At 35.3% G+C, this 121,896-nt stretch overlaps 1 protein-coding gene across 5 annotated transcripts; it reads left to right on the top strand.

Annotated features, from left to right (window-relative positions):
• Positions 1-3,850: 3,850 nt before the first annotated feature.
• On the top strand, positions 3,851-110,732 carry LOC105481244 (solute carrier organic anion transporter family member 1B3). Of its 5 annotated transcripts, none has more exons than XM_071072096.1 (15): positions 3,851-3,939; positions 8,840-8,988; positions 47,889-48,030; positions 51,251-51,383; positions 53,468-53,589; positions 55,146-55,292; positions 55,490-55,588; positions 66,979-67,221; positions 71,324-71,488; positions 72,965-73,160; positions 74,368-74,533; positions 76,959-77,143; positions 92,541-92,605; positions 95,471-95,588; positions 96,020-96,137. In XM_071072096.1, exons 2-15 carry the CDS (start codon positions 8,905-8,907, stop codon positions 96,120-96,122), a joined length of 1,968 nt encoding a protein of 655 aa, XP_070928197.1. In that variant the 5' UTR covers positions 3,851-3,939; positions 8,840-8,904; the 3' UTR covers positions 96,123-96,137. The 5 variants fall into 5 exon arrangements, with proteins under 5 accessions (XP_070928197.1, XP_070928199.1, XP_070928200.1 ...); XM_011740683.3 differs by lacking the exon at positions 96,020-96,137 and adding an exon at positions 109,991-110,732 and having other exon boundaries at positions 3,852-3,939; XM_071072098.1 differs by lacking the exons at positions 92,541-92,605; positions 95,471-95,588; positions 96,020-96,137 and adding exons at positions 82,822-82,916; positions 86,514-92,525.
• The last annotated feature ends 11,164 nt before the right edge of the window (positions 110,733-121,896 follow it).

Here is a 121,896-nt window from a genome sequence, read left to right as displayed (position 1 = left end):
GAATTTTGAGGAGCGATATGAAGGTACAAAACAGTTACTCAGAAAACGAATGACACGGATTAGAAAAAAAAAAACAAAACAACTGTGACTTCTAGGCAAAATAAAAGGTCAATTTTGGCTTTATGATAATAAATTTAAAGTCAGCATGGTTGCTGGATTTTCTTCAGCTCCATCCACTCCGCAGGTTAACAGGCAGAATGAGATAAGAAACAGTGAAATCTGTGGCAAAATTAACCTATGGATTATAGATACTAGTCAGTGAAAGCATTGTTGTATCCAGGGTACTACTGAGTGTGAGCTAGAAAGATAGGCAGTAGTGCTCCATTCCTTGAAACTGATATTAAGGAGGGCTTGCTGTTATTACATATTACATAGGAGTAAGTAGAAGGTAAGATCATTGAAGAAGGGAGGGTTAAAAGAAAACCAAGAAGTTAGAGAATTAAAACGATTATTTTCATGATCATTGAAATCACCAATAATTAAAACAGAAGTAATATTTTGACAGATTTCCTTTGAACCAAGCACTAAAATTGTTGTGAAGTGAGTGAGAGTGATTGAGGGTTTGTTCATGATCTCAAGAAGAAGAATAAATGGCAGAATCTTTTGATATGAGATTCAAAACTATAAATTCTGAGGTTAAAGGGTGGGAAAATGAGAAGAAGGTAGCAAAGTAAGGCAAATTGGAAACCAGTCGTCTGGTTTGGAGCAATATGGAACATAAAGCAACCCACATTTATCCCGGCTGCAGAAGAGGCAGCGAAGGGCCAAGTTAGAGTTAGGGAAAAACAGAAAACAGAAGAATTCTTACAAGAGGCTGAAAGTATGGAGAATTTCATTCGTTATTAGTTATGCATTCCAGAAAGCTCAAGAAAAGAGTTTTGGCTCAGGATTGGGAGAGAGATAGGAGATGGGGGCAAAAGCAAAAATGTGCATAGCCACGCTGGGATTAGACAAGAGGTGATGAGTGATCAGGAAGTTCCTTTTTTTTTGAGACGGAGGCTCATTCTGTCACCCAGGCTGGAGTGCAGTGGTGCGATCTCCGCGCACTGCAACCTCCACCTCCCAGGTTCAAGCGATTCTCCTGCCTCAGCCTCCTGAGTAGCTCTGAGTAGCTGGGATTACAGGCACGTGCCACCACGCCTGGCTAATTTTTTTGTATTTTTAATAGAGAGAGGGTTTCGCCGTGTTAGCCAGGATGGTCTCAATCTCCTGACCTCGTAATCCACCTGCCTCAGCCTCCCAAAGTGCTGGAATTACAGGCATGAGCCACCGCACCTGGCGCCTGCCTTCTTACGGTGGTGACTGCCATTAAGAGAGATAATTGCCATAAGATTAGTCATAATGATGCCAGAACTTTGACCATTAGTGGGTATGGAGACATAGGGGTTCTTTCCAGGGAGTGCAGCTTTCTGTAATTACCTCTTGACCAGCTAAGGAAGGTGAGGTGGGTAGGCAATGGCAGGTCTGCTCTGAGCCTGAAGTCTCCTTCTTGGGATATGCACCCAGTACCTATCCGAGAGTCTGAGACTAAAAACTATTAGGAAAAATTGCTGGGGACATGTCTCAGAGACTTGACTTTTACTCTTTTAATAAGAGTTAACTGCTTTAAAAATTGACAATATGCAAACGCCACACAATGACTCTATTTAGGTTTCGAATCTATAATGTGTCTGCTACTAGGTGAGGCAGTTTACGGAGAGCAAATCCTTATCACAACTATAGCCTTCCCACTTAATGGATGAAAGCATTGATGCTTAGAATGGTGAAATAACCTACTGAAGTTTATACTGCTGTTAAGTAGCAGAGACATTGCTATCAAAGTTTATCAAACTTCAAAGCCCATAATATTTCATCAGAACTGTGATGATTATTGCAACAACAAACATAAGCAGATGGTTGTAAGCAAATTTGGAGTTCTATTGATCCCTGGCTGTTAGCATAATATTTATCTTGAGAAAAGTGTTGCAATATCTTTCCTCTGACCACTCTTATTTTTTCCACAAGTCCCACAAAAAGGAAAGTCTAATTACTTATGTAGGAAGGAGAAAGGGCACAGAGAATGCTCTTCGACTTCTGAAAACATTCCAGAATTTTACCACTGATAGCTTTAGTTTAGGAGTTAGTAAGTTTCTCAGTTAATTTGTACCGTTTTATCTTCATTCTATGCATATATTTGTCCCAAATGAAATTGACGTGTCTTGAATGAAATGGATGTGTGACGAGAAAACCATTAGCATGAGAACACCCAAACTGTCTTCCTATTCCGAATAAAAGAAAAGCCATAAAATTGATAATAAATGTTTAGTATCTCTGCTATAAGGGTTCTCAAAAGCTGACAGTATGTAAAAATTATTCTAAGTGCTTATTTAAAAACATAATCTCCGAACTCCTGAGTCAGAATCTCTTGGGTGTGGGGCTGGATGGCACTTTTGACAAAGGCTCCCCAGTAGATTCTGACTCAACAGAGGCGTGTTCGGGAGCCTACTTCTAATTTTCCCTGCCCCAGGTCTACATTTCAGTGTTCCCCACATTTTCTAATTCTTCTCTCCCTCCACACTCTGGTTCCTTTCATTGTTCTAATACTTCCATGAATTAACCAGGTGTATAACTAATCTAGGCCGGGTGTGGATCTCACGCCTGTAATCCCAGCCCTTTGGGAGGCTGAGGCAGGTGGATCCCAAGGTCAGGAGATTGAGACCATCCTGGCTAACATGGTGAAACCCCATCTCCACTAAAAATACAAAAAAATTACCCGGGCTTGGTGGTGGGCGCCTGTAGTCCTAGCTACTCGGGAGGCTGAGGCAGGAGAATGGCCTGAACCCGGGAAGCAGAACTTGCAGTGAGCTGAGATCGCGCCACTGTACTCCAGCCTGGGCGACAGAGTGAGACTCCGTCTCAAAAAACAAAAACAAAAACAAAAACAAAAACAAAAACCTAATCTATCAAATAACTGTGATATAGAATTAAATACATATTGCTGCAACTGTATCAACAACTGTCCTGTCAGTGATAAGGGGTAACAATGTTTTCATACATGCATTCTCTCTTTGCTCTATACATACACACATACACATACATACATATGTACATACACTCATGCATGTGTGTGTGTATATATATATTCATGTGAGAGAAGAGTCTGTTTATTATTTATATTATTATGGTACACTTCTAAAACACAGCCATATGCCTGGGATATAGTAGGGAGTCAAAAATGTTTGAGTTACTGAATTAATTAATTTGACTTCATCTTTACTTAAGAAAAGTTTCAAGTGAGTCAAGGTCTTCCATTTTCTAAAAACCAAGTCAATAGAAGGAGACCATTCTTCCTTTAAGCTTTGATGTAAGGAATATATCATACAAACCAGTCTTGATTTTTGTCATTTAGAAGAATAGTCTTGTAATTAATTGGCAATTTAGTATTCCATGTGAGATATCCAGTGTCCATGTATGTCATATTAGATCCATACACACGTAACAAGCAGAGAGGGTATGTTTTATTTTCTGAATGCTAATGTAACCTGTAGGGATATTTTTAAAAATCGCCTTGACTTATTTTCTATTTGGAACAGTTTTAAATACTTTGGATAATGTGTTGTATTTGTATTTCTAAAGAAAAAAAATCTTATGCAACCAACTTAATTGAATAAGAAATGTCATTCCCAGAAATAATTTATTTTCTAATGTTAACATAAAAATAATGTGTACATTCTGAGAAATTATTGATATAACCTTTAAAAGATAGGCTTCTGCGTTGAACTCCTAGAATTAGCTAGGTATATTTTTCTATTTGTCTAGGACATTGACCTAATAAGATGGTTAATCATTATTGGACTCATAAAAACAAACAAACAAAAAGCCAACTAACCATTTAAAGTGAGACTTTAACATCAGAAAAAGGATGGACTTGTTGCAGTTGCTGTAGCATTCAAAGTCCAGGTAAGAACTGTCAAGGTTGTCTAAAACATTTCTTTTATGTAAGAAATTTTAACAAATTTCAGTGAAAATGTTTTGGTAGTTATGGTAAATATTACAAATTTTATGCTCTGCATCTTCTTCACACTTAGTGTTCTGAGCCCTAAAAGCCTAGTAATTATCCCTTCCAGAAATAGAAGAGCCTCAGATTTATGTACTCAAAGATAAATTAGAGTAAATCGTACCTTTATAAAGTGAAAAATAAAGATTGAAGTCCTATTTCTATTGCTTTCTAAACAAATGAAACATGAAGTCTGAAAGGATGGACTTGTAGTTACTCTCTTAAAATACACTGTAAGACAATTATTTGCATAAACTGTGTAGAATTACTATACCAGGCTCTCTATTTCTTTGATTTCACTTTAACTGAATAAGTCGGAGTGGTTGGGTGGAGGGTGGAAAATGTGTTTCAAAGTCACTTAATCCCCTCACTTTCCTCCATTCAACTCAAGTTTGATTTAGGGTGAGGGGAGAGAGATATCCTAGATAACTTTTTTATCTCTGTTCAAATAAGATAAAAAAATCTTCTGAACACAGCTCTTGGAAAGAATCAACAACTCAGTAAATATTGGTCCCCTTCACCCATTCAGGAAGGTTGCTTCCCTGATAACACAATTGTTTTTATTGTGAAAGTAAGGTGGGGATGCAGAAAGTCTCTCCTCTGAACAATATAAGAAGTTCAGAAATGCTGTTTTCCCTTTTATCCACCTCAGTTCCATAGATACATGCTAGAAACTGGGTCACTTGACCTGCACTGGTTTTCTATAATCCCTTAAATATGAAAAGCTTAACAGAAATAAGCAGAGGCTGGTAAGATTCTGCCGTCTACTTCAGCCCAGTCAAACTGTGAAGAACTGACCTGTTCTGTTCAGGGAAGAGTTGTAATGCTATATCCAAATGCCTGTGGCTCTGTCTTATAAACATATTGTGTCCTCAAAATTTATTTATGTCAATAATTTGGAATTCAGAAATAATATGTTCAGAGCAAAATATATTAAATGCTTCTAAATAAGGCTTAAAATGCTACAGTGAAGTAAAAAGTGTGGTATTTATTCAAGACTAAATTGATATTCCCGTTTCCTAGGTACTTTGTACTTACTTGATACTTTTTTTCTTTTTTTTGAGAAGGAGTTTTGCTCTTGTTGCCCAGGCTGGAGTGCAATGGCGCAATCTCGCCTCACCACAACCTAGTCCTTGTGGGTTCAAGTGATTCTCCTGCCTCAGCCTCCAGAGTAGCTGGGATTACAGGCATGTGCGTGTAATCTACCACACCCAGCTAACTTTGTATTTTTAGTAGAAACGGGGTTTTCTCCATGTTGGTCAGGGTGGTCTCGAACTTCCGACCTCAAGTGATCTGCCCGCCTCGGCCTCCCAAAGTGCTGGGATTACAGGCGTGAGCCACTGTGCTCGGCCTACTTGATACAATTTAACCTTTCTGAGAGATGAGGAACCAAGTGCCCATATTTCCTATTTTTCTGGTTAAGTATTTTATCTGAACATAAAAGAGAGAGGTGTGTAACAGTTGTCTTGGAAAGTAGGGAAATAACAGAAAAAAGTAATGATTATTCAGGTGTGTTCTCCAGTGGTACAGAAGGATGAGAGAGGTTATTTCAACTGGAGGTAAATAGGGAAACATTAAAGTGGTGTGATTTGGAGCCACATTACAGTCAAGAGATAGGGAAGGACATTCCAGGAATGGAAGACATATACATGAAGATAGAGAGCTTTCTTCTTGGGACAGTGGTTCCATAAGTCTGCAAGTGCCTATGGTTGTATTGGGAATGGGACTGAAAACAAGGATTGATTTAGGCTGTGAAGACTCTCAAATAGGAAGTGTAAGTTTTATTTTTGTTGTAAGAGGGATATATGAATGATTCCAAGAATGGACATGATATGCATATGAAACAAAGCAAGCTGGAAGACAGGACAACTGGAAGTTAATCAGTTGAAAGAAACAAGGCTTGAGGGGTGAGATAATAGTTTTCAAGCCATCAAGAATATTTGTTTAGTATAAAGAAAAAGAAAAGTCTAAAGCTAAAGGAAGACTATCTATCTTGCAAGTCATTCAAAAAGATTTGCAATTATAGAATTAATTGGTAAAAAATAAGTATCTTCCAACTTTTAAATTATGAAGAAAAAAAAACAGAAAGGGATATTCATGGAAAAAGTGGTGTAAATTTATTAAGGGGCTGCTTATTACCTTGAGACCACCAAACTATTGATTTTTTCCTCACCTCACCTACAAAAGACATACAAAAAGTGGATTAATTGAACTTCTCTTAGCGATACATAGGTATGGGTTTCTGCATTCGTGAGTATATTTATATACAGTCACATATACATAAGTGATATTATCTTTAGATATTTATTATTTCCATATTCATGCATTATTCACTAAATATGCATGATATATATTATGGTTTTTATACATTTATAATAGAGAATCAATAAACCCTTGTTGAGTAAATTAATGCATAAAATATGCAGTAGATCTTCATTATTCACAGATTCTATATTAGAAAATTTGTCTAAACACTAAAATTTATTTGTGACACCAAAATTAATACTGCTGGGCTTTTGTGATCATTGGCATGCATGAGCAGAGTGGTGAAAAATTTTGAGCTGGTCTGTTTCGGTTGAGATGGAACAAAGTGAAGCTCTGCCTTCCTGTCTCAGCTCCCATACTATAAACTTCACAGTGTATTTATCGCCACATTGTTTCCATGGTTGTGCTTTGTGATGCTGAGTTTACTGTTTTAAGTTGGCCTCAAGCATAGCCCTGAAGTGTTGTCCCATGTTCCTTCCTCCAAGAGTGCCTGACAGAAGAGGTACATATGCTATGTAAGTTTCCTTCAGGCATGAAATACAGTGCTATTGGCCACTAATTCAATGTTAATGAATCAACAGTATATACTAAAGTGTCTTTGAACAAAAACATACAGAAGACATTATGTATTAAGTTATGTATTGATCCGTTGATGAAAATGTTGTGACCAAAGGCACAGTCACCTAAACCTGTATCTCTTCTAGGAATGACAGATTAATATTTGCAAATTCAGTGTTCCCAGCAACTTTATGGAACAAAATTATTGCAGAAAGTGACAATCAATTGTACATATAACCTATATCATACGTATTGTATAATCAGTGTACTATTACAAATCGGACACTTACATAGATATCTTAGATATTTACATACTTAGATATTCACATATCTAAGGTATCTATATAAGCAACTACATAGCATATATCTACATATATGTGCTATATACATAACATATACCCGTATCTATGTTATGTATCTGCTTATATACTTTATATACATAAATATGTGTTATGCACATATATATGAACAACAATACATCTCTAAACCTCTATAAATAATCCACTGTTCTATATAAAAGAATCAACTGACATAAAAAGTTGACTCATTTTACTGGTCTTTAAAATAAGGGCTTAATAACTCTCAAACTTATGATTTCTCTTATGCTTCCACTTCAAAACTTCACTTGTAGGAATGTATCCTACAGATATGACCACACATAAATAAAATGACATATAACATATTAAGAACATTTTCTAATATGAAATAATTAGATATAACCTAAATAGTTATCAATATGGAACTAGTTACATATATTATGAAGAACAGAATACCCTGCTACCATAAGCAAAATGAGGAGGACTTTTATTAATATAAAGTATATACAGAAGATAAAAAGGTAGAGTGCAGTGGTACTGGTATACTTACATTTATATTAAAAGGGAAAATATTATGTATTTACTTAAAAATGCATATCAGGGCCAGACACGGTGGCTCTCGCCTGTAATCCCAGCACTTTGGGAGGCTAAGAGGGGCGGCTCACGAGGTCAGGAGATCGAGACCTTCCTGGCTAACATAGTGAAACCCCGTCTCTACTAAAAGTACAAAAAAATTAGCCAGGCATGGTGGCAGGTGCCTGCGCCTGTGGTCCCAGCTACTTGGAAGGCTGAGGCAGGAGAATGGCATGAACCCAGGAGGCAGAGCTTGCAGTGAGCCGAGATCACGCCAGCGCCAGTGTGCTCCAGCCTGGGCGACAGAGTGAGACTCCGTCTCAAAAAAAAAAAAAAAAATGCATATCAGATTTCTGGATAAGGGGACGAAGATTATAGGAAGACTCTTTGCTTTTTTTTTTTTTTTTTTTTTTTGGATTTTCAACTACATGCATGTATTTTCTCTTGAAAAATAAATGGATAAATCCCAAATATGGTAAGATCATGATGATGGTAAGGTCAAGCATGGCCAAAGTCTCTCTGAGAGATACTTGGAATACATTTTGCTCTTTTAAACAAATCCAAACTTTTCTGCTTTTTGAGCCTGGTTCCATAGGTATCTCCTCTATGAAACTGACAGAGGCTATCCTAATTATTATTATTTACATTATTTTTCAACCCATTTTGAGTATCCACTATGTGCAAGACACCATCTGTCACTTTATAAACTTATAAGGATAACATAAACATAAATGTGCTTTCATAAATCTTATAATCTGGCTCTGTAGAAAATATAAAAATTTTAATTTCTATAATTTAAAATTTTTGTTCATACAATCTAGTGTGTGGTTTTATATTATTTACTTGTTTCAAATCAAATTTCTCTCTATAAAAATTATTTTTCTAAGTAAATTATGATCTCTTTAGGCTCTGAGTTCGTGTCTGTCTTTCCTCCTCTGTGTCCGGCATTGCCCTCATCCTGTGGTCAGGAAATAGCAGGCCCTGAATGAATATTAGAGAATGATTGATTGATATTGAGCTTGTGACTTTTCCTATTTTTAAATTGTATATTGTTAAAGTAAAATAAATTACACTTTTTCTTTTTTAACAGGTGATCATTTCAAACCAAGCATCAGCAGCAATTAAAAACATTCACATGGTATCTGTAGTTTAATCATGGGCCAACATCAACATTTGAATAAAACAGCAGAGTCAGCATCTTCAGAGAAAAAGAAAACAAGACGCTGCAATGGATTCAAGGTAGAATGGGTTTTATATTTTCAAACTAAAATAAGTTAATGGAAAATTTTTATGTATAGAAAGGCCACTAATTTTCAAAAAGAACATTATATCTCATATTACAATTTTTCCATTGAAGCACACATTAAAATATTAACAAAATATCCCTATATTGATTTAAATCAGTTTTTAATCTGATTGAGGTATTTCTTTGCTAGAGTTTTTTGATGTATAAAAGTGTATTTACTTTTTTAATTTTTAATTTCTGTGGGTATGTAGTAGGTATATACATTTATGGGGTACATGAGATGCTTTGGTACAGGCATGCAATGTGAAATAAGCAAATAAGGAAGAATGCAGCATCCATTCCCTCAAGCCTTTATTCACTGAATTGCACACCATTCAATTATACTATTTAAGTTATTTTAAAAGGTACAGTTAAGTAATTGACTATAGTCACCCTTTGTGCTATCAAATAGTAGGTCTTATTCATTCTTTTTAACTATTTTTTGTACCCATGAATCATCCCCATCCCCCCACCCCCACACCTACACCACCCTTTCCAGCCTCTGGTAACCATCCTTCTACTCACTGTGTCCATGAATTCAATTGTTTTGATGTTTAGATCCCACAAATAAGTGAGAACATGCAATGTTTGTCTTTTTGTGCCAGGCTTATTTCAGTTAACATAATGATCTCCAGTTCAATTCATTTTGTTGCAAATGACTGGATTTCGTTCTTTCTATAGCTGAGTAGTACTCCATTGTGTGTATGTCCCACTTTTTTTTATGCATTTATCTGTCGATGGACACTTACATTGCTTCCAAGTCTTGGCTATTGTAAACAGTGCTGCAACAAACATGGAAGTACAGATAATCTTAGGTAAACTGTTCCCTTTATTTTGGGTATATACCCAGGAGTGGGATTGCTTTATCACATGGTAACTCAATTTTTAGTTTCTTGAGGAACCTCCAAACTGTTCTTCATAGTGGTCCTACTAATTTATATTGCCACCAACAGTGTACAAGGAATTCCCTTTACTCCACAACCTCACCAGCATTTGTTATTGCCTGTCTTTGGTATATAAGCCATTTTAACTGGGGGTGAGATAATATCTCATTGTAGTATTTATTTGCATTTATCTGATGATCAGTGATGTTGAGCACTTCTTCCTCTGCCTGTGTTTTATTTATATGTCTTCTTTTGAGAGATGTATATTGAAATGTTTTGCCTACCTTTTGATCAGATTATTAGATTTTGTCTTGTAGAGTTGTTTGAGCTACTTAGATATTCTGGTGATTAATTCCTTGACAGATGGGTAGTTTACAAATATTTTCTCCTACCCTGTGGGTTGTCTCTTCACTTTGTTGATTGTATCCTTTTCTGTGCAGAAACTTCTTAACTAGATGTGATCCCGTTTGTCAATTTTTCTTTGGTTGCCTGTGTTTCTGGGGTAAGAAATTTGCTAAAGAAATTTTTGCCCAGATCAATGTCCTGGAGAGTTTCCCCAATATTTTCTTGAGGTAGTTTTATGGGTTGAGGTCTTTAGATTTAAATCTTTAATTCATTTTGATTCGTTTTGCCTATGGCTAGAAATAGGGGTCTAGTTTCATCCTAGCACCAGTTATTGAAGAGACTGTCTTTTCCCCAGTGAATGTTCCTGGCATCTTTGTCAAAAATGAGTTCACTGTAGGTGTGTGAATTTGTTTCTGGGTTCTCTATTCTGATCCATTGGTCTCTGTGTCTGTTTATATGCCAGTACCATGCTGTTTTGGTTACTGTAACTCTGTAGTGTGTGTGTGTGTGTATGTGTATATATATATATTTTTGGGACGGAGTCTCATTCTGTTGCCCAGACTGGAGTGCAGTGGCACAATCTTGGCTCACTGCAAGCTCCACCTGCTAGGTTCATGCCATTCTCCTGCATCAGCCTCCTGAGTGGCTGAGACTACAGGTGCCCACCACCATGCCCAGCTAATTTTTTTTATTTTTATTTTTAGTAGAGATGGGGTTTCACTGTGTTAGCCAGGATGGTCTTGATCTCCTGACCTCGTGATCTGCTTGCCTTGGCTTCCCAAAGTGCTGGGATTACCGGTGTGAGCCACTGTGCCTGGCCACTCTGTAGTATAATTTGAAGTCAGGTAATATGATTCCTCCAGTTTGGTTCTTTTTGCTTAGGATACCTCTGGCTATTCTGTGTCTTTTATGGTTCCATATAAATTTTAGGATTGATTTTCCTATTTCTGTGAAGAATGTCATTGGTATTTTGATAGGGATTGCATTGAATTCATAGATGGCTTTGGGTATTATGGACATTTGAAGAATATTCATTCTTCCAAACCATGAACATGGAATATTTTTCCATTTTTAGATGTCTTCATCAATTTCTTTCAAGAGTGTTTTATAGTTTTCATTATAGAGATTTTTCACTTCTTTGGTTAAATTAATACCTAGACATTTAATTTTATGTGTGGCTATTGTAAATGAGATTGCTTTTTTAAATTTTCTGTCACATTGTTCACTATTGGCATTTAGAAATGCTACTGAGTTTTGTATGGTGATTTTGTATCCTGCAACTTTACTGAATTTGTTTATCAGTTCTAATAATTTTGTGGAGTCTTCAGGATTTTCCAAATATAGGATCATATAATCTACAAACAAGAGTAATTTGACTTCTTCTTTTCCAATTTGGATGCCCTTTTCTTCCTTCTGTTGTCTGATTGCTGTAGCTACGTGTTGAAAGTAAAGCTCGGAGTCACAAAGAAAACGAGCACTTAAAGGATTTCTCAGTAAGGCAAATTTACTTCTGCAGAAGGGTGCTGCTTGCAAGTTTGGTCACCAGGAGAGCACACTGAACAAAGGAGTGAAGGGGTTTTAGTTTCTTATGTAGTTTGTCCCTGCTACTGTGTCCTGCCTCCACTGGCTGGAGTTGGACTGCACAATCTAAGTTGAACCCAACTGGCTAACTTGAAAGGTATAGGAATACGGTGACACTGGCAGGAAGGGCAGTTTTGGAGGGAAGAGTTGTGGCAATGGGAGAGGTAATTTACAGAGTGGGTAACAGATGTGTGCTCTGTAGATAAGGACTGGCAGGAAAGTTGTTTACTGAAACCAAGACAGGGAGGCACAAAGGATAAGGAAGTTAGTTTGGCCTTGGAAGTAGGGAACAAAGAACAAAGAGCTGAACAAGCCAAACCTTTGAAGAGGAATTTCTTTTGTATCCGAAACTAGGACTATGTTAAATAACACTAATAACATAGTGTTATTTAACATAGTGTTATTTAACATAATAAGTAGTGTTAACTATGTTATTTTAGTAGTTAAGGCTACTATGTTAAATAACAGTGGTGACAGTGGGCATTATTGTTGTGTTCCAGGTCTTAGAGGGAAAGCAAAGAGTTTATTAATGTGGAACATTTAGAAATATTTTGGTATCTTCCCTTTGGTTCTTGATAGATCAAGAGACACTTATAAATAGAATTAAAATGAAAAAAGATATGCAATAAATAACATCTAAAAATCTTCTTAGAATTGACTTATAATTCTAGAAGATTAATATCTTGTGAATCACTTTACAATCTTGATCCATTTAAATATTCTTTTGTTAAAGAACAGCATTGTTATGAATTCTGATAACCTATGTAATGGAGACTGATGGAAAAGAGATCTGTAATAGTCAAAAGACCTAGTCCAAAAATCTAGTTGATGACTTGGGAAGATCATTTAATTTTTCATTTGCAAATTGGTAAAGGTAATAATTCTGCCTTTTGCTTTTGTCACAAAATTATGAGGCATTAAATTATATTGGCATTTTCATAAACAGGGAAAAAGTACTGCTAAGCACAGTGCTAAATGAAGAAACCAAGACTCACTAGAGTTATTTGACTACAGTCACCTCTGTTTTGAATTGAAAACCCTGGAATCCATGTCAAAGCCTTTTAATCCCCACAGAGAAGTCTTTGAAGAAATCAAGAAACTAATCATAGTCACTTTTTAGTGATATATATCTAAAAAATAAAAAATATATATTATATATACATGAAATATAAAATATATATTTTATATATATATATATATACACACACACATATATATAAATTTACTTACAGTTGTAGTCCTATCCAGTTGAATAGGGCCACAGAGATTGGGTTGTAAACCAAAAAATACTTGATATAGGTCTCAATCAATTTGGAAGTTTACCTTATCCAGGTGAAGGATGCACCCAGGAGACAGGCCTGGGCCTTTCTCCAAAGGTGATTTTGAGGGCTTAAATACTTAAAGGGGAAAAGCAGGCTGGAGGAGAAAATGGGAATGTATGGTCACATTACTGAATACACATGTCGCAAGACAAAAGCTAGCAGGTAAGGGAATGGTCAATTGTTTATATGTCTTGTGCTCAGTAAATCGACACTTTACACAAGATAAGGTGAACATAGACTAGCTACCTGTGGAAAGATTTAACCTTTTATCTGTAGCTGTCTGCTTAAGGAAAGGCATCTTTTTGCAGAACTCAGCTTTTAGCTTAATTTTGTTTCTTTTGTCGTAGTGAATTGGGGTCTCAAGTTTTTATTTTCTTTTCACACCCCTGCCTTTTTCCTTTTAAAACCTTTTGAAGAAAGCATTTTAGAAGAAAGTTACTCCCTGGTCTTGAATTTTCTCTGATCTCTCATGGCTATGATGGTATATTCCTAGACCAATAGATCCCATATTATTAGGAATGCTCATTGTGAAATCTTATCTCCTGCAAAGAAAAAAAATAAGAGGAGGAAGAGAGACAAACACATAGTAAAAAGAACAATCCTGGAAAACTGATGTAGGCCATATTACTCTGAAGTATTGTCAGTAGGCAGGTATGAAAATGGTTTATGTGTATAAATAGATTTCTGTTATTTTCTTCTGAAGTTTAAGTTGCTTAGTTTGCGTTCCCCTGGCTTAAGAAAATCACAATTTAATATTTAGTAATTTCAAATTGGAAAATAAGGGGATAAGGAAAATGAAAGGAAAGGAGAAAAGAAAGAAAAAATTGAAAACATTATTTAGAGACTTGTAGTCAGGAAAAATTTTAGAATTTAGTCTAAATTGTAGAAAATAATAAAAGCTGATAAACCTTAGGCAAGACTAGAATCAAACAACAGGTACTATAGTTTATAAAAGCATAATTTTTCTCTCAATTCCCCAGTTTTATTAAACAGAAAATCATAGTAGGACCAATTTATTGGTAAAATAAATTTTAGTACTTTTATACTTGGTTTAATTATTTGTGTAAAGTACAACAATAATAATCATTTGCCATATAGGGGCTCTCTCTCTTTTTGTGAATTGACTCCGCTGGAACTTTTTGCACAACAAATGTAAGATTAGACCTTTGTAAATGCCTGAAGCCTAGACAAGGATTTATCTGTGCCTGCAGATATATATGTGAATTGGGTGAATTCTTCTCTTTCTGAGGTCTCAAGAAAACTTGGAGTTCCTGCACCAGTCAAAAAGTGACATTCTTTACTTACCACATGTCATGACCCTGTAAAGGATAAGATATGGAGCTAGTTTTTCCAAGGGGCTTTTATTGGCTCTATAGGTCAGCCTCCTTTTCTCAAGGCAATTGGAAAATGTTATTCCAGTCAAGGCCTTGGTAAAATAACTAGTGTCTCCAATTATGTCCTGTGATAAAAGGAAATATATTCTTATTAAACTTATGCAAATAATTATATTGCCAAAATTAAGAATACTCTCAAAATAGTTTTCAAATTTTGAGAAATTAGGTTGAGAGAAAGGAATTATATTTTAAATTTTGCTCATAAGAACAAATTTTACTAAATTTACTGAAATCACTTTATTAAATTGTTAAAGCTATAAATAGCTTAAAAGGAAAGTTTTCTTGACTCTGAAAAATAAAAACAATCAGCAAATGTTTTAAACAAAATCTTATACAAGATTATTTCAATCTTCTATTAGTTTGGTCCATGCAGTTAACTCCATGTTCTGCTCAATATTGGATCACCAAGACTTATGAATACATGAACTCTCCATGAGAGGCCTGGAATTTTTCCTATCTATTCCAATGATGCTATATCTAAATTTATCAAAAACTTATTTTTTAGGAGTACTCCTCAGAGTTCTATAGCTGATTACAAACTGTCCTATAAAAGGATTAAAGTGTAACAACAATTGTGTATGACAAAAAATCTTAGAACAGCCATGGTTAAAGACACCATTGACAAGTAAATTTGGTTTCTTCTGTGGCATACAGCAATTTTACATAATAATCATAATTACTACTGACAACATCTACTAAGACATATTAGAATCACAGGAATTGCATATATTTTTGAAACACATACTAATAACACATTCACATAAATATAATATAATCCAAAGAAGGTTAAATACCATTGCTTATTTGACAATGCTTCCTATATGACTTTACTATACCAAATAAGTCAAATATGTCTCTTTTGGACTTCAGGAGACCTATTATTAATAAATATATGAAGTCAAAGTACTAATTTTACAATTTGATTTTGGAATGACTGTCAAATGTCAGAAGTTTAAAATATTTAATATGACAATATAGGATCATAAGTTATTTTAAAATAAATCATTTAGTCAAAGTGATAACTCAACTTTTTTTTTAAAAAGGCAAAAATCTTTATTTTTTGAGAGAGGAGACTTAATTTCCCAATGAGCCGTAAGTAAGACTGCATAAGGCCAATTAAATCTGTCTCTCAAATCTTATAAACAAATCTATTAAATTTTAATTATTTTGACCATAAGATATAATTTCCATAAACCTTTAAATAACCTTTTAATGTTTTTTTAATTAAAATTGGGTTAATGCTATAAGAACCTTGCTTATCTCACATAGGGGCCCTGATGCTGGTCTTTCATCAGTGTACCTGTAATATGAACATTTAATTTATACAGAAACTCTGAACTAAGTTTATCTCTCAAAATTGGCCCTTATAATTTCACAGACGCACGTCTTCTCTGACAGTCCCTGGGCCTAGAGGGGTTCAGCAGTTTTAATTTCTGGCCCTGTGTCTCATGAATGCAGTTTATGTTGATTATCATCTTTTCCTGGGTCTGAAGATGAGGGTTTAACTGGTGTTAGGGTTTAAGACTTAGCAGGACTTGGTGTGCTTTTTAGACCCAGAAGTAAAAGCCCTTTAATTTAACAGAATAGTCCGGGCATGGTGGCTTATGCTTGTAATCCAAGTACTTTGGGAGACCAAGGCTGGCAGATCACTAGAGGTCTGGACTTCAAGACCAGCCTGGCCAACATGGTGAAAGTCTATTAAATATAACCATAGTGAAACTCTTTTAAATATACAAAAATTAGCCAGGCGTGGTGGCATGCACCTGTAATCCCAGCTGCTGAGAAAGCTGAAACAGGAGAATTGCTTGAGATTTGGGAGGCAGAGGTTGCAGTGAGTTGAGATTGTGGCACTGCACTCCAGCCTGGGTGGCAGAGCAAGACTCTGTCAAGAAAGAAAGAAAGAGAGAAAGAGAGAAAGAAAGAAAGAGAGACAGAGAGAGAGAGAGAGAGAGGAGAAAAGAAAGAAAGAAAGAAAGAAAGAAAGAAAGAAAGAAAGAAAGAAAGAAAGAAAGAAAGAAAGAAAGAAAGGAAAAATGTGAACACTCAACAGAATTAGGATTTTAAAAGCAATACAGAAAGTAAAATGGATGTAATAACCTTAATTTTTAAAATTTGTGAATCTCAATTTTTCTAAACAAATCAAAACTTAAGAAGAATAACATAGAAATTATTTTGATAAAATGTAAAATCTGTTAGACCAGTTAACAAAAAGAATAAAAAAGATCTTCTACATTATGTTTGCCTTTCCCTATAAGGAGTACATTTAGATAACATGCAATCAAAACTAATATAAACCATACTTGAATTAGGTAGATATAGAAAGAGCGTGTTCCGGGTGATAAGTGAAAATTCTTGGTTTCATAGAACAATTTAAAGCCAAGAACACAGAGTGTTATATTAGAAGAAAACATTTTATTTAGACCTTTAAGGTAAAACATTTTTTTAAATGTCAGTTCACAATAGCAGAAACTGAGGGAAAAAAATTACAGAAGCTGTTGACACAATTGAAGGAGAAAGTTATTATCTCAGCCCTTCTCAAAGGGAAGAGAAAGCTGAAAACAGTGGGACACAATAAAAGTTGAACTTTTGGGTTAAAAAATTAAAATCTCTCATCATTTTATTAAGTGTGAATCAATACCTTAAGAAAATGTTGCTCTAACCAATTCTTTAGTGAATTAATTTTTTTAAATATGAAGTCTCAATCTCTGGAATGACTATTATAAATAATTTCCTTTTAATTATAGCATACTTGATTGGATTTTTTTTTTTACTCATAAATCCTCTTTTTACAAACCTTATTACAATTTTTACAAATCATTTATGACATGCTTGGACTTTCTGTGTTGTCCTAAAGGTACCTCTTTCTTAAATAGCCAGTCATTTTAGAAAAAAAAAATTAATCACACAAGATTCTTTCTCATATAAAATTATTTTCCGTTCAACTTTTCTTACCAAAAATACCTCTTTATACCTAAAACTTTCTGTATATCTCTCTTATATACTAGTTTCTTTCACTTTGTTTCATAAATTTAGCCTCGAATTAGACACAAATTATTTTTCTTTAAATAAGAACACATTTTTTAGAAAAATATCTCTATTTTTTTGAATTGGAAATAACCCAGATATTTAATGTAACATAACTTTTATAACTTTAGATTGTAAATGATCATTATTTAAAGTTATTTCTCTGTTAATCATTTTTACAGCTTGTGATTTCAGATGTTTATCTAAGAACCTTAAGGTTAAATAACTTTTTTCTTATTGTTGTTTTGCCAATAACTCAAAAGTTAGCTGTTTCATTAAACCAACAATTTTCAATGCATTATTTTTACAAACATTACACAAAGATAATCATATTTTGAGCTGTAAGCTTTATAACCCTCATGCCAAATTTGGACACATTATGATATTTAGCAGGGATAAATATTAAACTGCTTGATCAAGAAATGTAAATGATAATGTGAATCAACAATTCTAAAGACATTTCTAATTTTATTTTACCAACAATTAAAACACACTTATTTATTAAAGATTTTCTTAAGTCACATGAACCTGAAAAAGCACTTGGGTTCTTCTATTTTCTGTTTTTCTGATAAAGTATTTGATTAAAGTGCTTTTGTAAATCCAATTAATTAGAGCTCCTTATATATTTTTGGTAGTGAAACACACATGACACATAAATACATAGACTTTTTAGTCATGAAGATAAAAGTAGATTTTAAAGATTAATATTTTAGATATTTTAGACTTCCAATTCAGGTATTTCAGACTTCCAATTTGTTTTTTCCTTTTTTTTTTTTTCTTTTTGAGATGGAGTCTCACTCTGTTGCCCAGACTGGAGTGCAGTGGCACGATCTCAGTTCACTGCAATCTCCACCTCCTGAGTTCAAGTGATTCTTCTGCCTCAGCCTCCTGAGTAGCTAGGACTGCAGGCACACGCTACCACATGCAGCTAATTTTTGTATTTTTAGTAGATACAGGGTTTCACAATATTGGCGAGGCTGCTCTCGAACTCCTGACCTCATGATCTGCCTGCCTTGGCCTCCCAAAGTGCTGGAATTACAGGCGTGAGCCACCTTGCACAGCCTCCAATTTCTTATAACCTGTTTAACTAGATAGCCCTAAATTTGTGTACTAAAGGCACAACTCTTAGACGAAAATCAGATAGCAAAATGTACATCTCAAGGTACAGAGAGAGAGAGTCTGGTGTGCTAGAAGGAGATTAAAAATGGATGCCAAGTCAAACATGAAATTGTAGAAATCTACCTTACGATTGTATAGGAGACCAATTTTATTAGATAGGAAGTTTTAAATGTAGTCTCTGTCTTTTAATTGGATATGTGAGCTCTCTGCACAAAGCCCCGCTGAATCCTAGGTCTCCAAAAGGAGAGCGATTCATGAGACTAGGACATGTAATGCTTTTACAGTGCACTTGGCTACAAAGACATTTTTCTATGTGTCTAAACCACACCCTTTTGTATCTGAAACGCCCATGAACAGCACCCGTTGTAATAACTATTTTAGTAAAAATAAATAAATAAATAAATAAATAAATAAATAAATAGGTAACACAATACAAAAACAAGCATTAAGAACCGAGAAACTTGTCTGATTATACTCTTGGGGTTCCATAAGGAAAAACAGAGATTTCTCCCCAAAAAGGAGTTTGGGAGGAAACCTATATTTTCTTAAGGAATCCCAGGCTGTTAGAAATGATTTTAGGTCCCTCACACAGTGGAGGGTGGCAAAAAGAAGGAAAGACACATCGAAGTAAATGAAGAAAACAGAATTCAGCCAACTGAGAAGAAAAAAGAACTTTTTCTCAAAAAACAAGATCTTAGGAGAGAAAGCAAACATAAAGGCACACACACACATACACACACACATACACACTCACACACGTATCTTGGATATTAGCTCTTAATTAAGCTGATTTTTAACCATAGAACTAAATACATCCTTTTAAATTTCATTACCATATTTTAGCTGTGACAAACTGCTGATATATCAAAAGTAACACAAATATCAACCCTGAAAAGATTGGATTTAGGAACCAAACCCAGGCTGTCATGGTGAAAAATGGGCAGAATCTTAGTTACTGACCACCGTTGCTCTTTCATCTTGGCTTGGCTAGGAATAAATGGCTTTGTTATGTACATAAAAGCCCCTCAGGTAATCAATATATGTTTTTTTCTGTTTGCTGGTTGTTTTTTAATTTTTTCTTTCCTTTGACAGAGGCAGGAATTCAATCAACTCAGTAGCTTTTTTCCCCATAATTTGAAACTTTTCTTTGGTTTTGACCATGTTGGGTAGAGTTGGTCAAACCTAATGGGGAAAAGACTGAAACAACAAAAACAAACAAATAAAAATCAGTTAAGCCAAATAAACAAACAATTGTACGATTTATGGGATCACTGAGTGCTCTAATGGTAAGGAGAAATTAAGGCAAGCTAGTTGCTAATATTAACTTTTAGTAATTAAGGAGAATTTCCAAGACAAAAACTGCAATTCAGCTACTGCCTAGGAATGGGGACCAGGCTGAACACTGCTCTCTACCATCCTAGAAACGGGGAAACACTCAAACTCACCTTCCCTGTGGGAAGTGGGCTGAAACTTCAGAAAGGAGTTGCTGGTCTCCTTCATCATCATGGAGCAGGAAAACTCCCCTTCTTTGTTTGAAGCAAGTGAAACTCCAGAAAAGGTGTTGCAGAACAAAATAAATCTTAGATCTTAACCAAATTTTGAGAGATCAGGCATTCTCTCTGTAGTGGGAGCCCCCTGACCTTGACAAAATGTGCAATTGGTTTTGTTACAGGAAAGGGGTCCCAATCCAGACCACAAGAGGGGGTTCTTGGATCTTGCTCAAGGAAAGAATTCAGGGCAAGTCCACAGTGAAAAGTGAAAGCAAGTTTATTAAGAAAGTAAAGGAATAAAAGAATGGCTACTCCATAGACAGAGCAGCCCCGAGGGTTGCTGGTTGCCCATTTTTATGGTTATTTCTTGATTATATGCTAAACAAGGGGTAGATTATTCATGCCTCCCCTTTGTAGACCATATAGGGTAACTTGCTGATGTTGCCATGCCATTTACAAACTGTCATGGCGTTGGTGTGTAGCAGTGAGGATGACCAGAAGTCACTCTGTCGCCATTTTGGTTTTGGTGGGTTTTGGCCAGCTCCTTTACTTAAACCTGTTTTATCAGCAAGGTCTTTATGACCTATATTCTGTGCTGACCTTCTGTCTCATCCTGTGACTTAGAATGCCTTGTCAGGGACTGCAGCCCAATAGGTTTCAGCCTCATTTTACCCAGCCCCTATTCAAGATGGAGTTGCTCTTGTTCACATGCCTCTGACAATGTGAGCAATGAAGACAGCTCAAGCTTGTACCTGGCACCCATAGGAGGCTTGTCAAAGGTTAGGTCCATCTCTACTAAGAGACCTTCCCTTGGTCACCAATTTACAAATTTGTAAATCAAGAGGTATGGAAGACAAGTCTTAATCAATGTAGAAGTTTATTTTGCAAAGGTTAAGGATACACCAGGGAGACAAGTCTGTGCCTTTCTCGAAAGATGATTTTGAGGGCTTCAATATTTAAAGGGGAAAAATAGGTTGAAGGGGAAAGAGAGAGGTGAGGGTATGGTCACAATTCTGAATCCACAGGTTGCCAGAGAAAAAGGAGCAGGTAGGTAAATAGTCAACTGTGTATACATCTTGCACTTAGTAAACTGACACTTTAACCAAGATAAAGTGAACATAGAGTAACTACTCCTGGAGATATTTAACCTTTTACCTGTAGCTGTCTGCTTAGGAACAAAAGAAAAAACCGCTTGTTGGTGACTCAGCTTAATTTTGTTAATTTTGGCATAGTGAATTGGAGTTCCAATATTTATTTCCTTTCACAACATTCACTTGCAATAATGTTAAACAAGGTTCCTTTTAACTTTGTCCAGGTAACACAGAGTTAATCTGTTTTCTGAGATATCTGGTAAAGTCTATTGTGATGAAATATTTGAATAATATTTCAGCAGAATGGCAATCATAAGGAAAAAGTATTGGCTAATGCAAGTGAATTACCTTCTGTTGTCTAAGAGTAATAGAGTGGGCTAAATTATTTTTACTTTAAATATTGAGTGTTACAGTGATTTCACTTTCATGTGCATAGCAAAGGGACAACAAACTGGTGGAAGAAATAAGATTTCCAGAATAATCCCTTAAAGCATATTTGGAATAAAGCTAGGAGTTAGGAAGATAGCAGTGTATGTAAGGCACATTACCTTCAGTCCAATAAAGAAGCCAGGCTGGGTGTGGTGGCTCACGCCTGTAATCCCAGCACTTTGGGAGGCCGAGGTGGGCAGATCACAAGGTTAGGAGTTCGAGACCAGCCTGGCCAATATGATGAAACCCCGTCTCTACTACAAATACAAAAATTATCCGGGCGTGGTGGCATGCGCCTATAGTTCCAGCTACTTAGGAGGCTGAGGCAGACGATTCACTTGAACCCAGAAGGCAGAGGTTGCAGTGAGCTGAGATTGCAACACTGCACTCCAGGCTGCGTGACAGAGTGAGACGCTGTATCAATTAAAAAAAAAAAAAAAAAGCCAGTGCTAGGGAAAAATATTTGAATAAGATTAACATCATGATTTCAAAAACATTGCTAAATTGATTAATCACATCTACAAATGATGTTTAAAGGGATCTTTTCACTAAGTTAAATTGTTAACATTGAAAGAATATTAACCTCAACAATCACATTACAGCAATTTTGTAAAGACTTGTGTGTCTGCAGTTGAATTTAGTAGCATTTCTATGCCTACTTTGTATTCATGAGGAACAACATAATGGGATAATTTTTTAATAATCAGTATTTTAATTTTTCAGTAAAAATAATTACCAAAAATCTTATGAATTTTGAAATCTTGTGAATTAGGAGTATCCACACATATAGACAGAGATAATGAAAACAATGGTAAAAATAGATCTAATTCAGCGACATAAAAAGAGAAGATGAGAGAAACAATAGTAGTGGCTAACATTTGTTGGGCGCTTACTATGTATGAGATGTTGCTCTAGTGTTTTGTTTGTGTTAGTAGATTTTCTTCCTTACCATAGTTCCATCAACCAGATGCTATTATCTCCCTTTGCAGATAAAAACAACCTAGGTATAGAAAAGGCAAATGAATTTCGCTAGTTCTCACAGCTTGTACAAGATGGAGCCAAGATCTGAACTCAGATATGTTTTAGGTAGAGTAATAGGTTATATATAACTTTATATATAATATAACCTTAGGTTGAGTATGTATTTTATATATATATTATACATAACCTTATATATAGATATGTTATATATAATATAACCTTTGGTAGAGTAATAGGTTATATATAATACATATAATATGTATTTATTGTATATTATATGTAATATATATGTAATTTATTTATCATCTATCTCTCTTTACCACAAATTAAGCTCCATGAAAACACAGGTGTTTGAGTCACTATTCTCTCAGGCAAACATCAGTGCTCAGTGTGTGTAAGCTCAATGACTGATTTTAGGTTTCACCCTCCTCCTACCCTCCACCCTCAAGTAGGCCTCAGCATCTATTGTTCACTTCTTTGTGTCCATGTGTACTGTTGGGACTTTTTTGTGTCCAAATATATCATCAATTTTTGTAATTCTCCCTCATGTACTTGAGAAAAATGCATATTCTTTGAATTGTTGGATGTAGAGTTTCTTTTTTTGAGATTGAGTCTCACTCTGTCACCCAGGCTGGAGTGCAGCGGCGCAATCTTGGCTCACTGCAACCTCTGCCACCCAGGTTCAAGCAATTCTCTTGCCTCAGCCTCCTGAATAGCTGGGACTACAGGTACATGCCACCGTGCCTGGCTAATTTTTGTATTTTTAGTAGAGACAGGGTTTCACCATATTGATCAAGCTGGTCTTGAACTCCTGACCTTGTGATCCACCTGCCTCAGCCTCACAAACTGCTGGGATTACAGACGTGAGCCAGTAATGTGCCCAGCCAAATGTAGAATTTTATATGTGTCGAAGAGGTCAGTCTTGTTGATAGTGTTATTCAGATCTTCTATGTCCTTGCTAATACTTTGACTACTTGACCTATCATAATTGAGAAACAAAGATATGTTGAAATTTCCTCTAGTCACAGTAATTCTATTGACTTTTGTTTATATATTTTATACCTATTAAATCCATTATTTTATAATCATTTTATCTTTTAGGTTAATACACTTATATCAATATATAGAGATCTCTATCCATAATGATGTTTGTCTAAGTCTATTTGGGCTATTATTTATATAGCTACAAGATTTTCTTTTAATTGCTTCTTATTCTTTTACCATCATCAACACTTCCTCATGAATTAGGAATACCTGTTATCAAGAGCACATATTTAGTTTTTTCAAAAAATATCCAAACTGAAAAATCTCTGTCTTTAAACTAGCAATTTTGTCTGCTTACATTTATTGTATTTTAGATAGTCAGACTTGTTTCTACCATCTTAGAATATTATGCCAATTTACTCCCTTCCCTGTTGCCTTTTAATGTTTTCTTCTACTTTTTGAATTGATATATTTATCTCTTTTATAACAAGGCAAACACTGTAGCATATTGCTATGTTCTGAATATTTGTACCATCTCTGATCCTAAGGTAGAGACTTTGAGAAGTGATTAGGTCATGAAAGCAGATTCCTCATGACTGGGCTTAGTGTTTTTATAAAAAAGATCCCAGAGAGCTATTTTGCCCTTGTCACCGTGAGATTACTGTGAGAAGATGACCTTCTTCCTGCTGGTGTCCTGATCTCAGACTTTTCAACCTTTGGAACTGTGACAAGTAAATTTCTGTTGTTTATAGCGTACTCGGTTTTGTTATATGCTATATTTTGCTATATTTTTAATAGAAACCCAAAACATACTAAAATACATGCTCTCATGTTCTTTGATATGCCTCTTTAACCTTTGTAATCTCTGATACTATCTCAATTTTCCATCTAAAATTTTAAATTTTAGATATTATATCTCTTTTCTCTTCTTTTCTATTTTTGGTCTCATCTTTTAAAAGACAATTAGAAAATTATCAAGTATTTTATTCACCTTGTTTTATAAAGCTCACACAATATCTTCAGTATTTGATTCGTTTTATTTAAGTATATCTTCCAAATTTGATTTCAGTGTGAATCTTACATTGCACACTTTTGAAACCTTATATGCTCGAGAATATATTTCCTTATAGTTGAATGACTATGTGGCTAAATATAAAATTACAGTTTCAATGTTCTCTTACCTCAATACTTCAAAAGTATTATTCATCCACAGGGCTCATGCCTATAATCCCAACACTTTGGGAGGCCGAGGTGGGTGGATCATGAGATCGGGAGATTGAGACCATCCTGGCTACCACCGTGAAACCCCATCTCTACCAAAAATACAAAAAAATCAGCCAGGTGTGGTGGTGGGTGCCTGTAGTTCCAGCTACTCAGGAGGCTGAGGCAGGAGAGTGGCATGAACCCTGGAGGTGGAGCTTGCAGTGGCCGAGATCACATCACTGCACTCCAGCATGGGCAACAGAGCAAGACGCCATCTCAAAAAAAAAAAAAAGTATTATTCATCTTTTGTACATCCACACTTGCTGTTTAAAATTGATATGCTTTCTTTTCTGAAAGACTTAAATTTTTTTTGTCATCATTGATATTCTTATGTTTTACTAAACTTTCTCCATATATGTGTGTCCTTATGTCTTTTGCTGGGTGTTCAACAGGCACTCTCAATCTGAAGTTTTCATATTTTTGTCGAATATTGGAAAATTTGCATTTATTATTTTTTTAAATTTTCTCCTCTTCAACTTATTATACTCCTTTTAAGGAATTGATTGTTAAGTTATTGTTAATTTTATTTAAAACCTTTGTATGCTTTAAACATATATATATATGGTATATAAGGTGTGTGTATATATATACACTTTAAACTTTATATACCTTAAACAAGATATTTATCTATACATACCTTATTTACATGTATATATATGTACGTATTTCCAAATTTTTAAATAAAATTTCTGGCCAAGAGCAGTGGCTTACACCTGTAATCCCAGCACTTTGGAAGGCTGAGGTGGGTGTATCACTTGCGGTCGGGAGTTCAGGACCAGCCCGGCCAAGGTTGTGAAACCGCCTCTCCACTAAAATACAAAAATTAGCCAGGCATGGTGGCATGTACCCCTGAAGTACCAGTTACTTGGGAGGCTGAGACAGAAGGATCACTTGAACCAAGGAGGTGGAGGTTGCAGTGAGCTGAGATCACACCATGCACTCCAGCCTGGGTGACAGAGTAAGCCTCTGTCTCAAAGAAAAACAAAATCCATCTTGCACTAATTGATAACCCCGAAACCATTCAGGAGCAGATTGTTTATTTTCCGTGTATTTGTATAGTTTAGGAGTTGATTTCTAGTTTTATTCCACTGTTGTCTGAAAAAATAGTTAATATGATTTCAATTTAAAAAAATTATTCGGCCAGGAGTGGTGGCTCACACCTATATCCCATCACTTTGGGAGGCCGAGGCAGGCGAATCACCCCAGGTCAGGAGTTTGAGACCAACCTGGCCAACATGGTGAAACCACATCTCTATTAAAAATACAAAAATTAGCTGGGGGTGGTGGTGCATGCCTTAATCCCAGCTACTCTGGAGGTTGAGGCAGCAGAATTGCTTGAACCCAGGAGGCAGAAGTTTCAGTCAGCTGAGATTGTGTCACACTCCAGCCTGTGTGACAGAGCAAGACTCTGTGGGAAAAAAAAAAGCACCAGTTCTATCCTGCTACGTTTCAGAGATGGATTCATTGCTAGCCAAGGTGATGGAAGCCGTTTTATTGTCCAGCAAGACTTAGACTATGTCATTGAGCTCACCAGGCTGACTGTGACCCTATGTACAAGGTAGCCACATGGGAGAAGCAGTTCTACACATACTATCAAGATGGTCTTGTATGATTCTACCAGCTTTCTGATCTCTGACTCCTTGGGAAGAGCAGCCCCAGTTAGTGAAAAGGCTTGATCTTGATCAACAATGAACAGAAACCTCATCAGTCTTTCCCAAGGACCGTGGCCCTTAACGTCTTGGGTGCCCCTTGGAAATCACAGAAAGTCAGCTGTCCTGGCTATGTGGAACTCTCATCCCAAGACCCACTTTGAACTGAGTAAGAAGCTCACCTGTGCTTACTGCATTTGTCCCAACTTCTCCTTGTATAAACTCACCCCAGCAACACAGGATAAGGATATAGATGCTTCTAGTTTGTTCTTTTGTGTTAAATGTTTACAAGGACCTCAGAACTAAAGCCTGTTCTCTGGAGGAAATAAAGAAAATATGTTTGGAGGTGCCTGAATATGAAAAAAAATTATTGAGGCTTGTTTTGTGATGTATCATATGATCTACATTTGAGAATGTTCCATGCGTTGATGACAAGAATGTCTATTCTGCAGTTCTTGGGTAGAGTGTTCTGTAATCTCTGTTAGGCTCATTTGTTCTAGAGTGTAGTTTAAGTGCATTGTTTTTGTTGACTTTCTCTCTAGATCATCTGTCTAGTGCCGTCAGTGAAGTTTTCAAGTTCTCCACTGTAATTGTGTTGCTGCTACTGATTTCTTAGGTCTAGTACTAATTGTTTTATGAATCTGGGAGCTCCATTGTTAGGTGCATAAACATTTAATATCTTTTTGTATATAATGATCTTCTTTGTCTTTTTTTTTTAACTGTTGTTGCTTTAAAGTCTGTTTTATCTGATATAAGAATAGCTCTTTCTCACTTTTGGATTTCCATTTCCACAGAATATCTTTTTTCACCTCTTGACCTTGAGTTTGTATGCATCTTTAGGTGTTATCTGAGTCATGTGAAGACAGTAGCCAGTTAGTTTGTGATTCTTTATACATTCTGTTAATCTGAATGTTTTAAGTGGAACATTTAGGCCATTTACATTGAACATGTATATTTAGATGTAAGGTATTGATCCATTCATCATGTTAATTGTTAGCTAGATACTTTTATTCTTAATTGTGTGTGTGTGTGTGTGTGTGTGTGTTTATAGGCCCTGTGAGTTTCAAGAGGTTCAGTTTTGGTGTGTATCAAGCTTTGTTTTTTCAAGATTTAGTCCCCTTTTAAGCACTTTTTGTAGAGCTGGTCTGGTAAGAACCAATTCCCTCAGCATTTGTTTGTCTGAAAATGACTTTATTTCTCCTTCATTTATATAACTTAGTTTTAATGAATACAAAATTCTTGTCTGACAGTTGTTCTCTTTAAGGAGCCTGAAGACAGGACCCAAATCACATCTGGCTAGTAAGGTTCCTCCCGAGAGGTCTGCTGTTTCTCTGATAGCTTTTTCTTTATAGGTTACCTAATGCTCTTAGTGTTGTCTTAGGGATCTTAGAAGTCTTTCATTCATTTTGACTTGAGATGCCTGATGGCTATATGCCTTGGTGATGACCTTTTGTAATAAATCTTCCAGGAATTCTTTGAGCTTCTTGTATTTGAATATTGAAATTTCTAGCAAGGTCAGAGAAGTTTCCTCAATTATTCAACAAAATATGTTTTCAGACATTTAGTTTACTCTTCTCCCTCTGGAACATCTATTATTCTTAGATTTGGCTCTTTTACATAGTCTCATACATCTTGGGGACTTTGTTCATTTCTTTTGATTTTTTTTCTTTATTTTCATCAGATTGGGTTAATTCAAAGACCTAGTCTTTGAGCTTTGAAATTTTTTCTTCTACTTGTTCTAGTCTATTGTTGAAAGCTTTCACTGCATTTTGTAATTCTCTGTGTCTACATATTCAGAAGTTCGGATTGGTTTTTCTTTAAGACACTTATCATTTTATAAAATGAGTATATAATAGTTGACGAGGGATACTGAGCTCAATACCGGAAGTACTGGGTCCAAGAGACAAAGGTAAAGTTGAAGACAGGTTCATGATGATATCAGGTTAGAGGCCTTTGAGTGCAGGAGCTTACACCTCCCTTCTTAAAGCATAGTATAGATGAATGACTTAAAAATTATGTCAAAGTCTACCATTTTGAAAACTTTGACGTACTTTAAAATGTTGTAATATAATGATGATTTAAGGGAAAAACTTATGACTGAATAAGTTTATTTTTTAAGTAAAGCACCTTAAACTTTGTCAGTAACTAAATTCAAAGACACAAGCAACTGCTAGTATATCACAAAAGGGTGGGATTATGACAGTAAATTTGATTCTAATAAATCAAATTTAAAAGCACAGAAATGCACAGAAAACACAAATGACAAACACTTTAAAAATTTAAGAGGAATTGGTCGGGTGCAGTGGCTCACACCTGTAATCCCAGCACTTTGGGAGGCCGAGGAGTATGGATCACGAGGTCAGGAGTTTGAGACAAGCCTGGCCAACATAATGAAACCCATCTCTACTAAAAACACAAAAATTAGCCAGGCCTGGTGGCCGGTGCCTGTAATCCCAGCTACTTGGGAGGCTGAGGCAGGAGAATCACTTGAACCTGGGAAGCGGAGGTTGCAGTGAGCTGAGATCGTGCCACTGCACTCTAGCCTGGGTGACACAGCAAGACACCATCTCAAAAAAAAAGAAAAAAAAGAGGAATTAGTCATATGAAGTTTATTTTGCCAAAGTGACTACTGATAGGGATATAATTGCCTGTGATTAGTCAACACAGAAAAAAATAAATATACAACATCAAAAACTTTATAAAGTGGTTATCATAATGTAATAAAATAATATTTTAAATATTTTATTTAAATATTTTAATTTATTTAAAATGTTTTAATATTTGTTATTTAAATATTTTATTTATTTAAAATATTAAATATTTTATTACATATTTCATCATGTAATTAAATATTTTAAAATAATATCATAATGTAATAAAATAAAGTAAAATTAAATAAAACCAACATAGATTTACAAAGACTAGAACTTTTACTTTTTAAAGGTATAAAGCTAATATTTAACACAGATTTAAATCTTTAGGCTGGGGTACACAATCAAGTGCTTTATATTCACTCCATAATATATATCTTAAACTTGGCCTAAATGTATTATACTGAGGTAGCGGGAAGGGCCTTGGCCCTTAATTCTGTTTCTGCTTTAGCCCTAGTACCCCAAAAAAACCCAAACAATGTGTAAATGGAGCGTGTGAATGTAGTTAATGTAGTTTGTTTCTCTTATACAAAGAGAGACAAAAAAGATGAATCAATAGTGGTGTTTCAAATTCCATTAATCTTCAATGTTTTGACAAATATTCACAAACACATAATCATTGATTTCTTTGAACCCTTACCATGACCCTTTGAAGTAAATAAGTTAAATATTCTATATTTTCCTCCTATTAATAATGAAATTACAGTTCAGTGAATTGTGTTGCTGTTCCATCTTGGTTAAGTTATTAAGCAAAGCAAACAAACAGACATCAAAAAGCAAAACAAACAAACCAAAAAATGACTGGATCCATATCTTTTGATTTCAAAGCACACTTTCATTTCTTGCAGAACATATATATCAAGTCCATAGATGGTTTTCTACTTTTGTCAAGAAGAAAATAGTATAGTGAGTAGGAAGTATAAGAAAATAAAAGGAGAAAACATAAGACATAAAAGGTATATATGAAATAAATTGAATAATAAAGAGATTAGTTTTCCTGAAACGGACCAGGAAAGTGTATTCTAATCTTGTATATTATATTTATAATACTTAAATTCAATTCAAAATGAAAATAGAAACTTTGGAAACTGAAAGTTAACTATAAAAAAGCACACAAATATTCTAGCCAGAATATTTTCTAAGCAGTTGTATCTTCTGAATATGAAAAGAAATAATTATATTCAGAAATTATGATTAATTAAAAGAGTGTATATTTTGTCACTGAAGGGCAGTAAAAAATGTTAATGGTCATTTCTGTAAGATATTTGAAAGAAAAGAAGGTCATATTATTTGTATGATTCAACTGAAATAGTTTTACATTTCAATAAAACAAATTAAATAATGTACTATGTCATTAAATTGATGTAAAGAATAAAGAGATTTTTAAAACAAAACACTATAAAATAATATGTGAAACAAATCAAGGATTACATAGATTTCAACAAAGATTTCATGAGTGCATACACTCATCCTGTGTTCCAATTTTACCTGAATCCTTATCATCCCTAAGCATACTAAGTGAATAACTATTAATGTTTTGACATACTCAGCAGAAAAATAACTTTGCAATTACCTGATGACAGTTTGCCTCAATGTTACTAGATGTCTCAAATTAATTCAATAACAATTTGATTTTGTTTTTAACTAAACATATAGAAATGAAGTATAGCCTTTGGAAATGTATTCTTCAAAGGTAAACTTTCCCATATTATTGTGAACATTACTATTTATTTGACTTAAAAATTCAACATTGAGGCCAGGCTCAGTGGCTCATGCCTGTAATCCCAGCACTTTAGGAGGCTGAGGTGGGAGGATCATGAGGTCAGGAATTCGAGACCAGCTTGGCCAACATAATGAAACCATATCTCTACTAAAAATGCAAACATTAGCCAGGTGTGGTGGCATGCACCTGTAATCCCTATCTACTCGAGAGGCAGAGGCAGAATTGTTTGAACCCCGGAGGCGGAGGTTGTAGTGAACTGAGTTCATGCCGCTGAACTCCAGCCTGAGTGACAGAGCAAGACTCCATCTCAAAAAAAAAAAAAAGAAAAAATTCAACATTGATAATATAATTTTGTGTGGTGTTCAGACAAATACAAACTTTATTGTAACATGGATGTTATAGTGAAAAACAATTTACTAAAATAGAAAACAATAGGTTGTACACCTTAAATATATAGAATTTTATTCATCAATCATACCTCAATAAAGTGAGGACAATATATTCTTCTCTTTCAATGAAGAAAAAAATCAAAATATTTTTAAAATTGATTATAATGTACATATAATTTATAGATATGTCCAATTTGTGATAGTTTAACAATGGAACTTAAACAGTAGTCAACATTTACATATATATGAAATTGAACTGTAAGAGTTTTTAGAAGAAGCTGATCTGGAATACAAAAGAAAAAGTCCCTCAGTGGTATTAAACATATTTGTAAACTGATTCCATAATTTTTCATTGTATTTTTTTCAAAATAAATTGAAGTTCTTTAGTCAAAGTAATAGAGTCAAACCATCTAATTTTTAACATGTTAAAAAATTATATTAAAAAATTATTTTAATATAGGTTCTATTTGAATTGGGTAAATGTACATTATGTACATGAATAAAAAGTAATTGAGAATACCTATGACTTTGCAACCACAAAAAATGGCAAATGTTTAAAGCAAATAAACTCAGTTCATTTGTATTTTTACATAGATATTTTTGGAGAGAGAAATTTGAAGACAGGCAAAACCTATAGTTTACTTTGAATAAAAATGTATGTAGGTCAATTTGAATAAAAAGAAATCGAGACATTTCCATTTATTATTTTTCCATTAGCATTATTGTTGTGTGTTTATCAGGAAAATGTTTTCTTCATTAAAAATATTGTGATCTACAGAAAATACTCCGTTTAAAATATCAACAACTATAAATTTAGTAATCATTAAAAAGAACTTTAAAGAAGACTTTATGTGATCTTATTAACAAATTAAAATACTTAGAAATTTGAAAAAAATCCTTCCAAAGGTAACAGTGACATGATAATACAGATACTCTTAAGAGAAAAATGAATAAAATATATGGATATACATGTAGACATACTGATATGCATGGAAACACTAATATATCTATCAAGAATAATCATATTCTATTATTTTTAATAATAAAATAAGAAAAAACAGTATTTAATATATTTTCTTCAATGTACTTGTCTGTGTTTTTCTACTTTGGATCATTTATTTAAAAAAAACTTGAAATAGTTTTACATAGGGAAAACTCTGAATAAAGCAATAATTGAAACCAATTTGTTGATAAACAAATATTTCAAAATTTTTTCTAACCTCAGTTTTTATCACATATTTTGATCTAAAAAATGTTCCAGTCTATATCATGAATAAGATGTAAGAGAGATACAAACCAAATTCCTACTAGGATAAATAAAGCTTAACTAAAGAAATGACACGGAGTCAGGCATTAAAATTTATCAGGATTCCCATTGCTATAAAGGGAGGGAAGCAGCAGATTACACAGATAAACCCAGGGAGAGTTGACAAGGTTCTAACTCAGGATAATTAGGAGATGAAGAAATGGTAGGTTATTATATTAGATCCATAGACTATTTTGCCTTTTTATGTATAGTATTTGTGTTCCCATCCCCATTCTGCTTCAGGTCAGTTTTTGTTTCTCTAATTATATAACTTTGCATCTCTAAACTTTGTTATTCTTATTTGCATAATGTAGAGAGTAATCTATGACATGCAAAAATTTCATGGACTTTAGGTCTTATGTTAAGTCTTTAATCCATCTTGAGTTAGTTTTTGTATAAGGTGTAAGGAAGGGATCCAGTTTCAGCATTCTGCATATGGTTAGCCAGTTTTCCCATCACCATTTATTAAATAGGGAATCCTTTCCCCATTGCTTGTTTTTGCCATGTTTGTCAAAGATCAGATGGTTGTAGATATGTGGTGTTATTTCTGTGGCCTCTGTTCTGTTCCATTGGTCTATATATCTGTTTTGGTACCAGTGTCATGCTGTTTTGGTTACTGTAGCCTTGTAGTGTGTTTTGAAGTCAGGTAGCTTTGTTCTTTTTGCTTAGGATTGTCTTGGCTATGCAGGCTCTTTCTTGGTTCCATATGAAATTTAAAGTAGTTTTTTCCAATTCTGTGAAGAAAGCCAATGGTAGTTTGATGGGGATAGCATTGAATCTATAAATTACTTTGGGCAATATGGTCATTTTCATAATATTGATTCATCCTATCCATGAACATGGAATATTTTTCCATTTGTTTGTGTCCTCTCTTATTTCCTTGAGCAGTGGTTTGTAGTTTTCCTTGAAGAGATCTTTCACATCCCTTGTAAGTTGTATTCCTAGGTATTTTATTCTCTTTGTGGCAGTTGTGAATGGGAGTTCACTCATGATTTGACTCTCTGTTTGTTATTAGTGAATAGGAATGCTTGTGATTTTTGCACATTGATTTTGTATCCTGAGACTTTACTGAAGTTGGTTATCAGCTTAAGAAGATTTTGGGCTGAGACGATGGGGTTTTCTAAATATACAATCATGTCATCTGCAAACAGAGACAATTTGACTTCCTCTTTTCCTAATCGAATACCCTTTATTTCTTTCTCTTACCTGATCGCCCTGGCCATAACTTCCAGTGCTATGTCAAATAGGAGTGGTTAGAGAGGGCATCCTTGTCTTGTGCTGGCTTTCAAAGGGAATGCTTCCAGTTTTTGCCCATTCAGTATGATATTGGCTGTGGGTTTGTCATAAATAGCTCTTATTATTTTGAGATACATTTCATCAATACCTGGTTTTTTGAAAGTTTTTAGCATAAAAACCCTAGAAGAAAACCTAGGCAATACCATTCGGGACATAGGCATGGGCAAAGACTTCATGACTAAAACACCAAAAGCAATGGCAACAAAAGCCAAAATAGACAAATAGGATCTAATTAAATTAAAGACTTCTGCACAGCAAAATAAACTACCATCAGAGTGAACAGGCAACCTAAAGAATAGGAGAAATGTTTTCAATCTATCCATCTGACAAAGGGCTAATATCGAGAATTTACAAGGAACTTAAACAAATTTACAATAAAAAAAACAACCCTATCAAAAATTGGGTGAAGGATATGAATAGACACTTCTCAAAAGAAGACATTTATGCAACCAACAAACATATGAAAAAATGCTCATCATCACTGGTCATTTGAGAAATGCAAATCAGAACCATAATGAGATACCATCTCATACCAGTTAGAATGACAATCATTAAAAAGTCAGGAAACAACAGATGCTGGAGAGAATGTGGAGAAATAGGAACGCTTTTACACTCTTGGTGGGAGTGTAAATTAGTTCAAACATTGTGGAAGACAGTGTAGTGATTACTCAAGGATCTAGAACCAGAAATACCATTTGATCCAGCAATTCCATTACTGGGTATATACCCAAAGGATTATAAATCATTCTATTATAAAGACACATTCACACATATGTTTATTGTGGCACTGTTCACAATAGCAGACTTGGAACCATCCTAAATGCCCATCAATGATAGACTGAATAAAGAAAATGTGACCCATACACACTATGGAATACTATGCAGCCATTAAAAAGGATGAGTTCATGTCCTTTGCAGGGATATGGATGAAGCTGGAAAGCATCATTCTCAGCAAACTAACACAAGAATAGAAAACCAAACACCGCATGTTCTCACTCATAAGTGGGAACTGAACAGTGAGAACACATGGACACAGGGAGGGGAACATCACACACTGGGGCCTGTTGTGGGGTGGGGGGTGGGGGGAGGGATAGCATTAGGAGAAATATCTAATGTAGATGATGGATTGATGGGTGCAGCAAACTACCATGGCACATGTATACCTATGTAACAAATCTGCACATTCTGCATATGTACCCCAGAATTTAAAGTATAATAATAAAAAAAGAGACTGAAAAAAATTTTTCGTGGGCACTAGAAATAATATGCACAGAATAAGTGGGGTAGTTCCTAGAAAATATTAAATTCTGTATAATAAAATGATTAATGCTCATGCCCATTCCGTGTCATTTGGGAAAAAAAATTTAAAGTGGAGAGTAGGTGTTAAATTGTTTTCTGTGAGTAAAATGATGTAATTCTTCTCCTGTATCTCTTCTAGCAAACAATTCAAAAGCTGAATGCTTTTAGTGAATAAATTTATTAGGAAAATTTGAAGAATTGCCAAGATACATATCACAGAAAAGTATAAATTAAGACAGTATGCACACAATATCTATCCAGAAGATCTATTGTGAGCTAACATCTTGATTACACATATTTATTTCACATATTCCAATTTTATTTTTCATTTTCATAGCTTACTTCTTTTGGTAATATTCACTTTATTTTCTTTTACTATGACATTGTTTTCCTTTATATCAAAGAGAATAGTTAGAATAGTTCTTTCAAAATTCTTATTCAGTGATTCCAACATATGTGCCATCTATGGGTTGGTTTTTATCGATTGTCATTTCTCATGAGAATATCTCACATTTTCCTAGACTTTCTTATGTGGATAATTTTGAACACTGTTATATTCTTCCAAAGAATGTTATTCTTTAGTTAGTTAACTAGTTAGTTAGTTAGTTAGTTTCTTTGTTTTATAAGGTATTTAACTTTGGTGACTTGGAATTGCAAACTATGTCTTGGTGTTTTAGTCAGCTCAGGCTGCTAAAACAAAAACATCAACATATAAATCTGAGGGATATGCAAACATTTAGTGCTTAAAAGATGGTAATAAAAACAATGACAATGAGTGAGTTTGCCCAGAAAAAGTATATAAAGTAAAAAGAGAAGAGTGTCTGAAACAAATTCCTGGAAGAACAGGGAATAACCGGAATAACATAATCCCTGAATACTTGGGAGGAATGATGCAAAAAATAGGATTTGAGTCATGCAAGCATAGTCAACGCTAACCTTATACTGGAAAGGACACAAGGGAGACAGAGTTATGGGAAAGAGAAGGTTCAGTATGGCAGGAGAGCTATTTTTTAATATAAAACAAACTGGAAAATGGATTCATTGTATCTTTTTTAGTAAATTTCACAACTATTTCCAGGCAAATCTCTCTCTTGAGCTCCAGACTTGTCTTAGTTGTATCTACAGGATACGCATTTATTTTTAGTTGTGTCTACTGGATACATGCTTGTTTTTAGGCATGTCAAATTTGACTTATGAAAAGATAATTTCATTTTCTTTATTGTCAAGTCTTCTTTTTTCTTGTATTTCTCGCCTTAAATAACAGCTAAAATAATAAATAATAACTTAATAATAACACCTTAAATAATAGCTAAAATAAAAATTTATAAGAAAAGTGTAATGGACTGAATATTTGTGCCCTCCTTGCCAATTACATGCAGTTATCTAAAGCAGAAATCCCAAAAATAAAATGAGATTTTTCATGTGGTTCTCCTCTTAAACTTCTTCCTAGTATGTCTAATAACTTTGTTTTCCTCTTCCTGTCTCTGCTTACTTTTTTTTTCTGAACTCAGCTTTCTAACAGATTTCTTTGCTGTAATTTAATCTTTCTCATGGCTGCCAGAATTAACACTCAAAAATTAATTTTGTTGTGATGCATATAAAAATTCATATTGACCTCCAAATGTTTGTCATATTTCTATCATTACACTCCCCTTTGCCAGATACTCTTTCTGTTTTCCAACTAGTCTGTGTGCTTGCACTTCTCAGAGGCTATTCATATGCTTATTTTGTTTTTAAAAATTTAATTTCTTCTTCAGCACTGAAGCTTCTACTATCCCCTAAAAACTTAGCTCAAATGTCACCACATTTGTAAAAACTTTAACCTATAAAGGCAGAATGTGTCACTTTTCCCTGTCAAGTCATAACATTATAAACTTATGGCAATTCCATTACTCAATACGTATTATATTGTCATTATTGGGTTGTTGCTCCTGAGAGATTATTAGTTCATTTAGGGCATTTATTATGCATTATTTATTTTTGGCTTTATTCCTCTATAGTTGTCTCAGTTCTGAGTTTAGAAGAGTAACTGTCATATTGAAGTTGCTCAATAAATGTTTGTTGAGTAAATCAGTTGAGGTTCAGATGGGTTAACTGGGTTAATTAAATCTGTACATGTGACAAAGTAGAAGCTTGGAACTGTCTTCTGACTGTAAGCCCAGAAATTTTACCATGTTACATTAATGACCAGCTTGCTGTGACTGCAGGTAAATAGAGACATTACCTCCTATCTCGATGCCAGAGTCTCTTCCTGCCAGTGACACATTAAAATCTATCTGATAATTGTGAACGTTTGTATCGCTGTTTTGTTTTTATTTGAATAAACTTAAAGCAGAGAGCTGGAAGTTGGAAGCTCACAATTTTAATAAAAATAGAAATTTATCAAGCTTACTGTGAAGCTAGCACTTCATGTTCCTGGAGGTATTTAGAAAGCCTCACATATGCAAAGGGTAGTACATTCACTTATAAAACGCCTGAGAAGACCATAAGCTTTTACCTAAGGCTGATCCTCAGGCTCAGCACAAGGGTAACCAAAGGTAGAAGAATAAAAAAATAATAATAATAGCTAAAATAAAAATTTATAAGAAAAGTGTTATGGACTGAATATGTGTGCCCTCCTTGACAATTACATATTTAAACCCTGATCCCAAGGTGTTGGTATTTGAGGCCTTTGGTAGGTAAATAGATCATGAGAGAGGAACCCTTCATGATGGGATTTGTGCCCTTAGAAAATGTCAGAGAGCTAACTAAATTTTTCCCTCCCTGTGAGGGTACAAGTAGAAGTTAGCTGTCTTCAACCTAAAAGAGGGCCTTCACCAGAATTCAACTATGTTGGGCCCTTGATCTCAGACAACCCAGCTTTCAGAATTATGAAATATACATGTTTATTGTTCAACCCATTTAGTCTATAGTAATTTGTTATAGCAGCCTGAACTTACTAAAACTAAAGTTCAGTGGAAAATTTAAGCAGGTAGAATACAGAATCATCAAATTTTAAGATAGGTCAACTGAAAATTTCAGTCTGAGAAGCAGAAAAAATATATATATGAAGAAAAGTGAACAAAACCTAAGGACTTGTCATGTACCATCAGGTGGACCAGTGTACAAATTACAGGGATTTCAGAAGGAGAATAGAGAGAGAAAAGGGAAAAAATAATATTTGAAAAATGGGATGGCTGAGAACACCACAAAGTTGATGAAAGACATAAATCTCAACAGCCTAGAAGCTTAAGGAACTCCAAGTCAAAAAGCTGAAAGAAATTCACTTTGAGATACATTATAATCAAACCACTAAAAGTCAAAATAATAATAATAATACAGAATATTGGAAGCAGCTAGAATGGGAATCATCATGTACAAGTGCTCTCCCATAAGATTAATAACTGATTTCTTATCAGAAACTATGGAGACCATTGGATGATATATCTAATAAGGAGCTGATATTAAAAATCTACAAAGAACACTTAATACTCAATCATAAGAAAACAGCCAATTATAAAATGGGAAAAAGATCTGAACAGTTACACCTAACTGATGGGCATATATAGATGGTAAACAACTATATGAAAACATGCTCAACATAGTATGTCAATAGTGAATTGCCAATTAAAACAATGAGCTTTCATTTCATGTATTAAAGTGAGTCACATTCCAAACACAAAAAATGACAAATGCTGGTAAATATGAGGAGCAACCAGAACTCTCATTTATTGCTGGTGGGAATGCAAAATGGTAGAGCCACTTTGTAAAACAATCTGATGGTTTCTTATGAATCTAAAGACAGGCTTACTATACAGTCCTGCAGTGTTAGACCTCAGTATTTACCCAAATGACTTGAAAACTTATATCCACATCAAAGCCTGCACACAAGCATTATAGCAGCTTTGTTCATGATTGTCATGACTTAAAAGCAACCAAGATATCTTTCAATAGGTGAATAGGTAAACAAGCTGTGGTACAGTCATACAATAGAATTTTTTTTAGTGATTAAAAAGAAATGGGACATCAAGCCATAAAAATACATGGAAAGACATCCAAAACGTAATTGTAAGCAACAGAAGCAAATCTTAAAATGTATGACATTTTAAGATTTCAAATATATGAGATTCTGGAAAAGAAAAATCTATAGAGAGGAATGTGCTCAGTAGTTGCCAAGTGTTTGAGGGAGAGAGGAAGAAAAAAGAAACACAGTGCAGAGGATTTTTAGGTAAGGGAGACTATTCTTTATGATACAGTAATGAAGACCTATCAATATACATTTATCAAAATCGATAGACTGTACAACACATCAAATGAACCCTAATGTAAAATATGCTCTTCAGTTAATAATAATGCATCAAAATTGGTTCATCAACATAAACAAATGTACCCCACCAATAGAAAGTAAACATAATAGGGAAAACTACGTGTGGAAAGAGGGAATATGTGGAAGCTCTCTGTAATTTATGGTCATTTTTTCTATTGCTCTAAAAAATAGAGTCTATTAAGTATATTAAAAATCTTCAAGAAAATACTAGCCAATTAATTCCAACAGCACATTTAAAAGATTGTACACCATAACAAAGATGGATTCATCCTGGAAATTTAAGCGTGATTAAATATATGAAACTCAAAGTAATGCAATACATTAAGCAAAGAAAAAAGCCACATGACCATCTTACTAGATGCATTTGACAAAAATCCAACACCCTTTCTCAATACAACCACCCAGAAAACTAGGAATATGAGGGAAGAAAAAAGCCACATGACCATCTTACTAGATGCATTTGACAAAAAATCCAACACCCTTTCTCAATACAACCACCCAGAAAACTAGGAATATGAGGGACCTCTCTCAACATGATAAGGGTATTTATGAAAAATCTTCAGCTGGCATCATATTCGATATTGAAAGACTGAAAGTGTTCTCCCTGTAATTAAAAACAAGACAAGAATACTCATTTTTACTAACGCTATTCAAGATTGTTCTAGAAGTTCTAGCCAGAGCCTTTAGACAAGAAAAATAAACAAAAGGCATTCAAATTAGAAAGAAGGAAAACTGTATTTACAGATAACATAATTATACGTAAAGAAAAGCCCAAAGAATCCACAAGAAATCTATTAGAGCTAATAAATAATTAAAGCAAAATTACATAGTAGAAAATCACACACACACATATTACTTGTGTTTCTGTACACCAGGAATGAGCATTGAAAAATAATTAAAGGAGTAAATCTAACATCCAGTGTTTATAGATTATAAAATTTAGTATTGGTGAAATGACACTACTACCCAGATTTCTCTACAGATTCACCACAAATTCTATCTTAATCCCAACAGCCATTTTTTTTTTAAATTACAGACATGGAAAAATCAATACTGAAATTCATGTGAAATGGCAAGGGTACCCAAATAAGCAAAATAATATTGAATAAAGAACAAAGTTGAAAAAAAAAACACATTTTCAAACTTTTATTTTAACTTCAGGGGTACATGTACAAGTTAGTTATGTAAGTAAATTGTGTGTTGCCGATGTTTGATGTACAGATTATTTTATCAGCCAAGTAATAAGCATAGTACTTGATAGGTAGTTTTTCTATTCTCTGTATTCTCCTAACCTCCACCCTCAGGTCGGCACAGTGTCTATTGTTCCCTTCTTTGTAATCCATATGTACTTAATTTTTTGTTCACACTTATAAGTGAGAACGTGCAATAGTTGATTTTCTGTTCCTGTGTTAGTTTGCTCAGGATAATGGCCACCAGCGTCATCCATGTTGCTGGAATAGAATTGCTGGGTCAAATGATAATTCATTTTAAGTTCTTTGAGAAATTGCCAAAGTGCTTTTCACAATATTTGAGCTAATTTACATTCCCACCATCAAAGTATAAGTATTCCCTTTTCTTCACAACCTCACCAGCATCTGTTATTTTTTGACTTGTTAATAATAGCAATTCTGACTAGCATGAGATGGTATCTCATTGTGGTTTTGATTTGCATTATCATATTTTATTTATCTATTCATTTGTCAATGAACATTTGAGTCGCTTCTACCTCTTGGCTATTGTAAGTAATGCTGTGATGAACATGGGTGTGCGAAAATCTCTTAAAGATCCCAGTTTGAATGTCTTTGAATATATACACAGAAGAAGGATGGATGGCTTCCATGGTAATTCTACTTGTGACTTTTTTGTGGAAACTACAAACTAGTTTCCATGACGGTAGCACTATTTTACATTTCAAACAACGAACACAGTGGATCCAACTTTTTCACCTACTTACTAACTGGTTATTTTTCTTTGAATAGTGAGTGTTCTGATGAGTGTGGGGTGATAGCTCGTGGTGGTTTTGATTTACATTTCCCTTATGATTAGTGATGTTGAGCATCTTTTCATATGTTTATTGGCCATTTATTCACTTTGTTTGGAGAAATGTTTATTCAAGTCCTTTGTCCATTTTTTAATTGCATTATTTGTTTTTTGTTGTTGTTAAGTTGCAGAAGTTCCTTATATATTCTGGGTATTAACTCCCTATTCAATATAGGATTTGCAATTATTTTCTGCCATTCTAAAGGTTAAATTTTCTTCTTGTCGTTTCTTTTTATGTGCAGAGGTCTTTAAGTTTGATGTAGTCACATTTGTCTGTTTTTTATTTTGTTGCCTGTGCTTTGGGTGTCACACTCAAGAAATTACTGTCAAATCGAATGCTCTGAAGCATTTTCTCTGTATTTTCTTCTAAGAGTGTAAGGTCTTACATTTAGGCATTTAATCCATTTTGAGGTAGTTTTCGTATATGGTGTAAGATAATAGGTCAGCTTCATTCCTTTGTATATGGATATCCAGTTTTCTCAACACTGATTGTTGAAGAGACTGTTCTCTCCTTGTCATGTAGTGTTGGCACTCTTGTTGAAAATCACCTATCCATATAGGCAAGAGTTTATTTCTGAACTCTATTCTATCCCATTGTTTTATATGACTGTCTTTATTTTAGTGCACACCATCCTAATTACAGTTGCTTTGCAGTGTATTTTGAAAACAGGAAATATGAAGCATCCAACTGTGTTATTCTTCAAGATTATTTTGGCTACACAGGGTGCCTTTGAATTCCTTGTAAATTTTATATTTGTTGTTTCTATTTCTATACAAATGCTGGCTAGGTATGGTGGTTCACACCTATATCCCCTGGGATTTGGAAGTCTGAGGCTGGAGGATCACTTGAGGCCAGAAGTTTGAGACTAGCTCTAGCACAAGCAACATGGCAAGATGCCACCTCTTAAAAGAAAAAAAATTAGTTAGGCATAGTGATGCACAGCTGTAGTACCAGCTATTCAGGAGGCTGAGGTGGAAGGATTGATAGAGCCCAGGAGGTTGGAACTGCAGTGAGCCATGATCACTCCATTGTACTCCAGACTGGGCAACAGAGCAAGACTTTGTAGAAAAAACTAAAATTCAAAATTAAAAAAATTAAATGGCATTGAAATTAAAATCTGTAGATGAGTTTGAATAGTATGGATGTTTTAACGATACTAAATCTTCCAATCTATAAGAATTGAATGTTTCCCATTTATTTGCATTTTATTAATTTGGTAATATTTAATAGGTTTCAGTGTAAAAATCTTCGCTTTGTCATTTAAGTTTATTCCTAAATGTTTTATCTTTTTGCATGATCTAGTGAGATTTTCTTAATTTCCTTTTGAAATGTTCATTGGTAATGCATAGAAACACTTCTTAATTTTGAATATTGCTTTGTGTCCTGCAACTTTGCCAAATGTGTTTATTTTTTCTAAATTTTTTGGTAGAATCTTTACATATAAGATGATGTCATCTGTGAACAGAGATAATTTTATTTCTTTTCCAATTTGAATGCATTTTATTTCTTTTTCTTGTTTAATTTATCTTCCTAGAACTTCCAGCACTAGATTGAATGAATATTAATGTTAGGAGTAGGCATCTTCTCAAATGTTATTTTCTGCATTAATTGAGATGACCATGTGGTGTTGTCCTTCATTTTGTGAATGTGATATATTATGCTGATGTAATTTTGTATATTAAACCATCCTTGTATTTCAGGTATGTATTTTGCTGGATCGTGATGTGATTTTTTTTTTAGTATGCTGTTGAATTCAGCCTACTAGTATTACATTTAGGATTTTTGGATCAATATTCATCAGGAATATTTGTCTGTAGTTTTCTTTTTTTCTGTCTTTATGTTATTTCGGTATTAGGGTAATTCTGGCCACATTAAACGAATTTGGGAGTTATTTTCACATGTATTGGTGTTACTTATTCTTTAGGAGTTTGGTAAAATTCTCTAGTGAAGACATTGGCTACTGGTTTTTTCTTTTTTGGAAGTATGTGATAGTGCATCAATGTCCTAATTATAGTTCTGCTCAGATTTTTAAAATTGAATCATAATTCAATTTCAGTAGGTTGTATGTTTCTAGGAATTTATTCATTATTCTATGGTTTCCAATTTGTTGGCTTATAATTGTTTGTAGTCATCTCTTATAATTCTTTTTAATTTCTGAGACAGCCATTGTAATGCCTCCTCTTTCAGTTCTAATTTTAGCTATTTAAGTCTCTCTCTCTCTCTCTCTCTCTTCTTATTTTAGCTAAAGGTCTCTCAATTTTGTTGATACATTTAAAAGACCAACTTGGATTCATTAATTTTTTTCTGTTGTTTTTGTTTATTTTCTATTTTATTTTGTTCTACTGTAATGTTGAATATTTTCTTCCTCTCTTAATTTTGGATTTGTTTTTCTTTTCCTGGTTCCTTGATGGATATAGTTATATTATTTATTTGAGATTTTTCTTTTCTTAGTATCAATTTTTAGACTTTCCCGTTAGTGCTGCTTCCGCTGCATCACATAAGTTTTGGTTTCTTGTGTTTTCGTTTTTTCTCAGATATTTTATTAATTCTCGTTATTCCTCCTTTGACCCATTGGTTGTTTAAGAATGAATTTTTAAATTTCATTTATCTGTGGATTTTCTTGTTTTATTTCTGCTTTTAAGTAGTAGTTTCATTGAACTGTAGCAGAGAAGATACTTAATATAATTTCAACATTTTTAATTTGTTAAGATTTGTTGTGTGGGACAAGGTGGTCTATCTTGGAGAATGTTCCATTTCTGCTGGAGAAAATATTTATTCTGTCGTTATTTGATAGAGAGTGCTCTATTTGTCTGTTAGGTTAATTGGCCTATCATGTTCAAGTCATTTGATTCCTATGATAGTCTCCCTGGTTGTTCTGTATATAAATGAATGCAGGATATTGAAGTATCATTATTATTATTATCATATTATTATGTTACTGTCCATTTTTCCCTCAGTTGTATCTATGTTTGTTTCATATATTTCATTGCTTTAGTTTTAGGTGCAGATCTATTTATAATTGTTGGCTCTTCCTGGTGAATTGATAATTTTATGCTAGTATAATGTCCTTTGTCTCCTGAGACAGATTTTGTCATAAAATCTAATTTTTCTGATATAATTATGGACATACCTGCTCTCTTTAGGTTCCTGTTTGCATCGGATACCTGTATCTGTCTTGTCGTTGCATCTTTTTAAAAAATCATTCTTCAGATGGAGTGTGTAATCCATTTAATCTTAAAATAATTACTGATGAGGAAGGACTTACTATTGCCATTTTGTTTATTACTTTCTGTCTTATAACTTCTTTTCTCTCTCTTTTTCTCTCTTGGTGTCTTCCTTTTGGTTATATTATCATTTTTTTTGCTGTGACGCGTTTTTGTTTAGTTCTCATTTTCCTGTATAGTCACTTTTCTTTGTGGTTACTATTTTAATTACATAAAATTTTAAAATTATAATAATTTCAAATTGATAACTTTAGTTGTATTTAAAAATTTGACTCATTCAAATTTCTATCCCCTCTCACTTTATGTTGTTAATGATGAATATTACCTTTTTGTGTACTTATTAACAGAGATTTACAATTACTTTCATGCTATTTAAAAAATTCTATATCAGATTTGTGTTATTTATCCACTTACACTACAACATGGCCGGATTCTATATTTGTGTATGTATTTACCCTTATCAGAGAATTTCACATTTTTGTGTGATTCTCTTTTGCTGTTTATCATTCTTTTCCTTCAACTTATAGTATTCCCTTCAGCATTTATAAGTCTAGTTGTGATTATCTCTCACACTTTTACCTAATCTAAGAAAATGTTGATTTCTCCTTCTTCTTTTTTTTTTTTTTAAGGTCAGTTTTGTTAAATATTGTACTCTTGGCAGGGCATGATGGCTCAGGCCTGTAATCCAGCACTTTGGGAGGCCAAGGTGGGGTGGATCACCTGAAGTCAGGAGTTCAAGACCAGCCTGGCCAACATAGTGAAACCCCATCCCTACTAAAACAAACAAACAAACAAAAATTAGCCGGGTATGGTGGCAGGCATCTATAATCCCAGCTACTCGGGAGGCTGAGGCAGAAGAATCACTTGAACCTGGGAGGCAGAGGTTGCAGTGAGCTGAGATTGTGCCATTGCACTCCAGTCTGGGAGACAAGAGTGGCACTCCAGTCTGGGAGACAAGATTGAAACTCCATATCAATAAATAAATAAATAATAAACACATACATACTTATATATGTGTATGTGTAGATAGACAGACAGATAGATAGATAGATAGATAGATAGATAGATAGATAGATAGATAGATAGATAGGTAGTACTCTTGGCTTGCAGGTTTCACTGCCCTCCACAGTTCATTAAATATGTTGTCTCACTCCCTCCTATCTTGAAAGATTTCTTTAAAGAAATATGCTGGTACTCTGTGAGATGCTTCTTGTACTTTTGGTAGCTTTTCTGTTGCTGCTTTTAAGATTCTGTTTGTCTGTGACTTTTGACAGTTTGACTACAATATGTCTTGGTGGGGATCTCATTAGATTGATCCTATTTGGAGTTTTTTTGAGATTCTTAAATTTTTAGATTTCTTTCTTTCCTCAGATTGGAAAAATCTGGGGCCCTAATTTATTCAAATAGTTGTCTGCACCTTTCATTTTTTCTTCTCCTCTGGTACTCTCATAATGCATACATGGTTCTAGTCAATGGTGTTCCATAATTACTTTAGTCCTTATATTGTTTTTTCTTTTTCTTCTCTGCTACAGTAATTTTCAAAGTTTTGTCTTTGCGTTTACCAATTCTTCCTTTTCATCAAGTCTTCTGTTGAGTCTCTAGTCAATTTTTCAATTAAGTTATTTTATTATTTGATTCCAGGGTTTCTGTTGGGTTCTCTGTAGTTACTACATCTTTATTGATATTCACATTTTGTTCATTGGTTATGTTTCTAATTTCATTTAGTTGTTTATCTGTGCTCTCTTTCAATTTATTGCGCATACTTGACAGTAATTTTGAGCTTGTCATCTGGCAAGATCTATATCTTCATTTCTTTCGGGTCACTTTCTGGAGATTTAATTTGCTCCTTTGAATTTGTAGGCGTCTCTCTTTCTTTACAGGCCCTGTTATTTTTTCCTTGACAAAATACCTGCATATGGAGAATCCACCAACATTCACAGACTTTGCACTCCAATTTTCTATACGGAGAACTTTTCCCACTCTACCTGGCTATCCTCTCAGGCTTTTCTGGGTAGGCATTCCTCTTTGTGTGTTTTGGGCTTGTGTGTGTAATATTTTATTTGAAAAGACTTGCTGGTTTCTACTCAAGATCTTCTCTCATGTCTATGATACTGTGACCTCTCTAGCACCACAGTAAATTATGGCAGTGGAGCTGCACTTAATCTTTCTGTGGTAGTGCAGATTCTGATGTACATTTAATTGTCTTTGTTCTGAGAGATAAGCCCAACCTGCTTCTCCATTCCTGTGGCTACTTGGATATGGGAAGGCAGATACCAGTTCTTGGGCAGGGGGAGAAGGCGAGAATCTCTCATTTCTCTAATTATTAAGGTATGAATCCATCATGAGAGCTCTACTCTCATACCAAGTACCCCTAAAAGGTTCCATCTCCAATTATCATCACACTGGAAATTTGAGCTTTAACATATGAATTTGGGGGGAACACAAACATGTGGTTCAAAAGTGGGAATATTTTAATAGTAGAGCCAAAGGAATTCTTATGGATGTAGATATGAGCTGTAAGAGAAAGGATGAATCAACATATTTTGTTAAAATGATATTAGAAATTAAAACATCTACAACCATTACATCTCACACTGATACAGTCACTTGTGTTGAACGTAAAATGCCTCTTTGCCTCCACAAAGTTCTATTTTTCAGCTGACTTCTGGAAGTGCTACCTTTGCGAATGTACTGCCGTTCCCCTCCCAGTTAGCCAATGCTATTCACATGGAAATAAAGAATAGCTCACCATCATGGCCATCTGAGAACAGTGTCTAGTTTCCTATAAATAAGTTAATGAAATTAGTTTAAAAATAGCAACCTTAACTACACTCCTCTAACAATCGAATGCTGTAACCAAGTTAGAAAATCATGCTTAGTAGTGTACTGATAATATTATAAGGCTGAGAAGTTTCAACTTGTATAGGGAAAAATGGGTATGCTTTTTATGATAAAAATAATGTTTTCAAGTAAAGAAGAAAAACTGTTTTAATTCCATGTACCTATAAACATCATATAGTTCTTTGATTAACCAATTTTCCTTTTTTCTTCTGCTGTTTTTAGATGTTCTTGGCAGCCCTGTCATTCAGCTATATTGCTAGAGCACTAGGTGGAATCATTATGAAAATGTCCATCACTCAAATAGAAAGGAGATTTGACATATCTTCTTCTCTTGCTGGTTTAATTGATGGAAGTTTTGAAATTGGTAACTTTTTTTTTGTATTTTGATAACCATACTGGCATAAGTTAAAAAACAAACTGTTTATGTATGCTTTATACCACTGGGTCTGAACTAGGTGTAAATTTGTCTCTCATGGGCAGTTTGGCAATATGTTAGGACATTTTTGTTGCCATAAATGGGCTGGGGCAGGGAGGATGCTACTGGTACCTAGGGGTAGAGGTCAGGGATGCTGCTAAACACTATGCAATGCGTAAGACAGACTTACCAACAAATAACTATCCCTCTCAAAATGTCTATAGTGAGGGTGTTGAAAAACTCTGATCCTACACAAACTCATGGCTTGCAAATTAACTTTTTTGGAAGCTTTATCTCCCTTGTCTCAAGGTGCTCCAGTGTGAAGAAAGGTTGAGGGAGGACTATAATTCTTCTGGTTTTAAGTGGAGGGACTGCATAGGAGCAACCTACGCTAGGTTCTAGTGTTTAACTGTGTACAACATTGGGGGTTTAAAGTCTTTTTTTTTTTTTTTGAACGTTGAAGATATTGGTTTGATGTCATCATTTTAATTTGGCTTTCTCCAACAATAGTGAGGTTTTATATAATTATTGAAAATAGGTTTTTTTTCTTATTTTACCCACTGCTAGCTCATAGCTTCTGCTGATTTTCGCTTTTTCTTTTCACTTTCTAATTATTTGGAGGGACCAACAAATTGTCTATTATATAGACTGCAAATATTTCCTACAATTTCTGTTTCTACTTTAACTGTATTTACACAATGCTTAACTAGTGACTCAAATGTAATTGTCAAAGGAAAATTTATCTCTTTATATGAATTCAGAATGTTTGTCATGCAAAGATATGACACTCTACATGTCCTTTACTTTTTCACCTCCCAAGCTCAATGAAATCATCTAGAATTTTAGAATTGGAATGTTATTAGTTTTAAAGTTTAGTTCACTGTATGTCTATTTTTATTACGAAATTAATCCTTAACATATTTGTTAAACTTTGCAGCTATTTAACAGCAATTATTCAAACATCATTATCAGTTTAGTTTCTTTGCTTACCTCTGTTTTTTGAATCCTGTGACTTCAAATCTCATCTTTACTCTTTCTGGAGTATACCTCCGTGTATAGATGACCCTCTGTATCCACAGGTTCCGCACCTGTGGATGCAAGTCATATTCAAAAAATATAAAACTAAAAAATGGCCATATATTAATAAAAATGATACAAATAAAACCAACATAGAATAGCAACTATTTGCATAGTATTTACATTGTATTAAAAGTATTAGAAGTTATCTAGAGATGATATAAAGCATACAGGAGGATGTTGATAGGTTATATGCAATACTGTATCTTTTGTCTGTTTGTTTTTGTTTTTTGAGGCAGAGTCTCCCTCTGTCACCCAGGCTGGAGTGCAGTGCCCTGATGTCAGCTCACAACAACCTCCATCTCCTGGGTTTAAGCAATTCTCCTGCCTCAGCCTCCCAAGTAGCTGGGATTAGAGGCGTGTGCCACCACATCCGGCTAATTTTCATGTTTTTAAGTGGAGATGAGTTTTCACCATTTGGTCAGGCTGATCTCTAACTCCTAGCCTCAAGTATTTTGCCAGCCTCAGCCTTTCAGAGTGCTGGGATTACAGACATGAGCCTCCATGTCCAGGCAATATTACAGCTTTTTACTTAAAGGACTTGAGGATTCACAAATCTTGGTGTCTACAGAGCATCCTGGAACAAATAACCCACTGACACTGAGGGATGACCGTAGTTATTTTTTTTTAGGAAGAATTGAAAGCATGGCATATTTTCTAAGCCCTTGCTTGTTGAAATATGCTTTTATTTTAGTATTATATTTAATTGATAATTTGTCTGAGTAAGTAATTAAAATTTCCAAATGATTTTTTTTCTCAAAACATTAAAAATATTCATCTACTGTTTTAAAACATTCAATGTGGTATAAAAGAAATTATTACCACTGTAATTTTCATGCACTGATATGCATCTCCTTTTTATCTTTAAATATCCAAAAATTTACCAGCATGTATCTGAGACTCTGTCTTTCTACATTACTTCTGCTGGACAAATGTAGGAACTTTCATCTGAAAGCTTATGTCTTCCTCTAACACAAAAACTTTATTTTCTGTTTCCTATTTGTTTCTTTCTGTTTTTATTCTTTCTTTTCTTCTGAAACATATATGAGATAAATAATATATTTTCTGGATATTTTTCCTTTAAAATTTTTTTTCTTTAAATTTCTACCTCTTTTCTTTATGTTTCATCAATCTTCTCTGATGTGTGATGTCATCTTATTATATCAAGTTCTAATTTGTAAATTTTAAATTATATTTTAAATTTATAACAACACTTTATTGTGCTTATTATTTTTAGTCTGCCAGTTCTGATTCTGTGGCTGCAAGATGCCATTGTACCTCTAAATACACTAACAGGATTTTTTTAAAAAAATGTTTCTATTCTTTTTAGTTTAATTTTGTTTAAGTATTTATTGTTGTGTTGCTTTATCTGCTGGTCCATTCTGGTGCTTTCTTTCATGAAACTATTTTCCATCAATGTTCAACAATTCTTGATTATTGTCTGTTCATTGTTATATATAAGGCTATAGATAAATCTGAATTGGTCTGCTCTGATGGCTCTTCCACATTTTAATCTAAATAATTTATACTCAACATTAAATCTCAAATAATGTCTCCTCCAGGAAACTTTCACAAAGCCCCTAATTAATTTAAGCTCCCTATTTCCATAATCTAACAGCACATCTATTCATCTGTTTTGTTTTATTACTGGTGTGTTTCTAGAGAACAAGTACCATGATTTATTCTATTTCTGACTCTGAGCACTGTGGTAGGTACATAGTATAAATTTAAAGAATGCCTGGAATAAGTTTAAAATATGCATGAATGATGATCATTCCCTCAGATTAGGAAGACAGTTTTCCATTCCAATGCAATCCAGTAAACTCCACATTTTCAAAAAAACTTTGCTTCTCTCATATAGCCAAATTACCTGAGTGCTTTCTTTGCATATAAAACCTATTCTACTTATTAATCCTATACAACTTTCCAATGAGTGGTTTAATGTAGGAGAGTTTACCTTCACAATTAAATTTCATGGTCTTTGAGGGAAGGTACGATGTCTTGGGCATATTTGCATTCCTTTGGGGCATTCAGTTCTACTAGATACAAAATTACGCTAAGTCATATCAACTTAATTCTGTTCTTTTTCTAGGAAATTTGCTTGTGATTGTATTTGTAAGTTACTTTGGATCTAAACTACACAGACCAAAGTTAATCGGAATTGGTTGTCTCATTATGGGAACTGGAAGTATTTTGACAGCTTTACCACATTTCTTCATGGGATAGTAAGTGCTAAACAGCTCTGAGCCATTTATTATCAGCTACTTGTAACTTAGCAGTAGAATTTTATTTTTATACTTTTAAGTAGGCAGTTACCTTTTGAGAGGATTACCCGCATGTATGCGTAGAGAAATGGAGTATATTTCCTATATAATAGTTCATGTATTGCTTTATTCATCATGGCTTTTATAAACTTTTAAATAAGAATAATATTATATAAGATATACAGTTTTATATGAAATAAGTTATTTACCAACTTTAGTATAATGTATGTATTTTATGTTTTGCCTGTAAGATTTTGATTATACTCAGTAAGACTTCACAACTTCACCCGCTGCTGTATATGTTTTCCCACCAGCATTTCAATGAAGCTGCTCTTTCTAAGGTAACTTGTAGTTATGGTTAGAGTAAGAAGCTCATATGAGAAAACTGAAAATAGCAATAACTTAAATAAGATAGAAGCTTATATTTTACATTTTGTAATGTAGCTAGTCCAAGGATGATGTGATTCTATTTTTCATCATAGTGCTATGCCTTGCATGGCCCTGTCCTCCTGTTACAAAATGTAGCAGTGTATTTCCAGGCAACAGGATAGAAGAAGAGAGGAACAAGAACAAAGAGTGCACATGGGCTGAGGCCCAGGAGCATTTTCAGAAGCAAAACACTTTCACTGATTTCACGTTTACCAGAAGTCGGTTACATTTTACACATAGATATAATATATAGATGTTGGAAAAAATATACTTTATTCCAGGCTTCCCTATTTCCAGCTAAAAAAAATCCCAACTTCTGTTACTATGGAAGGAGAGAAGAAAGGATACTGAGAGACAATGAGTGGTTTGTTAGAGACATCAATTACTTAATGCCAGCAATCATGCCTTTTGGTCACCATATTAATTCTGCTTTTTCCCCCTATATTTGGCCTTTATAAGAACTTTCTTCTTAATGATACTGCTCTAATAGACATCATATTCCACAATCTTGATTCATTTTCCTATTTTTGTGGCTTCTTCATCATGACCATCTTTTTCCTTTGCTTCTGACACCATAATTTCAGTGTCCCACAATTCCCTCTAATCTTCTTAATATCTTGTTCTTCATGATTTTTATGGAGAATATGCCTTAAATGCAACTACCCCAGCTTCATCTTCCATTGCTCCCCATATTTGAGGATCACATTTTAGGCTTACAGTTCTTAGTGTGCCATAATATGTCATATCTTTGCATCTGTTATTTCTACAGACTTGAATTCTTTTCTTCCTTTGTCTACCAATTAGAATTTTATCTATCTTCAATATTCATTTAATCTATCCTTCACATTGTGAAGTTTTCTTTGATCTACACCCCACCTCCAAGAAAAGCTGATTATTTCTTTTTGGTGGGTGTGTGACAACTAAGGGCCTTGTATATTAAACTTACTATATCTTTGATCATATACATTTATCTTAGAGTGTGACACTTCCAAACACTGTGTGTTTTATTTCTTGTTCTTTGAAGTTGAGCAAAATGCCTGGCACACTATATGGTGCCCTTAGGGCTCACAGAGCACTTAGTATTTTTGAGCATCAACATCCATCCCTAATCCAGCTCCATCTCTGTTGTTCTTACTAAGCTTTTCCTCATAAAGTTGAAATGAATTAGAAATCTGTTTTTATTGAGTTTTGAAAAGTCAAGCACTAGTGTGTGCGTGTGTGTGTGTGTGTGTACATGAAAGAAAATCTGACAGATTGACCATCTTTGATGATAACTCAAAGGGATAAATAGACATAGTTAACAGATTAAAAAAAAAACCAACAGGTGAAACCAGGATATTTCATATCTTGACCAGAATATAAGCACTCTTAGGATAATAGCAAGGTGATAACCCACTTTGTTCACAGTGTATTGAAGTATCTTTCTCAGTGGACTCTCATTTCACCCCCTTCTCATCACCTGTTCTGAAATACATGCTGAGAAGTTGACAAACAAGATTCTGGTAATTTGGAGAAGACAGTGGTTCAAATAAAGGGGAAAATTTCTCTGTATTTCTGGGAAAACTGAAAATATTCAGTAGACAGGCAAAATGTTCAATCTAATATTGCTCTTATAGTTACAGGTATTCTAAAGAAACCCATATTAATCCATCAGAAAATTCAACATCAAGTTTATCAACCTGTTTAATTAATCAAACCTTATCATTCAATAGAACATCACCTGAGATAGTAGAAAAAGGTAAGAATTAATAGTGACAGTAAAATTCTAGATTGATAGATTTAATCACATCTATAAAGTTTGTGATATTCTTTAGCAGAATTGATTTAAGAACAAATAGGAAGAACATTTATCCCTCACATACAGGCAAAATCATACTGTTAACATATGCAGTCGATTTTTGAACAACACAGGTTTGAACTGCACCTGTTCACTTATATGCAGCTTTTGTCCAACCAATCACAAGGAGAAACCCACCCATGTGGAGGTCTGACTTAAATAGGCCGTTTCCACAGGGCCAACGAGAGGACTTACGTCTGCATAAATTTCTGTACATATGAGTTGTCCAAATGGATTATTATATATCAAGGGCATTTAGAAGTAGATAAGAATAAAGAACAAATTTAGTAGGAAATTTGCAAAAAAACATACACATTTAAAATAAAAAAGCAGAAAGTGGCAGAAATATGTGAATAATACAACTTCTCTTTATAGAAATGCAAAATGTTATAGCGTTTGAAGACTTTGTAACTATTATGACATAATAATATCATTATAATGATAACCCCAAAATTTAATAAAAATAAATGAAGTGGAGGAAAAAAATGATTTCAAGTTTTATGTATTGCTGAGAGAGTATAAATTGGAAAGTCTTTCTGGAGATTAATTTTCAATATATATTAAAGAACAAAAATATACTTGCCTACTTCCTTGATTAATTTTTTTTTTTTTTGAGATGGAGTCTTGCTCTGTTGCCCAGGCTGGAGTGCAGTGGCACAATCTCAGCTCACTGCAAGCTCCGCCTCCCGGGTTCAAGCCATTCTGCTGCCTCAACCTCCCGAGTAGCTGGGACTACAGGTGCCTGCCACCATACCCGGCTAATTTTTTGTATTTTTTAGTAGAGACCGGGTTTCACCGTGTTAGCCAGGATGGTCTCGATCTTCTGACCTCGTGATCTGCCTGCCTTGGCCTCCCAAAGTGCTGGGGTTACAGGAGTGAGCCACTGCGCCCAGCTCTTTCTTGATTAATCTTAAGGAAATAATCAGAAATGTTCACAAGGACATTTCATAATCACAGCCATGACATCCGTGTTTAAGAGAATAAAAATAAAAATATTTTGTAACAACAAGAGATTGTTTAAACAAATTAGCAAACTATTATTAAACACACTATTATGCAGTAATTAAAATTTTAATATAGAAAAACTCTTAACAACATGGGGAAATTGTGACAATATGGTGATAACTGTGTATGCACCTTAAAAATAACCTGGATTTTTAAGTACATAATGTACATAATGAATATTATGCATATTTTGTTCACTAAAATTGTAGAAGATCTAGAATAACATTTGCAATGATCTTCTGTGTGTCGTGTAATTATAGACAATTTTTACTTGTTTTCTTTGTGCCCTTCTTAATTTTCAAACTTTGTAAAGTAAATATGAATCACTTGTAATTAGGAAAGAAACAAACAAACAAAAAAAAAAACGAAAAATGAAGGGTTTAAAGTGGTTAAGGTCCTAATAGGAATGTTAAAATTAATTTTTAAAGTAAAACACTTTCTTATCTCTATAGATTGTGTGAAGGAATCTGGGTCACACATGTGGATGTATGTCTTCATGGGTAATATGCTTCGTGGTATAGGGGAAACCCCCATAGGACCATTGGGGATTTCGTACATTGATGATTTTGCAAAAGAAGGACATTCTTCCTTGTATGTAGGTAATGTACAGAAAATATTAAATTTCATGATTACACTCCCTGGATCTACCCTTGAAATAATAACATCATTAGTTTTTTCTTTTACCTATTAGAAAAATATTTGCAGAAGTGTATTGTGTAATATTACTTTAAAAAACATGTTAAATCAAAACCAAGTATTTGTGGCATCTGATTAAATTGTTTTGTAATACTTACAGGTAGTTTGAATGCAATAGGAATGATTGGTCCAGTCATTGGCTTTATCCTGGGATCTCTGTTTGCTAAAATGTATGTGGATATTGGATATGTAGATCTGAGTAAGTACTATCAAAACAAGGTACCATGATAGTGTCTTTTAAGTGCAGGACTCCATTCTTCCAAAGAATTAAATTCAGTCTTTCAATAGTTCTTTGTTTACTATTTTTCAAAAGTTACAAGTAGGAAATAAATGTATTAATAATCAGAATAAAAAAGAAATTTAGCTCCTATTTATACTTTGCTTTTACAACTAAGTGTAAAAAGAGATTTTTAACAAATTTATTTTAGATTACTTGATCCAAAATAACCAAACTTAAAATGTCCCTTTCCCAAAACTGGCCCAGTCAAGTAAATTTTATTTTTCAGTTGATGGTGACTTGGATGTTGATGTGTAGAACTCAGATATTGATGTTTGCTTTACCAAAGCCTCCTTATGGCTGCTGCATTGACTTACGGTGGGGGTGTTTTAAGAGAGGCCACGGTGCACTTTGGTTGTGATCATTTTTCCTGGTTCTCACTGACGGCTTGGCCTATGGCAATATTTAATGAGTGCTTATAGAACAAATGAATGAAGGAGTGGACACATAAATAAAATTTATGAATTTTGTCTTCACTCTCAGAGCATGCTTTATTTCTCCTCTCATAGAAGAGTGAGAGTCAATGTTGTAAGATCTGCCTCGACTTCAGGCCCTCCTTCCTGCAAATATACCTTCACCATATCCATATTTATCTTTTTTTACCCATACTTATGAAAAAATATTTATCTTTAGCTAATATTAGTAGATCCAACTGGGGTTTAGATTTCCTCTTTCTGCCTCTTCTACATCTGCACCCTCTCTTTTCCTCAGCAAACACACTCAAGTCTATCCCATCTATGTACACATATACATTTTTATATCCCCAAACAACTTGCCAATTGATTAACTGTTTCTCAATTTGTCTTCAAAGCCAGGTACCTAGAAAAAAAATAATCTAACATAAGCGTCTCACCTTTTCACCTCCCATATACTTCTCATCCACTATAATCTGCTTTACTGCTAATAAAACAATCAATTTCTATGTAATTTACTAATTGCAATGGATATTTTTCTATAATTTATTTTAATGGATAATTCTACTACCTGTTGAATTTTTTTCTTCTTAGATTTTTTTTTTAAACAAGTGCCTAAAAGTCAACCTGTCAAAAACTGGTCTCATCGTCTTATTTCCAAACCCACTTTGTTTCCTATATTCCCTCTTGATGAATATCTGTACCTTAATTCAATGATGGGCTGAATTCCTATGTCCTGTAATCTCACATTTCCCTTTATTTAAAATTGGAAAAACTTTTTTTATTTTTTGAGATGGAGTCTCACTCTGTCGCACAGGCTGGAGTGCAGTGGCCAGATCTCAGCTCTCTTTTTTATTTTCATAGTTCTCAAAGTCTCTTTCAACATGTGACTTTTCTCATATAACCCTTACTTCATCATTTCCATTGGTCTCAAATTTGGTGCTCCTATTAATCATCAAGAGCATGCCTTTATTGTAGCCCTTCTCACAACAATCTATAAATATTTGCATACTTACCCACCATCTCTTTGAGAACATGACAGAATTGTGTCTGTGTTAGCATATAATAACTCATCAGGGTTTGTGAATAAACAAATATGATTTTCTTGAGGACTTAAATAGATCACTCCAAAGAGACCAAAGGATTCATTCCAAGATGGAATAGCAATTATTGTAGGCCAAGGAATCATAAAGTGTTTTCTATTATAAAACAAAAGCAAGTACCTGATGATATGTTTTATATCTTCCATGTTAGACATATGGCTTAGTGTAGCTATACATTATGTACATTATTTTTACTCATTTGCTCTAGTTTAATCATTGCTTTTTAACGCTGAGTACAAAATAAGTGTTGGAGGTCTTTAGGATAGTAGTTTTGTAGCCTCTCTATTCAAAAATAATCATACCATTTTAGAATTCATAGTGATTCAACTTCTACCCCTGACCGTTCAGACTTTATCATGTCTTCTCTTATTCCGTGAGAAGCATGAAGGGAACTTATGATAAAGTATACTTTGGTAAACTTTAATTCCTACAGTAGCCAAAGACATAACATAAATGAGTAAAGAGTATCAAGGACAGGAAATTAGGGCGTGATGGTTAGAATGGGGAGAGTTGTTGTTGGTGCACTACTCTCCCCAAACACCCCAAAACTCATGTGCTCCCCAGAACTCATGTGCTCCCCAGCTCTGGTCTATACTTTTCATACAGAATTTTGGGACCAGCATTAATAAGGCTTTCTGATTGGTTTTCCAGAGAATCCAGGAACTAACATTTTTACGTAGAATTTTCCAATTTTTAAGATTGTGTGTGAGCCACGGGAAACACTGGCAGAACATATCTAGCTCAGTTATGACCTTTAGTTCCTATATATAGACCAGTGAAAGAACAAAAAAAAAAGTCATCAAAATTATATTTCTGACAGGTGATAAATAAACACTTAGCATGTATAATGGCGTTACTGATTTAACTAGTCATTTCCTGAAGTCTGCCTGAGTTGTTGATTATGAAACAATATGGTCACATAAATCAATTTTAAAACCAGATCAGTCCATACTAGAAAATCATGTATTTCTAAATAGTTTTAAACCAAGTCAATATTTTTTCATGTCAATGTTTTTTCTTATTGATCAGAGTAACGGCATCAGTTAAGTGTGCTACAAACTTCCATGGTGTGTGTGTTTCCGTGTGTGTACGCTTTCTTAATTTTTATCATTATTATTTTATTGAGATAAGAACAATGAAAATGAACCCTACCTCCTAAAAGTACAGTGGAACCTTGAACAGCACAGGTTTGAACTGTGCATGTCCACTTCTACATAGCTTTTTCAATAAGTGTGTTGGAAACATTTTTTGAGATTTGTGACGACATGAAAAACCTTGCAGATAAACTACGCAGCTTAGAAATATAGAAAAAGTTAAGAGAAAGTTAGTTATAGTGTGAATACATAAAATATATGTAAATACGATTTTATAATTTACTATAGTAAAATATGCACAGATCTATTATTAAAAGTCAAAATTTGTTAAACTTTCCACAGAGAAACTCTTATAGACCTTAGACGATGCCATTCCCAGTTGCAGTATTAAATCATAACTGCATAAAATTAACTGTAGTGCTTACTTCACTGCTGTAAAAATTCTCTAACCATCTCCTGTTGCTATTGCAGTAAGCTCAAGTGTTGAGAGTATTTATTTAAAATGCCATGTGTCATTCATCATCTCCATGTAAGTAGTTTTCCTCACTCTCCAGTAAGTGATGAATCACAGTAAAAAGTGAACCCTTGCGTTTTCTGTGTATTTTTCATCCTGTTTAGTGCTGTAACATCAATCTTAAGTAACACTGTGTGAGCCATATGAAGTGCCACTAGTGATGCTGGAAGGGCTTCCAGAAGCAAAGAAAAGTCATGACATTATAAGACAAAGTTGAATTGCTTAATATGTACTGTAAATGAGCTCTGCAGCTGGCCACTGTTTCAATATAAATGTATCCAGTACAAGGACCATTGTAAAACAAAAACTAAAACCCACACTCACAGAAAAATGGAATGACATGAAGCCTCACTGCAGCTACAGCATTGGGCACAAAAACCCATCCTTTTAGTGAAATAGCTTTTTATATCATATTGAAAATTCAACTTTTATGTAGATGCAAGATTGCTATCAGAAAGGCATACCTGTAGACTCAAAACATGATTCAAGAAAAAGTGAAGTCATTATATGACAACTTAAAGCAAAAGGAAAGTGAATGATTTAAAGTTGGAGAATTTCATGCCACTAATGGATAATTTGAAAATTTTCAAAAGAGGTTTGCCTCAAAAAAGTGTCAATATAACAGGAGAAGCAACTTCTACCACTTAGGAGGTAACGGAAAAGTTCTAAATGGCATAAATAAAGTCATTGAGGAGAAAGGACATCTACCTGAGCAGGTTTTTAATCAGATGAAAGTGCCCTATTCTGGAAAAAAAAAATGCCACAAAGTACACTTATTAATAAAGAAGATAAGTGAGCACCAGGATTTAAGGCAGGAAGGGATAGGCTAACTCTGCTGTTCTGCGCAAATGCAGTGGGGTTTATGATCAGAACTGTTCTTACCTATACAACGGCTAATCCCTAAGCCTTGAAGGGGAAAGATGAAAAACAGTTGTTAGTCTTTTGGTTGTACGACAAGAAATCCTGAACAATAATAACTTTTCTTTTCTGAAAAGTTATGACAGTTTCCTTCCATGCTTTGTTCCTAAAGACAGGAAGTACCTTGGCAGGAAGAGTTTACCTTTTAAAGTCCTTTTGATAATTGGCAATGCTCTGGGTCATCCAGAGCCTCATGAGTTGAATACTGAAGTGGTCTGCTTTACCTCAAATGCAATGTCTCTAATTCACCCTCTAGATGTGGGGTCCTAAGGACATTTAAGGCTCATTACACATGTTACCCTATAGAAAGGATTGTAAATACTGTGGAAGAGAACCCCAACAGAGAAAATATTACAAAAGTCTGAAAGGATTACACCACTGAAGTTGCCATCATTGCTGTGTAAAAAGCCACAAAAGCTGTCAAACAGGAAACAAATTTCTACTGGAGAAAACTGTCCAAATGTTGTGCATAGCTTCATGGAATTCGTAATCATTCAAGAAAATTATGAAGAGATTGTGGATATGGCAAAAGAAAAAAAAGGTGTGGAGTGAAGAATTTCAAAACATGGATATTGGAGGCATTCGAGTGGTAACAGGCACATCAGAGGAATTAACAGAAGACAACTTGATGGACAGAAGTGCTTCTGAACGATTGTCAGCTGATGAGGAAGAAGACGTAGTAGAAGCAGTGACAGAAACAAATTGACATTAGATAATCTGGCAGAAGCGTTCTGATTATTCAAGACTGTTTTGACATATTTTACAACATGGAAGCTTCTGTAATGTGGGCACTGAAACAAAACAAACAGTGGAAGAAGGATTGGTACCATATAGAAACATTTTAAGAGAAATGATAAAGCAACAAAGTCAAATAGAAAGTATGATGTATTTCTGTAAAGTCACACTGTGTATACCTGCCTTTCCTGTCTTCCTTTTTACTTCCTCCACTGCCTCTGCCTCTACTACCCTAGAGGAAGCAAGAACAATACCTCCCCTTCCTCCTCCTCCACCTACTCAATGTGCAGAGATGAGGATGAAAAGCTTTATGATGATCCACTTCCACTTAAGGAATAGTAAACACATTTCCTTGTGATTTTCTAAATGTCATTTTCTCCTGCTTAATTTATACAAATAATACAGTTTGTAATACATACAACATGCAAAATATATGTTGACCGTTTATGCTATTGGTAAGAATTCTGGCCAACAGTAGACTATTAGTGCTAAAAAAGCACTTGATAACATTCAACATCCCTTCTTAATCAAAGCCCTAAAAAATCTGGGGATAGAAGAAACATACCTACCCAAATATATCTACAGATTCAAGTTAAGTTTTGGGGGAACTAAAAGTTATACACGGATTGTCACCTGTGTGGAGGGTAAGCCACCCTAACTCCCATGTTATTCAAAGGTCGACTGTACAATTCAGGATTATTAACTACAGGCACAATGTTGTTCAGCAGATCTCTAGAGCTTACTCATCTTGTATAAAAGAAACTTTTTATACCCATTAACTGGGAATTCCCTCTTTCCCCTTTCCCGCAACCACTGGAAATCACCATTCTACTTTCTGCTTTCATGAGTTTAACTCTTTTGTATGCCTCACATAAATGTAATCACTCAGTATTTGTTCTGTGACTGGCCTATTTCATTTAGCACAATGTTGGCAAAGTTCATCCATGTTATCACATATTGCAGGATGTCCTTTCTGTTTCACGGTGAAACAGAAAGTATTCCATTATATGTATAGATCACATTTTCTTTATTCATCTCTCTGTAAATATTAGGTTGTTTTCACATTTAGACTATTGTGAAGAGTGCTGCAATGAACATGCAACTGCAAATATCTCTGTGAGATCCTGATTTCGATTATTTTGGATATACACCCAGAAGTGAGATTGCTCCATCGTATGGTCGTTCTATATTTAATTTTTCAAGGAAACTTCATACTATGTTTTTATACTGGGCGCGCGATTTTGCATTCTACCAACAGTATATAAGTGTTCAAATATCTCCACATCTATGCCAACACTTTTCTCCTTCTTTATTTTTGATAGCCATCCTAACGAGTGTATGGTGATATGTAATTGTGCTTTTGATTTGCATTGCCATGATAATAAGTGATGCTGGATATCTTTTCATGTACCTGTTGTTCACTTCTATATATTCTTTGGAGAAATTTCTATTCAGGTCTTTCACCTATTCTTAAATCAGGTAATCATATTCTTGTGCTATGGAGTTGCAGGAATTTTTTGTACATTTTAGAAATTAACACCTTATCACATATATGCTTTATGAATATTTTCTCTTATTGTGTATGTTGCCTTTTCACTCTGTTGATTATTTCTTTTGCTGGGCAGAAGCTTTTTAGTTTGACCAGTTCCATTTGTCTAATTTTGCTTTTATTGCCTGTGCTTTTGCTGGTACCTCCATGAATTATTGTCAAGACAAATGTAATGAAACTCTTTCTCTAAGTTCTATTCTAAGAATTTTATAGTTTCTAGTTTTAAATTTTAATCTTCAACACAGTCTGAGTTTATTTTTTTCAGTATATATAATGGTATAACATCATTCTCTTGTATGTGAATATCCACTTTTCTCAACACCATTTGTCAGAGAAACAATTATTTCACTATTGTGATCGCTTGTCAAAGATCAGATGACTGTATACACACAGATTTCTCTGGGCTCTGTATTCCATTCTATTGGTCTATATATCTATCTTTATGCCAGTACTGTAATGTATTAATTACTTTAACTTTAACATATATTTGTAGTCAGGAAATGTGAGCCATCATCTTCATTCTTTCTCAAGGTTGCTTTGGCTATTTGAGGTCATTTGTTAGTTTCATATGAATTTGAATCTGTGGATATATGTGGGTAGGTATGTTCCTTCTATACCCAGATTTTTGAGGGCTTTTATTATGAAGGGATGTTGAATTTTATCAAGTGCTTTTTTAGCATCAATTGAAACGATCATAGGATTTTTACCTTTCATGCTGTTTATATAACGTATCAGATTTATTGATTTGCATATGTTGAACTAACCTTGGATCCCAGGATAAATCCCACTTGGTCATGATGAATGATCATTCTAATGTATTGTTGAATTTGGTTTGTTACTATTTCGTTGAGGATATTTGCATCAATATTCATCAGAGAAATTGGCTTGTAGTTTTCTTTTTTTGATGTGTATTTGTCTGGTTTTTGTATCGGGGTAATATTGGCCTCACAGAATGAGTTTGGAAGTATTCCCTCCTCCTCCATTTTTTGGAATGGTTTGAGTAGTATTGGCATTAATTATTTCAGTCTCTTTGTTAAATTATCTGATAGTTTCTGAATTCCTTCTCTGTGTTATCTTGAATTTCTTTGAGTTTCTTCAGAACAGCTATGTTGAATTCTCTGTTTGAACGATTATATATGTCTCTTTCACCAGGATTGTTCCCTGGTGCCTTATTTAATTTGTCTGGTGAGGTCATGTTTTCCTGGCTGATCTTAGTGCTTATGTTATTCATCAGTGTCTGGGCATTGATGACTTAGGTATTTATTGTAGTCTTTGTAGTCTGGGTTTGTTTTTACCCATCCTTCTTTACTAGGCTTTTTAGGTATATGAAGGGACTTTGGCCACAACCTCAATAATACTGTGGTTTTTACAGTCTTGGGGAGGTACTGCCTTGGTGACCTTGGAAAGTATATGGAAGAATTCACTGGATTATTAAGCAGAGACTCTTGTTCTCTTCCCCTACTTTCTCCAAAGTAAATGTAGTCTTACTCTTTCTGTGCTGAGCTGCCTGGAACTGGGGGTTCAGTGATGCAAGGATCCTTGTGCCCCCCCCCCCCAGCTGAGACTGTACTGGGTAAGACCTGAAGCCAGCACAGCACTGGGTCTTGGCCAAGGCCCTCTGTAACTACTATCGGGCTACCATCTATGTTAACTCAAGCTCAAGGGCTCTACAATCAGTAGTTGGCCAAGCCGGCCAGGTTTGTGTCTTTCCCTTTAGTGCAGTGAGTTCCTCTAGGCCTCAGGCTGGCCTACAGATGCTAAGAGCCAAGGTTTGGAGCAAAAAACCTTAGCAATTTACCTATAATAGATGTTCTATTCTACTGTGGCTACACTGGCACCCAAAACACAGCACAAAGTTCTTTTTGCTCGTCTCTCCCTTTACCACAGGCAGAGGAGCCTCTCCCTGTGTCCACCGCCACCACAGGCCCAAGGAAGATTCTGCCAGGCCACCAACCATGTTCAATTAAAGCTCTAGGACTCTTCAGTCAGGTTATTATGAATGCTGCCAGGTCTCAGAGACTCATCCTTCAGGGCAATGTGTCTCTTAATTCAGGACTAGGCTATTGGACAGCATTTCTACACTTGCCTGTGGCCCAGGGCAGGTCTAGAAAAGGTGTCTAAGAACTTAGTTCTGGACTCAGGGACCCCAAAAGCCTTCTTGTTGCTCTACTCTACTGTAGCTGAGCTGGTACCTAAGGTGCAAGACAAAGTCCCCTTTATTTTTCCACCACTTCTCTTAAACAGAAGGAGTCTTTCACCATAGCCACCACAGCTGGGAATGTGTTCGGTCACACCTGAAGTCAGCAAATCTCAGAGCCCAAGGCCCGCAGTGTATTAGTTTGATACTGCTGCTGGTTATTCAGGGCCTGAGGGCTCTTTAGTCAACTGATGATAAATGCTGCCAGGTGTGGGTGCTTCTCTTCAATGCAGTGGATTCCTTTTTGGGCACCAGGATATGCCTACAACTGTTGTCCATGAGTTAGGACCTCAAAACTCTGTCTGGTGCCCTATTTTCCTGTGGCTAAGCTGGTATTAGAAAAAAATATTTTGCAATCTATGCATTAGAAAAAAAGAATCACCTCTCCAACTCTTCATGGACGGACCTTATTATAGGAGAAAACCCGCATCAATCAGCCCAGCCACATCTTCTTGGGCCTCTCAAACTTTCATGGTCATCCAGACTGCTATCTTTGTCTTAGGATCCCCCAGGCATGTAGCTCATGCAGGGTCTTATCAACACTTTTACACATTTGAGACAGAAGACAGTCCTTAGTCAACTCTTAGGAAAGTTTGAATATTTGGCATGCTGTCCAACTCTTTCCCTCCCCACAGAGAATTTGGAAGCTGAGGTTTCTTACATCATCACTCTGCCTAAATCTAGGGGCAGGTGGAGCTGTGACAAGTGCCCATGTGCTAGTTTAAATCATCATTTTTGTGTTCTTTGTAGTACCAGGGGCCAAGTGTATGCCTAACCCAAAGACAAGGAAGACAAAATACCTTTCCTTAAGTAGAATTCAGAAAAGATGAAATGTTATACGTGTGGTCCAAATCTTTGCTTCCCCATGGAAGAGCTAAAAGCTTGAATTTCGTTTCTGTTTTTGTCTGTTTTTGCCTGCTCACTCTGCACTAAGCTAGGGGGCAGGATCTGTGATAAATGTCCACATACTGGTTCATCTTTATTCTCTGTAGTTCCCAGGTGACTGGCATATGCTGGATCCTGTCAGCACTTTGAGGCAGATGAGATAGAAGCCAATCCATTAGGTAGCACTTGGAAAGGTTGAAATGTTGAATGTGCACTCCAACCCTTTCTCTCCCCAAGGATAAGCTGGGAGCATTTTTTTTTTTAATTTTATTTTACTTTAAGTTCTGGGATATATGTGCAGAATGTACAGGTCTGTTACATAAACATGTGCAATGGTGGTTTGCTGCGCCTATTAACCCATCACCTAGGTATTAAGCCCCACATGCATTAGCTATTTGTCCTGATGCTCTCCCTCCTTCTGTCCCCATGACAGGCCCTGGTGTGTGTTGTAGCCCTCTCTGTGTTTCTGTGTTCTAGTGTTCAGCTGCCACTTGTAAGTGAGAACATGCAGTGTTTGGTTTTCTGTACCATGTTAGTTTGCTGAGGATAATGGCTTTCAGCGTCATACATGTCCCTGCGAAGAACATGATCTCCTTCCTTTTTATGGCTGCATAGTATTCCGTGGTGTATATGTACCACATTTTCTTTATCCAATCTATCATTGATGGGTATTTGGGTTGGTTCCATGACTTTTGCTAATGTGAATAGTGCTGCAAGAAACATACCTGTGTATGTATCTTTATAATAGAATGATTTATATTCCTTTGGGTATATACCCAGTAAAGGGATTCCTGGATCAAATGGTATTTCTGGTTCTAGATCCTTGAGGAATTGCCACATGTTTTTTTGTTTTTTTTCTTTTTCTCTCACACATTCACTCTGTGTTAAGCCAGAGGGAAGAGCTGTGTCAAGTGTCCACGTGCCAGTTTAAACTGTTAGTTTTTCCCAATTGTGTGGTACAATACTGAGGAGGAGAATGGCAAGAGGGTGTCTCCGATTATCTTACTGGTTTTTATGTATCTGGTTTTGTACTTTGCTGATGTATAGGAGTCTCTCAATTAGTTTCTGTATTTCTCACAAATGAAACTGATCTGAATATTACTGTTGAATCAGTATGTTCACGGAGAGAAGGGTATCTAGTGCTTCCTATTCTGGTATCTTGCTGATATTTCATGGATGCCTTCCCATTATTTAAACTGTATATTTTCTACCTACTAAAATAACTCATTTACACTTGAGATATAGCATTTACACATTACTCTTATACATACTGTAAGGGAAATATAGTTGAAATAAAATGGTTAAATGATCTCTAACATTTAGAGTCCAATATTTCTGGGTTACTCTTAAACTCAGATTTTCATTTTGCATAGTTTCTCATCCTCTGTGCTATCTGGAGAGTTGCAAATCAGGTTCCTGGGTGGTTAGGGTGGTGTGGATAGTGGTGTGGTGGTGGTGTTTATTGTCTCTCAGTATTTTTTGCCAGCTGCTTAAATTTTATTGCTGATGCTTTCTTGACCTCATCAGATGATTCCAGCATTGTCAGACAACAGTGAGGATTCATATTTCTTCCATGAATAGTTATTAAATGGTCTGAAGAGTTAAATGTCCAATGGTGACAGCTGTCCAGTCATGAAATCTGAAAAGCCACCATGTGCACACAAGCTCAGGCAATGTGAACAGTGTCATGACTGATTCCTGGACAACAGCAATTGCAAGATGTCATCAACCTAGTCTCAGAGATAACAAAACATGAGAAGAAGAAAATAGTGTTTTAGAATTGAAAGCAAACATATAGTTTACTTCCTTCATCTATGGAAGACTTCAATCATTATCATTATTTCCCAGAACCTACTGTATTTCAAAATGATTTTTGACTGGCTTCTTCTAACTGTTTCTCCTAGGCACTATCAGGATAACTCCTAAGGATTCTCGTTGGGTTGGAGCTTGGTGGCTTGGTTTCCTTGTGTCTGGACTATTTTCCATTACTTCTTCCATACCATTTTTTTTCTTGCCCCAAAATCCAAATAAACCACAAAAAGAAAGAAAAGTTTCACTCTCTTTGCATGTGCTGAAAACAAATGATGAAAGAAGTCAAACAGCCAATTTGACCAACCGAGGAAAAAAAGTTACAAAAAATGTGACTGGTAAGTATTTAACATTAATTGTCAACTTAGAATTGTTAATCTCAATGAAAGGGAGAAGTGAGTAAAAAATAAATAAATAAATAAAGCATACTCAAATCATCTACAGTTAGCTTTCTTCTCCACTAAATTTAGCTGAATTATTTTTTCTAAAACTCCTATTAAAATTAACAAGTATGTCTTGAGCACATAAAAAGGGGAAGAGGATTAGGTTTCTGCTGTTTAGAAGACAGAAACCAATCGAAGCTATTAACATCTGTTCCTTATAAGCCAAATAGTACATATTCATTTTAATATAATATAGTATAAACTGTGAGGGTTAAAAGGATTATAATATTTCATTCATTTATTTATTTAACAAATGATACCAGCCATCATACTATTCCCTGGTAATAGAACGTTGCCTTTATTTTTTGAGAACTTAGTGGATGATAATGAGAAGTATATAGATCATTGTAATAAAGTATCTTAAGTACTATGGTAGGTTATATTTAACTATTCTCAGGTGTAGAGATGAAATAAGGAGAAGGAAGTCAGGAGAGGAGTCTGTCTAGGTAATTAGAGCAAGATTATTTTTCTTGGTAATTAAAATTATATATATCTTATTAAATTAAATTAATGTATATATGAATTAAAAATGTATATATACACATATATAATCTTACTTAAGTATTCAAAAAAGAAGTGAAAAGCAACATCAGTAATTAAGATATTTGGAGTCAATAATGTGAATTAGGATTCTTTAGCACTTGATAGTCGTAACTCTTTTGAATATAAGTCACATGGGCTAATGGTGAACCATTGAGAAGCAGTAATCAAGTAGCAGCTGTCAGAGCAAGATATTTGAAATGGTAAGGTATTGACAGCAGTTTTCAGTTTTAGTTAGCAGTTTTAGGGAGAAATGGTGAAGCAGTAAAACCTGAAGCAGTGCAACCAACACCTAAACCCTTGGCACTTTTTCAGGTTTTCATTGAAGTAAGCTTACAACCTTTCCAAAGTAACCCATATTCTTTCTCTCATCAGTTCTTTCACTTACCTTTGTTGTTGTTGTTATTTTCTCCTCTCCACCACACTAACCCAAGAGCAATGGGATGCTGGAGCCTTGTATATTCACTCATTAGAGTGGATTCCTCAATTTCAGCTGCGTAGGTAGCTTTAAATTGTCCGTGGTAGGAGAATTTACCATCATGTGTTACCATGGAAATGGAAAAATATTACAAATCGGATTTGTTTCTCAATGAATCTGTTATTAAATGTTTACCAGCACATCATTAATGAGTTTTTATAGTTTAACATGCATACTAAAAATAGCATATCAAGGATTTTTTATTTTGTCTATGCTATGTTTCTACTTTAATCCAATCCATAACAATTAATGATTTTTTTCTTTTTTTTTTTTTTTTTGAGACGGAGTCTCACTCTGTCACCCAGGCTGGAGTGCAGTGGCGTGATCTTGGGCCCACTGCAACCTCTGCCCCCTAGGTTCAAGCAATTCTCCTGCCTCAGCCTATAGAGTAGCTGAGACTACAGGCGCACGCCGCCATTTCCAGCTAATTTTTTTGTATTTTAGTAAAGTCGGGGTTTCACCATGTTGCCCAGGCTGGTCTGGAACTCCTGAGCTGAGGCAATCCACCCACCTTGGCCTCCCAAAGTGCTGGGATTACAGGCGTGAGCCACCGCACCCGGCCAATTAATGGATTTTCTAAACCAATAAGGACCAGGGTTGACTGTGAGCCCAAAAAGAATAAAGAAGATAATAAGGTGCAAATAAAGGGGCAACTGTAAACATTGTCTATATTATGAGCTTTTTTTTTCTTTAAGGGTAGTGACGTGAATAGTAAAGTGAATTTTAATTAGGTGCCCATTAGGAATGGTTAAAATACTAAGTACCTATAGTCAGAAAAACAAATTAGATTTATTCTATACATTCTTGAGTAGAACTAAGACTAATTGATCAGAAGGCAAAGAAAATTTCAGTTTGTTACAAAGACAACATGTAAACAATGAGAATTCTTCAAAAGTTGAGCAAATTCCTCTGAGGTAGCATAATGTCACTTGAGTTGTTTATTGATCCATTTTTTAATGGATCAACATATAGTGAGTTATGATTGTATGGAAGTTCAGCTTATGTGACATCCGAGTTCCTGTTTACCTCAAAACTTTAACAATTTGGTTAATCCACATGTTCCATTTATTTTGAGCAAAGGTCACAACTCTCTTAGAATGCCTCACAAATCGGTGGTGATTCTTCCTCACTGGGGAGACCTAAGGAGGGAAGTTTGGCGCTTTGTTTTAACAACTTTAAATATTTTTTATTCCTGCTATACATTTTCTTAACTCTTTTCTGTTCTGTGCCATTTCTCTGTCTTTCCTTATTATTATAATCAGAGGAAACAAAGTATTTATTTGTTACCGTTTGAAAGTACTGTCCATATCTAATGAAAATCTTTAAAGGTCTATGGAGAGCAAGATCTTTCACAGCCCATATCATCCATCTCTCAGTAACCATATCTCGGACTTTCTTGCTGTACTCTGAAACTTCCTGTTGTTCTTTTTTTTTTTTTTTTTTTTTTTTTTTTTTTGAGACGGAGTCTCGCTGTGTCGCCCGGGCTGGAGTGCAGTGGCCGGATCTCAGCTCACTGCAAGCTCCGCCTCCGGGGTTCACGCCATTCTCCTGCCTCAGCCTCCCGAGTAGCTGGGACTACAGGCGCCCACCACCTCGCCCGGCTAGTTTTTTGTATTTTTTAGTAGAGACGGGGTTTCACCGTGTTAGCCAGGATGGTCTCGATCTCCTGACCTCGTGATCCGCCCGTCTCGGCCTCCCAAAGTGCTGGGATTACAGGCTTGAGCCACCGCGTTCCTGTTGTTCTAAATAGTTCCTTCCACTTTTATCTCATATTATGGCTGATGGAGTTGGCAATCACAGACCCAGATCACATAATTTCTGCCATGGACAGAAGTTAGAAGTTTGTTGCTGCACCTACTTGTAGGCATAGGTTGTTGTACTATTACTGTCATAATGTCACTTGAGATCAACATCGTTATCCCCTGCCTCACCTTCTTGCATCTTACTATAAGGAATTTATAATACTGCCAGATATATTGAGGCAGTATTTGATGGTACACAAGCTATACACCAGGAAAAAAAGAGGTCTGAGCCCTCATACTAATGTTTTCTGTAAAATTTTTTGATGTTAGTGCTCTTATTTCTGTGTCTTAGATTATACTATCTTTACTTTAAATTTATATTTAACAATTACAGTTTTAAAATAATTATGTTAAATGCTAATAAATAAGGGACATCACATTTCTCTTCCTCCCTCCCTCCCCCCTCCTTCCCTCCCTCCTTCCCCCTCCCTCCCTCCGTCCCTCCCTCCTTCCCTTCCTTCCTTCCTTCCTTCCTTCCTTTTTTTTGTGACAGGGTCTGTCCCTGTCTCTCAGGATGGAGTGTAGTGGTATGAATATGGCTCACTGCAGCCTCAACCTCCCTGTCTCACACGATCCTCCCACCTCAGCCCCCCAAGTAACTGGGACTACATGCATGCCCCACCATGCTCAGTTAATTTGTGTATTTTCTGTAGAGAGGGGATTTCATCATGTTGCCCAGTCTGGTCTGTAACCCCTGGGCTCAGGCGATCTGCACGCCTCAGCCTCCCAAAGTACTCGGATTACAGGCGTGAGCCACTGCACCTGGTGAACATCACATTTCTGATTCACTTTTTTTTTGTTTCTTGGACACTAAGCATATTGCCTGGTACCCAATTGAAAACCAAACATTTGTTGAATAAATGAATAGGTGAATTAGTCTATATCTAATAGTACGGTAAAGTGCCAAAGATAACCAAATATTAAGTGAACAAAGCAAGTTAAAAAATACCATTTATGTATCATCCTATTTGAGGTTAAAATGAAGGAAAGAAATAAATAATAATATACATATGGAAAATACTGAAGGAATATATTAAAAACTTGACAGTAGGATTGCAGGGTACTGTCTCTGGGTTATGTCTTTTGTAACTTTAAGTCTTATATAACTTATATTGATAAAATTCAGAAATGAGTATATATTTTATTATTGAAATATCTTATTTTTATAACTCTATAGGTTTTTTCCAGTCTTTGAAAAGCCTCCTTACCAATCCCCTGTATGTTATGTTCGTGCTTTTGACATTGTTACAAATAAGCAGCTTTATCGGTTCTTTTACTTACATCTTTAAATATATGGAGCAACAGTATGGTCAGTCTGCATCTCAGGCTAACTTTTTGCTGGGTAAGACATATTTTTTACCTGTTTGCTTGATAAATGAAACACTACTGAGTACTTGGTGTTCCAAGTCACATTTTATTATGAAGGTGATTTTATATTTTACTAAATATAATCTTATTATCTCTCAAACTTTACAAAATTTCTCCATCTTGTGATATTGTCGTTGTTCTGCATTTGAGGTTGCATCTCATGTTAGGTGAATTTAATTCTATAGGTGAAATTGTAAAGAAAAAAAATTGCTTGTGAATAAAACATTTAGATGTGGTATCTGCATAATTGGATCTTATAGTACTGAGATCCTAAGACAAACCCTTTTATAATATAACCCTTATAATCCTATAATTCATGGACTGAAATAAGGCCTCAGCTACTTATAAAACACATCATATTAATGTTTTCAGAAGGAGAATCAATTTAAATACATTACAAAATATGCATGATTCAAAACAAATATCATATTTTAGAGAGGGTTTTTTTTTTTTTTTTGCTACAATACCTATTTTCAAAGTCATATTGAGACCTTCTCCTTAAGGAAATTTTATCTTATATCACTTTTCTCACAACTCCAGTATTGTAGAAATCTTGTAGAAATTTGATAAATATTTGATGAGTTAAACAATGTATCAAATGGTAGGTATCTAGGTCATATGTACATAGGAAAGTAATAATTAGAAAATCTATATACTGAAGCATTGGAACAGGCTTCTGGATGATCTCCCTGTTGAACTGACAGGTTTAAACTGAAAGATTAAGTTTTGACTCGCAATAACCTCGCTTGAATTTTTTGTTAGAGGAATCTTCACCTGTAATAACACTTACAGGACCGTGAAATGGAAAAGTTGTAAGAGGGATCAATCATTTTTAATCCTGTATGTAGACATTTTTTATCATATCAGGGTATATATGTGTTTTATGAATAATAAAGAGATTAGTTCAAGAATTTAATTCTAAAGCCTTGGGCAAAATTGGAGTGAGTTATTGAGGATTGAAACTCTGTTTTGAGAGATGTAAAGGATTTTAGGTGGTAGGATAGAAATCTCAGAGGAAGAAAGATTTTGTTTGTTGTTGTTGATTGCCAAAAAAAAAAGAAAGAAAGCTCCTCATAGAAATAACCATTTTAGACACATAAATATTCTTAGCCACTGCCTTTTGCTCGTGAGGAAGCCAACCCCTCATAATTGGCCAAAATAAATTATTTTTGTCTCTCATATGGTATACTTGTCCCTTACCTCCACCCTAGGGTGCCACCCTTCTCTTTTTTATTTTTTTGGAGATGGAGTCTCGCTCTGTCGCCCGGGCTGGAGTGCAGTGGCCGGATCGCAGCTCACTGCAAACTCCGCCTTCCGGCTTCGCCACCCTTCTCTTAAAGAAATAAGAAAGGGTGAATTTGGTTGATATACACTGTATTCTATAAATAAAGACATATCAGAAAAACCATATTCATATAATGAGAGCTTTTTTCTCTTCTTTTATTTCTAGGAGTCATAACCATTCCTACGATTGCAACTGGAATGTTTTTAGGAGGATATATCATTAAAAAATTCAAATTGTCTTTAGTTGGAATTGCCAAATTTTCACTTCTTACTTCGATAATATCCTTCTTGTTTCAACTTATTTATTTCCCTCTAATCTGTGAAAGCAAATCAGTTGCCGGCCTAACCTTGACCTATGATGGGTTTGTATATATTGCTATATAAATTGTGTGATATGTTAACCATTGAATTAAAAGATTATGTGCAAGTAAAATAGGGTAGAAAACAATTGTAATTAAACTTTATTTTAATTGAGAGAAATTTCAATTTTCAAATTCTTAAAATGTTCATTTCTTAAGATGATAAAAATTTGTTTTATTCCTTAAGAAAAAGCTACATAGGTTGAAATAATAACACTTATAATTTATGGGTAATTAAAATGAGTGGTGGACACTTTTACCCCAGTTTTATAGATGTAAAAGTAAGATTTAGAGAAATACACACATTGTATGGCTAGCAATGTTAAGATTAAGACAAAAATTTGAGATATTAGAGGTATCAGATGTCATTAAATCAAATTATTCATAATGTATTTTCTAAATTAACAATCTACTTATTTTTCTTAATTTAAATTATATACTCATTTGAAGATATTTCATAAATCCTCAATAATTATCATATCTTTACAAAACAAATAACTTGAAATCTTTAAGCTTAAACATTATACAAATAACATATTTTATAATTTTAGTCAAAATATAAAATTATATCTTGTAATTTATAATTATATTATAAAGTAAATCAGTATAAACAATATTATAGTTTTATTCAAAAAATATACAGTTTTTTAAATCCTTTTTCAACTGATTCTATTATTTTTTATTCCTCAGAGGTTCAGCTTTAACCACATCAAATTCTTTTTTTATGTAGTTAAAATACAGATTGCAAAATTCAACAATGTTAACTAACATGCGTAGATTCAGAGAATTTTAAAGTAAGCAGAGAGGAACGTCAATCTAATGCCATTACCTCCCCGAAGAGAAAGTGAATCTCAGAAAAATGAAGTTACTTATCTAATGTAAAATTTCTTTGATAGAATGATAAAGACCTCTTGTCTAAGTCTTATCTAACCTCTTTTATTTCTTTTTTAAGTTTTACTTTTTCTAGGTCATAAGTCATGTCTTGGTAAAGAAGGAGAGTTAAAAGTCAATAAGCATTACAAAAATTGCCATTTTGACGTCAGCAAATCAGATTTCTCTGATTAAAGGAAAACCCCTTCTCTTATTTCTCTTTTCCCCTTCTCTTCCTCCTCCTCTATTTCCCCTCTCCTTATCCCCTTGTCTCTCTCTTCTCTTCCTTCTCTACTTCCTCTTTCTCTTTTTTTCATATATTTCTATCATATATTTTCAGAAATAATTCAGTGGCATCTCATATAGATGTACCACTTTCTTATTGCAACTCAGAGTGCAATTGTGATGAAAGTCAATGGGAACCAGTCTGTGGGAACAATGGAATAACTTACCTGTCACCTTGTCTAGCAGGATGCAAATCCTTAAGTGGTATTAAGAAGTCTACAGTGAGTATTAGTTTTTGCTTTTTCTCCTCTCCTTAATTAAAATCACAGATTTAATAATTACTTATCAAATCTTCCTGTAACTAAGGTCTCCAATAAAAAGATAAAAGAAAAAGATTCCAGTGTTATCTGTCCTCATGATAGCTGTGAATTATAAACAAAGCTTCATATAAAACTCTGCTTAGGACACAATCAGACTTCTCTGTTACTTGATTTCTAATTAGAGATTACCCACTTTTTTTCTTGAGATTTTAAGAATATGACCTGTTAGAATTTGAATGCATTTAGGGTATCTAAGAAGTCTCTCATTTGACTAAAGCACATGATTTTTATTAATTTGGAATCACTTTACCCTTTGGAAGTTAGGGGAAAGTTCAGAATTAGCCAGTTGTCAGCATTACCCACTTTATGAGGACAACGATCTATTTGCATTTTAATATACACAAATCCTGATAAGTTTAGCTAGGGACTCACTGTGGCCTTGGACTTTCTAAGAAATTAATCAAGGCTTCATGTTTACACGATTTCCCTATTCTTGATTTCCTATTTTGATGTTCCCAAAGCTGGCACTTCTTTTACTCAGTATAATTTAGTATCCTGCTCACTGATTGCCAACATATCCGTTGGAAATTCCATTTCTGTCTTAACTCAAAGGCGCTTTTTTTTTTTCCATGTGACACATGGATTTTTCCCAATATCCTGGGTAACGCCCAGTGATTGGAAATTAGGTATGCTGTTCCCCATACCTACAATCAATTCAACATCTCACAAAGTTGCATAACTGTTTTTCAGGCCCTTTCCCTATTACCAACATTAGCAACATAGTCAGCTGTGATTATGACTCTCTACCACACTCTTCCATGCTTCAATTCTAAACATTTTCTATCTTTCCCTTGCCCAATGTCCTACCAATTAAATGGCATGGAGAAATTTGAAGAATAAAGCATCCTAGTTTCCTTGAAGATAGGCTACAACTTTAATAAACTTGCACATATGTGGCCCAAAGACTATACTTAAAAGCTCACATCTCATATTCATCAGTTATAGTACCTTTCAGTAAGGGTGCCCCATTTAATCCCTGGTCGCACGTTGTCCAGTAGTGAAGACCTGAAAGATACATGATGTTAGTATCCTAAAGAGAGCTCTGTCTACGTGGAGACATCATCTTAATAGTGACAATGGCTATACCGTGGGGGGGCTACTGCAAAGTTCCTTTACTAAATCCTCAGTAAAATTGTTAAAATAATGCTCTCTGTATCAAAGTTTGGTTTCATTGGCCAATGTGCTTGCTCCATAAAAGATTCCTCCATATTATTCCTATTGAAAAAAAAAAAAAGGTAAAAGGAATTTTTCTTGAACCATACAAGTATGGATTTAAATTCTTTTTTTCTTTTTCTTTCCCTTTTTTTTTTTTTTTTTTTTTTTTTTTTGAAATGGAGTCTCGCCTTGTCATCCAGGCTGGAGTGCAATGGCACAGTCTCGGCTCACTGCAACCTCCACCTCCTGGGTTTAAGTGCCTCAGCCTCCCAAGTAGCTGGGATTACAGGTGTGCACCACCACATCTGGCTAATTTTTTTGTATCTTTAGTAGAGACGGGGTTTCACCATGTTGACCAGACTGGTCTCTTAACTCTTGACCTCATGATCCGCCTGCCTCAGCCTCCCAAAGTGCTGGGATTACAGGTGTGAGTGACTGCACCCGGTCAATTCTTTTACAAGTTCTCCTTCAGTAATTAGTCTTTAGCAGTAGTAGGTTCAAGATGAACTTAAATCTTTAGTGTAGAATCAGAGCAGAATTTATTAAAGCCACCTAACAACATACACTGCCTACCTGATGAAATCTCTAAAATCACTTGTTCCTAATATTCCTGTTCTATATACTCTAACCATTAGCCAGGACATTCTTTTGTGTTAAATCTTTCTAGTAATAATATAATATATTTTATTACCTGTCATTATGGTCTTGAATGTTGCTTTTGCCTTCTTAAGTAGAATTCTGGCACCCGTGCCTGGCTCTATTTCCCCTGCACTCTGTCCCATTTTCATGAGTGGCTAGATTTTGTCCCTTTTCAAACTGCTATATTTTCTGGATTATTTGGTAGTTCTTTCCCGGAGTAAGTCACTAATACTTAAAACCTGTCAAAGAGAGTAAGAATGTGTATTTTAGAAGGTAAATATGGGTGGAAGAGAAATATTTTAAGCACTGTATATTAATGAAAAAATTATATACAGAATTTCATACACTAATTTCTTAACTTCCTAAATTCAGGAAGCTATTTTGCCTTTCAGTATTAAGCAACTATATTTTTATAACATTTTTTAAACTGTAAATATTTTAGTTTGAGACTTCCTTAAATATAATGGAATGTATTCATAGCCCTGTTGTATTTGGCAAATGTGTTTGGTAATATTTCAAAAACTATTTTTAGGTGTTTTATAACTGTAGCTGTGTGGAAGTAACTGGTCTCCAGAACAGAAATTACTCAGCGCACTTGGGTGAATGCCCAAGAGATGATGCGTGTACAAGGAAATTTTACATCTATGTTGCAATTCAAGTCATAAACTCTTTGTTCTCTGCAACAGGAGGTACCGTATGTATCTTGCTGATTGTGAAGTAAGTATGACGCTTTGAAACATTGTCACATATATTAGACTAAAACACACCTAATGATAGGCATATTTTTACGTATTTTGCGCTCAAATTCATATTTTGTCAATTTTTAATTCTTTGAGAATGCATTTTCTTAGAATTATTTTGATCTTTCAATGCCATCATTAATAATTTTTGTTTCCAATACTTCCATTGTCAAATCTAGGCTCTATACTTTCTTCTCTTAATAAAAATCTTAAGGCACACACTGATTGACAATTGTCTCGATAGTAGAAGGATCTTTGTGTGATTGTAAAAGAACTTTTAATTTTGAGTTGCGTTGCATCCTAATGAGCCAGTTAGAGTAAATCATCTGTTGATTTCATTGAAGAAAACATTTAGCAACCAGGTATAAATATAAACTTCAATTTGTAATGAAATTCTAATGCTTTCAGTTCACCCACAGCATGGCTGTTGACCTGGTATCTCACAATACCCTTGTAGACATAAGAAAAATATGTGTAAATAATTCATTCCTTTTTTCACTTATTAGACAATTTTTTAGACAGGATATGATGAATATTTCTTAGTAAGTAAAACCAATAAGGTACCTGTTGTCTCACAGCTTAGAAAATGACAAGACTGATGTGAGACAAATAAGTATAAAAATAAACACATAATTACACATTGCTCTTTGTCTTAATAAGGGAAAAGACTTCCAATTAAAGGAATAAAAAGAGACATTAAATTTAGGATTAAAGTAAGGGGATGTGACGGGAAAGATTCACAGAGTACATCTCAAAAGAAGTGATATTATATCTAAGGAGGTAAAGAAAAAGCCAAATGAAGGGCTTTCAGGGAGAGGGTCTAGGTCTTCTTTCCTTAAGACAGGAAAGAGCTAGAATTTTTGAGGAATGAAAAGAAGCCAGTTTATAGGAACACACTGAGTGAGAGGGTATGGCAGATGATGTTTGGAGAGTTAGCCGGGAAGCAGATAATGTGTGCCCTACTGGCCAGGATAAGCACTCAATCACCTAAAACTGGAAACATGTAAAGACATGCATGTAGATCTTAAAAATATACGTGATAAGTAGAGTGACCTGGGGTAACATTTAATTGTACTTTTAAAACCTACTAGTTGATCATACGTTCACGGCCAGTCAACAGCACGACATGGTAGAAAAAAAAAAAGTAGGCCGGGCGCGGTGACTCACGCCTGTAATCCCAATACTTTGGGAGGCCGAGGCAGGTGGATCACGAGGTCAGGAGATCGAGACCATCCTGGCTAACACAGTGAAACCCCGTCTCTACTACAAATACAAAAAAAAAATTAGCCGGGCGTGGTGGCGGGCGCCTGTAGTCCCAGCTACTCGAGAGGCTGAGGCAGGAGAAGGGTGAGAACCTGGGAGGCGGAGCTTGCGGTGAGCTGAGATCGCGCCACTGCACTCCAGCCTGGGCCACAGAGCCAGACTCCGTCTCAAAAAAAAAAAAAAAAAAAAAGCAACCAACAATGTGTTTTAACTTTTGTTAACATGAATATAAACCTGTAAACTAAGTAAGTTTGCAGTTGTTATATTTTCACCCTGCCTGCAAATTTTATTAAAATCCGTACCGTAAATATTCCATAAGTATAGCTTCATCTTAATATAAAATGTCTATTCAGAAGAAGCCTTCTATATTTCCAAATTACAAATTCATTAACTTATAAAAATTCACCTCAAAATTTCATACTAGTTTACATCTCAGCATGTTTTAGCTTCTTAATTGAAACCTTTTCATGAGAAAGGAGAGTTTTAAAAACATTGTTCCATTCTTGAATATAGTTATGCTTTATCCGATTAAAAAGTGATTAAATCAACATTACCACTTATCAAAGCATTTATTAATTTCTCACCAGCCTTTGATTTCCTTTGTATTTATTTATTTTTTTTAAGAAAAGTTTTCTAAAGCTGACTAGAGAATGAAAATATAAACTTCATTTTATTAAGGCTATTGCTAAAACTAGACTGAGCAGGAGTGTAAACATTTACTCATCCAGTACATATTCATTATGTGTGTCAGCCACAGATCCATGCACTGAAGATGCAAATGTGAATGAAAATGATAAAACTTCATTGGCATCCAGTGGGGATAGGGAATGGAGAGTGAATGTATACAGAAGAACTAATAAACAAATAAGCAAGTAAATATGTAAACCAGGGTAAATGTGAAGCACTAGAAAGAAAAATAAATCAGAGTCAGAAGATAGAAAAAGTGGGGTAGGTAAGAGACACTAGTTCAGATATTGTGCATTGAAAGTTATATGACAAGAGACCTAAATGAAGACATGAAGAGAGAAGCTACAAGCCATGCTAAATGAGGACAGGAAAGGAACAAGCTAGGCAAAGTAGAGCAAAGACAAAGGCCCTTGTGTGGAGCATACTTGATACATACAAGTTAGAAAAAAGTGTGTGAGGAAGAGAGAGGTATGAAGTACAATGACAGAGCTAGCGTGGTCCAGATTATATTGTTCAGAGGAAAGGCTTTGGAGCTTATTCTAAGTGTGTTCAGAAGCCCCAGAGGGTTTAAGCATTAGTGTTACCTAATGCTTATGGCTTACCTAATGAGAATATCACTCTGACTGTGCATGGCATGTGTTTTTGGAAGACAAGAATGAAATCAGGGAAAACAGAAGGCTATGATCATTCTTCACGATGAGGTATTATTGAGCATGGTTATGATAAAGGAAGTGGGAAGATATTTGTGCTTCATTCTTTGTTTTGTTTCATTTTCTAAGGCAAAGCCAATATGATTTGCTTGTTGATTGAATGTGGCATGTGAGAAAGATAATTTAAGGACGATCCCAAGGTTCTGGCTTGAGCTCTGGAAAGATGGTGACACTATTGAACAAAAGGGGAAATACAAAGGAAGGGTAGTTTGGAGGAAGTGTAAAAGCAAGATTTCTTATATCCCTGTAAAACTGAGCTGCCTGTTAGGTATCTACCAACAATGAATATGTAGAATCTACCATTTAGGAAAATCATTAAAGCCATAGACACAAATCTTAGAGTTTGCAACATAAACAGATGCTATTTAAATCCAGTGGCATAGTGAGATGTTCTAGGGCCTGGGTACAGATAGAAACTGCATCCTAGGAACAGCAACAGGCCCTCTAACTTTAGAGATTAATAATAGAAGGAGAAGACACTGAAGGAAACTGAGGAGGTCCCATAACTTATGAGGAAAACTGGGAAAGGATCATGTCCTTGAAGCACAGTGAAGAATATATGAAGAAGTAATGAATAAAGAAACTATGTCAAGGCCTGCTGAGAGTTCATAGGAGTTAGGGACTAGAAAGTAACCATTGAATTTCATTATATGCTCATCACTGTTAACCTAAACAAAACTAGTGCATGAAGATGGGAGGTGAAACAAAAAGGTGGTTTTGGTTGTTTTAAATTTTTTCATTTTTATGGATTTAGAGATACAAGTACAGTTGTGAAACATGGATTATATAAGGCAGTGGTAAAGTCCGGGGTTTAATGTTCCCATCACCTGAATAGTGTACTTTATATTCAGTAGGTAGTATTTCTTCCCTCCCACTCCCTTCCAACCTCCCACACTTTAGAGTCTCCAATGTCTGTTATTCCACTCTGTACATCCTTGTGTGCCCATTGTTTAGCTCCCACATCAAAGAAAGTACATGCATTTTTTACTTTCTGTCTCTGATTTATTTCACTCAGGATAATGGCATCCATTTCTATCCACGTTGCTATAAAAAGACATGATTTCATTTTTTTTTTATTGCTGACTAGTATCCCATAGTATATACATATATACCAATGTTTTAATCTAATTATCAGTGAATGGAAATTTAGTGATTAGTGATTCCATGACTTTGCTTTGTCACTAGTGCTGTGATAAGCATACAAGTCAGGAGGTGTCTTTTTAATAAAATGATTTCTTTGTCTTTAGGTAGACACCCTGTGGTGGGATTGCTGGATTAAATGATAGTTCAATTTTTAGGTCATCAGGAAATCTCTGTACTGTTTTCCATAGAGGTTATACTAATTAACATTCTCACCAACAGTGTATAAGCATTCACTTTTCTTCTCATCTTCACCAACATCTCTTGACTTTCGACTTTGTATTAATAGCTATCCTGATGAGTATAAGATGATATCTCATTATGGTTTTAATTTTCATTTCTCTGATGATTAGTGATGTTGGGCATTTTTATATATTTATTGGCCATTTGTGTGTCTTCTTTTGAAAAATGTCTATTCATATCCTTTACCCACTTTTTAATGAGATTTTTTTTCTTTTTTTTTTTTTTCATTGAGTTGTTTGAGTTCCTGGTAGATTTTGGATATTAACCCTTTTTCAGGTGCATTGTTTGTAAATATTTTCTCCCATTCTGTGGGTTGTCTGTGTACTCTGTTGATTATTACTCTTTTTTACTGAACAAAAATTTTGTAGTTTAAGTAAGTTCCATTGATATATTATTTTGTTGCATTTCCTTTTAAGGATGTAGTCATAAATTCTTTGCCTAGACCATTGTCCATAAAAGTTTTTCCTAGGTTTTCCCCCAGGATTTTTATAGTTTCAGGCCTTACAATTAAGTCTTTAAACTATCTTTTTTTTTTTTTTTTTTTTGAGATGGAGTCTGCTCTGTTGCCCAGGCTGGAGTGCAGTGATGTGATCTCGGCTCACTGCAACTCTGCCTCCTGGGTTCACACCATTCTCCTGCCTCAGCCTCCCGAGTAGCTGGGACTACAGGTACCTGCCATCATGCCTGGCTAATTTTTTCCATTTTTAGTGGAGACGGGGTTTCACCATGTTATCCAGGATGGTCTCCATCTCCTGACCTCGCAATCCACCTGCCTCAGCCTCCCAAAGTGCTGGGATTTTTAATCCATTTTGAGTTAATTTTTATATATGATGAGAGATATGGGTTCAATTTTATGTCTGTATATATGGTTCTCCAATTTTCCCAGCACCATTTCCTCACTGTATATATATTTGTTACTTTGTCAAAAATCAGTATGTTGTAGATATGTGACTTTATTTCTGGCTTCTCTATTCTGTTCCATTGATCTATGTGTCTATTTTTATACTAATACCATTTTATTTTGGCTTATAGACTTGTAGTATAATTTGAAATCAGGTAATGTGACAACTTCAGCTTTATTTTTTTGCTTAGGATGAATTTGCTAGTCAGACTCTTTTGATTCCATATGAATTTTAGGATTTACATAGGTAATTTAATATAATTGTGTTGAATCTGTAGATTGCTTTGGGCTGGATAGTCATTTTACACAATATTTATTATTCCAATTCATGAACATGAGATGTTTTTCTATTTTTTAATGCCATATATAACTTTTTTCATCAGTGTTTTGTAGTTCTCCTCATAAAGACTTTTTTACCTATTATTTTAAATGTTTTCCCATTTTTTGTATCTATTGTAAATGGGATTCAGTTGTTGATTTGGTTTTGAGCTTGATCATTACTGGTGTATGGAAATGCTACTGATTTTTGTACATCGGTTTTGTACCCTGAAACTTTACTGAAGTAGTTTATCAAGTCTAAGAGACTTTCAGAGGAGTTTTAGGGTTTTCTAAGTGTAAGATTATATCATAAGTGAACAGGAATAATTCAAATTCTTCTTTTCCCATTTGGAGACCTTTTATTCCTTTGTCTTGCCTTATTGCTCCTGATAGGACTTCCAATACTGTGTTGAATAGGAGTGGTGAAAATGGGCATCCTCATCTTGGATCCATTCTTAGAAGTAATGCTTACAATTTTCCCCCATTTGGTATGTTATTGATGGTGGTTTGTCATATATATGATTTTTATTATTTTAAAGTATTTTTCTTCTATGCCTAGTTTGGTAAGTGTTTTTATCATAAGGGGATGCTGGATTTTATCAAATTTTTTTTCCTGCATCAATTGATTTTATCATATGTTTTTTGAAAAAAGAAATTTCTGTTAATTTTGTAAATCACATTTTTTGATTCACATATATTGAACCATCCTTGCATTTCAGGAAAAAGTCCACTTTTCATTATGATGAACATTTTGATGTGCTGCTGAATTTTATTTTCCAGAGTTTTTTTGGTTTTTTTTTGTTTTGTGTTTTGAGGGTATTTGGATCTATGTTCATCAGGGATATTGATGTGTAGTTTTCTCTTTTATTTTTCATGTACTTGCCTGCCTTTGGTATCAGCATGATGCTAACTTCATAGGATTAGTTGAAGAGGATTCCTTCCCCCTTGATTTTTTGAAATAGTTTTAGTAGAATTGGTATTATTTCTTCCTTTTTGGTCTTGCAGAATCTGGCAATAATTTTCTCTGGTCCTGCACTTTTTGTTGTTGTTGTAAGGAGATTTTTTTTTTATTATTACTAATTCAATTTAATTACTCATTATTGGTCTGTTAAGGATTTCTATTTCTTCCTGGTTCAAACTTGTGAAGTTGTATATTTCCAGGAATTTATCAGTTTTCTCTAGGTTTTCTGGTTTGTGTATGTACAGATGGCCATAGTAGTCTCTGATGATATTTTATATTTCTGTGGTAATAGTTTTAATGACACCATTAATATTTCTGATTGTACTTATTTGAATCTTCTTTCTTTTTTTGGTTAATCTACTAGTAGTCTGTCTATCTTACTTATATTTTCAAATAACAACTTTTTATTTCACAGATCCTTTGCATTTTTTTTGCCCAAATTTCAGTTAGATTTGTTCTTTAATATTTACTATATTCTGCTAGCTTGGGGTGCAGTTTATTCTTGTTTTACTAGTTCTGTGATGCATGACATTTGATTGTTAATTTGATATCTTTCTATCTTTTTGTTGTAGGCATTTAATTCTAGAAACTTCTCTGTTGGCATTGACTTGTTGTATCTCAGAGGTTTTGGTATGTTGTTTCTTTATTTTCATTTATTTCAATTTCTTAATTTTGTTTGTTTTTTTGAGACAGAATCTCACTCTGTCACTCAGGATGGAGTGAAATGGTGTAATCTTGGCTCACTGCCACCTCTACCTCTTGGGTTCAAGCAATTCTCCTGCCTCAGTCTCTTTAGCAGCTGGGATTAAAGACATGTGCCACCACACCCAGCTAATTTTTTTCATTTGTAGTAGAGATGGGGTTTCACCATTTTAGCCATGCTGGTCTCAAACTCCTGACCTTAAGTGAGCCACTACACCCAGCGTCATTTCAATTTTTTTTAAAGAAATTCTGCCTTGCTTTCATCATTGACCAAATAATTGTTCAGGAACAGGTTATTTAATCTTCATGTATTTCTATAGTGTTGAGAATTCTTCTAGGAACTAATTTCTATCTTTATTCCACTGTATATTCCACTGTATTCTGAAATGGAACTTGATATTATTTTGATTTTAAAGAAATCATTGAGTATTGCCTTTAGGCATGGTATATGGTCAATTTTTGAAAATGTTTCATGTGTGCATGAGAAGAATGTATATTCTGAGGTGGTAGGGTAAAATGTTCTGTAAATGTTTGTCAGGTCCATTGGGTCTAATGTCCATTGTAAAAGTTTCTTTGTTGATTTTTGGCTGCCATTATCTGCCTAATGTTGTCAGTGGGTTATTAAAAGACCCCACTAATATTGTATTGCTATCTATTTTGTTTTCCTTAGGTCCAGTAGTGTTTGTTTTATGAATTAGGGTGCTCCAGTGTTGGGTGCATATGTTTCAGATTGTCATATCTTCTTAACTGATCCTTTATTATAGTAACCTTCTTTGTCATTATTTATGGTTTTTGGTTTGATATTTGTTTTATCTAATCCAAGTATAACTACTTCTGCTCAGATTTGGTTTGTATTTTCATGGAATATCTTCTTGCACCCCTTTGCTTTGAGTCTGAAAAGGTCTTTACAAGTTACTTGAGTTAGGTGGGTTTCTTGTATGTAGCATATAGTTGACTTTTTAAAAATTCATTCTGCTAGACTATATTTTTTAAGAGGAGTGTTCAGTCTATTTATATTTAAGGTCAGTATTAATTTTTGAGGGTTGTTTCTGTAATATTGTGAATTATTTCTTAATTTGCTTTGCAGTCTCAATGAGGTAATTTTAAAATGAGATCTGTAAGGTTTATACTTTGTATGTTTCCATAATGATAAGTATTGCTCTTTTATTTCTATATGTTAGAACTCCTTCAAGTCTTTCTTGTAGAGTCAGTCTGTTTGTGACAAATTCCCTTAGTGTTTGCTTATTTGGGAAGTACTGTTTTTCTTCTTGAATTATGAGTCTTAGTTGAGCAGGATACAAAATTCTTGGTTGTCATTTTTTTTCTTCTTTAAGAGACTGATAATAAGACCCTAATTTCTTTTGGCTTGTAAGATTCCTGATGAGAAGTCTGCTGTTAGTCTAATGGGATTCTCTTAACAGGTAATTAGATAATTCTCTATTGCCATGTTTAAGATTTTTAAATTTATGTTGACTTTTAGTAGTCTGATGACTGTATGTCTTGTGCAGGTTATTCTTGCAATGCATCTCTCAGGAATCACCTGAGCTTTTTATATTTGGATGTCTAGATCTGTAGTAAGTCAGGGAAGTTTTTCTGAGTTATTCTTTCAAACAAGTTTCCCACACTTTTACTTTTTCTTCTCCCTCTGGAACATCCATGATTCATAAATTTGGATGTAATACATAATCCCATATAACTTGAAGGCTCTGTTAGGTTTTTCAATTCATTTTCTATGTATTCTTCCTACCGAGTTTATTTGAAAGACCTGTCTTCTAGCTCTGAAATTGTTTATTCTGCTTGGTCTGGCCTATTCTTAAAGCTTTCAAAGGTACTTTGCAGTCCCTTCAATACATTTTTTTATTTTCAGAAGTTGTATCTACTTTTCTTAGTTCTATCTCTTCTTTTATACCCTGTATTATGTTTCTCATTTATTTTTGATAATTTTTAACTTTCTTTTGGATCTCAAGCTTTACATAATCCCATATTACTTGAAGTTCTTATTTCATAAAGACTTCTTTAGAATCAATATTTTGGATTCTTTATCAACATATCAGAGATTTTATTTAGGTTTGGATTCATTGCTCAAGAGTCACTGTGGTCCTTTGGACCTTTAACATTCTACCTTCTTTATACTTAAAGAATTCTTTCTCTGGTTCTTTCTAACTTAGATAAGCTATCTCTCCTTATTTTGAATTTATTTTGTTTGAATTCATTTTTTTCCATTTGAAAATGTGGCTATAATGTGTGTTGTGTAGGATCTAACAGGCTATATTGAAGAGGATCAAGAGAAAATTCTAGAAAGGGAAGTGCAACAGTCAGCACGGAAAGTTATTTTCAGGAGTAGTGTTATAAAAGAAGCTGACAAAAGGTGTGGTTGTTAGCAAAGTTGTGGGGTAAAATTTCTGTTTATGTTCAATTCTAGACATAATAGCATGCTGACATACTGATGAGAATCATCAGTAGAGATGAAGGAAACTGACAATGCAGAAAAGAGGGAAAGCAATTACAGAGGAAGGTGAAAAGAGATTAACCAAGATACAGAGTTTTTCTTTGTACAAAAAGGGAAATTGTCTATGTGGGTAAAAGACAGGTAAATGTGTACCTGTAGTGATGAAGAATATTGAACTTTTTTCTGCTGTTTCTACTTTCTTTGTTATAAAAAAGGAATGTAATCAGATGAGAAAGAGGAGGAAGAAAAGAAAGAGTCTTTAGATCAGAAAATGTGAACTAGAAATCTTGAAGATTAAAGAAACATACTGACAGGGAAAATGGACTAGTAGGCTATTGGACAATTGCCCTGGAGGCCTCCTGAAGGTCTGTGCCTATGAATTTAAAGTGAACACGGTCAGATGTGTGAATTATTTCCTTCAGGGATGAAACTCTTTGTATATAGGTTCAGAGAAGGCAGAGGATTAGATGAAAGCATTTTTACTTGTCTAGTACAGTAAAGGATGAGATGAACAAAAATGTACAGAATATATGCAGAAGAATGATTTATAACATGATTATAAACATCATGATGAGAAAGGAAGTGAAGTGGTAAAACTAGAGATGGCCTGTGAAGAGATCAGGGGAATCATAGCCTAAAGAACTAGGGCTACAGCTTCTTGTAACAGATACGTGAAAGGGAGTAAATTTAAAATGTAGGAGGTGGTTATAAGGACTAGGATGGCCAAAATGGAGAATTTTAAAAATGGATACTGATGAACTGACTGTGGGTGGAAGAAATAAGACTTTCCAGAAAAGTGACCAAGAAACTGAAAGGCCATACCATTGGGAGCATAATCTATATCATCTATATTTCCTAAAATAACTAGGAAAAACGACAGAAATAATTTTCACAAAAATTACAGGGAGTCTAGAATGAAAATTGTCAAGAAATGATGAGAGTTGTGATGTGCCAGTCTATAGTTAACTTCAACAAGGAGGTTAGAGAATAGTATGGTAAGGTGGTGCACCTCTTCCTGGAACCAAGAGGTCTTTCAGAGGAAAGACTCAGATCTGGAAGTGGTAAAAATGAAAGATCAATAAGAACTTCTACATCTCAGGCCCATTGATATGGAGGTTGTGGAAGGAAAACAGTCCTACATGAGAGAGTTACATGGAGCGTCATTGGGAGTAAACCAGGCTTTGTTTAGAACAAGAAAGTGAAAGGGCTACAAAGAATGTAGGAACTAAATATTTTGCTGGTAACAAACATGAGTTTCCCTGGGCAAAATGAAAGGGTTTGAGTAATGGAAAAAGAGTAAGTGAGTGAGTGGGATTAAGGGATATAGTAAACCATGTGGAATGAGAGTCTTGGTACCCAGAGAGGATCTCAAAATCTTGACATTCTGCTGGTGATAGGATGTGAGGCATGATGTAAGTTTATGACAAACAAAACATCAATTTAAATGGCCCAAAGAGGGTAATGTTTTAGAACTTTTTAAAAAAACTACATTTTAGTGGCTTAGCTAGAAAGGATTTGGCTCATATACACAATAAATTAGAACTTTTCTTCAATCTTTTGCAAACAGGAAAACAAGCATTCCCTACCTGTGCTATCTATTGTTAGGGTTTCATTAGGTCTAACTGGAAATTACCTCAAGAAACAGCAGGTCATGATGGTTGATTGTCATTAGAAAGAACAACAGAGGAACAATTTAAATGAAATCTCTTAAATTAAATAATTAAATGAAATAGCACATTTAACTTCTTAGGGTGCTTTTTGTGATAAATTCATCCTGTGAGAGATTCATCAAAACACAGAGCTGCTCAATATCATATGTAAAGCAGGAGTCACACTACAGTGATAAATAACTTACATGATAACCACACACGGGTGTATGCATGCAAGTGAGGATATGAGTATGAGCATGTGGCAAGAAGTGTGAGTGTGCATTCATGTGAATGTAGGGGTAAGGGTGTGTGATTGTTATTGTATGTTAATATTACTGTATCACACACATTCATCATCTCCACTGAACTGTTGAAGATTTCAGGCCCACCCTTAGGAAAATATCCTCCCTATCTGCAAGTTCCCCAAGTCTCCTGCATGCTAACCCTTTCCATGGGTGAAAATAAGGCTCAATAACAAATATCAGTTTACCTTGCGTGTGTAGGACAAAGTGTAACTTCTGAAAATCAATTACAGTGAAAAATACATGTCAGGCAATTGTCAAAAAACTCAACCAGGGGTGAAGTGCAATCTCTCCCTTCCCAAAATCTCCTTTGAGAAATCTGATATTTGAGAGTAATAACTAAATAGATAAGTTAAACTCCCCTTTCTACTGATTTCCTCCTAACCATCTCTTTGTGAAATAAACTTCCTCCTAAATAGCAGGCATGGATTCTGTATTTGTTTGTTTTTATGCTGCTGATAAAGACATATCCGAGACTAGGCAATTTATAAAAGAGAGAGGTTTAATTGGACTTACAGATCCACATGGCTGGGCAAACCTCACAATCATGGTGGAAGGCAAGGAGGAGCAAGTCACATCTTACATGGGTGGCAGCAGGCAAAGGGAGCTTGTGCAGGAAAAGTCCACCTTATAAAGCAATCAAATCTCATGAGACTTATTCACTATCATGAGAACAGCATGTGAAAGACCTGCCCCCATGATTCAGTTATCTCCCACTGAGTCCCTCCAACAACATGTGGGAATTATGTGAGTAAAATTCAAGATGAGATTTGGATGGGGACACAGAGTCAAACCATTTCATTCCACCCCTATCCTCTCCGAATCTCATGTCCTCACATTTCAATACCAATCATTCTTTCCCAACAGCCCCCCAGAGTCTTAACTCATTTCAGCATTAACCCAAAAGTCCACAGTCCAAAGTCTCATCTGAGATAAGGCAAGTTCCTTTCACCCATGAGCCTGTAAAAACAAAAGCAAGATAGTTACTTCCTAGATACAATGGGGGTACAGGCATTGGGTAAATACAGTAAATACAGCCTTTCCAAATGGGAGGAATTGGTTAAAACAAAGGGGCTACAGGCCTTATGCAAATTTGAAATCCAATGGGGCAGTCAAAACTTAAAAGCTCCAAAATGATCTCCTTTGACACCATGTCTCACATCTGGGTCAGGCTGATGCAAGAGGTAGGTTCCTGTAGTCTTGGGCAGCTCCATCCCTGTGGCTTTGCAGGTTACAGCCTCCCTCCAGGCTGCCTTCTCGGGTTGGCAGCTTTTCCAGGTGAATGGTGCAAGCTGTTGGTGGATCTACTGACAGCTTCTGGAGTCTGGAGGACGGTGACTGTCTTCTCACAGCTCCACTAGGCAGTGCCCCAGTAAGGACTCTATGTGGGGGCTTTGACCCCACGTTTTTCTTCCACACTGCCCTAACAGAGGTTCTCTATGAGCACCTTGCCCCTGAAGCAAACTTCTTCCTGGGTATCCAGGCATTCCACACATCCTCTGAAATCTAGGCAGAGGTTCCCAAACCTCAATTATTGACTTTTGTGCACCCACAGGCTCAACACCACGTGGAAGCTGCCAAGGCTTGGGGCTTGCGCCCTGTGAAGGCACAGCCCGAGCTCTACATTGGTCCCTTTCAGCCATAGCTGGAGCAGCTGGGATGCAGGGCACCAAGTAACTAGGCTGCACATAGCACAGGGACCCTGGGCCTGGCTCAGGAAACCATTTATTCTAGGCTTCCAGGCCTTTGATGGGAGGGGCTACCGTGAAGACCTCTCATATGCCCTAAAGGCATTTTCCCCATTGTCTTGGGAATTAACATTCAGCTCTTCCTTAGGTATACAAATTTCTGCAGGCGGCTTGAATTTATCTTCAGAAAATGGATTTTTCTTTTTTTTCTATCACATTGTCAGGCTGCAAATTTTCCAAACGTTTATGCTCTGCTTCCCTTATAAAACTGAATGCCTTTAGCAGCTCCCAAGTCACCTCTTGAATGCTTTGCTGATTAGAAATTTTTTCTGACAGATACCCTAAATCATCTCCCTCAAGTTCAAAGTTCCACAAATCTCTAGAGCAGGGGCAAAATACTGCCAGTCTCTTCAATAAAATATGACAAGAGTCATCTTTGCTCCAGTTCCCAACAAGTTCCTTATCTCCATCTGAGACCACCTCAGCCTGGACCTTATTGTCCATATCATTATCAGGCTTTTAGCCAAAGCCATTCAACAAGTCTCTAGGAAGTTCCAAACTTTCCCACATTTTCCTATCTTCTTTGGAGCCCTCCAAACTGTTCCAGTCTCTGCCTGTTACCCAGTTCTAAGGTCACTTCCACATTTTCAGGTATCTTTTTAGCAACGTCCCACTCGGCTGGTACCAATTTACTGTATTAGTTTGTTTTTACACAGCTGATTAAGACATACCTGAGCCTGGGCAATTTACAAAAGAAAAAGGCTTAATCTGACTTACAGTTCCATGTAGCTGGGGAAACCTCACAATCATGGTGGAAGGCAAGGAGGCTCAAGCCACATCATACATGGATGGCAGCAGGCAAAGAGGGTTTGTGCAGGAAAACTCTGACTTATAAAGCCATCAGATCTCGTGAGACTTACTCATTATCATGAGAACAGCACAAAAAAGACCTGCCCCTATGATTCAATTATCTCCCACCGGATCCCTCCCACAACACATGGGTATTATGTGAGTAAAATTCAAGATGAGATTTGGATGGGGACACAGAGCCAACCCATGTCAGATTCATTGTCCTCATTGTAATTTTGTGCCCTCAGTTGTGCTAACAAAGTGCTGCTGTCCTATGTCAAAGCCACGCCAAAACACACTTTCCATTTATTGTCTCTCCTAATGTATAACTATTCTGTTTAACTTTTAATGTATTAGGTTTAACTTAATTTTTGTCTTTTAAAATTTTATAAGCTCTATTGAATTCTTTTCAGAATCTCAATAAAAGGCAGCTCTCTGGCAAGGTATAGAGGCAAATATGTGTACATGAAACTGAGGTTTAGAGTGCTAGTTCATTGTATTGGATTCTTATAACATATGAGATAAGCATTATCATGCCTACTTAGCAAACAAGGAAACTGAGGCCAAGAGAGATTAAGTGATACACTACTACAAGTCACTTGGATGAGATAAAGCATAATTTCTCTATTTACTTTCAGGAATATTAACTAGCATGGTATCTTTTAATAGGTGCTTAGTGAATGTTTCTTGATTGATGGCAGTTACTCAGCTCTCTGAAAAAAACCATCCAACACTTTGAGGAAAAAAACACCCTTTTTATCAGTTAATTCAATATTTCAGTAAAAGTTGGTTATTTGAGCCACAGTCATCCCCCTCATCCCAACCCACCTCCTTTACTAATGAAAGATAATTTCATTTCACTTAGTAAGTACTAAGTTATCGCAGGGATGGTAGCATCATCAGTTTATTGAACACAGAAAAATGGAATTGTAGAAATGTAAGAGTGAGTGAATTTCCAAGTGAGGATACAAATATGCTCTGTATCTTTAATATGACAGTTAAATACATTAGATGCTACAACACAGAAAAGTTTTTTGACCCTTCTGGTAGTATAGTGTAATTTACAAATCATATTAGTAAGCTATTCTGTTAACATTGATGACAGAAGTAAGGTGGTAAAAAGAGGTCTCCTAAGAATTACTCCTGGATAAAAGTATATAATCTTTTAATATGAGCTACCTTGACTAAAGAGTCCACACAGAATCATTTTCTTCATCAGCATGATAAAGTCTATTCTGACCACTTTCTTATAGTATTTTCATAGGGATCAAGTGTGAACATATTTGTTAAACTGTCTTGAAATCATAAAGCATTGAAGAAATAAGGAAATTATTGTCACCCAGGTGTTTACCTTTTAAAACAGTTGAAAATGTAACTTTATATAATGTGGGAAATTCACTTAAGAGTATTCATTCTACCAGGGAGAGGAACGATAGTGATGAATGTTTTGATATTAACTCAGTTTGATTTTTTAATGACATGTATTATTTCTTTGCCTTTATCATATTTCAGGATTGTTCAACCTGAATTGAAAGCACTTGCAATGGGTTTTCATTCAATGGTTATAAGAACACTAGGTATGACAAATATATAGATTACACATTTTAACATATAAATATTAATGTTAAGTCTTAAAGACTGAATGCAATTAATTTTCCACTCTAAGACTGTATAAAAAGGAGTAAGTAAGAATCATTTCTATTTTATGATAAATGAAAATAAAAAGGAACAGGAAAATTGAGTGACCTAAAAGATAATTTGGTTGTTAATTCTAGTTAGAGTCTATCTGTTAAGAGCAAGGAATCATCATGTTTATATTATACTCTTTCTAACAGAAACAGAAAGATAGGTGGTCTCTGAGGCTTTCCTTCTTTCAGAAAAATAAGAATATTTCTCCCAGGTATAGGCAGAGTGGAGGACCTTCCTTCCAAATGGAGAACCTTCCTTCTAAATGGAGACATTACTTAGGACAGCCCTAAAGTAGCTTGGGAGCCCTGGGAATCTGGTCAGGCTGAGGTTGTCTAAAACAACAGAAGGTGACATTAACTGTGCCATTTCCCACTGCCTGGTCCTGTACGGCTGGACAGCTAACCATTAGCAGGAGTTAATGCAAAAGGGAATGAGAATTCATACTCTAGAACTAGGCATGTTGGATTAAGAGGATGTCCTGAATAAAAGAAAGCTCAGAAAATTGTGGTTTATGGTGGCAAAGGGTAGGATTGTAGACTCCAGAGGCTGAAGGCCTATTTCTAAATATTCAAAAGTGATGAGAAAAGATTTAGGAAATGACCCTTTATCCCTTATTGCCATTTGCCTTTTTTACTGCACAGATACTTGTTGTTAAATAATGTCTAGTCTAACCTCTGTGAGTTGCTCCTTTGTAAGAATTGTAAACATTATGTGCTTATTCCTGGGAAGTAGGAAAAGGGCATCATTCATCTAGGGATTGGTGCAGAGGACTGATTATGGCCTGTAAGTAACCACAGATGGCAGAAGGAAAAGGAAGTGGGAGGGGTCAGTTTCTGGGACCCTTGCAAGCAAGGGAAAAAGTATAACTCTATGGGCAAATTACCGTGAAGAAGTTGTACATGAAGTGTATTTGGTGGGAAAGTCACAGATCCAGAAAGGTAAAAGGAAATATAAAAGGAATAGGAGAGAGAAGATGAAGATGCTGCAGGGTTCCATTGGCTCTATCCCAGCATTCCCTTTCTGGGTCCTTAATCTTCCAGCCTCTGTAATCTTGGCAGTTCTCTACCTCCACATTCAGAGAAGATATCTCGCTCCTAGAACCTGGGCCACAGAGGCTGAAAACAGCATCTGGGTAGTTAGGACTCCTTCTGATATGTTGAAATGAGATTATGACAATAGAAGAAATTGTTTTAGCAACATAACATAGAAAAAAATGAATTTTGCCATTCTAATTGTGAACATCCAATTTTGTTATGTCCAATATATGGTACAATGGACCCTAAATGCTTCTGTGGGAAACATCCACACTTAGTAGCAAACTTCCAATTCATGAACAGTTGTCTTAAATATGATATATGTGTAAATGGTAGAAGACCTATATAGTGTATTAACCTAAAAGAGATATTTAGAAAACAGATTATCAGAAGATTTACAATTCTAATAAGACAAAGTTTGTTACTTAAAACATTTACTTCATAAAATTTGTTTAAACCAGTGGCATAACATGAAGAAAATAAATTGTTGGCATCTTTTCTTTATTTTTCAAAGGGTCGCTGTGATTTTTTGAAATCTGCAAATTTTTCACCCATTATTTCAGGACCAGTTTGCTTCAGATGCATTGGCCTCAGACAACATTCCATTGTGATTCTACTATTTCTCAGTCTCAGAAAATTGAGAATGATTAAACGTAAAAAGAATCGGTGAAACATTCATGTATAAATCACTGTCATTTTTTGTGACAAAACAAAATCTGAAAAGTATGAATCACAAAACAGAACAAGAACAAAGTGAAATCTTGTATGCTTCATTTCTGCCATCTGAACGATAGCTCTCTACTATGATGGCCTTCAAAATTTTGAACAAATTACCTATTCTTAAAACTAGGAGTTAATCTCAGAATTTATACTTCTCCTATAAATAACATATGTATCCCTGGAATGCTGCACATTCATCGAAATCAGGCACTACAGATAAAAAATTGACTTTGGACAGACCACTGAAAATATATGTATCGTTGTGCACTAAAGACCACTGACAGAAACAAAATTTAGCAACAGAGACCCTAACCTGCAGCCTAGCCTGCTTTAGGAGATATTAAAAAGTGCATGAAATCGATGGAGAGAAAATGCTTGATCGTGGGCTCTAATAGCAGTAAGAAAGAGAGAATTGGGCTCTGAGCCCAGAAAGAAGTGAAATTGGCCAATAGCTGAGCACTGTTTGAAGCTGGGCCTGAACTTCTCTGGGGAGGGAATCCCTGTGTAAGCATTTACTTTTTAATTATCTTAAAATAGTATTAAAATCTCCTGCCTTTACAGCAGTTGAGGTGAGAGCTTTTCCTTTTCTCATAAAGTTATAATTTAACTCTCAGTAATCCAGCCACTCTTGCCTAAGAAAAATTCCATATGAACCAACATAACTTTCATGTTTTACTAACAACATTCCCCTTTTTACCAATCCGGCTTCAGTTAATTTGTATTGTAGGAAGAACAGAGTATACAGGTGTATAATACTCTTTCTTCCCTCTGTATATAGGGAGAGAAGAGTAGATCAAATACATCTGTGACATTACCATATGATTTAAGCCTTTGCGATTTCTAATAATTTTGATTCTTGGGTGGATGGAGGCCAAAACAATGGAATAATTTTCCAAAACTTTAAACTTGTATTAATCCAAAATGTATCAGTGTAGACAATCACCCAGTTACATTTGAAACCTTTCACTTGGATTGATATCTTTTTATCTCATGTTGCAGGAGGAATTCTAGCTCCAATATATTTTGGGGCTCTGATTGATAAAACATGTATGAAGTGGTCCACCACCAGCTGTGGAGCACGAGGGGCTTGTAGGATATATAATTCCGTATTTTTTGGGTAAGTTGTCATAAACACATTTCATTAATAGATTTTTTTCTATGTTAATGTCTAAGATACAGCATTTTTAGTGTGATCATAATATTAATAATGACAGCTACCATTTAGTGAACCATTACTTTGTATTCACTATTGTATCAAGCATCCTGGTATCTCATTTTAATACTCATAGAAACTGTAGGAAATGTATATATTTCTCCTTTTTCCTTAAATATGAAGAAAACAAGATTCAAGAATAATGAGCAACTTGTCCAAAATTGCACAAGTAAAAGAAATACAGCTAGGATTTGTACTTGAATCTCTTTTGATTACAAAGCTCTCTCCCACTGGCTTCTCCAGGAAGACACAGAATGACCAGCTGCTGCTCTGGTTATATGGTAATTGAGGGAAAAAAATGGAAAAAAAAAGTTTCAATACTCTTCTATTCATAGGCAGAAGTATCCTGCAAGTGACATTAAAATAACTAGATTATCTGGAAGAAAAAAAAAGCTGCTGCAATTGTACCTTACCTCTTATAGAAACATTAATGTGTAATCTATGTACTGACCCAATATATAAATTTGATTCCTGAAACTGTAAGTATTGGAACTACTCATAGTAGAATTTCTTTTAACTATCTAGGAAGAATAAATGTGTTTGTAAGTATGACCCAAATGCTTCAACGTATAATAGAAAAATAATGATGAAAGGATTTACATTGCTTTGTATATATACCCAATAATAGGATTGATGGGTTGAATGGTAATTCTGTTTTATGTTCTTTGAGAAATCGTCAGACTGCTTTCTACAATGACAGAACTAATTTATATTCCCACCAGCAGTGTATAAGCATCCCCTTTTCTCCACTACGTCTTCAGTATATTTTTTTTGACCCCTTAAAAACAGCCATTCTGACTGGTGTGGGATGGTATCTGATTGTAGTTTTGGTTTGTAAATCTCTAATAATCAGTGATGTTGAAACCTAAGTGAACTAATGCATGAAGAGAAAACCAAATATCGTGGCCAGGCACAGTGGCTCACACCTGTAATCCCAGCTCTTTGGGAGGCCGAGGGTGGGCGGATCACGAGGTCAGGAGATCCAGACCATCCTGGCTAACACGGTGAAACCCCGTCTCTACTAAAAAATACAAAAAGTTAGCTGGGCGTGGTGGTGGGTGCCTGTAGTCCCAGCTACTCGGGAGGCTGAGGCAGGAGAATGACATGAACCCGGGAAGTGGAGCTTGCAGTGAGCTGAGGTCGCGCCACTGCACTCCCGCCTGGGCGACAGAGCAAGACTCCGTCACAAAAAAAGAAAAAAAAAAGAAAACCAAATATCGCATGTTGTCCCTTGTAAGTGGGAGCTAAACATTAAGTACATATGGACCCAAAGTAGGGAACAATAGACACTGGAGCCTACTTGTGGATGGAGAGTGACAGGAGGGTGAAGAAACAAAACTACCTGTAAGTGACTATGCTTATTTAAAAAAGAAGAAAGAACAAGAACAGATAATAAAATATTTTAAAATCTGCATCACACAATGTATTTTAAGCAAAGTTCAACAGCAGGGGTAAATTAGAAGAGTTTGTAATTCAGACACAGACACAGCCAAATGTCCTATGTATATAAGGATCTCTTAAAAATCTACAAAAACAGGCTGGGTGCAGTGGCTCACAACTGTAAGCCTAGCACTTTGAGAGGCTGAGGCAGGCAGATCACTTGAGACCAGGAGTTTGAGACCAGCCTGACTAACATGGTGAAACCTTATCTCTAGTAAAAATACAAAAAAAATTAGCCGGGCATTCTGGTACATGCCTGTAATCCTAGTTATTTGGGAGGCTGAGGTAGGACAATTGCTTGAACCCGGGAGGTGGAGGTGGCAGTGAGCTGAGATCACCAACTGCACACCCCAGCCTTGGGCGACAGAGCAGGCAGGACTCCATCTCAAAAAAAAAAAAAAAAAAAAAATCAATGCAAACATCAAATGCTAGCAAGAATGGAAAACAACAGGAACTTCCTTTCATTGCTGGAGGTCATGTAAAATGGTACTGGAGTGTTGGAAGACAGAGTGAAATTTTCTTACAAAGCAAATAGAGTTATTGTATGATTAAGCAATCGTACTCCCAGATATTTACATAAATTAGTTGGAGACATGTCCACACAAAAACCTGTACCCGAATATAAAAAAGTGGAAGCATTGAAGATGTCCTTCAGTAGGTAAATGGATAACTAAACTGTTACATTCATATAGTGGAATATTAGTAATCAATGTATTAGTCTATTCTCACACTGCTATGAAGAGCTACCTGAGACTGGGTAATTCATGAAGGAAAGAAGTTTATTAACTCACAGTTCCACAGACTTAACAAGAAGCATGACTGGGAGGCCTCAGAAAACTCACAATCATGGCAGAAGCCTAAAAGGAAGCAAGGCATGTCTTCTCCTAGTGACAGGAGAGAGTGAGGGAGAGAGCAAAGGGGGAAGTGCCACACACTTCTAAACCATCAGACCTCATGAGAACTCACTCACTGTCTTGAGAACAGAAAGCGAGAAATCCACCCACAAGATCCAGTCACCTCACACCAGGTTCCTTCTCCAATTCAACATGAAATTTGGGCAGAGACACAAACCCAAACCATACCATTCAACCCCTGGTCGTTCCCAAATCTCATGTTCTTCTCACATTGCAAAATACCGTTATCCTTCTCAACAATCCCTGTGTCTTAACCCATTTCAGCATTAACTCAAAAGCCGACAGTCCAAAGTCTCTTCTGAGACAAGGTCCCTTCCACCTATGAGTCTATTAAATTTTAAAAAGTTGGTTACTTCCGGCCAGGCACGGTGGCTCACACCTGTAATCCCAGCACTTTGGGAGGCCAAGACGGGTGGATCACAAGGTCAGGAGATTTAGACGATTCTGGTTAACACGGTGAAAGCCCATCTCTACTAAAAATACCAAAAAATTAGCCTGGCATGGTAGTGGGCACCTGTAGTCCCAGCTACTCGGGAGGCTGAAGCAGGAGAATGGCATGAAACCAGCAGGTGAAGCTTGCAGTGAGCTGAGATCACGCCAGTGCAGTCCAGTCTGGGCTACAGAACAAGACTCTGTCTAAAAAAAAAAAAATTTAGTTTTTTCCAAGATATAATGGGGGTACAGGCATTTGGTAAATACTCTTATTCCAAATGGGAGAAATTGGCCAAAACAAAGGGGTTACAAGCCCCATGCAAGTTCAAAACCCAACAGGACAGTCATTAAATCTTAAAGATCCAAAATGATCTCCTTTGACTCCATGTTGCACATCTAGGGCACACTGATGCAAGAGATTTGTGCCCCAGGCTTTGGGCAGCTCCACTCCTGTGGCCCTGCAGGTACAGTCCCCATGGCTGCTTTCACTGGCTGGTGCTGAGTGCCTGCAGATTTTCCAGGCACACAGTGCAAGCTGTTGGTGGATCTACCATTCTGGAGTCTGGAGGACAGTGGCTTTCTTCTCATAGCTCCACTAGGTAGTGCCTCAGTGGGGACTCTGTGTGGGAGGTCCAACCCCAAATTTTCTCTCTGTACTGCCCTAGTATAGGTTCTTCATGAATGTTCCACCCCTGCAGCAGACTCCTGCCTGGACATCCAGGCATTTTTTTTTTTTTTTTTTTGAGACAGTGTCTTGCTCTGATGCCCAGGCTAAAGTGCAGTGGCACGATCTCAGCTTACTGTAACCACGACTTCCCAGGTTCAAGCAATTACTGTGCCTCAATCTCCTGAGTAGCTGGGACCACAGGCATGCACCACCACACCTGACTAATTTTCATGTTTTTAATAGAGATGGGGTCTCGCCACGTTGGCCAGGCATTTTGATACATACTCTGAAATCTAGGAAATCTAGGAATAGGTTCCCAAACCTCAACTCGTGCTTTCTGCACACTCATAAGCCCAACACCATGTGAAAGGCACCAAAACTTGGGTCTTGCATCCTCTGAAGTCATGGCCCAAGCTGTACCTTGACTCCTCTTAGCCATGGCTGGAGCTGTAGTCAGTGGGAAATAAGGTGCCATTTCCCAAGGTTGCACAGGGCAGCAGGGCCCTGGGCCTGACCCACAAAACCATTTAACCCTCCTAGGCCTCCAGGCTGGTGATGGGAGGGGCCTCCATGAAGGTGTCTAAAATGTTCTGGAGATATTTTCCCCACTGTCTTGGCTATTAACATTTGGATCCTCTTTACTTATGCAAATTTCTATAGCAGGCTTGATTTTATCCTCAGAAAATAAGTTTGTGTTTTTCTACCACATGGCTGGGTTGCATATTTTCTAAACTTTTATGCTCTGCTTCTCTTTTAAATATAAGTTCCAGTTTCAGATAATCTCCTTGTTCATGCATATGAGTAAACACTTTCAGAAACAGCCAGGTCACATCTTGAATGCTTTGCTGCTTAGACATTTCTTCCACCAGATACCCTAAATCATCTCTCTCAAGTTGAAAGTTCCACACATCTCTAGAGCAGGGACAAAATGCCACCAGTCTCTTAGCTAAAGCATGGCAAGAGTGACCTTTACTCCAGTTCCCCATAAGTTCCTCATCTCCATCTGAGACAATCCTGAACTTCATTGTCCATATCGCTAGTAACATTTTGGTCAGAACCATTCAACAGTCTCTAGGAAGTTCCAATCTTTCCCACATCTTCTGTCTTTTTCTGAGCACTCCTAACTGTTTCAACCTCTGCTCGTTACTCAGTTCCAAAGTCGCCTCCACATTTTCACGTATCCTTACAGCAGTGCCCCACTCCCAGTACCAATATTCTCTATTAGTCTGCCTCAGAAAACTAACAGTCATGGTGGAAGGGGGAAGCAAGTCATGTCTTCTCATTACAACAGAGGAGAGAAAAGTGTGCAATGGAAAGGGATACACACTTCTAAACCATCAGATCTGGTGAGAACTCACTCTCCATCATGAGAAGAGCAAATGGGAAATCCACCCCCATGATTCAATCACCTCCCACCAGGCCCCTTCTCCAATATAACATGGAATTTGGGCAGGGACACAAATCCAAACTACATCAATCAATAAAAAGAAATGAGCTATCAGCCTATAAAAAGCAAAAAGTGAAACTTAAACTCATATAAAAAAATAATAAAAAAGCTTCAGATTGTATAATTTTAACCATGTGATCTTGTAGAAAAGACAAAACAATGGGCAACAAAAATCAGTAGTTTCTTGGGGCTCAGTGTGGAGAAGGCAGGGATGAGTAGGCCTAACACAAGAGATTTTTGGGGCAGTGAAACTATTCTATATGATATTGTAATATTGGATCATGACATTTTGCATTTGCCAAACCCGTAGAACTTTACAACATAAAAAGTGAACTCTAATGTAAAATATGCATTTAACAATGTATCAATATTTTTTCATCCATTGTAACAAATGTGCTATACTAATACAAGACATTAATGATAGGAGAAACTGTGTACATGTTGGACAGGGAGATCTCCATACTTTCTATACAGTTTTCTGGTAAAACTAAAATTGCTATAAAATATAAAGACAAAAAAATCATGAAACATTTTTCAAAGAAGTCACTAGTGGTTATGAAACATAAAAACATTGCAGTTCTGTTATTATCAATTATGTTATCATTGCAGTTCTGTTATCAATGAATAGGAACATGAACATCATCTTGATAATCAAAGAATTATAATTAAAAATCACACAGATTGTCAACAATAAGAAATGTTGCTTGAAGACTGTGTTGGCAAAGTATGTAACTTTGAGCCAGCAGCAATACTTCTAGGAATTTATCCTACAGATATCTATACTCCCAAAATACTGAAAACAAAGTAAGAACCAATCAAGAAGATATCAATTAAATTAATAATGTGCATGCAGGCAAATGAATATTCTGAGTTCTTCAAAAAAGGAAAAATCTTTTTACTTACTAATATGGAAGCCAATTCGCAATATATTGATATATTCACAAATATATTATGTGAAAAAAGGAAGTATTACATGAAAAATGTGTGTGTAATATGCAATTATTTATGTAAAGTGGGGAATGTTTCTTAGTTCAGGTTAGATCTCTGGTGAAAACTCCCTAGATCAAATGTACTAGAAGAACTTTCTTCTACTTAACGTGTATGTTCACTGTCTAACATCCCCAAGTAATGATCCAGCTTTTTCTGGAATTATAGTAAAGCAGCATTCACCAGCCCACAAACATTCTCTTAAATTTAAAATAATTATAGAAAATCTTTCCCTAAATGGGAGATTTATTTCCTCCCGCCTTCCCTTCCCTCCCCCGCCTCCCTTTCCTTCCTTCCTTCCTTCCTTCCTTCCTTCCTTCCTTCCTTCCTTCCTTCCTTCCATCCTTTTTTTTTTTTGAGACGGAACCCCACTCTGTCACCCAGGCTGGAGTGCAGTGGCGAAATCTCAGCTCACTGCAACCTCTGACTCCTGGGTTCAAGCAATTCTCTTGCCTCAGCCTCCTGAGCAGCTGGGATTACAGGCGCCTGCCACCACACGGGCTAATTATTTTGTATCTCTACTAGATGGGGTTTCGCCATGTTGGCCAGGCTGGTCTCAAACTCCTGACCTCGGGTGATCCGTCGACCTCAGCCTCCCAGTGTGCTGGGATTACAGTCATGAGCCACCGTGCCCGACTGGAAGATTTTATTTCTATTTATAAAAGTATGGAAAGAAATAACAAAGCAAAACTTAATAAATTTACTTTAAGAAAATATTTATTTTAATTGAAATCATAATTCATTTTAAGGACAATTGGCAAGATGCTCCCCAGAATCTCCCCAAAGCAATAATCACCAAGTCCAAGCATCAACATAACATTTTGAGATGGCGTTACTTTAGTTACGTTAGTTTCAGTATGAAAAGACCACTGAAACATTGTTTTAAAAGCTGTACTAGTTCTTTTTTCTTCAATGAAGGTTTAGGTAAAAGTAAAAGGAAATGAAAAGTGAAATTTTAAAAAAGGGCAGTTCATTTGCCAGTTAATACACTGAAAGTTAAATGATTATCTTATTATTCTTTATAGATTTTATTTTTTAGAATAGTTTCAGAATCACAGTAAAACTGAGGAGAAAGCACAGAGATTTCCTATATCTTGCCTGCTCCCATACATGCATAGCCTTCCGCATTATCAATATCTCCCATCAGGATGGTACATTTGTTACAATTGAAACAACAGATTGACACATCTTTATCACTCAGGATCCACAGTTTACACCAGGTTTCACATTTAGTGTTGAACTTTCTATAGGTTTGGATGAATGTAAAATGATACATATCCACCACTCCACTATCATAAAAAGTAGTTTTGCTGCCTTAAAAATCCTCTGTATTCTGCCTGTTCATCCCCCCTTTCCCACTAATCCCTGGATCCCTGGAATCAATAGTCTTTTTACTACTTCCATAATTTTGTCTGTTTCAAATCATATAGTTGGAATTATACATTCTGTAGCCTTTTCAGAGTAGCTTATTTAACTCAGTAATATGCACTTAAGTTTCCTCTAGTCGTTTGTATTGCTTGATAGGTAATTTCTTTTTAGCACTGAACAATAATTGATTGTCTCGATACACCACAGTTTATACATTTGCCTACTGAAGGACATCTTGATTGCCTCCAGGTTTGGGAAATTATAAATAAAAGTTAATAATAAAAGACATTCGTGTGCCCATTTTTGTGTAGATACAGGTTTCAAATTCTTTGTGTCAACACCAAAGTGCAATTACTTGATCATACGGTAAAAATAAGTGTAGTTTTCTAAGAAACTGTCAGACTGGCTTCAAAAGTGGCTGTATCATTTTACATTTGCACCAACAATGAATGACAGTTTCTGTTGCTCCACTTCCTTATACACATCTCATGTTTCGGGTTCTGGATTTTGGTCATTCTAATAGGTATGTAGTGGCATCTCATTGTTGTTTAAATTTGCATTTCCTTGACGACATAAGATGTGAAGCATCTTCTTATATGCTTATTTGCCACCTCTATATTTTTGGGGGGAGGTATGTGTTAAAGTCTTTGGCCTACTTGTTAACTGTTTAATTGTTGAATTTTGAGAGTTCCTAATATTTTTGAAAACAGTTACTGAATATGCCTTTTGAAAATATTTTCTCTCAGTCTGTGGCCTCTGATTTTCATCTTATCCTTTTGACAGTGTCTCTTACTTTCTCAGAGCAGAATTTTTTTTTTTTGGTTTGTTTTTTGTTTTTGGAGATGGATCTTGCTCTGTTGCCCAAACAGGAGTGCAGTGGCACCTTCTTAGCTCACTGTAGCCTTGAACTCCTGGGTTCAGGCGATCCTCTCACCTTAGCCTCCTATTGATGTAATCTTGTGATTATTTTTCTTAGTTAGTCTATTCATATAATGAATTATATAAATGATTTGTGAATGTTAAACTAGTCTTGCAAACTTGAGATATATGACTGGATAACTGTTCTATTCAGAAGTTTTAAATTTTAATGAAGTCCTCCTTATCAATAAGTTCTTTCATGGATTGTGCTTTTGCTGTTGCATCTGAAAAGCCATAGCCAAATCCTAGGTTGCTTTCTCCTGTGTTACCTCCTAGGAGTTTTATAGTTTTGCATTTTACATTTTAGTTTGTGATTCATTTTGGGTTAATTTTTGTGCAGCCTAAATTCATTATTTTACATGTGGATATCTAGTTGTTTCAGCACCATTTGTTGAAAATACGGTATTTTCTCCATTGTAATGCCTTCATTTTTTTCTAAAGATCCATCGACTGTATTTAAGTGGGTCTATTTCTTGGCTATTTATTCTTTCCACTTACCTATTTGTATTACCAAAGTCACACTGTCTTGGTTGCTGTAGCTTCGTAGTAAGTCGAGGTCAGGTAGTATCAGTCCTATTATTTTGTTCTTCTACTTAAGTATTGTCTTGGCTATTTAGCATCTTTTGCCTCTTCACATAAACTTTAGAATTAGTTTGTCAATATCCAAAAAATAACTTATAGAGATTTTGATTGGCGTTGCACTGAATCTGTGTATCAAGTTGGGGCAAACTGACATCTTGACAATACTGAGTCTTCCGATACTGTAAATGAACATGGAATATCACTTCATTTTTAATACTTCTTTGGTTTCTTTCATCAGAGTTTTATAGTTTTCTGCCTATACCCTTTGTATATATTTTGCTAAATTTATACCCAATGTTTCATTTTTGGGAGTGCTAATGTAAATACTAATGTGTTTTTAATTTCAAATTCTACTTGTTTATTGCCGATTTATAGGAAAACTTTTCACTTTGGCATATTAATCTTATATTCTACAACCTTATTATAATTGCTTATTAGTTCCAGTGGTGTTTTTGTCTATTATTTGAGATTTTCTACATATAAATGTGCAAACAAAGGTAGTTTCATTCCTTCCCTTCAATCTGTATACATATCATTCTCTTTTCACTTTTTTTTTTTAATCACATGGACTTTCTGTGTACCATGTTGAAAATCAGTGGTGAAAAGGGACATTCTTGGCTTGTTCCAACATTATCAGGAATGCTCTGAGTTCTTCACCATCGAGTAAAAAATGTGTACAATTTTTGATGTATTTGTTTTTAATCAGGTTGATAAAATTCTCCTCTATTCCTAATTTAATGAAAGTTTTTGTTCACAAATGGATACTTGATTTTGTCAAATGCATTTTCTGCATCTATTGATGTGATCATGTGATTTTTTTTCTTCTTTAGCCTGTTAATATAATAAATTATATAATTGATTTTTGAATGTTGAACCAGTCTTGTAAACCTGAAATACATTCCACTTGGCTGTGGCGCCTAATTTGTTAATGCAACATCAAATTCAATTAGCTATTTTTGAGAACTTCTGCACCTATATTTGTGAAATGTATTGCTCTGTAGTTTTCTTTTCTTGTAATGTTTGTGTGCTTTGGGTATTAGGATGATGCTGACCTCATAAGAGACAGGAACTATTCCTGCTGCTTCTATTATTGTAGGAAATTGTAATGAATTGGTATAAATTCTTACTTAAGTGTTTTATAGAATTCACCCATGAACCCATCTTGGTTTGGTGTTTTCTGCTTTAGAAAGTTATTATCGATTCATTTCTTTGACAGATGTAGACCTATTCAGATGATCTATTTCTTCTTGTGTGAATTTAGGTAGATTGTATCTTTCAAGGAATTGGTCCATTTCTTTCAGGTTATTAAAATTGGGGACATGGTGTTGTTTGTGATATTACCTTTGGGTCTTTTTAAGGTCAGTGGGGTCTACAGTGATGTTCCATCTTTGATTTCTGATATTAGTAAATTGTGTCCTCCTTTTTATCTAAATTAGCCTGGCAAGGGACTCATCAATTTTACTAACTTTTTTCAGAGAAAGAGCTTTTTTTTTTGTTGATTTTCTCTCTTCATGTCCCTTTTTAAATTTCACTGTACCCTACTTTTACTATTTATTATCTTTGTATTACTTTGGATTCAATTTGCTCTTCTTTTTCTAGTTTGCTAAGGTAAAAGATTAAATGATTGATTTAAGATATTCTTCATTCATCTCTAAGCCTGCTTTTACTGCATCCATAATATTGGATGTTATAATTTTATTTTCACTTAATTCAAACTATTTTTAAATTTCTCATGAGATTTCATCTTGACTCATATGTTTCTTAGAAGTGTATTGCTTAATCTTCACAGATTTTGGGACTTTCCAATGATCTTTTTGCTATTGACTTCTAGTTTAATTCCACTGTGGTTTAAGGACAGATATTGCATGATTTTCATTCTTTCAAATTTCTTTTATTTTTATTTATTTATTTATTTATTTTTTATTTTTATTTTTGAGACAGTGTTGCTCTGTTACCAAGGCTGGAGTACAGTGGTATGATCTCGCTCACTGCAACCTCTGCTTCCTGGGTTCAAATGATTCTCGTACCTTGGCCTTCTAAGTAGCAGGGATCATAGGTGTGTGCTATCACGCCTGGCTAATTTTTTTTTTTTTCGTATTTTTTCTTTTCTTTTTTAGACGGAGTTTCACTGTTGTCGCCCAGGTTGGAGTGCAATCTCAGTTCACTGCAACCTCAACCTCCTGGGTTCAAGCGATTCTCCTACCTCAGCCTCCTGAGTAGCTGGGATTATAGGCACATGCCCCCACACCCAGCTAATTTTTGTATTTTTAGTAGAGATGGGGTTTCACCATGTTGACCAGGATGGTCTCAATCTCTTGACCTCATGATCCACCCACCTCAGCCTCCCAAAGTGCTGGGATTACAGGCGTGAGGCACTGCACCCAGCCTTTTTTTTTTGTATTTTTGTAGAGACGGGGTTTCACCATGTTGTTCACCATGTTGATCAGTCTGGTGTCAAATTCTTGACCTCAAGTGATCTGATTGCCTTGACTTCCCAAAGTGCTGGAATTACAGGCCTGAGCCACCACACCTGGCCTTAAATTTCTTAAGATATCTTTTATAGCCCAGAATGTGGTCTATCTTGGTGAATATTCTATACGAGCTTGGGAAGACTTTGTAGTCTGTTGCTGTTTGATGTAGTAGGTTACATCTGTTATACTGTTGATTGATAGTGTTGTTGAGTTTTCAACTATGTCTGATCAAATTTTGCCTGGTGAATCTGACCTTTTCTGATAGAGGCATGTTGAAGTCTCCAACATAATTGTGGGTTTGTTTACATTAAGTATCCACTTAAGATTGTCCATAGGTTCTTAGAAACTGATTTTAAGCAAAACAATGTGCTATGTACCATAGTAACTATTGTTTATACCAGTTATCTATAGTGAAATTGGTTTCATTATACAATACATAATTTTACTCAAAATTATAATTTCCAAGAACCTGTAGACAACGTTAAGTGAAGACTTACTGTATTTCTCTTTGCAGCTCTATCATTTTCCCCTCACATATTTAGACACTCCATTTTTACATGCTTACATGTTAAGTATTGTTCTGTTTTGTAAAAGGATAATTGGATAACTGATTCCTTTGTTATTATGTAAAGACTTTTTTATCCTTCATTAATTTCCTTGCTTTGAAGTCTGCTCTGTTTGAAATTAAAATAGGTACTCCCACTTTCTTTTGATTAATGTTATCAGTGTATGTCTTCGTCAGTCTAATTACTTTTAATCTGTATGTCTTCATATTTAAAGTGAGTTTCTTATAGACTACATATAGTTTGGTTCTTGGTTTTAATCCTCTAACAATCTTATTATTATCTTTTGAGATGGGATCTCATTCTGCCACCCAGGCTGTAGAGCAGTGGCTTGAACGTGGCTCACTGTAGCCTCAACCTCCTGGGCTCAAGAGATCCTTCTGCCTTAGCCTCCCATGTAGCTGGGAACACAGGCATGAACTAACATGCCTGGCTAATTTTTTGATTTTTTTTTTTTTTTTTTAGAGATGAGCAACTTTGTTGCCCAGTCTGGTCTCAAACTCCTGGACTCACTTGATTCTCCCATCTTGGCCCCCCAGAGTGCTGGGATTACAGGCATGAGCCACCATGCCTGGCTCATTTTGGTCTTTTAGTTGGTGTATTTATATCATTGACATTCAAAGTGATTACTGATATAAATGAAAGAATACTGACCATATTTGTTACTATTTTCTATTTGCTGTCCTTGTTCTTTGATCCTATTTTTATATACCACTTTTTGTCTTCCCATTTTGTTTTAATTGAGCATTTTATATAATTCCATTTTCTCTCATATCTTAGCTTATTAGTTGTACTTTTTAAACAAAAATTTCAGTGGTTTTCCTAGCATTTGCAATATATGTTTAAAACTAATCCAAGTTTATATTTTAGTAACACTTTATTAGTTCACAGATTATGAGTACCCTTATAAAACCAAAATGACCCTAATTCTTCTTTCCTACCCATTGTATCACTGCTGTCATTTACTCCACTTATCTGTAAGCAAACATACACATATGAATAAGCATGTGCATTATATATAATTAAACACATGGTTTCTATTATTGTTTTGAACAGTTTTCTATTAAATCAATTTAGAATAAAATTGTTTTTATTTAACCTTAACTGATTTCTTCTCTGATGTTCTTCCTTCTTTATATCCAAGTTTCTGACTTATATCATTTTCCTTCTCTCTAACAAACTTCTTTTAACATTTCTTGCAAGGAGGGTATACTGGCAAAACAGTCCCTCAATTTTTGTTTGTGTGATGGTGTCTTGATTTTGACTTAACTTTTGAAAGATAATTTCACATGGTACAGAATTTTTAAGTTGGTGTTTTATTTTTCTTAACAGTTTAAATATTTCACTTCACTCTCTTCTTGCTTGTATGGTTTCTGAAGAGAAGTCTGATGTAATCTTTTCTACTCTATAAACCAGGTTTGCTTTTCCTTTTGTTTCTTTCAGGATGTTTTCTTCATCTCTGATTTTCCAGACTTTGAAAATAATAAACCTCTGCATAGTTTTTCTGGCATTTATCCTTCTTGGTGTTTTCTGAGCTTCCTGGATCTGAGGTTTGGTGTCTGACATTAATTCGATAAAAATTCTCCATACTTATTATTTGAAATATTTCTTTTGTTCCTTTCATTTTCCCCTTCAAGTATTTCTATTATAAACACTTATGTAATCCTCCCAAAGTTCTTGGTTATTCTGTTTTTTTCTTTCTTTTGTCTTATTTTTCTTTTTTTTTTTTAATTGAGATAAACTTAGAGATTGTTTCCTCAGCAGTGCTCTGTCTAATAATAAATCCATCAAGGCATTTATCATTTCTGTTACAGTTTTCTTATCCTTACTGTTTTGTTTTGGTTCTTAGAATTTTTATCTTTACTTACATTGCTAATCTTTCTTACATGCTGTCTACATTATCCATTAGATTGCTTAAGAAATTAATAATAGTTGTTTTAAATTTCCATCCCTGATATTCCTTGATATATCTGGATCTGGTTTTAAGTCTTATTCTTTCCATACTATGTTTATTGCCTTTTAGTATGTAACTTGCAAATTTTTCTTGACAGCCACACAAAATGTATTGGGTAAAAGGAATTGCTGTATATAAGCCTTTATTAATGGGGTGTAAGGTGCTGAAGAAAAAGTAACATTCTATAGTTCTATGATAATGTCTCAATCTTTTAGTGAGCCGGTATCTCTGGACTGTGAACTTCAAACATGCTTCTCAGTTTCTGTCTCCCACTCCTTAGGTAGAATGAGATGGCTTGAGGGGGCTGGAGTTATATATTTTCCTCCCTCCCAAAGGAAGGCTAGAGACAGCTGGGGTTTAGTTTCTGTAGCTTCATTTTTTTTTTTTTAATAATAGAAAAATATTTTATGCCCCAATGAAAAGAATAAATAGAATTTTTCTCTGAATATTTGTGTGTGTAACTTGTTTTTCTTTCTTTTAAGGTATGCATACTGGAGATAAAAAATGTAAGATGTTTTACATATTTAAAATAATAATCTACTCTCTTTTTTCTCTTTTCACAGAAGGGTCTACTTGGGCTTATCTACGGCTTTAAGATTCTCAGCACTTGTTTTATATATCGTATTCATTTTTGTTATGAAGAAAAAATTTCAAGGAAAGGATACCAAGGCATCAGACAATGAAAGAAAAGTAATGGATGAAGCAAACTTAGAATTCTTAAATAATGGTGAACATTTTGTACCTTCTGCTGGAGCAGACAGTAAAACATGTAATTTGGACATGCAAGACAATGCTGCTGCCAACTAACATTGTATTGATTCATTAAGATGTTATTTTTGAGGTGTTCCTGGTCTTTTCACTGACAATTCCAACATTCTTTACTTGTAGTGGACCAATGGAAAAGCCTATGAATTTAAATAAACTATAAAAAATGGGAGTTCCTATGGTTAGGATATAGCTATGCCTTTATGGTTAAGCTTAGAATATATGATCCATAAAAATTTAAAGTGAGAAGCATGGTTAGTATGTAATACAATAAAAAGTAATTGTTTTGTAGTTGTAACTGCTAATAAAACCAGTGACTAGAATATAAGGGAGGTAAAAGGGAGAAGATAGAATAATAGCCTAAATAAAGAGAAAAGCCTGATGCCTAAAAAAAAAAAAAAAAGAAAGAAAGAAAGAAAGAAACACTTTAGATGTATATTACTTTGGCCAAAATCTAGCCTGGATTTATGCTATAATGATATATACTTTTCATGTTAAGTTGTATATTTTTCAGAAATTACAAATATTATTAATTTAAAATTTGAATTTGTGTTTGACTAACAACCTCGATGGATCTTCTTCCAACCTACCATTAAAATCCTGCAGGAGAATTGTGAGACAATATATTATAATACGTGTTAAGTTTCTACTGGACCCATGGAAGTAGATAAGAAAAACTGACTTTAACTTGAGAAAGCAAAACCTATTGATAAGATATGTCTTCATTGCATCTGTCTGTTCTCTGGGAGAAGCAAAATATGTGTTACTCTCTTGCATACTTGTTTGTTTATTCGTTGTGCATAAAAGGATATCTTCCACATCTCCAAAGCTGGACAAGAAATAGAGAAAATGAGACCAAATATTTAAATATTGCATTTTCTAGTAGTGAGGCAGAATATTTCTTGGCCTCTTCACTAGACTTGCAATAGAGGTGCCCTCTTTATTTGGTCTGCCATGCTCAATGCTTTGCGGAAGGGAGCATGTGAGTGACCAAGTGCAGGACCATGTGGGTCATTCTAGTCATCAACTCAGAAACAAGTTCTGTGAGTTTCCCGTGGCCAGACCAGGTGCAAGCGAGTGAATGCTGGACCTGGCCAACCACTCCAGGCACCAAAACAGGAGTGAGTTCCATGCAGGCCTGGCAGCCACACAAGGTGCAAGGGTGCTCATGATCCTGAAGCCCCGGTGGGGTTGTTACGGTGCTCCTTTAGTTCCACCGTCTACAGTCTGACAGATGGCGGCATGTTTGCAGCTCAGTTGGCCCCTTGTCTCTTTACCTGGGATGGCTACCCGCTGCCAGTAAGGGCAAAAGCCAGTGTGACAGCCTTTTCTGGGTACCTGCATTTAGTGGAGGCCCTTATCTGCTGTCCAAGAAGAATGAGATCACATTGACAGGTGAAGGGTGGTGAAGGTGGAGAATTTTAATGAGTAATGAAAAAGACTCTCAGTGGAGAGGGGTGCTGGAGAGGGGATGGGAAGGGCAGGTTGTCTTCCCTGAAGTCCTGCTGTCTCTTCCTCGAATTCAGGGTGTCTTCCCCACTCCACCAACTGAGTCTGGGGTCTTTGTAGGCACAGGATGGGGAGTGTGTGCTGACTGGTTTCCGAGTATGCAAAAAAGGTTACAGTGAAGGCACCACTCAAAGGTGGGCATGACAGTATAGAAAACCAATTAGGAAAGGGTAGTTATATCTAAAATAGGTGAAGGGTGGGGACAAATCAGAGGAAAGCATGCCAAATAAGAAGACAACTTCTCAATCTGGTCTAAGGATTTCACTCGTAGCCTGGCTTTTGGACTTTAAACTGTCTTCAGCTTGGAGGCGGGGTTTCACTGGGAGCCTGCCCCTATCTGCCTAGGCATTTGGCTGTCTCTTGTCACTATCAGGAGCACCATCTCTACCTAGTGAATGCTAGAGGTTGTAGTTTATAATTCTCAATTGGTTAAAAGATATTTTGTATCAAATCAACTGTAAAAATACATTTTAAAAGAAATATATTTATAGACCTACTTTAGAGATTCCAAATTCAAACATGTGTGATGTAGCTTGGATATCTTTAAAACATTCCACATGATGCTAGTATTCCTTTGATAGACCACCGTGGTACAGGAGAAGGTATAACTGAGGGTAGCAAAGTCACACAAAATTATTACTAGAATATGGGAACTGGCCTGGAAGATATATATATATATCTTTATACCTGTTCTCAGCCTGTAATCCTGAAAAAAAATTAATCACACAAACAGAAATTTGGGGTAACCCACATACGTGCTAGGTTTGTAGGTATCATATAATAAATCTAACAAATCGTCATATAGCAACTAACATACACACACATATAATCATACATATTTATTGAATACAATGTGATGTTTCAATACATGTATACATTGTGTAATAATCAAATCATGGTTATTAGCATATCCATCACCTTACACATTTATCATTTCTTAATTGTGAGTACATTCAAAATCCTCTCTTCTAGCTTTTTGAAATTTACAATGCGTTATTGTTAGCTATAGTCACCTTACTGTGAAGTAAGTACCAGCAACTTATTCCTCCTATCTAACTGTAACATTGTACTCATTGACCAACTCCTCCCCATCTTCCCCTTCCCTGTTTTTCCTGTCTTTGGTAACCACAATTTTACTCTTAATATCTGTGAGATCAATTTGTTTAGATTCTTCACATGAATGACATCATGCAGTACGTTTCTTTTTGTGCCTGACTTATTTCCCTTAACAGGCTCCAGGCTCAACAATTTTTTTGTAAATGACAGAATTTCATCCTTTTTTTGTGGCAGAATGGTAGTCCATTTTGTATATATGCCACATTTTCTTTATCCATTTCTCTGTTGATGGCATTCAGGTTGATTCCATGCCTTGGCTAAAATGAACAGTGCAATTAACATGGGAGTGCAAAATGACTCTTCAGCATACTTATTTCATTTTCTGTGACTATATGCCCAGTAGTGGGATTACTGGATCATATGTTGTATCTATTATTAATTTTTTTAGGAATATCCATGCTGTTTTTCATAATGGCTGTAGTAATTTCCATTCCTAACAGTGTATAAGACTTTCCCTTTTTCCACAGTATTGCCAGCATTTCTTCTTTTCTTTCTTTTTTTGTTTTTTTTGTTTGTTGTTTTTGGTCTTTTTGATGACACCCTTTCTAACTGGGGTGAGGTGATATCTCATTTTGGTTTTTATTTGCATTTCCCTGATTGTTAGTGACTTTCAGCATTTTTTTCATATAACTGTTGTCCATTTCTATATCTTTCTTGGAGAAATATCTATTCAGGTCTTTTGTCCATTTTTAAATTACATTATTTTTCTATTGAATTGTTTGAATTCCTTATAAATTCTTGATAATAACCTCTTGTCAGATGTATGTTTTGCAAATATTTTCTCTCATTCTGTATGTATTCTCCTTAGTCTATTGTTCCCTTTTCTATACAGAATATTTTTAATTTGATGTAATTACTGTATTTTTGCTATTGTTGCCTGAGTTTTTGAGATCTTGTCTAGTAAATCCTTGCCCAGACTGAAGTTATGTAGCATTTCTCCTTGTATTATTCTAGTAGTTTCATAGTTTTAGGCTTTACGTTTGAATCTTTAATCTATTTTGAATTGAATTTTGTATATGGTGAGAAATAGAGGTCTAGTTTTATTCTATTGTATGCAGATATTCAGTTTTTTTCAGTATCATTTGTTGAAGAGAGTGACCTTTCCTCAATTTGTGTTCTTGGCATCTTTTTCAAATCAATTGGTTGTAAATGCATTAATTTATTTCTGGCATTTCTGTTTTGTTCCATTGGTCTTTTTGTCTTTTCTGTATTTTTAGCCAATACAATGCAGTTTTGGCTACAATAGCTTTGTAGTATATTTTTAAGCCAAGTTGTATGATGTCTCTAGCTTTGTCTGTTTGCTCAGAATTACTTTAGTTATTCAGTCTTTTGTGAATGTCCAGTAATGTATTGAATAGGACTGGTAAATGTGGGGAATTTTATCTTGTTCCAGATCTTAGAGGAAAAGCTTTCAACTATTCCGCATTCAGCATTGTACTGCCTATGGATTTGTCATATATGGGCTTTGTTATGTTGAAGTATGTTCCTTCTATACCTAATCATTGAGAGCTTTTGTTATGAAGAGGGACTGAATTTTGTCAAATGGATCTGCATCTATTAAAATGATCATATAATTTTTGTCTGACTCTATTGATGTGATGTATCATGTTTATTGATTTACATATGTCGAAATATGCTTGCATCCCTGGGATGAACCCCACTTGATTTTTAAAATATGTTGTTAAATTTGATTTGTTGACATTTTTTTCATCTAAGTTCATCAAGGGTATTGGCCTGAAATGTTTTCGTTGCTGTTGTGTCTTTCTCTGGTTTTGGAATCAGTGTGATGATGGCTTCACATAATAAATTTGAAAGAGTTCCCTCCTTTTCAATTTATTGAAATAGTTTGTGAAGAATTGAATTCATTCTTTTAAAGATATTTTGTAGAATTTAGCCGTGAAGTCGTCATGTCTTGGACTTTCCTTTAATGAAAGACCTTTTATTACTGCTTAAAATCTCATTACTCATTATTTCTTGGTTCACATTTTCTATTTCTTCTTAATTCAGTCAGTAGATTTTTAAAATTATTTTTATTTCAATAGATTTCAGGGTACAGGCAGCTTTTGGTTACATGGATAAATTCTTTAGTGTTAATTTCTGAGATTTTTGTTTACCTGTCACCTAAGGAGTGTACACTGTATGCAATATCCTTCACCACTCTCCCAAACTTGACCCAGCCTTGGTAGGTTTTTGTGTTCAGGAACTGATCCATTTCTTCTGGATTCTTCATATTGTTGGCATATCATTAATTGTGCATAGTAGTTTCTTATGAACTTTTGTATTTTGGTTGCATCAGTTGTAATGCCTCCTTTTTAATTCCTGATTTTATTTATTTGACGCTTCTCTCTTTTTTTCTTGGTTAGTCTTGCTAAAGATTTGCCAATTTTGTTTATGTTTTTATAAAATTAGCTCATCATTTCATTGATTTTCTGTGTTGCTTTTAGGTCTCTACTGTACTCTGATTTTATTATTTTCTGTCTAATGTGAGTTTATTTTATTCTTGCTTTTCTATCTTTGAGATCCATCATTTGGTGGTTCATTTGAGAGCTTTTTTTGATGTAGACATCAATTGCTATAAACCTCCTTCTAAGGACCACTTTTGCTGTATTTCATAAATTTTAGTATGTTGTGTTTTCATGTTAATTTGTCTTGAGAATTTTTTTTTTTTTTTTAGCTGGAATTTCACTCTTGTTGCCCAGGCTGGAGTGCAATGGTTCCATCTCGGCTCACTGCAATCTCCGCCTCCTGGGTTCAAGTGATTCTCCCACCTCAGCCTCCCGAGTAGCTGGGATTACAGGCATGTGCCACCACACCCGGCTAATTTTGTATTTTTAGTAGAGATGGGGTTTCTCCATGTTGTTCAGGCTAGTCTCGAACTCCTGACCTCAGGTGATCCACCTGCCCTGGCCTCCCAAAGTGGTGGGATTACAGGCATGAGCCACTGCATCCAGCTGTCTTTAGAAATTTTTAAAATTTCTCTTTCAATTTCTTCATTGGCTTACAGGTTGTTTAGAAGCATGTTGTTTAATTTCCATGTACTTGCAGCATTTCAGAGCTCCTCCTGCTGTTGATTTCTTTTTTTTTTTTTTTTTTTTTTTGGAGACGGAGTCTCGCTGTGTCGCCCAGGGTGGAGTGCAGTGGCCGGATCTCAGCTCACTGCAAGCTCCGCCTCCCGGGTTTTTACGCCATTCTCCTGCCTCAGCCTCCCGAGTAACCGGGACTACAGGCGCCCGCCACCTCGCCCGGCTAGTTTTTTGTATTTTTTAGTAGAGACGGGGTTTCACCGTGTTAGCCAGGATGGTCTCGAACTCCTGACCTAGTGATCCGCCCGTCTCGGCCTCCCAAAGTGCTGGGATTACAGGCTTGAGCCACCACACCCGGCCCCTGCTGTTGATTTCTAGTTTTTTCCATTATGGTGAAAAATGGTACTTGATATGATCTTAATTTTGTTGTATTTTTAAAGACTTTTTTTGTAAACCAACATATGGTCTATCCTGGAAAACATACCATGTGCAGTGTAGAAGAATGTGTATTCTCCAGCTGTTGGATAGAATGTTCTGTAAATGTCTGTTAAGTCCATTTCATCTAGAGTGCAATTTAAATCTGATTTTTTTTCTTGGTTTTCTGTAAATAATCTGTCCACTGCAGGAAGCAGGGTGTTGAAATCTCCTACTATTATTGTATTACTATGTATCTCTCCCTGTAAATCTATTAATGTTTCCTTAATGCATTTCGATGCTTTGATGTTGGGTGCATATGTATTCATGATTGCTATATGGTCTTGTTGTATTGACCCTTTTATCATTATGTAATGGCCTTGTCTCTTTATATATGTTTTAACTTGAAATTTATGTTTATCTGAGAGAGTATAGCTATTGTTGTTTTGGTTTGGTTTTTATTTGTATGGAGTATCTTTTTCCATTCATTCACTCTCAGTCTATGCATATCTGTATAGATGAAGTTAGTCTCTTATTGACAACGTATAGTTGAGTCTTGTTATTTTATCCATTCATTCAACTTTATATCTTTTAACTGGAGAATTGAGTCTATATACAATCAGTGTGATTCTTAAAAGAAGGAACTTACTACTACCATTTTGCTGCTCTTTTTTGAGCTGTAGTTTTGTATCTTTTAAAAAATATCTTCCTATCCTCCCTTTCTCCTTATCCTTCCTTGTCTAGTATCCTCTGTTTTACTCTTTACTTCTATGAGATCAACTTGTTTAAGCTTCCACATATGAGTGAAAACACATAGTGTAAAATATTCTGCTCCTGGCTTATTTCATTTATCATAATATTGTCCAATTTTATTCATGTTGCTGCAAATGACAAGATTTAATTCTTTTTTATAGCTAAATAGTATTCTATGTATCTCTCTAAACATAGAGATATATGTCTATCTATCTATCTATCTATCTATCTATCATCTATCTCACGTTTTCTTTATCCATTTATTTGTTGTTGAACACTGAGATTAATACTATATTTTGGCTCCTGTGAATAGGGATGAGATAAACATCTGGGTGCAGATATATTTTTATTTAGTGATTTTATTTCCTTTGGATAAATTCTCAGTAGTGCGATTGCTAGATTGTAAGGTATTTCCGTTGTAGTTTATTGAGGAACCTCTATACTCTTCCCTTTGTGGCCATACTAGTTTACATTACCACCAACTGTCTGTAAGAATTCTCTGTACTCTTCATCCTTGCAAGCATTTATAGTTTGTCTTTTTCTATGATAACCATTCTAACTGGGGTGAAAGGATACCTCATTGTGGTTTTTATTTGCATATCTCTTTTAATTAGTGATATTGACAATTTTTTCATATGTTTGTTAGCCAGTTGTATGTCTTCTTTTGAGCAATGTCTGTTCAGACTATTTGCCCATTCTTTTAAAAATTAAATTGCAGATCTTTTTGCTGTTGAGCTGTTTGAGTTCCTTGAATATTTTGAATATTAATCTTCTGTTGAATGAGTGGCTTGGAAATATTTTCTCACATTCTGTAGACTGGCTCTTCACCCTGTTAATTATTTCTATTGCTATACAAAAGTGTTTTAGTTTGTTACAATCTCATTTATTCATTTTTACTTTTGTTGCCTGTGCTCTTAAAGTCTTACTCATAAAATCTTTTTGTAGACAAATGTGCTGAAATATTTTCCCTATAATTTCTTAGAGTAGTTTTATTGTTTCTGTTATAACATTTAGATCTTTGATCCATTTTGAGTTTTTTAATAGCATTAGAAGTGGGACCCTTTTTTCATTATTCTGCATATGCATATTCAGTTTTTTCAACACAATTATTGAACAGGCTGTCCTTGCCCCAGTGAGAGTTTTTAATATCTTTTACAAAAAACAGTTGGCTATACATATGTGGATTAATTTCTTGGTTTTCTACTCTGTTCAACTGGTCTGTGTGTCTGTTTTTATGCTAGTATCATGCTGTTTTGGTTACTGTAGCTTTGTAGTATATTGTGACCTCTGGTAGTGTAATGCATCTAGCTTTGGTCTTTTTGGTAAGAACAGCTTTGGTGATTTCAGGGCTTTTGCGGTTCTGCAGAAATTTTCTAATATTTTCTATTTCTGTGAAGAGTGTCATTGGTATTTTGATATGAATTGCATGAATCTGTGGATTGATTTGGATAGTAGTGTCATTTAAACAATATTGATTCTTCTGAGTCATAAACATAGGATTTATTTCTACATATGTGTATCATCTTCAATATTTTTCATCAGCATTTTGTGAATTTCCTTGGAGAAGATTTTACCTCCTTGGCAAAATTTATTCCTAGTTCTTTTTTTGGAGCTCTTGTAAATAGGTTTGTCCTTTTGATTTTTTTCAGCTAGTTCATTGTTTATTTATAGAAACACTAATGATTTTTGTATATTAATTTTGCATCCAGCATCTTTATTGAAATCATTTACCATTTCTAATTTTTTTTGTAGGTCTCTAGATTTTCCTATATGTAAGATCAGATCATCTGCAAAAATGGACAACTTGACTTTCTCCTTTCCAATTTAAATGCCCTTCTTTATTTCTCTTTCTTATTTGCCCTGGCTAGAAATTCGGAAATATGTTGATTAAGAATGGTGAGAGTAGATAAACTTGTTTTGTTTCTTAGAGGAAAAGCGTTCTGGTTTTCCCCATTCAGAAAATAGTTAGATGTGTTTGTTTCTTTTTTTTTTATTTTTTATTATTAATATACTTTAAGTTCTAGGGTACATGTGCATAATGTGCAGGTTTGTTACATATGTATACTTGTGCCATGTTGCTGTGCTGCACCCATCAACTCGTCAGCACCCATCAACTCGTCATTTACATCAGGTATAACTCCCAATGCAATCCCTCCCCCTTCAGCCCTCCCCATGATAGGCCGCAGTGTGTGATGTTCCCCTTCCTGAATCCAAGTGATCTCATTGTTCAGTTCCCACCTATGAGTGAGAACATGCGGTGTTTGGTTTTCTGTTCTTGTGATAGTTTGCTAAGAATGATGGTTTCCAGCTGCATCCATGTCCCTACAAAGGACACAAACTCATCCTTTTCTATGGCTGCATAGTATTCCATGGTGTATATGTGCCACATTTTCTTAATCCAATCTGTCACTGATGGACATTTGGGTTGATTCCAAGTCTTTGCTATTGTGAATAGTACCGCAGTAAACATATGTGTGCATGTGTCTTTATAGCAGCATGATTTATAAACCTTTGGGTATATACCCAGTAATGGGATGGCTGGGTCATATGGTACATCTAGTTCTAGATCCTTGAGGAATCGCTATACTGTTTTCCATAATGGTTGAACTAGTTTACAATCCCACCAACAGTGTAAAAGTGTTCCTATTTCTCCACATCCTCTCCAGCACCTGTTGTTTCCTGACTTTTTAATGATCGCCATTCTAACTGGTGTGAGATGGTATCTCATTGTGGTTTTGATTTGCATTTCTCTGATGGCCAGTGATGATGAGCATTTTTTCATGTGTCTGTTGGCTGTGTGAATGTCTTCTTTTGAGAAATGTCTGTTCATATCCTTTGCCCACTTTTTGATGGGGTTGTTTGTTTTTTTCTCATAAATTTGTTTGAGTTCTTTGTAGGTTCTGGATATTAGCCCTTTGCCAGATGAGTAGATTGCAAAAATGTTCTCCCATTCTGTAGGTTGCCTGTTCACTCTGATGGTAGTTTCTTTTGCTGTGCAGAAGCTTTTTAGTTTAATTAGATCCCATTTGTCAATTTTGGCTTTTGCTGCCGTTGCTTTTGGTGTTTTAGACATGAAGTCTTTGCCCATGCCTATATCCTGAATGGTACTACCTAGGTTTCCCTCTAGGGTATTTATGGTATTAGGTCTAACATTTAAGTCTCTAATCCATCTTGAATTAATTTTCATATAAGGAGTAAGGAAAGGATCCAGTTTCAGCTTTCTATTTATGGCTAGCCAGCTTTCCCAGCACCATTTATGAAATAGGGAATCCTTTCCCCATTTCTTGTTTCTCTCAGGTTTGTCAAAGATCAGATGGCTGTAGATGTGTGGTATTATTTCTGAGGACTCGGTTCTGTTCCATTGGTCTATATCTCTGTTTTGGTACCAGTACCATGCCGTTTTGGTTACTGTAGCCTTGTAGTATAGTTTGAAGTCAGGTAGCGTGATGTCTCCAGCTTTGTTCTTTTGACTTAGGATTGTCTTGGAGATGCGGGCTCTTTTTTGGTTCCATATGAACTTTAAAGCAGTTTTTTCCAATTCTGTGAAGAAACTCATTGGTAGCTTGATGGGGATGGCATTGAATCTATAAATAACCTTGGGCAGTATGGCCATTTTCACAATACTGATTCTTCCTATCCATGAGCATGCAATGTTCTTCCATTTGTTTGTGTCCTCTTTTATTTCACTGAGCAGTGGTTTGTAGTTCTCCTTGAAGAGGTCCTTTCCATCCCTTGTCAGTTGGATTCCTAGGTATTTTATTCTCTTTGAAGCAATTGTGAATGGAAGTTCATTCATGATTTTGCTCTCTGTCTGTTACTGGTGTATAAGAATGCTTGTGATTTTTGCACATTAATTTTTTATCCTGAGACTTTGCAGAAGTTTCTTATCAGCTTAAGGAGATTTTGAGCTGAGACAATGGGATTTTCTAAATATACAATCATGTCATCTGCAAAGAGGGACAATTTGTTCAGCAATATTCTATCTTCTGCAGCCTCTGCTGCTGACACCCAGGCAAACAGGGTCTGGAGTGGACCTCAAGCAATCTCCAACAGACCTACAGCTGAGGGTCCTGACTGTTAGAAGGAAAACTATCAAACAGGAAGGACACCTACACCAAAACCCCATCAGTACGTCACCATCATCATCAAAGACCAGAGGCAGATAAAACCACAAACATGGGGGAAAAGCAGGGCAGAAAAGCTGGAAATTCAAAAAATAAGAGCGCATCTCCCCCGGCAAAGGAGCGCAGCTCATCGCCAGCAACGGATCAAAGCTTGACAGAGAATGACTTTGACGAGATGAGAGAAGAAGGCTTCAGTCCATCAAACTTCTCAGAGCTAAGGGAGGAATTACATACCCAATGCAAAGAAACTAAAAATCTTGAAAAAAAGTGGAAGAATTGAGAGCTAGAGTAATTAATGCAGAGAAGGTCATAAACGAAATGAAAGAGATGAAAACCATGACACGAGAAATACGTGACAAATGCACAAGCTTCAGTAACCGACTCGATCAACTGGAAGAAAGAGTATCAGCGATTGAGGATCAAATGAATGAAATGAAGCGAGAAGAGAAACCAAAAGAAAAAAGAAGAAAAAGAAATGAACAAAGCCTGCAAGAAGTATGGGATTATGTAAAAAGACCAAATCTACGTCTGATTGGGGTGCCTGAAAGTGAGGGGGAAGATGGAACCAAGTTAGAAAACACTCTTCAGGATATCATCCAGGAGAACTTCCCCAACCTAGTAGGGCAGGCCAACATTCAAATCCAGGAAATACAGAGAACGCCACAAAGATACTCCTCGAGAAGAGCAACTCCAAGACACATAATTGCCAGATTCACCAAAGTTGAAATGAAGGAAAAAATCTTAAGGGCAGCCAGAGAGAAAGGT

Source organism: Macaca nemestrina, chromosome 10, assembly GCF_043159975.1.
Source record: "Macaca nemestrina isolate mMacNem1 chromosome 10, mMacNem.hap1, whole genome shotgun sequence".
Classification (NCBI taxonomy): Eukaryota; Metazoa; Chordata; class Mammalia; order Primates; family Cercopithecidae; genus Macaca; species Macaca nemestrina.
Note: the sequence above shows the minus strand (reverse complement) of the source record. Positions and strands in the feature narration are given on the sequence as shown.

Excerpts from the sequence above, each read along its gene's own strand:
- LOC105481244 (XM_011740683.3), top strand. The coding sequence starts at position 8,905 with ATGGGCCAACATCAACATTTGAATAAAACAGCAGAGTCAGCATCTTCA. Across the intron at positions 53,590-55,145 it reads ACCTGAGATAGTAGAAAAAG|ATTGTGTGAAGGAATCTGGG; the intron begins GTAAGAATTAAT and ends TTATCTCTATAG. Across the intron at positions 67,222-71,323 it reads AGTTACAAAAAATGTGACTG|GTTTTTTCCAGTCTTTGAAA; the intron begins GTAAGTATTTAA and ends ATAACTCTATAG.